The 138402-nt window shown below is 54.9% G+C and overlaps 5 protein-coding genes across 8 annotated transcripts in view; 4 read left to right on the top strand and 1 right to left on the bottom strand.

Annotated features, from left to right (window-relative positions):
* The window catches only part of RASGRF1 (Ras protein specific guanine nucleotide releasing factor 1), a 33778-nt gene extending 20631 nt beyond the window's left edge, over positions 1-13147 (top strand). Inside the window, exons 13-27 of the mRNA XM_065642049.1 lie at positions 776-858; positions 1529-1777; positions 2379-2749; positions 3649-3774; positions 4325-4495; positions 4847-4959; positions 5609-5721; positions 6125-6185; positions 8081-8184; positions 8359-8443; positions 9018-9215; positions 10030-10109; positions 10680-10797; positions 11136-11204; positions 12237-13147. Of these exons, the coding sequence (XP_065498121.1) occupies positions 776-858; positions 1529-1777; positions 2379-2749; positions 3649-3774; positions 4325-4495; positions 4847-4959; positions 5609-5721; positions 6125-6185; positions 8081-8184; positions 8359-8443; positions 9018-9215; positions 10030-10109; positions 10680-10797; positions 11136-11204; positions 12237-12329 (2034 nt within the window). The 3' untranslated portion in view covers positions 12330-13147. The remainder of the gene's footprint in view (positions 1-775; positions 859-1528; positions 1778-2378; positions 2750-3648; positions 3775-4324; positions 4496-4846; positions 4960-5608; positions 5722-6124; positions 6186-8080; positions 8185-8358; positions 8444-9017; positions 9216-10029; positions 10110-10679; positions 10798-11135; positions 11205-12236) is intronic.
* A 198-nt stretch (positions 13148-13345) lies between these two features.
* On the top strand, positions 13346-21180 carry CTSH (cathepsin H). Its single transcript, XM_065642055.1, has 12 exons — positions 13346-13525; positions 13662-13693; positions 13762-13867; positions 13947-14017; positions 14919-15023; positions 15330-15416; positions 16065-16120; positions 17211-17292; positions 17389-17457; positions 17800-17906; positions 19587-19712; positions 20455-21180. The coding sequence occupies exons 1-12, from the start codon at positions 13453-13455 to the stop codon at positions 20528-20530; spliced, it is 990 nt and encodes a 329-aa protein (XP_065498127.1). The 5' UTR covers positions 13346-13452; the 3' UTR covers positions 20531-21180.
* Positions 21181-21602: 422 nt separating this feature from the next.
* BLM (BLM RecQ like helicase) lies at positions 21603-38867 on the top strand. The gene is made up of 21 exons (XM_065642048.1): positions 21603-21700; positions 21773-22347; positions 23334-23538; positions 23979-24100; positions 25093-25225; positions 26203-26903; positions 27669-27845; positions 28232-28350; positions 29077-29190; positions 29923-30021; positions 30111-30259; positions 31076-31182; positions 31633-31793; positions 32280-32475; positions 33155-33345; positions 33805-33952; positions 34293-34492; positions 35254-35446; positions 35595-35717; positions 36874-37081; positions 38684-38867. The coding sequence occupies exons 1-21, from the start codon at positions 21603-21605 to the stop codon at positions 38865-38867; spliced, it is 4203 nt and encodes a 1400-aa protein (XP_065498120.1).
* Positions 38868-41237: 2370 nt separating this feature from the next.
* On the top strand, positions 41238-50150 carry WDR76 (WD repeat domain 76). Of its 2 annotated transcripts, XM_065642050.1 has the most exons (12): positions 41238-41711; positions 42431-42523; positions 43075-43130; positions 43966-44074; positions 44835-44933; positions 45019-45062; positions 45142-45295; positions 46739-46888; positions 47502-47719; positions 48173-48325; positions 48926-48979; positions 49766-50149. In XM_065642050.1, the coding sequence occupies exons 1-12, from the start codon at positions 41238-41240 to the stop codon at positions 50019-50021; spliced, it is 1860 nt and encodes a 619-aa protein (XP_065498122.1). In that variant the 3' UTR covers positions 50022-50149. The 2 variants fall into 2 exon arrangements, with proteins under 2 accessions (XP_065498122.1, XP_065498123.1); XM_065642051.1 differs by lacking the exon at positions 46739-46888 and having other exon boundaries at positions 49766-50150.
* Positions 50151-52549: 2399 nt separating this feature from the next.
* Positions 52550-136892, bottom strand: FRMD5 (FERM domain containing 5). 3 transcript variants are annotated; one of them, XM_065642054.1, is made up of 15 exons: positions 136791-136892; positions 70680-70784; positions 69934-69976; positions 69294-69372; positions 65409-65506; positions 64544-64667; positions 63476-63563; positions 59950-60038; positions 59052-59115; positions 58371-58462; positions 56646-56720; positions 55875-55943; positions 55663-55769; positions 52784-53130; positions 52557-52604 (listed from the first exon to the last, which is right to left on the bottom strand). In XM_065642054.1, the coding sequence occupies exons 1-15, from the start codon at positions 136890-136892 to the stop codon at positions 52557-52559; spliced, it is 1530 nt and encodes a 509-aa protein (XP_065498126.1). The 3 variants fall into 3 exon arrangements, with proteins under 3 accessions (XP_065498124.1, XP_065498125.1, XP_065498126.1); XM_065642052.1 differs by having other exon boundaries at positions 52550-53130; XM_065642053.1 differs by lacking the exon at positions 70680-70784 and having other exon boundaries at positions 52550-53130.
* Positions 136893-138402: the final 1510 nt, after the last annotated feature.

Here is a 138402-nt window from a genome sequence, read left to right as displayed (position 1 = left end):
GGGACAGCGCGGTCAGGCGGAGGGTGACGTGGAGCTGCGGAGCACCCAGAGCCATGGCCAAAAGCTTTTCGGTGTCTGGTAGCTCAACGAGGAGGAGGAAGGTGCCACGGCAGGGTCTGTCCCATCGGTGCTCTGCCTGGACATGGATGTGTGTGGTTTGGATTTCTCCTCTGGCTCAGACACGGGGCACAATTCACACCTACTCTGTGTTTGCTTTATGCAAATGACTTTGAAGATATTTTCCTTGGTGGGAGGAAGAGGAAAAATTATTAGTTAAATAGGGGTTGCCTCTCTGCCACCCCTGTTGTACTGTGTCCTTGCCTGTGTCCTCTTGCCGAGCATCAGTCCCTGGGGAGCCCCCTGGGGAGGTGGCAGCTCCCGCCTGCACAGGGACCCCAGCCCAGCCCTGCATCCGCTTCGGGGGGAAGTTAATGAGGGCGCTAATGGCTGAGTGGGGGTTCACAGCTCCCACGGTTCCTGTAGCTGCCAGCAGAGCCCGAGCCTGGGCTGGGGAGCAGCGCTGGCGGATGCCTCCCCCAGAACAGGGATGCAGGAGCCATCACAATGCTCCTGTTTTCGGCAGAAGCTCTTGCCCTTCCCAGCTGTGCACCCACAGCTGTGGTCTCCCATCAGCAGTGGCAGATGCAGCTGGCGAGGATGTGTCTGGTCTGGCTAAGCCAGAGCTCAGGCTCTCTTAAGCCACGTCCCAGCCTGGTGGGCAGTGGGGCCATCCTTACCGCCGCTGTCTCCCACCTCCCACCCGTGTCTCTTGCAGTGCGTGGACAACATCCGCTGCAACGGACTCATGATGAATGCCTTCGAGGAGAACTCCAAGGTCACGGTCCCACAGATGATCAAGTGAGTGCTGCCATGCCGGGACCCCCGTGGCGCACCCCCCGCTGAACCCTGCCTGCGTGGTGCTGAGAGCCGGCGGCTTCCCCGTGTGCGCAGGGCGTGCTGCTCCCAGCACGGCGATTAGCAGCACTCATTAGCTGGGAGAGGAGCTTTGTGTGGGACTGGGGTTGGGGAGATGGGAAGCTCAGAAAGGAGAGGTTAGAGAAAAAATAATAATAGTCAAGGAGTGGGGGTGGTACCCCCGGAGGAGAAGGGCACGGGGGCTGTTGTCCCTGGGGGTGCTGGGTGCAGGGCCCGTCCCCTGCACGTGTGGCATGAGGGGGCCAGGCAGGATGGGGTGTCCCTGCCACAGCCTTGCTGTGGCACACAGGAACAGTCTCGGCTCATGGGTGTCCCCAGGGACAGGCCTTCCATGTTTTTTGCACAAACCTCTGCCTGTTGAACACTGTGCAGTGTTCCCACCCGTTCTGGAGTACGGATTTCCAAGCCTCCCCCCGGCAGCGTTCTCACCTGTGTTTTATGGAGGGACACCCGCACAAACGAGGCTCCTGCGCTGCTGAGGACCCTGCGCCGTGTCCCCTGCGCCCCGCGTGTCTCGGGGGGAAGCTGCTCGTGCAAAGCAGCTCTTGGTTTTGTTCCAGGCTGGAACCACAGATGTCTCGTTTCTCTGCAGGTCTGATGCCAGCTTGTATTGTGATGATGTTGACATTAGGTTCAGTAAAACGATGAATTCCTGCAAGGTCCTGCAGATCCGCTATGCCAGCGTGGAGCGGCTCCTGGAGAGGCTGACGGACCTGCGGTTCCTGAGCATTGACTTTCTGAACACCTTCCTGCACTCCTACCGCGTCTTCACCACTGCCCTGGTCGTCCTTGACAAGCTCATCACCATCTACAAGAAGCCGATCAGTGCCATCCCCGCACGGTGAGGCTGCGCGCGGTGTCGTGGTGATGCCCGTGCTCGTGACCTGTCCTGCCCTGAGGGACCGCTTGGGTTGATGGGGGGGCTGTGGCATCGCTCCCCTGTCCCCTTTTCTGTCCTGAGCCAGACCTCTGCTCCCCGGGCCTGCCTGGCCCCAGTGGCACCCCAGGGCTGTTTCACCTGGTCCCCATGAGCTGTGACATCCCCAAATGGGTTGTCAGCATGGGAACAGGCTGCCCAGGGCAGTGGTGGAGTCACCATCCCTGGAGGGGTTGGACAAATGGAGATGAGGTTCTCAGGGACATGGGGCAGTGCCAGGGGTGGGTAATGGTTGGACTCGATGACCTTGAGGGGCTTTTCCAACCAAAATGATTCTGTGATTCTGTGAAATCAGGGAAGCAGATAAGCTCAAGCTCTGCTCATGCCGGTGTCCCCACTCCTGGGAGGGCCGAGTGGTGGCAGCGAGGTGATGGGGCTCTCACCGGCTGTGCCGTGCCGGGGGACACCCCGGAGACCCAGCGCCGCTGGAGCTGCCGGCGGGGATCTCCCCAGCCGCTCCGGCAGAGTCGGTGCGAGCTCAGCCTTTCCCCATCTCTCCGCCAAGGTCCCTGGAGCTCCTGTTTGCAAACAGCCAGAACAACAAGCTGCTCTATGGCGAGCCCCCCAAATCCCCCCGTGCCAACCGCAAGTTCTCCTCGCCTCCCCCGCTCTCCATCAGCAAGTCCTCGTCCCCCAGCCGGCGGAGGAAGCTGTCCCTCAACATCCCCATCATCACCGGCGGAAAGGCGCTGGATCTGGCGGCGCTGAGCTGCTCCTCCAATGGCTACGCCAGCATGTACTCCTCCATGGCGCCCTTCAGCAAGACCACCCTGGACATCAACAAACTGTACGTGTCCAGCAACTTCCCCAATAAAATCCCCGATGAAGGAGAAGCGGCCACAGAAAAGCAGGAGGAGTCAGCGCCGAGCAAGCAGAGTGAGTGCGGGGGGGTGCGCGGTGGGTGGGCGTCCGGCCCGGGCCGTGGCAGGGGCGGCTTTGGTGGGCACTTTGCAGGGGGCACAGGGACACGTGCAGGGGGTCAGGGACACTGCACCTGGGGATTTGCAGCAGCTGTGTGCTGGGAGGGGTGGCACAGGGAGCCCCTGCCCCATGAGCAGGCACACAGCTGTCCCTTGTGTGCTGGAGAGAGTGGTGGCAGCGGCAGCAGTGGTGGCAGTGGTGGTGGCAGCGGTGGTGGCGGTGGCAGTGGTAGTGGCAGTGGTGGAAATGGTGGCAGTGGCAGCAGTGATGGCAGTGGCAGCAGTGGTGGTGGCAGCCATGGAGTATTGGGGGAAAAGAGCTGGAGCCAGGTGAGTAAAGCACCACAAAGGCCACAGGTCATTGTCCCTCTGTGCCCTGCACTGAGGTCCCCGGCTGCGAGCGCAAAAGCAGCAGGGGATGAGGCACCCGCTGCCGCAGCTGAATTCGGCAGTGGAGACCCCAGGACCCCCCGTTTGCACCCCGGCATCGTCCTGCCCCCGCTGTGGGCTGTGCCACCCCCTCTGGTGCCCCCCGCCCTGCGCACAGCCCCGTGCTGGCGGTGCATGGCATGGGAGCCTCCTGCAGGCTGTGTGCTGCCCAAAAGCTGCAGAACTTGTAAGAACAAAACAACAACAACAACAACACCCCAAAAGCCCCCAACCACAAAAAAAATACAAAAATTCCTGTGGTAATTGCAGGACTCTGTACCTTTCCTGTACTTGATTGCTGTGCATCCAGCTGGAATGATTCACACCTTAGGAAAATCCAGAAGAGTTAAAATGTGGCTGCAACGTACAGGTGTCCAGTGGTGACGGTAACTGGGTGATGGAAACTGGGTTCCCTGTTCCTCCCAGGCTCCGACGTGTCTGTCAGGGAAGAGTCGGACACGGATCCCAACCAGAGCGATGAAGCAGAAGCTGAAACCTCCCCAACAAAATCCCCGACGACTCCAAAGTCCGTCAAGTGCAAAAATTCATCAGGTAACAAGTGAGCCATGACTGTCCTGCTCAGGGCGCCCGTGACCCTGGCAACGCAGAGCTGCTGGTGGTGCAGGCGTAAAACTGAAGCAGAAGTGAGAAGGAGCTGGACTTTACCCTTTATTTTCCTGCAAGGGGACAGGAAAATGCCAAACCGTCTGGCTCATGTCACTGACCTGGTCTGCGTGTCCCACCGGGTCTCCTCACCGCTTCCCCGTTCCGGGGCTGACCTGGTGCATTAGGAGCGAGTTACGTGAGCCTGGGCTGGCACCAAGCAGCGGTTGATCTGCTGCAGTCTCCCCTGCAGCTCCTGGTGGTTTGATCCTGCTGGAGCTGTGCTGATCAGCTCTCACGGTGCGGTGCCGTCACACTGCCCGTCTCCTTGGCCCAGCCTCAGGGGTGGATCAGCCCTGCGTTGTCCCTCTGCACCTGAGCCCCGTTCCCGGTGTCCCCAACCCGGGGGCTGCCCCTGTGTGGGGGCTGCGAGGGGCTGGGGGGACCCGGCCGGGCCGCAGCAGCCGCCCCAGGGCCATTGCCTTTCTTCTCCCCTCAGACTTCTCGCTGTTTTCTTACAACAACGGTGTGGTCATGACGTCGTGCCGGGAGCTCGACAGCACCCGCAGCGCCCTGTCTGCTGCCTCCGCCTTCGCCATCGCCACGGCGGGGGCCAACGAGGGGACCCCCACCAAGGAGAAGTACCGCAGGATGTCCCTGGCCAGCGCAGGTACCTGTCCTGGCTGCCGGGGGAGCGGGGTTGCATTTTGGGGTGCCCATTCCCACCGTCTGTGGGTGGGTTCCCCTCCAGGAGGCCCCTGGCTGGGAGAGGGGCAGGGCGCCCCCCGCCCCGCGCCTGCTCGGGGCCGTGTCCCGGGGTCCCGGGGCTGCCCGAGCACCGCGCGGGCTGCAGCCGAACCTTCGCCCCCGTGGGCGAGCACCTCGGTGACACAGAGCTCCCGGCGCTGGCGATAGAGGCAGCGTGGGGACTCTGGGGATACGGGGCTGCTCCTGCCAGGCGCCCCGAAACCCCCGGGAGCGGCTCCCGCCAGGGCCGTGCTGCGCTAAGGGCTCCCCACAGTTTCAGGCTTCCCGACGGACCAGCGGAACGGAGACAAGGAGTTTGTGATCCGCAGAGCGGCCACCAACCGCGTCCTCAACGTGCTGCGGCACTGGGTCTCCAAACACTCGCAGGTGGGTGGCGGGGGGTTCCTCCCTCCCCGCCGGTGTGAATTCCGCTGCGCGCTGGGTGGCTCAACGAGGCTCCACCTGGAAAGACAATTTGGCACTTCTTTTTTAATTAAGTGACTGAGTAGACATAAGGAGGAGATGAAACCACGAAGCAGGGGAGCGGGAAGCCCATGGGGCGGGGGGGCAGGCGTTGGGCTGCTGTGTTCGCACGTTCGGTGTGTGAAGGGGAGAGGTGGGACCCACAGTCACCCCCGCGGGGTTGGGGGAAGGGGAGCAGCTGGGTTTGGTGCCTGTGAGGGGGTTTGGGGCTGGGGTCGGGGTTAGGAAACCGTGTGGCTGTCCTTGCTGTCCCTGTCCCTCTCGGTTGCTGGGGGCACTGGGAGCGGTGCTGTACTGGTTGTCACTGGGAAGCCCCCACGCCAAGCGCTGCCAGTGCAGCTGTGCAGAAGGAGCCTGGAGCCTTCCTGGCCGGTCCCCGTGTGCCGGGATTTGGGGGGCAGAGGCAGCCCCTGCCCCCACCAAGCAGCTGCCTGCTCTGGCACTGCGGGGCTGTCGGTCTCGGCCGGGTTGGACGGCAGGGAGCAGAGCTGCTGGGAGTCAGCGTTAATTTAAATTATAGAGCATTAACACTGTGACCGTGCTGCTTGGGCAGGACTTTGAAAGCAATGAGGAGCTGAAGTTTCGGGTGATTGGCTTTCTGGAGGAGGTGATCCACGACCCCGAGCTGCTGACGCAGGAGAGGAAGGCGGCCGCCAACATCATCAGGTGCGGGGCCGGGGGAGCTGCTGTTCCCAGCGCTGGGCCGGGCTCTCAGCGGCCACGTCTCGCTCTCACTGGGGACGAGAGCCGGCACGAGGTGTCAAGGACGGGCTGTGGCCGGGGCCAGGGCAGCCGAGGAGGAGGACGGGCACTGTGGGGTGCATCCGTCCCCCTGGCACATCGGGACCCGATTGGGGCCACGGGCGAGGTGTGACCCCCACCCTTGTCCCCACGTGTGGGGCTGGCTGTGACCTCTGTTAAGGGGTTTTTCCTCTTTAAAACAGGAAATGTGACTTAGAAACATTCTTACACCCACTGAGAGTTAATTCAGTGCAAACCCACTGAGCTGTGTGGCAGCCGGCGGGTCTGGGGCTTTCCCAGCTTCAGTAACGCTCTTTTCCTGCTGCAGGACATTGACGCAGGAGGATCCAGGAGACAATCAGATAACCCTGGAGGAGGTTGTACAGATGGTAAATACCCTTCCCCGTCAGCACGGTGCCTGGTAGCTCAGCACGGTGGTATGGGATCGAAGATCCGCGCCGGGTTCCCCCCGGTGCGGTGGGGAGCGGTTCTCCGAGCCCAGTGTCCGGTGTGCGGCTGCACAGCAGGGGAAGGTTCCAGAGGACTGTAGAATCAGAGATGGTTTGGGTTGAAGCTCAGCTCCCCCAGCGCCCCCCCTGCCATGAGCAGGGACATCTGCACCAGCTCAGGTTGCTCAGAGCCCCGTCCAGCCTGGCCTGGGATGTCTCCAGGGATGGTTCAGCCACCACCTCTCTGGGCACCCTGGGCCAGGCTCTCACCACCCCCAGTGTAAAATGGGGCCAGGGCCAGCAGTGAGCACAGCCACATCTGTTACGGGCAGGGGCAACACTAACCAGCCCACCGTCTGCTTAGTCCTCCTGCACTGTCAGCAGGACGGCTGGAGCGGGAACAGAGACGTGCCTGCTGCTGCCTGAGGGGCCAGGAAAACCCTGCGGTCCCCACTGTGTCTTTTGTGTCCCCAGCCCTGCGCCAGAGCTGTCACACGCTGGTTCCAAGTGATGGCGCTGGCCCAGCTGGTGTTGGTGCTGCTTCCCTGGAGCACAGCCCTGGGAACGTGCGATGGATTTAAAACCATTGGCGTGGCTGCGGTGTGTTTGCCACCTCCCTGCATTAAAAAAACTCAAAGTCTGCTCCCAGGAAAACCCAAGAGCCACTTCAGATTGGGCTGGTGCACCTGGAACAACAGCAGCTCTGTCCCCTGGCACACACTGGAGTGGCTGGGGCCCCATGTGGGTTTTAAGTTGTTGTGTAACTGCGGGAGCTGGAAACTTCCCCTGGAGAAGAGACAACAAACAAACCCGAGGGTTTCAGTCTGTCCCGCGGTGGAGCAGCCGAGCAGCAGCGACCTGTGGGCAGAGGCGCAGAGGGGACACAAGGGAGCCCTGGGGTTTGGGGTGTACATTGGGGTGGTGGGGAGTGGGGGTCTCCCAGCCCCCTCCTCATGCACTGGGGGTGTGTGTTGTGCTGCACTCCCGGCCGGGTGTCCCCAGGGTGCTTGGAGCCCTCCTGCATGACCCAGGTGCTGCTGAGTGCCACTGCTGCCGCTGCCATCCAGTGTGCACCCACCCTGCCTGCACCCCCTGGTGTGCACCCACCCTGCCTGCACCCCCTGGTGTGCACCCACCCTGCCTGCACCCCCTGGTGTGCACCCACCCTGCCTGCATCCCCTGGTGTGCACCCACCCTCCTGCTGCCTGCACCCCCTCCCTGTGCACCCCCTCCGCAGCCTCTCCTGCAAGCCCAGCTGGTGTTTGCTCCCGGGAGCCCTTTCGCAACCCCTTCCTGCGGCCAGGAGGGGATTTTGCAGCTGCGGGTAACTGGTGCTGGTGGGGGGGTTCCCAGGGCTGGCTCACCCATGGGTGCCTGGGCCTGTCTGCTTCCCCAAACCCGCTTTGCAGAGGGTGCCGGTGGCGCTGGCTGAGCTGCGGGCAGGGGTGGCCGGGCCGAGGCGGCAGCTCGGCGGAACTGCTCCAGCTGGGTTCCCCGGTGCTTTGTTATAATAATTAAACAGGCATAGAACAAAAAGGCAGCAGCTGCAGAAGCAAGTGTGCCGGCATGCGTTCCATAGCTCAGATGATAACACATCACGATAACACAACTCAAGCCCTCGTGTTGGCAGGGCTGTGGAAGCCGGCACGTGTCGGCTCTGGTGCGACGTGGTTCCTCTGGACTGTCAGAGCAGCACAGCATTGCATGTGCCAGCTGCAATGGGGAAAAACTTTGGCTTGGGAGCCCGACTTGGGCTTTGATTTTATGTGAGAGAAACGCAGATGTTCTCACTGCGCTCTTAACCCACGAGCCTCGTCGTTGCCTTTGTTGCTCAGGCTGAGGGTGTCAAAGCAGAACCTTTTGAAAACCACTCGGCGCTGGAAATAGCAGAACAGCTGACGCTGCTGGATCACCTGGTCTTCAAGAAGATCCCGTATGAGTGAGTGATCCCCACGAGTGAGGAAGGGCTGTTCTGGTCACCCTGGACTCTGGTCGCCCGTTTTCCCCCCCCAGCCCGGCTCAGGCTAAACCCAGGGCTGCAAACCCTTCCCACCTGCTGGGGCATCCCAGGAAAACAGGAAGCAAATGTTGACCTGCACGTTGTCATTTGCAGAGAGTTCTTTGGGCAAGGCTGGATGAAGCTTGAGAAGAACGAGAGGACTCCTTACATCATGAAGAACACGAAACACTTTAATGACGTAAGTGTGGCCACGGGGGGACAGGCAGAGGCAGTGCCGCCGCCTGCGACTGGGAGGGACGAGCATTATCTGCCCCCAGCCGTGCTCCATGGACGTGCCCTGGGGACCTGGTGCAGGTGGAGCATCTGGTGCAGTTACAGGATCACAGCACCCCAGGCTGGTGGGGTTGCAGGGCCTCTGTAGATCCCCCAGCCCTACCCCTGCTAACGCAGGGTCGCCAGAGCAGATCACACAGGTCGGTCCAGGCGGGTTTGAATGTCTCCGTAGGAGGACACTCCACACCCGCTCTGGGCAGCCTGGTCCAGGCTCTGGCACCTCCCAGCAAAGAAGTTTCTCCTCGTGTTCAGATGGACCCTCCTGTGTTTCAGTCTGTGCCCGTTGCCCTTCACCCTGGTGTTGGGCACCACTGAACAGTCTGGTCCATCTTCTGACACCCAGCCTTGAGCAATGGCAGTTGCTCTTTCTGGGGCTCCTGCAGCGAATGGAAATAATTTGAAAACACGCAGTAATGTGGAGGGTGAGGAGCTGTGTCCACATCCCCCTGACGCGCGGGGCGCCCGGTGTCTCCCCAAAGGTCAGTAACCTGATCGCGTCGGAGATCCTGCGGAACGAGGAGATCAACGCGCGGGTGAGCGCCATCGAGAAGTGGGTGGCGGTGGCCGACATCTGCCGGTGCCTGCACAACTACAACGCGGTGCTGGAGGTCACCTCCTCCCTCAACCGCAGTGCCATCTTCCGCCTCAAGAAAACCTGGCTCAAGGTCTCCAAGCAGGTGGGGGCGTGGGGCTGAGCCGCCCTGGGGGGTTTGCTGGGGTCAGTGTGACGGTGTTGGGATGGCAGGAGACACGTGCCATGTGTTGGGATGGCAGGAGACACGTGCATGGTGTTGGGATGGCAGGAGACACGTGCATTGACCAACGCAGTTAGGAGATGGAGGAAGGTTCTTGTAGGGCTTTCCCAGGGGAGAGGTGATGTGCCCAGCAGCTCAGCCCCTGTGATGCTGTCGGATTTGTTCATCCTGCAGCTCAGACATGCGGTTAAAGAAACCTCTGAAGGGTCATTGTATCTGGGTACACACACAGACACATCTGTGAACTGGCTTTCTGGGCTTCTCAGACCAGTTATGGATGAGCAAAATGAATCCTTGTGCTGGTGCCTGCACGATGCAGAGCCTGGCACAGCCCAGAGCCGCTGTGTGGGCTCCTCGGAACTGGCAACACCATCTCTTTTCCTGCAAAGTGACAGATCTGCAGATTGAAGCAGGCACTGGTGAAGGTGGGAGGCAGGGAACAGAAACAAGCGCATAGCCTTTGTTATGCGCTGGAGGAATTCTGCTCCCAAACGCCTGCTCAGCTCCCCTGGCCGGCACCAGGCGCCGCTGTAACGGCCGGGGCAGGATTTGCACCCGCAGAGGTGTCGAGCAGCCGCAGGGGTGACGGCTGCGGTGGTCAGTGCAGCAGAGCGGGACGGGGTCACCCCGTGGCACTGCAGGTGTCACCCCGTGGCACTGCAGGTGTCACTCCCTGGCCGCAGGGCTGGGGGTTCCCCCGGGGCTTTATCCAGGCAACACGTTGCGTTTCTTGCAGACAAAGGCGCTGATCGATAAGCTGCAGAAGCTGGTGTCGTCGGAGGGCAGGTTCAAGAACTTGAGGGAGGCACTGAAAAAGTGAGTGAACGGGTTCTGCTCCCGCGGCTGCTGCGGGGGTGACAGCCAGCCGGGGCCCGCGGTGACAGGGACACCAGTCCCACCTCACTGCCCTGCTCGGGTTGGGGATTTGCTCAGCAGCTCATTGCAGAGCCCGCACCAAGGGGTGTGTTGGGCAGCAACACAGGGCAGCAGTTTGCAAAGCGACCCCGAGTAATGAGCTGCTCCTTTGAGCAGCAGAGTGAAGTGAATAAAAGGGGTTGCAAAGGGGGAAACCATTGCCAGGCACCAAGAAGCCTTGTTGTTTTTTCATTCTCCTTACAGACTCATAGTTTAAACCCCCAAGTGTATAATATTTAGCTAGGGTTTCCTGCCAGCCGGTGCATGTCACTCCAGCCAGCTGGACCTTTGTGGCAGCACTGGTGCTGTGGGTGCGGCAGGAGGTGGCTGCAGGGAGTGGGGCGCTGAGCTGCCCTGGAGCTGGTGCATCCCCACGGGCTGGTGCATCGCTGTGCAGTCCCACCCTCCTCCCAGCTCCAAAGCCACTGAGTAAGGCAGTTTTCTTTTTTTGTTTCTGGTTTGCTCCCAAAGTTGTGACCCTCCGTGCGTCCCCTACCTGGGAATGTACCTGACGGACCTGGCCTTCATCGAGGAGGGGACCCCGAATTACACCGAGGACGGGCTGGTGAACTTCTCCAAGATGCGGATGGTGAGTGTCCCAGCCCCGCTGCGGGTGTGCGGGGGCCGACTCAGGGCGATGCGGCTCAGTGCTGCTGTGCTGGCCGGGTCTGTGCCCCCCGTGCAGCCCCTGCAGCCCACCACCTGCCCGGCCCCAGCCACACACGCCCCTGCACGCGGGTACCAGCCGGGGCTGCCTCTGGCGAGGGATGTGTCTGGAAGGAACAAAAAAACCCTTGGCGCGGTGCTGTGGTGGGAGGTGGGGATGGAGTGAGCTCCACCGCTGCCCGTCGCCCTCCTGGGTACCGGGCCGTGGTGCTGGTGACGATGGCTGCGCTGCGAACAGCTTCTGTGGTTTCTCTCGGACAGATTTCCCACATCATAAGGGAGATCCGCCAGTTCCAGCAAACCGCCTACAAGATTGAGCACCAGCCCAAGGTACGGCTTTGTACCCAGCGCCACGCACTCCGTCTCCTCCGCTCCCACTCCAGTTGCAGGATCTAAGCAGCCTTGGATTCCTGGCAGCTCCCTTGGGGAAGATCTGATGCTTCTGTCAGAAATTTAGGACAGAAAATGCTAGCAGAGCCAGTGCAGGTGGGAGATCTCGTGACAGAGGGGAACAGGCACAGGAGTCAGGTAGTGACCTCCCTGCTCTGGTGCTTCTCGTGCCACACAAACTGTAAAGAGCCCCTCGCCTGCCCAGCATTGCTGGCAGAGCAAAAGGACGCGGCTTCTCGCTGTCCCAGCCTTGGCCAGAACACGTCAGCGCTGTGCCTGCCTGTCCCCAGCTCTGCTGCCGGTTCTCCCCAGCGCACAGGACCCTCCTTTCACTCTGGGTCTTTCCACATCCCCCGCGATCGTGGGCACGGGCCAGCACGGTCCTGCCGAGCTGGGGCTGGCGTGTGGCCGCGGTGGGGCAGCTCGGGGAAGGGAGCAGCACGGGGGAGCGGGTGGGCACCGGGGACGGAGCCGTCCCTGCCTGAGCCGCTTCTGGACAGACGTGGGCCGAGGCAGAGACCTGTGTGCAGCGAGAGCCGGCGTCCTGCCGCGGAGCTCCCTGCAGCTCCAGGGCTCGAACCCAGTTTTACCTGCGCGTGAAAGGAGAAGCTGCACCTTTCCCCACTCCCGGGGCCCTTCCATGGGAAGGAGTGACAAGTGTCGGTGGCTCCTGGGACCGCTGCCCTCGTGCCCTGCGCTCCCTTGCCCTTTGCTGCCCATCCCCAGGAGCGTGGCCGGTGCCAGGGAGGAAAACTGAGCAAGAAAAGCAGAGGAGCAGCTGAGGACTAGGCAGGACTTTGCAGCCCGGGGTTGAGATGCAGGTGCAGGGCCTGGTGGGTTGGCAGGCGCTGCGGGTGCTGCTCTGCCGCTTGTTCACTGCTCCGGCCTCTGTCAGCTCCCAGTTCCAGCATTTATGGGCGGCTGTGGCAGAGGTGAGTTGTCTCTGCTAACAGCTCGGCTCTCCTTCCCCAGGTGACGCAGTACCTGCTGGACCAGTCCTTTGTGATGGACGAAGAAACCCTTTACGAAGCTTCTCTGCGAATAGAGCCCAAACTGCCTTCCTGAGGCCGCGCGGTGCCCGGCGGCTGCGGTCGCACCCGCTATACCATACTGTATATAGATATCTCCTTGTTTCTGTTGGGCGCCCTGGAGTGACCTCCACGTCTGTGCTTCTCCAAGCCAACCGTCCCCCTCGTTCTTCGGCCGCAGTAGCCCTTGCGTAGGATTTCCTGCATCGTTTAAGGTTTCACGCATTGACACTTTGCTGGAGTCCCGGTTTCTTTTCGATGACGTTTTTCTTGTCACTTGTTCTCCTGGAGGAGGTGGCGGCCGGGCGGGTGACCCCGTTCCGGGGGGTCGGGCAGCGCGGGGCGGCTCTTGCCCAGCGACGTCCCTGGGCACGCTCTGGAGGGCGGGGGACAGAACACGCTGGAGTCTCCCCCCGCGCGAAGCCGCCCTCTCTCCGTGCCCCCGCGCCGGGGGCCCCTCGGCCGCTGTCCCCCTCCCTCCCGCGTCGGGAAGATGGAACCGTCCCCGTGACTCCTGCTGCGTACGGCTCATGCCCAGCTTCTGTTGATATGCTATAGATCCGTATACCTTGTGACCACTCTGAGTAACATGATGTAGAATTAGACCAAGATGACCGAGTGTTTTTATTACATATACTGTAATCCTGTCTAACCACCTGCTAGCAGGAGTATAGTAATGTAGTGCTTATTCTGTGAATATTACCATGTATTTTTTACATTGTACAGTATATAAACACAGTTTAACTTGACAGTGGCAGGCATGCTCCACTCTGACAACCGGAACACTTTTGCTGTAAGCAATACCTCGTGGTATGAGAATTCTCTTTCAAGCCCTAAAACTATTTCAAATTACAGCTTGTTTGGAAAAAAAAAATTTCCATTTTTTTGTAAAAGTATATGTTTCCTGATTACCTCTTGCTAATAAATCTATTCTATCTCAGGGTGAACCGGGGCTTGTGAGGTTTTTATGGGCGGGGCAAGGCCGGACGCGCGGGCACCACCGCCCCGCCCCGCAGGGAGGGGACGCCCCGCCCCCGGCCCCGCCCCCGGCCCCGCCGGCGGCGTTCGGGTCAACTCGGCTGCGCTCGGCCCGGCGGGTTCGGTTCGGCTGCGTTCGGTTCGACTCGGCGGAGTTCGGCTGCGTTCGGCTCGGTTCGGCCATGGCCTGGTCGCTGCTGCTGGCGGTGTCCGCGCTCCTGGCGCCCGCTGCCGCCGGGGCGCCCTCGGCCGAAGGTAACGGGGCGGCGGGAGGGGCGGGCGCGGCCCGGCCCGGCTCTGCTCGGCGCCCCGGGCGCTCTCCGGGCTGCGGCCCGCGGCCGGGCCGAGCAGCGCCGGGGGAGCCGCTGACGCCTCCCGCTCTCTCCCGCAGAGGAGCTGCAGTTCAAGGCCTGGATGCTACAGGTAAAGCGCCGCGCTGGGCAGGGCCGGGCCGGGCTCGGAGCCGTCGGCTGACGCGCTGTGCCCCGCAGAACAACCGGCGCTACGGCCCGGACGAGTATCCCCGGCGGCTGCGCATCTTCCTCGGCAACAAGAGGCAGATCGAGGAGCACAACGCGGGCAACCACAGCTTCCAGAGTACGAGCCGCTTCCCCGGCCCCGGGAGCCCCGAGCTCCGGGCCGCGGTGAGCGACATGTGCCTGTTGCCCCCTTCTAGTGGGTCTGAACCAGTTCTCAGATCTGACCTTCGCAGAATTTAAAAAACTGTACCTGTGGAGAGAGCCCCAGGTAAGGCAAGGGAGCGTGTGGTGGTGGGATGGGGCCTGACAGGACGGGGCACCCGAGTCCTGGAGGGCTCTGTGTCCACATGTGGGGACACCCCCTCGCTGTGCTGCGCCCCATCTCTGTGCTGCACCCCCTCGCTGTGCTGCACCCCATCTCTGTGCTGCACCCCATCTCTGTGCTGCGCCCCCTCGCTGTGCTGCACCCCTCGCTGTGCTGCACCCCATCTCTGTGCTGCGCCCCATCTCTGTGCTGCGCCCCCTCGCTGTGCTGCGCCCCCTCGCTGTGCTGCGCCCCCTCGCTGTGCTGCGCCCCATCTCTGTGCTGCGCCCCATCTCTGTGCTGCGCCCCCTCGCTGTGCTGCACCCCTCGCTGTGCTGCGCCCCATCTCTGTGCTGCGCCCCCTCGCTGTGCTGCGCCCCCTCGCTGTGCTGCGCCCCTCGCTGTGCTGCGCCCCCTCGCTGTGCTGCACCCCCTCACTGTGCCACCTGAAATCCCTTCTGACAGTGCAGTGCTCTGTCCTGCCAGAGCCTGGGTAAGAGCGAATGAACCCCCTGCCCCCCAGCTTCCAGCCGCCTCTCTGTCTTGACTCTAGTTCTGGCCAGATGGTCATTTCTGCTTTCAGCTTTCGGGGTTGATCTGTGTTTTTACGGGTAGACCTCAGGCCCAGCCCCGGCTCTCTGGGGAGTCAGGAGCTCCCTGCGCAGCTCGGGCTCCGCTGCCGGGGTGCGGGCTGGCCAGGCGCTGTCTGGGCTGGCCGAGCTCTCCCCGGCTGCAGGGGCTGCCGGGCCAGGGCTGCCCAGGCAGCGTGACTGTCAGCGCTCCCTCCACCCCGGGGAGGGCAGCCAGCCAGAGGCACTGTCCTCCAGCACGGTGACCTGCCACAGCCCTCCTGCCTCGCCTGCAGAACTGCTCGGCCACCAAAGGGAACTTCCTGCGCAGCTCCGGGCCGTATCCCGACTCCATCGACTGGAGGAAGAAGGGAAATTACGTGACGCCTGTGAAAAACCAAGTGAGGAGTGTCTGTGATTGGTGACGCAGCACGAGCAGGCCGGGCCGGGGCTGACCGCTGTGGGCAGGGCAGCGGGCCTGGAGGGGCAAGGCTGGGGGTCTGCAGGGAGTGGGTTCCCCCAGGACCCTCCATGGCTGGGGCAAGGGTAGCGGGAGCAGGGGATGAGCAGAAGGCAGAGCCCGGCTGCTGGGGGGAGTCACAGCACTGTGCTCTTGGCATGTCCTTCTGGCCCGGCCCCGGTGTTTTGGGGAGGCTGGTGACACCACGGCACATTATGGAGCAGATCCTCTCTGGTTGCTAATGCAGGGCCCTTGTGGGAGCTGCTGGACCTTTTCCACCACGGGGTGTTTGGAGTCTGCTATTGCTATTGCAACAGGAAAGCTCCTCTCCCTGGTAAGAGATTTTCCTTTCCTGTGCACTGACAGCAGGTCCTGTCTCCTGGCATGGCTGGGAGCTCACTGTGCCTGAGGATGTGCCTGTCACCGTCCCCTCTTGGGGTCCGAGTGCCCTCCTCAAGCAGGATGAGGCGCAGGGGCCACACGCTGGCGGGTCCCCGCTGCCGGGTGCTGCCGTGGTTTGTAGAGCCGCCTCTGGTGCTGCCAGCTGGCAGCAGCTCCTCGCTGCAGAACAGCTCGCTGCAAGCAGCACGTTGTGACGCTGTTTATTTTTAAACTCCCCGAGGATTTATAGTCTCAGAGAACCAGAAAGACAGTAGCCACTTCCCTGACTGAGAATAGCTGAGTGTTAAAAACGAACTTGACCTTTGGCAGAGATGTCAGCCAGTGCTCCCGTGGGTGGGATGGTGTCCCAGCTGTCGTGAGCAGGGACGGCTCTGGCAGCCGGAGCGTCCTTGCTGCTCCATCCACATTTCTTGTCCCCTCTGGGGACGTGGTGCCGCTCAGCTGGGTGGTTCCTGTTTGCAGTGGGTGAACAGTGGCTGCGGGGGGAGACCAGAGCTCCTGCGCTGCCTGCCAGGCACGCTGCGTTTGTGCCACTTATTCTGGTGTTCAATGTACACTGACTCAAAAATCTTTTCCATAGGCAGAACAACAGTTAGTTGATTGTGCCCAGGCTTTTAACAACCATGGCTGCAGTGGGTAAGTAATACAAAGTAATAAAGAATAGAAATAAGTGCATGTTATGTTCCATGACTGACAGCCTTCCTCAAGATCTACTACCAGGGTCCTTCCAGATCTTGGAATGGTTTTTGGTTTTTCCTTGGCTGAGACGTGTCAGGGAAACCAGTTTTGGGTTGGATTTGGTTTGCTTATTTTAATTTCACCCTCTCTAGCGGTTAGAATGTTTCGCTAAATCTCCAGCATTTCTGAACATCTGTTGTTCCTCTTGTTTATTAGTTTTTTGTCTGATATCTGTTTTGTCAAAATGTCTTCTGACATCATAGTCATGGGTGCGATGTAGCCCAGCTGTAACATGCTCGGGGAAGGTATGGGGAGATCTGTCTGTTGCTCTGCTCGTGGGTCACGCGCATCTCATGGCACTTGAAGGAACCCACAGAAACTTCTGCTTCCCCTTTGGTAAATTCCTGCCGGCATTGCTAGAGAGGCTGAAAGGAAAGCTTTCTGCTGTCTTCTGCTTTCTATAAGAGCAGCAGTCCCTGAGGAATGCTCAAATGGCTCAGCAAAACCAATCTCGGTGCTTTTTATTTTTCTCATGACTCCTCCTTAGTCCTTTCTTTGCGAGCACGCCCTGATCACACTCCCCTCCCTGAGCTGTGCTCTCCGAGGGTGGCCGGGGAAGGAAGCAGCTCCTTGCTGGAGATGTGGGTCCTTTGTCCCCCTGTGCTGTGTAGCAAGGAGCGCCGGCCGGGCAGAGGTCACAGAAAACCACTCTGCGTGGGAGGCTGCGGAGCTGCGCTGGCACGGCCGGTGCTGAGCGGGCTCAGCGGCCTCGAGCCTTCGGGGTCCTGTGCTGGTGTCTCCTGGGGACCAGGCACCCCTGAGAACGTCTGGCTGTGCCAAACAGCGACGGCACAGCCAGGAGTGCCAGGCAGGGAGATACTGCGGGAACAGGCTGGAGTTTCTGCTGTTAGAGGGTCTGGGACACACACTGTCCTCTTCTTTCTCCCCAGTTTGCAGAATGGTCTGCAGGACTGTGGGGGGAGGTTGACGGCTCTGCCGGAACATTACCATCCTATTTAGTCTGCATTTGGGCCATGTTGTCTTGCAGGGGCCTGCCCAGCCAAGCCTTCGAGTACATACTGTATAACAGAGGGCTCATGGGGGAGGACACGTACCCGTACCGGGCCGAGGTATTTCCATATTTCCAGCGCGGCTCCAGCGCGTTGCTGCAGCAGCAGAGTGGGGCCCAGCACAGGCTCCAACACGGGCTCTTTCTGTCCCCGCAGAACGGCACCTGCAAGTTCCAGCCGGAGAAGGCGATTGCGTTTGTCAGAGATGTTATCAACATCACACAGGTATGGCCCTGAGGTTCACGTTTCCCAACGTCCAGGGCTGCAGCTCGCTCGCTCTTTGCTGGCATGCACACTCTCCTGTGCCCAGCTCCCTTTTCTGGAGGTGGCACCGATGAAGCGCTGCAGCCAAAATCCAGGCACTGGGGCTCTGCTTTCCGCAGTGGGCGCAGCTCCAGGCCGTGAGGAGCTCTTGGCTCCTGTCCTTCAATGCAAGCAGCGCTTGGCTCCTTGTGTACGAGCAGAAAGCTGGGTCAGCTGTCCCCAGTGTGCTCTGAGTGCTGGGGGGATCCTGACTGGCCCCAGCATAACGGGGAGATAACTGATCCCGGGATCCTTTTCCTGCAGTATGACGAGGACGGGATGGTGGAAGCTGTGGGAAAGCACAACCCAGTGAGCTTTGCCTTTGAGGTGACAAGTAACTTCATGCACTACAGAAAAGGCGTCTACTCCAAGTGAGTATTTGTGTAGCTGCGAGGTGAGGAGAAGGCGAGGGCTAGAACTGGACACAGGGACAGTAGGCTGCATTCTTGCATTTACTTTTAAACAGAAAACAGCAAATACAAGTCACCTGAGCAATATACAAGTCACTACAGCAATTTCCCAGAGGTGGGAGCACGGCGCAGGGAGCAGGGAGCCTGCAGACGGGAACCAGCCCAACCTGCAGCCCAGGCTGTGTGGGGAAGGAGCTCAGCCAGTCTGTGCACTGGGGAGAGCTGGCCCGGGGCTGGCGTCTGTCTGTCTGTCTGCACTGGGGGTGATGGCAGGGCCGGCCCAGGTCTTGCAGCTGAACGTGTCTGGTTTGCTTAGGCTAAGCCCAAACCACAGTTAAGTTTTCCGTGGGACTCGGGCGGCTGGAGCTCAGGAAGGGGGTGAGCGGTGTGGCCGCACCCGCGCTGGTACGATTGCAGGTGGGTTATTCAGCCACCGCCGCTCTGCAGTGCGGGCAGGTCCCCAGCGCCTCCTGCCAATCCCTCACTGCAGCTGCACGTGCAAGAAAAGTAGCAGAGACGAAAAATTAGTTTGAGACATAAGTGACCTAGCAAGAGAAGGTCTCAAGTGTTGTGTCAGCTCTACAGCCAAGGCAAAAAGCTACTTAAAAGGATGATGATTATATTTTGGAAAGAGTGTGGAAGCTAAGTGGAGCAGGACAGATTTCTGTTGGGTAAGAAAGGGGGACGGTGCCTGCCTAGAGAGAACTAGAAACACACTTGAGTAATGAATCCTCAGTCACATAGAACTGCAGGGAAAATGAAGCTCAGAGTCTAAGCAGGAGTGATCTGCCCCAGGGAGCGGCCAGGGGAGGCGCAGGCAGCGTCGCCAGTGCCGGTGGCTTTGCCATTCAAACAGAGATCCCACAGTGTCTGGCAGCCCCAGGCGGTGCCGGGTGCAACAGCGGGGACAGGAGGGACGCTCTGTGACGGGATCCCAGCTGGAGGAACACGCCAAGGGAGGTTCTGTACGTTTACAGTCTAAGGCAGATGTAAAGCTGGAGTGAACGGAATAATTGCTGCTCCGGTGGTGTCAGCCTGTGCTCGCCAGAGCAACTGGTAACAGAAGAGTAAACCTGTTGTGCGGATTACTGATCTTTTACTCGTCTGCAGTTTGAAAATGTTTAAAACCTGGTGCTTGTACTGTGTGTTGTTTTGTATCACAGGCAGCAATCATCAAGTGCAATTTAAAAGCTAGAAATTCAGAGGCAATACAGGGAAATGTATATTTAACTGAGGAACTTGCTGTTCCCTGTGCTCAATGCGGAACAGTGCCCCGAGCTTTGGGGCAGAACCAGCCGTTACTGGGATGCACTAAGAGCTTCTGGTTTTCATTGGAAAAATTCCTTTGCTCAGTTTTTTCACCGTAGCTCATTCTTGTGTGACAATGTTGACATTAGTTCTGAACAAAAAGCTGGAGCAGGTGCTCAGATCGATGGCCCGTGTCCCCTGTGATTCCTGAGCGAGAGCAGAGCAGCATCTCCTTGTCTTGGCTCCCTCCCCGCTCTCCACAGCTGAAGTTCAGAGCATCCCATGGTTCTTTTTGCAGCTGCAGCGCAATCAGGAATACTGGCTAATCCACGATTAACTACAGGCTGTTTTTTCACATAGCAAATCCGTGTTATTTTTCCCTTTTCCGTGCAGCCCGCGGTGCGAGCACACCCCAGACAAGGTGAACCACGCTGTCCTGGCTGTGGGGTACGGCGAGGAGGACGGGACGCCGTTCTGGATCGTGAAGAACTCCTGGGGCCCGCTGTGGGGCATGGATGGGTGAGGAGGTCCCGGTGCCACCGCACCCACCACAGGCTCCCTGTACCTGTGGTTCCACCCTCCTCCTCCTCCTCGGCCTCCAGCTCTCCCTCATGCTCTCATGCTGTAATTTGGGGGCCGTTTGATACTCTGGGGAGGGGAAATGGTCCCATCTCAGCAATGAAGGAGACTCGGCTCTACACACCAGTGCTGGGGTGCCTGGTTAGAGCCGACCCTTGGAGCCAGAGACCTGTCATTGTCACTCCCAGCGCATGGAGCCCCCGTTCTGCTGGTTCTGGTGCCGGGCAAGGCCCGTGTCCCTTCCGTGGTCACATGGCCAGAGAACGGGTTGTGCCAGGAGCCACTTTTCTGGCTCTGCAAGTATTTCCAGCTGCAAGTGAAACTGGTGGGAGTCAGGTGCTCCCTCTGCCAGTTTGTGCAGTAAGGGGACAGGGAAGAGCGTTGCTGGGCTGGCTGCTGGTGACAGTTCTGTGACGGGGACGTGATCCTCAGGCTGGCGTGAGAAAGGAGCTTGTACGGAGGGACAGCAGCCACTGTCCCTGGAGGGGTTCAGCAGACACGCAGATGAGGTTCTCACAGACGTGGTTTAGAGGTGGACTTGGCAGAGCTGGGTTAACGGTTGGATCAAAGATCTCCAAAACAGTTCAGTGATTTCTGTGAGAGCAGGTATAGCAGGTACCCGTCCTGCTGGCTCTGCCGGGGAAGGGAACACTCGCTCATACGCATTTCTTTCTCCTTTTAGGTACTTCCTTATTGAACGCGGCAAAAATATGTGTGGTCTTGCTGCTTGTGCATCTTACCCGGTTCCTCAGGTGTGAGAGGAGGGCGCAGGCTGGGGAAGCAGGTGTAGGAAAAGGAGCGACTGATGGCATATGGATTTTGGAACGCTAAAATCCAGACAGCGCGAACTGTGTGATTCTCCGAAGCACCAGTCTGACCAGTGCTGGACGTCGGCACCCGCAGGCAGATCCCTCGGCTTGCACAGCTCAGCACCCGCGCCTGCTCTCCCCACACAGCACCTGCATCTGCCCACCTGGGACCCCACTCTGCGGGGCGGCCGCAGCGGGGGCTGCTCCGATGGAAACGCCGCAGTTACCCTGGTTTAAGATGCTGCCCCAACAAAGCTCAGCCCGTCCTCAGGTGCCCGTTTCCCAGCCAACACATGCCACTTCTAGGGATTTATTTTTTAATTTTCTTCAAAGATGATTTTTTCTTTCTCTAGAGAAAGAAAAGTGCTGTGATTTGCACATTTTATCTATTTTCACTAAATGTTTTTAGTATTTTTTTGTATTAAAAATCAGGGTATTTTAATGCAAAGAGAGAAGGGATGCTTTTCTTTTATGAATTACTGAAGAAAGCAAGGAGCATATTGCTAATAGCCGATAAACGCCTGATGGTGGGAGGAGGCTGGGTGTCGGGCAGGGCACTTGTGTTATTTCACGCTAAAATCCGCCACTGACTGAATAAAGAAGCGTGGTGCCGGTGCGGTGTGTGGCGTGTGCTCTGCAGGGCCCGGCCCGGGGGCGTCACACGGGGACAGCGGCCCCTCACGCAGCTCCTGCGAGCGGCGGGGCCGCGCAAAGCGTTAAACCTGCCGGGGGTCCCGCCGTTTGCGTTTAGAAGCAGCTTTAAACCCCGCGGTCGCTGCCCGCGTCCTGGCGGCGCCGCCATCTTGCGGCGAGGGGCGGGGCGGACGCCCGCCTTTGCCATGGAAACGGAAGGACTACAGCCGTCACTTCCGCTCCCGGCGCGTCCACCCAATGGGGGCGCGCAGGCGACGTTTTGGCGCCGAATGCGAAGGGGGCGCGGGCCCGGGCGCGCGGCAGCTGAGCGCGGCCCCGCGGCGCGGAGGGCGCCCCCCGGCGGCGGGGCGGCCCGCCCGGTCCCGCCATGGCGGCCGTGCCGCAGAACAACCTGCGGGAGCAGCTGCGGCTCCACTCGGCCCGCGGCGGCCTCGGGAAAGCGGCGCCGCCGCGGCCGCGGCCCGCGTGAGTGCCGGGGGCAGGCGGGGGCAGGCGGGGCGGGAGGCCGCGGCGCTGACGGGGCTCGTCTCTCCGCAGGGGCTTCACGTTCAAGAAGCTCTCCCCGGCCGCGCGCGGCCCCGCGCTGCGGGACAAGGACGTGAACGCCGCCCTGGGCCCGCGCCCCGCCGCCGCCGCCGCCGCCGCCGCCGCCCGGAGGACGCAGAGCCAGCGCTCGTTCGCGGCGGCGGGCGGCCCGCGGGGCCTCGGGCCGGGCTGCGGGAGCGAGGGGCTGCGCGGGGCCCCTGCCCGGGGAGCCGGGCCCGGGCCTGCGGCTGCTCCCGCCGCCCCCGCGGGGGACGAATGGGACGACATCGGTGACTTCGACCTGTCGGGAGCACGGAGGTTCGGGCGGCTGCCGGTTGCGTCCCCCGCCGGGCTCCCCCGCGGGGCCAACCCCCGCCCGGACCGGCCGCCCGGCGCTTCCCCCGGCACCGGCCCGGGGCGCGGGGAGGCCTCTCCGGAGCCCGGGCCCCGGCCCCCGTCCCAGCAGTCCCTGGTCTGCCTGGATGACCCGGCGCCCTGCAGCGCTGACCGGGCTGCGGGCGGGGGCGACTGGGAGAACTCGCCCGCTGACCTGGTCCTGGACGATGACGGCGAAGAGCTGCACCCAGGTAACGGTGCTGTTAGAGCACCCGTGAGCTGGGAGAAAACATGCTTGTGTTTGCACAGCAAGGGCTTCCATTTGTTTAGAAATCGGAGGCAGCTGCATGCTCGTGTCTGACAGGCAGTGGGTGCCACGGGTGCCAACAGCGTCCTGGTGCGTGTCAGGAACAGTGTGGGCAGCAGGCCAGGGCAGTGACCGGCCGGTGCTGGGCACCAGGGAGGCCAAACCGCGAACCCTGGGGCAGTTCTGGGCCCTCGCTACAGGAAAGGCCTTGAGGTGCTGGAGCGAGTTGAGAGCAGGGAACGGAGCTGGTGAGGGGCTGGAGCACAAGTGTGATGGGAGCGGCTGAGGGAGCTGGGGGTTCAGCTGGAGAACAGGAGCTGAGGGGAGACCTTCTGATCTCTGACCTGCCTGAAAGGAGCTTGGAGCCAGGGGGGTCGGGCTCTGCTCCCCAGGAACAAGCGCCAGGACCAGAGGAAACGGCCTCAAGTTGCGCCAGGGGAGGTTGAGGTTGGATATTGGAACAACTTCTTCCCCAGAGGGCTGTGGGGCATTGGAACAGGCTGCCCAGGGTTAGGGGTGGGGGTTAGGGTTACACTATACATGTAAATTGAGCCTCTTATTCCAGTATAGGGGCTGTCCTAGTTGATGAGTCTTTGCTCTTTCAAAGGCAGTATTTAATATAGCAGCAGTTTTCTATAAAATACCTTGTAGGAAAATGTGCCTCTAAGTTTTTCTCTTCTGACAGGGCAAGGTAACTATAGGCCAGCTGTTTAACTTTTCCACTTTAAAGAGGGTTTGTGGGGGTTTTGTCCATTTGTTAATAGAGGCGGAAAAGGGAGCAGTATTGGGGTTTTTTGTCCTTTAGAAGTGAAAACTGTATTAAACAAGTGTTTTGCCATCTGGCCAGTCATTCTTCCCTCTGTTCAGTTGCATTTTTGTTTATAGTGGTTTACAGCGTTACCCTACAATACGAATACGCTTCTGTTTCAGGTGCTGAGGATCAGAGTGGCCAGAGGCAGCAGCCGAGCGGCGGTGGGAGCAGCGGCGGTGGGAGCAGCTGCCCCCTGGGAAGGGACAGCGACGGTGTTGACGTCGAGCTGGACGAGGTCGAGCTGGTCGAGGATGACGAGCTGTACGTGGTGCCGCCCTCCCCTGAGGAGCCGCCTTCCTGCTCACCCTCTGTGAAAAGCATCAGGTAGAGCAGAGGTCTTTCATAAAAATGTCTGTCTTTTAGGATGATTTTTAAAAGTACTGAAAAAAGACATGAAAGGTGTTAAAAAGTTACAGATTGAGTGTTTGTGTGTGTTGCTTGGCAGGTCAGTAGCTGGCAGCTGTTGTTAATGTTTTATGAAATATGTTTTGGTTTATGGCCAGTGTTTAAGGTGCCTTTTGCTTCAGAAAAACAGAGTTATTTTTCCTTTCGTAGCGGGAGAAAAAAAGAATTACTGAAGCAAGTGTCTACATGTTGGCACATGAGACGAGTGACAAACTGCTCAGCTACTTGTATTTTAACTGCGTTCTCAGAAATTTATCTTTTACATTCATTTTAAATGCTGTTATTTTAGAAAATAAACTTACTGAATTGCATTGATTTACAGAGATCTGTATTTTAATGACTTCTTCTTTTAATATTAGTAATATTTTCAAAGAGTCTCCTCCTGGGGGAAGATCCACACCCAGCAGCACAGAGTCCCAGCCTGGGAAGGTTGTCACAACGCAGCCTGTTGCTGACAGTGATGCTGGTGCGGAGGATGCAGGTACAGGAAACAACTCAAAGTCGACATTTTTGGGGGTGGTTGGCAACTTCTTGTTCTCCTGTATATCCCGTGTAAGCTGGGAGCGTTAACTGGCGGTGACTGATGGGGACGAGGAGGCGGGGGCTGAGTCTCGTTCAGGATTTCCAGACGTGTGCACACTGTGCAGACTCGGGGCATTGTGTGATCCTGACTCCAGGTTTGTCCGGGATATGGGACAGATCTCTTCAGAAGTTAAAACCACAGGTTGACCAAATCATTGCCCACATCAGCTACGGCACAAGGACACATCTCTCTAGGCTGGAGCTGCACAGTGGTTTTGGGTTGCTTCCCATGGATTATGGCTGTGGGCACTGCTGAGCTGAACTGTTTCCGAGTTTCACTTGCAGAATGAAAGGTCTGGATAGTTTACTTTCAAATATATTTTTTAAAGTCCGCTGGCATAAAGGAACTGTTTCTGTGTGCACGAACTCAGCTCATCTATGTATTTTTGCTCTTGCCTTTTAATTATCCACCTGTATAGATTTTCCAAACTGCGACGATTTGTGGTGGGATGGAATTTGGAAGGGGGGGTGACGAGGTGACAAATGTTGACTTTCACCTCTGGGGGGTTTTCTACAGAATTTCCTAGACTAGGATCGCAATGTAATTTTTTGATAAAATGTGTTTTAGTGTGTTTGGGAAGCAGTAATTTGAGATAAACAGAACATGCAAACTAGAACGTTTTTTGGAAATAAGTTTGAAAGAACCATGCTAAAGTTTGGAAGATATATATTGGTGGATAACTAAGAGGCAAGAGCACAAGTACATAGATGAGCTGAGTTTGTGCACACAGAAACAGTTCCTTTATGCCAGTGGGCTTTAAAAAATATGTTGAAAGTAGATTATTCGGACATTATTGCAATTTACTGTCTTTTGGGAGAATTATATCATCTTGTTGCATGTTCTAATAACAATCCACGTTGCCGTGTGCTAAAACACCCCGTGTCTGTCAGGCGAGGGGCCGCGTTTGGAGCAGCAGCTGCGCGACGTGATGGAGGAGATGTGCCGGCTGCTGGACGCTGTCCCGCTGCGGGAGCTGCAGGCGCTGTCCTGCGCCAGGGACCTGCTGCGGCTCAGGGACCTCAGGTGGGTTCCGCTGTCGGTCCGCTCGCTGTCGGTCCGCTCTGTTCCGCAGCTCTCTGCCTGTGCTCCTGCCTGCAGGTGTCCCTATCCCACCAGAAAAAGCTTCAAATAACTGGCAGAACGAAGGTAAAAACCAGCCCATCCTGCTGGCAGTGTGGGCACCCCGGGTCTGCCGGCAGAAGGGATGGGGTTCGCTGCAGCCGCGGGCACAGCCCGTCCTGCGCTCCTGGGAACAGGCACAGCCGCGGCCAGGGAAGCCGGGGGACGGCACCACCTGCCAGGTGTCACCCTGACTTCTTGTCACCGCAGGTGTTAATTTAATGTTCCCTCTGGGAGACTCATTAGCACTCAGGGGTGATTATGGCTCCTCATCACACCCAGGAACGTGTCACCTGTAGGTCTGGTTGTCGCTGCTGCAGCTGCTGCTTCAGTTTCTGCATCACCCGATGACACAACGTGTGGACAAAGTGTTGAGATTTGGGATTTTGTTTGGTTTTTTACTGGACTGTGACTATGTGCTTTTTCTGAACATTCTTGGTAAAACTAATTTATTCTATTTCCTCTTATTGCTGTAGTCAGACAGTCTCTTTAGAAAGTACATAAAAACATAATTTGTTCCAAGCATATTTTTACTTTTTTAACTTCAGGTTTGTGCCTCTAAGGTGGGATTTTTTTTATGCTCCACCTTGTCTGGCTCAGTTCTTTGCTATTAGGAATTATTTTATTTTAACGTCTACAGTGTAGATGTGGTCATTTTGTAATTATTCTGTTCAACTGCATTCTAGTTTTAATCTCTCTTCCCTAGATTTGTTTGGAATGTTTTTAAAATGTAGTGACACAGAGTACAACGGAACCACCATACGTTAATGTTTGGAATAGGAGAGAGACAAAACTGTTTCATGTGTGTTGCAGAACTTGATAAATCATTGCTTGCGACTAAATATTTTTTTCCTCCTTCCTTCCCTTGCCGTCTATCCCAGGAGAAAATTGCTGGCCGGTTCCGTCACTTGGAGCAAAAGCAGCACAAGCGACACTTTTCCTACGAGCGGGAGGGCACATGTGGAGCGGGCCCCCCCTGCCCGGCCCGGCGCTGCCCCGTGTGCTGGGACCAGCTTGAGCTTTGAGTCCGACAGAAACTCAGCCGGGCCCACACACCTCCCACCCGCTCGGCCCGGGACGCTTCATCCAAGCAACTTTTCCACCAAAACAAATCAAACCTTGGATACGTCTCACGCCTCAAAGCCGAGCGTGGAGGAACTCGGCTGCCCCGGCACGACCGCACTGCCCGTTCCCAAGGCCGGTGGCACAGGTGGATTTGCCCTCGGCCCTCGGGCCCAGACGTCCTGGGGCAGCAGCCGGTGCGAGGAGCCCGGGGAGGGAAGCGCTGGTCCTGCGAGCAGAGCTGCCGCTGCCGCCCCCGCCGCAGGCAGCTCGGCTGCAAACGACACCGACTTTGACCTCGATTACTTTGATATCGATGATTTTGATGAGGACTGGGAGAACTCGGTGAATGTTTCGGCACCTCAAACGCTGTCGGTGCCGTCGTACCAGCCCATCGGGGAAGGGCCACCCACCAAATCGCTGTCGTCAAAGATCCTGTCCAGAGTCAAAGAAGCTGCTGCTGTATCCAGCGCTGCTGCCCCGAAGTCCAGCTTCGTGATGGCAACAAAGAACAGTTCAGGTAACTTACACTCAGTAGGATTACTGTCTGCCCCTTTTAAAATTTTTATTTACTTTTGAACCTAAGGCCAAGTAACTGACTATAGATTAACATCCACATCTTTTGTTTCTGTGGAAGTTTCTTTTGGTTTCTCTTTGCAAGTCATCTTCCCTTTTTTTTCCTCCAAGTGATGCCAAACTTCTTGAATATTTATTTGCCATACAGGCTGCTGGGAAGATGGTGCTGCTGGAATTGGAAGCTAGAATGTTTCTGTGTTTTAATTAAATAATGACTCTGCAGTTGTTGCTTCAAAGCTGTGCAACAGTTTTAGCTGTTTATGCAAAAAGTTCAACAATGGGCAGTTGCTGAAGCAAAGCGAATCCCCTGGGGCATGGGGTGGGTCACCTGTGGTTGCGGTAGGAGGGCTGGTAAAGGGTGAAGATGTTAACCCATTTCATCAGCGTCTCTGTCGCTGATTAATGAGCCTGTTAATAGCTGTTCGTGGCAGAGATGAAGTCTGTCGGTGTCTTACTGTGCATTTTATACAGACATGGGCAAGAAGCTTCTTCCCAGAGATTTTCATATAATCAAAATTCACACTTTAGCCAGTCTTAAATTCTAGATGAATGCAATTTATTTTTAGTAAGTCACGATTTGAGTTTAAAAGGTTGAAAGGGTTGAGGTGGTGCTGAGCCGCCTGTTGTGCTGGAGCAGTTCTGTGTGGCCAGAGGGACAGCGCAGCGTGATGCTGTAACCGACTGTCCGCGCGTTCGCTTTGTCTGCCAGATCGGCCAGTGAACAACCCCGCGCTGGAACGGTTCAGGGGGATGAAGTTTCCCCATTCTGAAGAAATGATGAATACGTTTCACAAAAAGTTTGGTTTGCACTGTTTCCGGACAAATCAGCTGGAGGCCATCAACGCGGCGCTGCTGGGCGAGGACTGTTTCATCTTGATGCCCACGGGTACGTGTCCAACCGCGGCAGCTGCCGCTCCGAGCCCGGCACACGCTCCACGGACCCAAAGCTCCATTTGCAGGGCCCGTGCCAAGCTTTGCTCTGTGCCTTTGGGGGGTGGCGATAACTAGTGCTGCTTGAGTTCCAGGGCTGCAGGATTTCTGGAATTTGGTGTGCACTGTGGTATTTTGACTGCAGTAACTGAATTTCTGCCATCCATAATATTTCATATAATATTTCACTCATCCTACAGATATCAGGTGAAAGGCAGGTAACAGTTCAGTGTTTCTGAAAGTGCTGTAAAAGGGGAAGTAAGAAATAGGTCTCCTCCCTTGCGCTCCATCTCCGCACAGTCTCCGTTTCTGACATTCGTTGTGTTCTGTTTCCTCTGGCAGGCGGGGGGAAGAGCTTGTGCTACCAGTTACCGGCGTGTGTCTCTGCCGGAGTCACCATCGTCATCTCTCCGCTGAGGTCGCTGATCATAGATCAGGTTCAGAAGCTGAAGACTTTGGATGTAAGTTCACACAGCTCGCTTTATTTAGTTTAACTGCAGAGAAGTGAATTAGAAATCTGAAATTTTAAAGTAAGTCTTACGTCTCTCAAATATAAACTGGAAAAACTGGTGAGACAGAAACTGTCTAGGGCACCCAAAGTTGTCTGGGAAGAACTGAATTAGATAAACTAGAACATCTTGGCAGTCCTTAGGATCCAGTTCCATTGTTACTGTGCAGCACGAATAGTAAGTTATACTTTCAAATTTAATAATAAATTGCTGGTCCAAGTTGTGTTCAGTCTCTCTGACGCGATGCTGTTCTGTGTTACCATGTTTTCCTGTTCCTATAAACTTTGTTTCCTAAGATTTCTGAATTCAGTCTCAAACTTACAGCACATTGAGCTATAAGCAAACATCACATCTCTTGTCTTCATGGGAAAGAGTTCAGAGAAAGTAGATAAATCCCTGCAGTCAGCTCTTGGTCTGCTGCTAGAATTGGGAGCAGAAGAATAGAATTTGCCTCATAGTCTTTTGGTTTTATCATTAGAAAAATTCCGTGGTGTTTACAGTATGATGTGCGTTTGAATGCTGCCTCTAACTACACAGAGCACCACTAAAAATGTTCCGTTTGCTGAGGATGGTAAATGCACAAACTTTTTTATTGTGTTTATGACTAGATGTAAGTCTGTATTCGGACATTCTTCTGTTTTGCACGTATTAAAACGTAATATGTTTTTTTTAATATAGATTGCTGCAACATATCTGACTGGTGACAGAACAGATGCTGATGCTTCAAAAATATATATGCAATTGTCAAAAAAAGATCCTGTAATAAAGCTTCTGTATGTTACCCCTGAGAAGGTTTGTATTTATTTTGAATTGTAAAATCATGGAGGCAACAAGAGGAGGATCACTATGAACCACTGAATGTAGAGTAGGCTTCTGGGGGAAAAAAACTGTTCAACATTTTTTAGGTAACTCAGTAAGACTCTACAGATGTAAATAATTTCAATCAGTAATTAACCGAGAATGAGAACTGAGTGTGTCTATACAATCTAAATTCTTAAAACCCCCATGCCTGTTCATTTCAATATATCTTAGTACATGTTAGTGGCTAATTGCTGACAAGTAGCTGTTAGAATCCAGACTACTATGGAAGGGATAATACAGGGAAAAAATGCGTAACCGTCAAGGTAATACATAGTTGTCAAAGATTTTCTTGTACTTAACAATATCCTTCTGTTAACAAAGAGGTTATTCCATGAGAGCTTTGTACGAGGGGGTGGTTTAGTGTGGGATTACATTTCTTTCTCCAACATCGTCTCTCCCTGTCCTTTGTGACAGAAATCATTTAAATTTGCTCAGACCGTAGGACCAATGGAGAGAAGATCCTCGAACCCCGCAGTAACCCCACACCAGCTGCCGTGCTGTCAATTAAAGCAAAATTCATTGCCGTTTCTTTGGCCTTCCATCTCTGCCTGTGCAGCCGAGGCTAACGTTCCCGCACAGCGCCGTTGTTTGTGCTCCGGGTCGGGCAGAGTGACCCTTTGCCGTGTTTGGTTTCTAACCGCGGGGGTGTGTGTGTGTACCCAGGTCTGCGCCAGCAGCCGGCTCATGTCAGCCCTGGAAAACCTCTACGACAGGCGGCTCCTGGCGCGCTTTGTGATCGACGAGGCCCACTGCGTCAGCCAGGTGAGAGCCTCCCTCCGTTTGTTCAGGGCGCCAAAAGCCTTCGTCGGGGCACCTTACTCACTTATCCCTGAATTTTGCTTCTGAACTAGTGGGGTCACGATTTTCGGCAAGACTACAAACGGCTGAATATGCTGCGCAGGAAGTTCCGCTCTGTTCCCATGATGGCTCTGACCGCCACCGCCAACCCCCGCGTGCAGAGGGACATTCAGAATCAGCTCGAGATGCTGAAACCACAAGTGTAAGTTGCTCAGCAGTTCCCTGAACAATTGGTTTGTCCCACAAAAATTTCGAGTGGAAGACTTAGTAATGCAAGCAGAGCATTGCAGATCTGTCTGAAATACTGATGTAGTTGTATCTGATTAAATTCCGTGCAGACATTCTCATTTCACGTGAGTTATACACAAAAGATTAAAGCAAGAAGGAAAAAAAACTTGCCAAACTCTTCCGTGCATGATTAAGGAAGGCATTTAATTGAAAATTGAAAAATATGATTGACAAAATGTGCAAGTTGTATTTGAGGGTGATTTTTATGAGAATGCTGGAAAACTGCAAAAGCTGGAAGTGTTTTTTAATTAGCATTGGCAGTAACACAGATAATGAGGTTATCATTTGGCCTGGATTGTATTGTAGTGTTTTCTTTGTACATGACGAAGAAACAAAGCATTCTGTTTTGTTGAATTTCTTCTTTTAGAGATGTATTTTAGGGTAGAGGGAGGGAGGTGACGCTCTGTTTTGCAAATGTGATCAGTCGAATGTGGCTGCAGGTATTCAAAAGGAAAATGAAGACAAGGCAGTGGCCGTGTGCACGTTTGGGTTGTGGGCATTTCTTCCTTCTACGTAGTGCATGGAGCATCGTTTTTTTCACAGCCACAGGAAAAAGGCAGGAATTTTAGACCCAAAGTATGGGCGATGTGGGCACAGTGAGACAAGAATTCCTTTGCAGATGATGCAGAACAAGTAGGAGTCGGTTGAGTCTGGGCCGTTCCAGTCAGTATGTGTTGAGAGGATTCCTGCACCACAAAGCTGACGAGCCCCATGAACTGTCGTGTTTCAGGTTTACAATGAGCTTCAACAGGCAGAACTTGAAATATGATGTATTACCCAAGAAGCCAAAGAAGGTGGCAACAGATTGCTTGGAATGGATTAAAAAATACCATCCCCGTGAGTACTGAGCAGCACCGCGTGCTTGCCGGTGTTTTTGTGAGCTACTTTTTAAGGCAGGAAAAGCTCTTACAACGCTGTAAAAACCCTAGACTTGTGCCTTTCTGTAAGCAACTAATATATTTGCAAGAACAACAAGTTGGAGGCAAAATTATATTATTGATCCAGCTCTTGTGTTGTGTACTACTTGACTCATGTATTTGAAATCCTAAGATTGCACAGTACTGAGCAGGAAAACTTTTCTTAATTCCACCTCACCAAAAACCCAGGAAATTGGGTGAGGCAAAACTAGCAAAAACACTGATAGTAATAAAATTACTTTATTGTGAAGCAGTTATTGCATTACACTTACCAGCCAATAAATATATTTACTTGACAGGTGTGACTGTTAAGCAAGTGAAAGGGAATAAAGCTGTATTGTAACACAAATCTTCTTTTATATATTTGCAGATGACTCTGGAATAATTTATTGCCTTTCCCGCCATGAATGTGACACGACAGCGGCCATTCTGCAGAAGGAGGGCCTGGCCGCTCTCGCCTACCACGCTGGCCTGCCCGACTCCAACAGAGACCTGGTGCAGAAGAAGTGGATTAATCAGGAAGGGTGCCAGGTGAAGGAAAGCAACCGGGGCAAAAAGCGCATAGGACTTGAAGCACTTTTATCCCTCTTGGCCTAGGAAATGGAAGCAAAGTTGTGTAATGTCATTGCCAAATTGGACACAGTATTAAATAATTGATCCGAACAGATCTGCCAAAACACGTTAGCAGCCTGTTTGTTGGGAGTTTTACACCTTGGCAGCGCTGCACTGAGGGACGACGCTCCAGGAGAGAGCTGAGCAGTACCAGGCTCTGACACAGCTCTGGGCACGTGGCTGAATTGTGTGTTGAGACTCAAATTTGGAGTTTTCCCTTTGTCTGGAGTAGCTCTTCTGAAAGGAGAGGTGGCTTCGCTGTGGTGTACTCGTCTTGCGGAGTTACAGCTGGAATTCTTGGTTCTGCACAGTCTCGTAATCCTGATTGCCCGTCTGTTTTCAGTGCATGGTGCTGCATGAATAACTTCCGTAACTCTGTGTAACAAATTGGTTTTTCCTTCCTAGGTTATATGTGCAACCATCGCCTTTGGAATGGGAATCGATAAACCTGACGTCCGCTACGTGATCCACGCGTCTCTTCCCAAATCCCTGGAAGGTTACTACCAGGAGTCGGGCAGGGCCGGGCGGGACGGGGAGATGTCCCACTGCCTGCTCTTCTACAGCTACAGCGACGTCACCCGCCTCAGGAGGCTCATCCTCAGTGAGTGCCCGTCCCGCTTCTTTTTGGTTTTCCTCATGGTAATAGCTGAAAATTTCAAAACTCCTTCAGAGGCAGTAAAGCCAAAGTATTGCCCTAACCTGATAATTCTGTGTTTGGAACTTGACTTAGGCTCCCCTGCTTTTCTTATCTAAACCAGGCAGATTTGATGCTTTCAGGAACGAGCTTGCACTCATTGTAATCAATCCACAAAGTGTGACGTGGAAGCTACAGGAGACACGGATTGACGGAGTCACTTGGTCACTGGTCTCCTTTTCATCTGGACTCTGTTGTTTTCTCATTCGGTACAGGGCGTTGCAAAAAGTTGGACCCAATTTTGAAGTCCATCTCTTTGAAACACCCCATCGTGTGGGACTGCAAAGGGAAACTGCATCTTTACCTGGAGGGGTTGCTGTAATGAGAGATTTTTGTCACTTGGACTTAATTTTAGTCAAAAACGTTTTCCTTCATATGTATCCCTCTCCTGACTCATGTCACTCTAGTCTTCTTTCCTTCTTCAGTCTTTAAAACTTTAGAGGTAAAATCTGTCCTAGGCTAGGTCTGTACTAACCTGCTCGTCCTTTTTTAAGCAAAAAGGAATATTGTGTTTTGCCTATCTGATCATATATAAAAATGCAGAAGTGCAGATGTAACAAATACAATTGAATTTCTTGCATTTCAGTGGAGAAAGATGGAAACAGTCACACGCGACAGACCCACTTTAACAACCTGTACAGTATGGTTCATTACTGCGAGAACGTAGTCGACTGCCGGAGAATTCAGCTTTTGGCCTACTTTGGGGAAACTAATTTTAATCCCAACTTCTGTAAAGATCACCCAGAAGTAATTTGCGATAACTGCAGTAGAAAGAAGGTAAAAATCACACCCCTTATTTATAGTGTTTTTAAGCTGATTTTAGCTGCATTAAAAAGTGGTTACGTGACATTTGGGAAGGCAAATGGAAGCGTAAGTTCTGGTGCGTGGCAGCAGAGAAATGAGGGGAACGCTTTCCCCAGGACTGACCTCGTTGCCCGTGTTCACGCAGCAATCTTGCCGCTCGCTCTCTGGAATTCACACACTAGAGATTGTGTGCGATCAGCTGGTATGGATTGTCGCATTTTTCAGAGTATTGTCAAATCCTGAATTCCTGTGACTATATCGTAGCACTGTAGGTGTACGAACTAGAAAATCGCTATTTCTGCATTTGGAACAAAATTAATTCATGACTGGAAAAAGCTCAATAATGAAAACCAAGGTGGTTTTCATGCAGTAACAACTTGCATTAGCACAGAACCGCATAACGTTGTTTCCTAATCAAGTCTATTTTAATAGGATTACAAATCAAGAAATGTAACAGATGAAGTGAAGAGCATTATAAGATTTGTGCAAGAGCATTGTGGACAGATGGGACGAATAAACGCAAAGAGAAATACAGGTTCTGGGAGATACACCCTGAATATGATGGTGGACATTTTCTTAGGTAAGTGCTGTTCTTCAGAGACCACACTTGGTGCACCAGCTCCTGACCGAGTTTCAGGAGGTCTGCGCAACACCAGCGGTGGTTTAAAAGCAGATATATTTTGTGAATTTGTTCTTCCCAGGAATCTCTGGGTAGTAAATGATCCAAAATAAATGAGACTAAAGCTTTAATGTGCTTCAGGTTGCTATAGTGATGCTATTAGTTTTCTGGTGGTGTTTGGAGTTTCTGCTGCTAAAATGCATTTTTTAATGTGCATAGACCATGGAATACCCTTGGGAATCCCTCCCCGGTCTGTAAATACATACCTATGTCAGCTAATCCTGTGATTTCTGTTGCACAGGTACAAAGAGCGCCAAGATTCAGTCTGGGATATTTGGGAAGGGAGCTGCCTACTCGAGGCACAATGTTGAAAGGCTGTTTAGAAAACTGGTCTTGGACAAGATTCTGGATGAAGATTTGTATATCACAGCTAATGACCAAGCTGTGGCGTACGTGGTTCTAGGGGAGAAAGCTCCGGCTGTGCTCAACGGCTCACTACAGGTGTGTCACAATTTATTTTTTTTTTCTCCAACATACTGTTTTCAGGAATGTGTTATAGTTTTTATGTAACATATCCCCCAGGAGAATTTAAATGTAGGTTTCCTACCAGCTGAAGTACAGGAACTAATCTTTAGGAGGTGCAGGGAACAGGATCCAAGCAGCAGGATTTCTAGTCCAGTATTGGAAAAATAATGTTGTGAGGCAAAAGGTGAGTTTGAGAGGATTGGAGAGGATTAAATCTCTCTCTTCCCCCATCCATCTGATTCCAGCTTGTCAAAAGGGAAAGTTATAACCAAGACAGGAGAAGCTGGTTAAGAACAGAAGGACCAGCGCCACCTTCTCCCGCATTTTCTGCTCATTTTATTCTAGTCATCAGTGAGCTCTGATGGAAAATGCACTTCGAGGAGGTCATGGAACCTGTCCCAGAGCTGCTGGAGGCAACGTCTCCTGCGTTAGTGCTGCGTGGAGAAGAGCGGAGCCCTCAGCATTAGACCTACTGACCTCCCTCCAAAGCCAGCTGTGAACTGGGCTCCTGGGGTTTTTTCCGTGTTGTGTATACTCTGCTAGTTCTTTAGAGAAGAAACTTATGGGCAGTTGAGTAGCCTGTGGAAAAAAAAAAAATATTTAAAAGGTGTATGCAGGGCAAATAGCTTTTTTGGTCCATCAAAGAATACTTTGTTTTCCTGTGTTACCCATCGGTTTTTGCTGCTGGCTCTGCAGTGACTCCCTGGGCAGGAATTATTGGTTGCTCATCTTAACAGGTGGAGTTCCACGAAACAGAAAGTGCCAGCACCATCAGAAAACAAAGAGCTTCTGTGGCGAAGATGTCACAGCGGGAAGAGATGGTTAAAAAGTGCCTCGGGGAACTTACAGACACGTGCAAAACGCTTGGGAAAGTCTTCGATGTGCATTACTTCAATATTTTCAGTACTTCAACTCTGAAGAAAATAGCAGGTAGTGTCAGGTTTTTGTTACCTCAAGGGCTTAAACACGTAGTGTCGCACTAAAAGGAATTAATTTCCTCCAGAAGATTCTGCCCTGATCTCTCTTAGAAAAAGTTTGTTTGTTTGAGGTGTCTGATCGGTACTTTGTTACATTACAGAAACCTTGTCATCTGATGCGGAGGTTTTACTGCAGATTGATGGTGTCACGGAAGACAAACTGGAAAAATATGGCGCAGAAATAATTAAAGTGATGGAGAAGTACTCTGAATGGACCCTCCCAGGTTCAGTATACTTTGTACCTAAATATGTTCTTTAATACTCTTTTCTCCTCCTCTATCAGAAGTTTCATCCAAAAGTTACCTTGTTTTAAGTAAAAATAACTAATTTTTGCAGTTCAGTAATTACAAAAGGGAGCAATTGCACATTTTCAGAACATACAAAGGTCTTTGCTATCTTATCGTTAATTAAATTCAGCATCTCTCTGAGAGACTGAAAAATGAGAACTAAGCAGACTGCTCTATCCTAACCTGTTAGTTATTGGGATTTATGTAATATGCTCAGTTATAATTAGAATTCTGACCTTAAGGTTAAAGGTGTGGCACCTCCTGCATATTTCTACACTTGCATGTACTGTGTACGAGGTAATGTGGCCTGGCAGATGATCAATAATGACCACCTGCTATTTTTCATGGTAATTGAGGTCAGCAAGGCCAGGTCTTCGCTGAAGAGCCCTCGCTCGAATGTGAAGAACTTTCCAGGCTGGGTGTACAGGCTCTCGGTGTTTCACAGAGCCTTTGTGCAGCTCTAGCCCTAAACACAGAGTTCGGCTGGGTGGAGAACGGAGCCCTCAGACCAGCAAATCTGGTAACGCCACCTGAGTGCAGTGTGTGGCCTGTGTTGTAACTGGACTATTTGATACAGCTTGGCTATCAAATTAGACATTGGGGCCTGTGATTTTAAAGCGATTCGTGTTTACATTTAAGGAGGCTGTGCTTTCATACACTGCAATGTGAATAATGCATGTCTACAAACCTGATTTTTAAGTATTTTATTCTCCTGCCTGTGCAAAGAATCACGTCCCTCTTGATCGCAACTGTTGGAGAAGGAGCTCTCAGCTGCCCGAGCCCTTCAGCATCTCCTGACGCTGGTTTTAAGAACAAGTGCCATATTTGACTGGAGTGTTGCTGCTATATTCCCTAATTCTTGCGAGCTGATGTGGGGAAGAGAGTATAAAGGCAGAAAGCCCAGTGTTACCGAAAGAGTTTAGACAAGAAGCCAAGCTAGGGAAAATACGACAGGCTGGTATTCTTTTGTGTCGTGAGACAAACCAAACCTGGCTGCGGTCCTGGCTGTACAGCAGCCTACGAAACACGGCAGTGCGGGGACAGTCAAGGCAGTGTCTGTATTTAATTGTATTAACTCACTGTCTCTCTGTAGAAGACGCCGCCTGCCAAAGCGCGGACACAGCGACGGGCAGCACCGGCACACCTGAGAGCGATGAAGAAGCAGAAGATGTAGGTACAACCTCGAGCTATTTTTGCAATAATGCAAACCAAAGAAGGAAAAGGAAAAGGCCGCCCAACTTCAGAGAATCGAAGAGGAAGAAGACAAGTCACGGTGGCAGCCAGCAGTTTCACCCCAAAGGGTACGTTGTGGTCACTGGTAATTAGCGCAAAGCAGCACGGCGATGATCCCAGAACTGCGCTGTTACCCTGCTGCGTTTTCCTGAGTGAGTGCGGGCTTGGATAATTTTAGTGCCATTCTTCAAGTACCTGCTAACAACTTTGGTTTTCTAGCAATTTCTATTTAAAATGCTCCTGGTGAGGAAGGTTATTTACCACTTGTCCTTTGTTTCTCATGCTCGACTGACGCAAGCTGAGCAGTGACACTGAATTTCGGTGTCCTGCCGTAACCGTTATTAGCAGGCTGACTGGATTCTGTGCTTGGAAACATAAAGATGGCTTGAAACTTCTAAGATTTGATGGAATACTTGAACTTCAGCTCCTAGTTTGGATCCTTTTTGGATCCAGGAGTCTGGTTGGTCTTGAGCTTCCAGGGCAGATCCACCACCAAACTGTCACAGGGGGACAAAAGAGCCTTGAACTTTGAGTCGATGCCCTTATTTTAGCAGCTCCTGGAGTTGTCAGTCTGGTAACTCCAGTAGTAGCAGATTGTGCTGAAGATCTATGCTTTAAAACACGTTGGTTAACCGGCACTGAGAGAGAACCAACAAAGAGAAATGGTTGGAGAAATTCTGCCCTCCCCAAACCCTCTTTAAAAACAGAGGAGGTGACATTAGAAAACTTGAGTGATAAGTTCTGATTTGGGTTTTATAGTTGTGCCTTTAAAGGTTTGCTGTGCTTGTAGCTTGCCTTGCACAAAAAGGGAGTAAATTGAAGTTCCCTGTGGTGTGGTTGGGTTATTTAACCCCTCAGCCTAGAGACTGACCTCGTTGGAATATGAGATGGAGAAGAGGACGTACAAAAGGACAGCTATGCAGACAGCCTGTGTGTTGCATTTCTGAGATAATTATTTGAATGAGGTTTTATTCAGTCTCTAAGTGTCACGGAAATTGCATTATCTTTCAGCCGGGAGGAGCTCAGGCCATTTGGAAGAGTAGCTCTGATCAGCACTAATGTGCTCTCCAAAACATGCTGTGAAATCCCCGCCTGAAGAGTCAGGCCTGAATTTTAAAGACTCTTAGGTTTTATCAGTGTATTAGCCACTCACATTTCACTGCTGTAATGCTGCGTTAATCAGCAAAGAGAAAATATCACCTGCCTTATTCAAACTCACTGCTTCTGCCATTGACTGCCCTTCTCTGCCCTGTTTTTCCTCAGTTTTTGTAGCAAATAGCAGTTCCCAGCTCAGCAGGGTTTACTCCCACCCTTTTTACCTTCCCATCTACTAAAATATTAGTCATTAAATGCTGTTGACCCTGAAGTGTCACTTAATGTTGATTCTCTAATTGGATTAATAGGATTCAGGTGTGTTCAGCATTCTCTGTCCCTGTTTCAGCTGCTTCTTGCCCTTAGGCAAATGCCAGAGCAACAGCTACACTCGATTTACATCGATTTCAAAGGTATTTTTGCAGCCGTGTGCATTAAAAAACCCCAACTTTTTAAAAATGAAAGCATAGCCTTGTAGAAAATCTAACGGAGGTGTATATGTCAGCAGACCATGGGTGTAGGGAATGTGGCAGTAAAGCAGATGCCTGACCTGGGCACGTTCTCTCTGAATTTTGCAGGGGTTACAGCAAGTACAGAAGGACCAGGAGGCCGTTCGGCTTGAAGGCTCCAGCCGGGTCTGGCTCGGGCTCAGCACCGCTCAGCGTCGCGGCCGCACCGGGCGCTGCGGGCAGGCTGGGGATCCTGGCACCGCCGAAACCTAAAGCCAGACAGTTCCTTCAGCCTTCCTATTCAATACTGTAACTAGCAACATGTGAATACTGTATAGAGCAAGCCCTGAAGATGTAATTGTTTATTATTTTTTTTATTTCTTTTGCTAAACCTTCTGACACTTGTACATTTGTCAAGTACAAAAACTTGAATTAAATAAACTTACGAGTTTAAAAACCATGTATTTGGACCTTTGTGCTATAAACACATAGAATTATGTCTGTTTCTAGCAACTCTGCTACTTCAGCGACAATAATCCCTAAGCCTGTGTTACAGCTCCCTCGGGGACAGGTGGCACCCGCGGACACGGCTCCTGGAGCTGCCCCTGCTCCTCTCCCGGCTCTCGCAGAGCTCCACGGCTGAGCTGCTTTCGGAAAGGTAAGTCTGAGAATCCTGGAACCATTTTGCTTGGAAAGAACCTTTGAGATCATCAAGTCCAGCCGTTAACCCAACACTGCTGAGTCTGTGAATATTTTGCCATGCTCGCCTGATATATAGTTAATGTTTTTAAGCTTCAAGCTTTATTCTCCAGGTACTGGGGCTGGAGAGCCTCTGGGAGCGCCAAGACCTACCCCAGGGCTTTCTTTGGTTATTAATTTTTTTAACCGTGATCTTGTCACAGATGCAGTGAAGGGCATTTGAGGTGTGCTCGGCTGCCCCTTTCCTGCCTTGCACAAGGTAACTCGGGTATGTTTGGCAGAGGGTTTAGAGACACCTGTTTGTACATGCACGTTCGTGGCAGCACCCGGCCAGGACAAACCATTCTCTTGCTTGACTGGAGCAGGGGATTTCAGCAGCAGCTCCCGAGCAACAAGGCCAGGATGGCTGGTCTGGTGTATTTTATGACCTGTCTTAGAATCACAGAATGGTTTGGGTTGGAAGGGACCTTCAAAGCTCATCTAGTCCAACCCCTGCCATGAGAGCACAAGTGTTATGAGGAGTGGTTGAGGGAGCTGGGGGTTCAGCCTGGAGAACAGGAGCTGAGGGACCTTCTGATCTCTGAACTGCCCGAAAGGAGCTTGGAGCTGGGGGGGGTTGGTCTCCCAAGAAGCAACTGATAGGACGAGAGGAAATGGCCTCAAGTTGAGCCAGGAGAGGTTTACACTGGCTATTAGGAAAAAATTCTTCCTGCAATGGGCTGTGGGGCGTTGGAACAGGCTGCCCAGGGCAGTGCTGGAGTCACCATCCCTGGAGGGGTTGGACAGACGGACATGAGGTTCTCAGGACATGGGGCAGTGCCGGGGCTGGGGGAACGGGTGGACTCCATGATCCTGAGGGTCTCTTCTAACCACAATGATACTGTGAGCAGGGACATCTGCACCAGCTCAGGCTGCTCAGAGCCCCGTCCAGCCTGGCCTGGGATGTCTCCAGGGATGGGGCATTGTCCTGGCTCTGTTAAAAACAAGTTTCTCTTTTAGTCAGCTAAAGTCTCCTTACTAACGGCATTTTTCTGAAAGCTAAATAGATGTTTTGGTAGACATAGCAACGGAATGCGAGGTCATTGATAAGGATGGACGCACGTCCCGTGAGAGCAGTGAACTGAAACAGGTGACCAAAAAACGACCAACTAAGTATTCCATCCCATTCACGTCATACTTCACATAAAAGTGGGGGATCCCGAGGATCTCGCTCCTTTTCCCCGTGGCCGACATTGGAGGGGACCTTGCGAGCCGTCCCTGCGGACTGGGGCCCAGTGACAGACTGGATCCAGCTCCGGTTGGCCGCGGAGTCCAGCCCGGGACGGCGGGCGCCGGCCCCACACCTGCCGGAGCAGCTGCCGGGACTTTCGACGTTGGTTTTGCATATTTTGTGTTATTTTCTCTATTTTTATTAGTAGCATCAGTAAAACATTTTTAATTTTTCCAACTCTCTTCTCTCCGTCCTTCCCTCCCTCCCAACCGCCTGTCCTTAGTGGGCAGGGGGGAGAGGGAGGGTGAAAGGAGGAGAGGGGGTTACCAAAACATCTGCCACGGTTTATTGCCACCCCGCAATCAAACCTCGACAGCATCCACCACCCCTCTGGGCAACCCGGGCCAGGCTCTCGGCACCCTCATGTCCGGCCTGAATCTCCCTCCTTTAGTTTAAAAGCATCAGGCCTACCAGGCCCTGCTCACAAGTCTGTCCCCATCTTTGTTACTGGCCCCTTTTGAGGTCTCCCCGGAGCTTCTCTTCTCCAGTAGACCCCCGAGCTGCCCCTGTCCCCATAGCGGTGCCGCTCCACGCTCGGGGCATGTTTGATCGCGGCTTTGATGGCTCGCGGGGCAGCGCCGGGGCTGCCCCGAGCCCTCGGGGGTGCTGCCGGAGCCGCGGCAGCCGCGCAGCGCTGGCGGGAACGCGCCGGGGGCGGGGGCCGCCGCGCCGCCCTGCGCGGGAGCGGGAAGCGCCGCTCCGCCCCCGCCCGCCATGGCGCTGCCGCCGCCGCCGCCCGCCACGCTGGAGCCGGAGCCCGAGCCCGAGCCGGCCGAGCCGCTCCGCCAGCAGCGGCTGCAGGTGCGGGGAGGGCTGGCGGGCGGAGGGGCCGAGCGGGCGGGGGCCCGGAGCGGGGAGCGGCGGGCGGGAAGGCGGGTGTCCGGCGAGCCGCGCGGCTGCCGGGACCCCACGGACGCCGTTCCGCAGGAGCCCACCCCGGCCGGCCCCGCCGCGCCGCCCCGCAGCCCCCCCCGCGCCGCGCGCCGCGCGGGCCCGGAGCTGCGCGTGCTGCTGACGCCGCTGCGCGCGGGCCGGCGGCTCCCGCAGAGGCGGCTGCTGGGCCGGAAGCGGCGCCGCGCCGGCCGCCCCCCGGAGCCGCCCCCCGAGGCCGGCCCGGGATCCCCCGCGGACAGCGGCCCGGGCGGGGACCGCGACAGCGACGGGAGCGACGCGGGGGACGCTGCGCGGGTGAGTGGCCGCGGGAGCCGGCTGCCCCCGGCTGCGGGACGGGGGGGCGGGGGGCTGCAGTTCTCAGGACGCACGTTTGTTGTAAGCTTTGAAAACATTTCTTTTCATGTTTTTTTGTCTTTTTGGTCTCTGACTAGCAGCATAAAACTTGATTCTGCCCTTTCAGAGTGTCTAAGGGATGAAAGAAACGCTCTGTCAGAGAGCATAAAACCCCACAGCGAACACACCAGTGTTCTCGTGCGGTCAGTAACCACCTCCCAGGCGTTTTCACAGATGGACACCGTCATAAGATACGAAAGTTTCGTCGATGTCCATTTATATTTAAATCATCATTCCAACTTGTCAAGTCCACCTTCTCTGTAAAAGACAAAAATGCTCGAAAACCGTATTCCATTTATGTGCAATATTTACCGTATTGCTGAAGTTTTAAGTTGTTTATTGATTCACCTCGGTTTTGCTTTTGATCCAGCAAGATTTTGATGCATTATGTAGAATTAATGCTAGGAGTAAGCTTTGTCGTGCAGGCTGGTGCCTGTATGGACAAGTTTTGGTGCTGATGGGGATCACCCCAGTTTGTACGGGGCCTGTTTCTTTACGAATATATTGAACCACTTTTAAATAACTTAGACAGTCAATTGAGAGACTTCCCAGAAGCCGGGGACATCTCTCGCCTGCCATGTGGCTGTGCGGTGAAGAGTAATTGGCTTTTCTTTCTGTAGGATGGATACTCACAGTTATCGGCTTATGAGAGGAAGAGACTAAAGAACATTACAGAAAACGCAAAATTCTTTGCAGCTTTAAAGCTGCACGAGGTTTGTATAGATTCTGAGTAGCCCCAAATGCGCCTTCTCCAAGTGTTGCGATAATTGTTCTGTCATCCCTGGCTGTGAAGCCCTTCCTGCCGGTGACAGGTGTTTGAGGAACACCTTTGTTTGTGTTGGAGACGTTGTGTGGAGAGTCGAGAGAGCGGGAATTCAAATGCTATTGCACGAGGAGATCCGGATCTTTGCCTTCTTTCTGCACTCCTTCGCTCTCGTCTGTCGTGGTTTTTAAACCCACGCCGTGTTCCGGCAGCAGCTCGGGGCTCGCTGAGCAGGCTGCAGGACCTGCGCAGCTCACCGCAGCCTGCAACCGAGGGAAAACAACTCCTGCCCGTTCCCTCGGGGTGGTAACTGGGGAATTCCTGCCGGCACAGGGACGCAAAGCGGATGCAACACAGCTCGATGCTTAAAAATCCCGTTTTATTATCATTATAAATAATTGCAGTATAGTTCCTTGCAGCCTTTAGGTAGTTGTATTTTACACACGTTAATCTTTCTGCTTGTTATGTATTTTTAATCTTTATTTTTTTTTTCTCTTTAAGTCAGCTGCAAGACTTCACCAGATTGCATCTAGAAGACAATCTCATGTCACCAAAAGGTAAAATAACTGCTATGAGACTTGCATCTTTGTTCTTCCGTGGGGCATTACATGTGTCAGCACTCCCATCTGCACACACCCGGCACTGCGAACAGGGACAGGGAGTGAGGAGTCTCCCTGTAAAGCTAAATGTGAATAACTGAGTTTTTCCAGCTGTACGAATTCAGGGACAGGCAGCTCCTCCAGCTGGTGCCTCTGCTCTGCCAATGACGGTATGAATATCCTTCGTGTCAAAGGACAGAATTTGCTCTTTTTGTGATATTTTAATTAAGGTATTGCAAGTGCATTTCTTTTTTCTGGTCGTATTTTTGTGCGATGGCTAAAGAAGGAAATGTTAAATGATGAAAACAAATTATGGGAAAAGGCACGGGAAAGGAAGAGGGGGAACTGGGTGTAAGGGATGGGGTAACCGGTTAGCGTGGGAGAAAAGACATTCGGCAGAGCCAAAGCCATGCCAGGCACAGCAGGAAAATGAGTTTGAGTGCAAGTAAAGAATAAGATACATGAGGGAAGAAAGTGGAAGAAGGCGGCTCGATCAGTGAGCGGAGATGGATCACGGGTAAGGAGGGCTGGGCAGAGAAGCCACAGTGGTGGGATGGATTACAAGCAAAACAAAAATGCAGTACGTATAGATGCATTGCAAAGCGTGCTTTTGTCATGTGTTGATAAGGAAAAAGCAATCGCAGCCCTCCTGACGTGAATGGGAAGTGGTCAGGCTGGGAGTTGGGCCGGGGGGTCGGAGCTGCACGTCTGACCCTGCTCTGTGGTCTGCGCTCGTCACAGGGGCTGTGTCATCGGGCTGTCCCTGCAGATTTGGAATGTTCTGTTGTTCCAGAGCAAAGCCTAAGAAGGCAGAAGACGAGCCGGTGCGGCGGAGATCCATGCGGCTGCAGAGAGTGGAGCCGTCGGGAACCCCAGTGCCGGAGCCCGAGGCAGAGGAATTGGTAAGAGGGACAGGGCTGGGGGAGATGAGACGGGGTGCGCACAGCAGCTGCGGAAAAACGGCGCTGGTGACGTTCGCTGGTGATGGCTGTGAGTGCTGAGCTGCTCGGAAAAACCTGGAGAGGCTGGGGAAGGTGCCTTGTCCGGTGGCAAAGGTCAAAGGGAGATTCCTTCACCCCGAGCGTCTTCCCACGTCCTCCCTGGAGGTTTGTCAATATTCTGCGACTTGGGTTGATGAAATAATGCCGATTCGGGTGGTCAGAAGGGTCCTGAGGTAAAACGGTATGCATTTTTCAACAACCCAGAGAGCTGAGCAGCTTTACAATTGAAGTTTTATTACTCTGCTTTAATGTTATTTCAGTGCAACTTTTGATCTAGTTTATTTTCCTTTGAAATATTTACTGCCTTTTTGAAGTCGTTATGTAGTAACAAGTGAAAATTCTGTTGCTCTGAGAGATGAGAATTTAAATCTTCACTGGTTCTGTAGAATAAAGCTAAACCTCTGTAGTACAGTTCTGGAGGATCAACCTTGCAGCAGTGTCAGGAAGGAGAGGAAGAACGGGGTAGCTGTTTGTCTTTGCGGTTGTGCTTAGTAAAGTTCTGTTTATCTTTTTGATAAGATTTGGTACAAACTCTCTTGTTATGTTTATTTCTTATTTTATCATAGGTATGTTCTCAGAATATATTGTGTATGGGAAGCAACGATTCACCGTTTGTAGTTTTGGTTGATTTGAGTTACAAAAATTGCTCGTCTCGTTGCAGCCGCGGGTTCCAGCCGGCCCTGTGCCGATGGTGCCAGAGGATCAGGAGAGCAGCAAGCTGACGCAGGAGCTACTGGCCACGTGGACGAGGATAAGCGAGGTACTGCTAGCCACAGCTAATGATTTTTGGATAATGTGAGTTATAAGTAATCTCATTCTGATAAATATTCCCTTTCTATCCTTAGATGAAAGCCAATGGTACGGAAAAGCTCACGTGTGACATGAAAAGGTAATCTGAAGGCAGCGGCTGAAACCCGGGTGTTGTCTGGTTCTCCTGGAACGGCTGACGTGTTCACGGCGTTGTGCAGGTACCAGGACAGCCTGAGCAGCATGGTCCTGAGCGAGGAGAACATCAGGAAGGTGGTGAAGTACCGGGTGTGCTCCATGGCCATCCACCCTTCCCAGAGCATCGTCCTCGTGGCAGCCGGAGACAAGTCGGGGCAGGTCGGCCTCTGGAACGTGGTGAGTCGTCAGGCGCAGTCGCCCGGCGGAGCTGTCGGGCAGGACGGGCACAGCGTCCCTTTTTTAGGTTCATGGTGGTATTTTGTACTTTCCCAGTTCTTAGGAATAGCACGAGGGTGTCTGTGAACGGAGGCTCACCAGAGTTGCTCACAAGGTCTGGCTGGTTCTTGGCAAGCCCAGGATTAATGGGAGGAAAGGTTGCACTGGTGATTTTTGGGGCAGAGCAGAAGAAAATGGATCAGTAGCTGAAATACGGCTCTCAGCGAGGGTTAAAATTGCAATTAACTGTTGAGAGGTTCAGGATCTAATTCCAGTGCCCTTGCAGCAACACCACAACCCGGCTTTGGAGACTGAGGGGAAATGGATGCTCAAGGATTTGGCTTTTTGTTTGTATAAATGTGGGGTAGCTGCAGTGAGTCACTGGTTTTCCAGACAGCAGAGATAAAATTGTGATGCCAGTATCTGCTGGCACTTATTTACCTACATTATCTCTGAAAAATAGCTCAGCATGTGGTGCTTTGAAAACCTTGGAGGGCTCTGCAGACAGTCTCAACATCATTTCTGAAACGCCTTAATTGCTCCTACAGCAAGAATCCTTTACGCCCTTGACTTCCACCTTTGTCACTGTCCTCTGCTTCACCCGCGTCACCCAAACCAGCTGCTTGAAGTTCACACGCGTGCAGGTTTTCTTCTAATTTTTTGCAGGGCCATTAACCTCTTGAGCTTCTCTCGACTCATTTCTGCTTTGACAGCTTCAGCAAAGTGATCAACTAAATTCAGCTGTGAGACTCTTATTCAGTTATAAAGAAGTTTAAACGGCTCTGCCTGCAAAGAGTGTGACCTGGTGACGGGGAGCCGCGGTCTCGGTGCCGCGGGCTCTGTGCGACCTGCCAAAGACGTTTCAGCTGCAGCTCAGAACCGTTAAAGCTGCTCTTTTCTCTTTTGCTCTCCCTTTTTTTTGATTTTCCTGAAGCACGTTGGGCTTGACCAAGTTTGGGAGCAGAGTAGCCTTTGTGGAATGAACTGGTGCTTGTTCCAAAATGATCTGTTCAGTTTCTTTTAAAATATCAGGGCTCGAATGATGCCAGAATTAGAGGAATAGGAGATTGTGCTTTACATTTAGCTCAAGTTCTATGTAAAGCAGTATGTACATGTTTTGATGCAAAAGGCATACGTGTGCATTCGGTCTTCAGCAAAGTGTTTGGCTGTGGCAGCTGAGAGACCAGGAACAAGGAGCCAGAGAGAGATGTCCGGACACGGTATTGGTGACTGTAATGGCTGCGCTGAAATCGCAGCGGGAGCTTGCAGCTAATTAGGAAACAGAATTCTGAAACAGAGAGTAAACCCATAGTGCTCTTCTGAGACCAGACTTTGAAAGCTGCAGTAATTAATAGCAATAACGGCAGTGATTAGCACCGGCGCGCACCGACTCTTGTGTTTCAGGATGGCGAGTCCACGGGCGCGTGCGCGTTCGTCCCGCACAGCTCCCCGGTGAGCTGCATGCACTTCTCGCCCTGGCACCCCGCGCACCTGCTGTCCCTCAGCAACGACGTCCTGCGCTGCGGGGACGTCACCAGGGCCATCTTTGACGAGGTGAGCGCCCCGGCAGCCCTCGCGCTCCTTGTTTACTGGCTGGGCTGTTAACAAGGAAGTTCAAGATTCCATTTCCATAGGGACATATGCGTGAACCTTTAATTAACGTCATAAAAATATGGAGATCCTTCCTATTCAGTAAAACAGAACAGCTTGGATACTCCCAATTTCCTTCCTCCAGAGGCAGTTGGAGTTATTGAATTTAACTTCATATCTCCGTACCTAAGCAATATGTGCCTCTTCTCAGAGGCATTACCTATTAGCCGTGACAAACGAGAGCTATTTAAAAACTAAATTTTACCAAAAAGCCCACCTAAATAAACATGGCAAACAACCATAAAGCATGAGCTGGCTTTGCTTTTCTCAGACTTCAAGTGAGCAGAGCGCTGGGGTGTCTCCCGGTGAGCTCCATGACGCTTGCTGTGTTTGCGTGGCTTTGACAGATACGTTCTCATTGAATTAGGTAGTTTTTATTAGGTAGTCCTGAAGATTTTTAGCATGTTAAAAAGGGAAAGCATGAAATCTACAGCCCATAGAGTGCTCGGGGTATTACGAATAAGTCTGTGTATTTTGTCGAATGTTTTTGGTTACATTTGACCCTTTCTGTGCTCAGATCTGCAGAAGCGAGGACGATGACTTCTCCTCCTTCGACTTCTTGGACGATAACGCGTCCACAGCAGTCGTGGGACACTGGGCTGGCGACGTGGCTGTTGTGGACAGACGGACCCCGGGAACGTCTCCAGAGCTTTCTGCAGACATCGGCTTCAAAAGAACGAGGACGGTCCATGTGCACCCAGTGAACAAACAGTATTTCATGGCTGCTGGCTCGGTGTACGTACCGGTTAATCTGCGGTTTTTCAGTTGGCTCTAAGGGCCGGTTTGGGGGGCAGGAGCGGCTGGGAGGAGGCAGAGGTTCATCCACCTCAGTGTGCAGCCAAAGCTTTCTTCATCTTTATAGAAAACAAGTTGTTAGTTCTTTGCAGGATTTAAATGCAATACACTTTGCACTTTCCTTCACCTTTTGGTAACGGTACAAATGGTGTTATGAGGCCCTGGCTTTTGGCAGATGACAGTGTAGAGGGATTTTACTGAGCTGTCCATTTGGGGCGGGTTTGGTGCTCAAAATCCTTTAAGCCACTGGCTGTTTGAACATGCGCTGCAGACGGAAAGTTCCAAACGCAGCTCACGTAGAACCTGCCGTGTCTCGAGCGTTTTGTGGTACATGGAGAATAACAATAATTATTGAACTGTGGCACAGTAGAGTGTTCTGTGGGTGTGTTGCAGGGATGTTTGTATTTATGATGTCCGGTACCTGAAGTCCAAGGGGAACAAGCCGCTGAGCTCTCTCAAAGGACACACCAAAAGTGTCGCTTCCGCCTACTTCTCACCTGTGACTGGGAACAGAGTCGTGACTGTGTGCGCGGATGACAAGCTCAGGTAAGACATGTGGGAAGGAATACTCTGTACAGAAAATGTCAACCAGTATTTTAAAATTATTATTTTTTCCTATCTGCATTACCCATTATTGAGAGCTTTCTGATAGTTTTACGTCTTGAATGTGCATTTTTAATATTGCAAGATTTTTTTTTTTTCTCTAATTCTCATTTTCCTGAAGAATGTTTAACAGTGGCCAGTAAAATGTGTAGGTGCTGTTAGTCTTTAAAAATAAAGAAACAAAACCCCACCAAATCAACCAAAAGCCCAGCTCATGGATACAGATATGAAATGCTTAGAAACCGAATTTCTTTGTAGCTGCTGGTACTTAACAGTACGATATTCAGCCACTCCCGTGCTCTTCCTAGAGCAGCTTTTGGAAAGGACGACCTTCGGTCCTACCTGGAAGCAAATCCAGTTAAAGCAGCAAATGTGCTCACTGCGGGTGGAGGGTCAGAGCGTGTATTTGAGCCGGCTGTCGCTGTGCTGTTCGTTCCCGTCCCAGAGCCGCGTCTGCTCTGGGTGTGCTGGGCTGCGCTTCGTGAGGACGGCGCTGCCGTGTTCTCTGCGTGCGGTTTATTGACGCCCTGCTCTGTGTTGCAGGGTCTATGACACCAGCTCTCTGTCCTCGACACTCGCAGCTCTCAGCACCGTCAGGTGAGTGGGCACGGGGTGGGGACGCGTGCTCTGGTCCTTCTGCGGGGTCAGAGCTGCCGAGTGTCCCCTGAGCCCGGGACGGGCCCCCGCGGTGGCCTCGGTTCATACAGCGCGGCTGGGCATGGCCGGCTTTGTTGTAGTCACAGAGTTGTCGTGGTTGGAAAAGACCTTTAAGATCATTGAGTCCAACCGTAACCCACCCCGCGTCCCTGAGAACCTCATGTCCGTCTGTCCAGCCCTCCAGGGGCGGTGACTCCAGCACTGCCCTGGGCAGCCTGTTCCAACACCCGACAGCCCTTCCCGGGGAGAAGCTGTAGTGTCTTCCCTGTCTTGTGGCTTTTGAAGTGTGTTTTGTTTCAGAATGTTTTTTCCTTTGTGCAATTTTAAAATATCAAAGGTTACTTCTTAACAGTAAAGCACATTTTTTGGGGGCAGAGTCTTGTAAAACACATTTCTGCTCCAGAAGGGCAAGTCCTGGCCAGGGGTGGTTTGTGAAGGAGCTGGAACAACATGAGTGACTGGCTTCAAAATCTGTAGTTTGCAATTTATCAAAAGGCTCGATGCATGTTTGTCCTATTTTTACTAAAACATGCAACTACGAAGCATTACTGCTCTGACAAGTAATCACGTCAAAGTACACTCTGTGCCATGTCTGCACGTGCTGATGGTTTAGAAGGTGAGGAAAAGGGTTTAGGCAAATATGCCATAAATGACAATACTTAAAACATACTGTATTCGGTAAAAGGGATGTTCCTCTCTGTGTCTCTCCCCGTTTGTTGCCTGCAGCCACAACTGCAACACGGGCCGCTGGCTGACGCGGTTCCGCGCGGTGTGGGACCCCAAGCAGGAGCGCTGCTTCGCGGTGGGCAGCATGGCGCGGCCGCGGCAGGTCCAGCTCTTCCGCGACACCGGGGCACTGCTGCACGCCTTCCACAACCCCGACTGCCTGGGCTCCGTCTGCTCCATCAACGTCCTGCATCCCTCCAGGAACATCCTCGTGGGCGGCAACTCCAGCGGCCGCCTCCATGTCTTCAAAGACTGAAAAAAAGGGGCTTGGATTTTTTTGTTTTAAAGTATTTTTATTTTTGCATTAAATTTGTTTAATCCTTATTGAGCTGTTCCTAAGCTGAGTGTGTTTTCTCAGGACAAAAATGTATTTTGAAAGCTTTAAAATAAATGTTCTACACTACCTTCGGCATTCTCTTCTTCAATTAAAATGAACTATTAATCCTGATATGACGTCAGTTTGTACCAAAATAAAGCTTTTTCCCAATACCGAAGTAATTTTTCAAAAAAAGAAGGCTGGATCAGCAGGATACTTGCCTCATGTCTGAGGTGCTGCTTGGTGATTGTCACAAGGGAATGTGGAGCTCTCCCTCTGCCCAGCGTGGGGATCCCATCCCCTCTCCCCAGGCCCAGTGGGTGCTCAGCACCCACGTCCCCAGCAAAACGTCCCCAAAACCCAGCGTCTAATGCACCATAGACACTCAACAAATCTCACACCAACTCTGGCTTTCATGATATTTAAATATTTATTTAAATTTAAAAATACTTTTCATGGCACCAATGATTTTATGCTAACTAAGATATTGAATATGTAGAAAAAGGTACATTTTGAAGGAAAAAAATGTAACTTACAGTATTTGGCACATGAAAGGTTAATTTCTAGATTTTTTTTTTTTTTTTTAAATGAAAACTAAGAAATTCACATTTTCAGGTACTTTACCATCTACTGCTTAAAGATGCAGTATGCTATTACGAGGGTTTTTTTTTTTTTTTTTTTTCTGATATAAGAACCTAAGGAAACAACATTTTAATATAAAGACAGGTCAAACTAACATGTAGTGAAACACAAGACATAATATGGAACATACAGGAAAAACATACAATGAAAAAAAATCACCAGTTCTCGTGGTTTTGCAGTAAAACGCTGGGTGACAAACTGCAGTGGTAAACTAGGGCTGGCGTTAGCGCTAGTCTGGACTAAGGGGCTGCACTGGGCAGGGCGCTGGCGCGGGGGCACAACAGGACACAGCGGTGGGACTGGAGCGGCCGGCTGAGGTAGGAACACTACGCTAAGAGAGAATTTTGCCATGTTGCATAAAACAGGATAGCGGGCACAAGTCCCTTCCTCGCTCCTGGCAGCCGTGGCTCCTGCCGAGCCCCTGGCGCCAGCGCCGCGGCGGCTTCGGGCCGCGTCCCCCACCCGCGGCGGTGACACGGGGCCTCGTTATTGCAGTGACAACCCAGCCGAGTCTGGGCTGCTTGTCGTGTGCGGGACGGACCGACGGCACCGGGCGCGGCACGATGGACAGGGGATGCTCAGAGACAAGAACATGGAAATCCGGCTTTTTAAAACTGCAGTTATGGCCCCAGCTTACGGAAAATCTCTCCCTGAGATGAAATAAAATTTGCTCACCTTTTTTTACCCTTTTTGATATGTCCAGCTTCTAATCAAAATTTAACAGAACTGGCTTTTATTGCTCCCTGTGTGAATAAACTGCTGCTTCCCAGGTAACTGAAGGTCCCGTGGTCATGTCACAAGTACAATGAGTTGGTTTTATTCATTTCTGCTTCAGAACAGATGGGTCTAATGGTTGTCCATTGGCTTGTCCAGTGTCACCTCCACTCCTGTAGTTCTGTCCTTTTTTATCTTCAGAAAAGTCACAAAATTATAGCTTCTTTATTCCAAAACTAGCGATGCGTTAATCTGGTGTTAGGCTTCCAGGCTACAAAAGCATTTACATTTAAACCATTTGCTCAAGGTGAACTGCTCGGTACAGCGCACCACGGTCACCCAATCCATAAGGTAAAAAAAGACTTGATTAGATTCAATAACAAAATAGCATTTTGTTGTTAAAATAGACGTTGAAATAGTCTCTCTCTCTCTTTTTTTTTTTTTTTTTTTTTTTTACAAAACAGGTACAACTTTTGGAGGCTAAAGGTCTGGCTGATAAACCCAACACGGTCACTGCCGGCTGCGCGCCCGGGCTTCAAGGCTTAGAAAAAGTGGCGAGAGGCCGGGTGCTCAGCGCGGTGCCCGGGGAGCCGGCTGGTCCTCCCGGGGACGGCGTGACCTGGGGTCCCGTTAGCTCGCACCGCGCGGAGGAGACTCCGGCCGGCTGGGAGGGGACTCTGCAAAGCGGTACTGGAAGGTGGTGGTGTGCACAGTGGTGGAGTTGGTAACAGAAGAGTACACGAGTGTTTAAATCAATACTCAGTAGCACCATTGCTAAAGCTCCTGCATAAAACAGCATCGCGAGCCTCCCAGCCGATGCTCGTACAATGATGGGTGGGAACAGTAAAATAAATCCCTCTCTTTGCTCGGTGCTTCCGAAGCCGTACGCGCGGCTGTGGGATGGAAACGGTCGGGTGTTGTGCTCCGGGGCTGGGAGCAGCGGGGAGGAGGCGGCCCCGGGGGCTGCGCACACCCTCCTCTTCCTCCCAGACAGCCGCCTCCTGGGTCGGGAAGGGAGGATTAACGCGGGTTCCCCGGCGGGTCCCGCGCCCTGGGGATGGTGGCAGGTCTCTCCCCGGGCCGCCAGCTTAGTTACGTGGCGGCTCCCGCCTTCAGGTGTCAATGAGCAGGCTTACCACGGCGCGGACTTTGCAGGCAAACCATCGCCTGAGGGGACAAAAGTATTGGTAATGGAACTGCTCGAACTCGGGGGTCTGGCGGATATCACGGAAAAAGGCAGTGTCAAGGTCGGACTCGGTAAGGACGATCAGGAGGAGGAGCAAAACAAAGAGGAGTCCAACTGTCACAAGGAGCAAACGGAGGACACTTAAAACAAACTTATTCACCTGTTCGGCCTGCGCCGCCCCCAGGCCGCCGGCGCCGGGGCACAGGGCCCGCAGCTCGCCCACCTCCTCCGCCTCGGCCGCCGGCGTGCCGGCCTCCGACTCCTTCTCCTCCTCGATGCTGCACGGGGCCCCGTTCGCCTGCCGCGAGAGCAGCATCAGCTCCAGGCTGTGCTCGGCCACCGGCGTGGGCAGCACGCTGTCCGCCGGGCTGTAGTTCTCGTCGGCGATGACGGCCACCCGCTCGCTGCTCTCGGCGCGGCCGCTCCGGCCGGGGCCCGCGAAGGCGTCGCCGTGGGAGGCCGAGCGCACCGGGGTGGAGTGGGCGCTGTCACGCAGGGACTCCAGGCCTGGGGACAGCAGGGGAGAGAGGGGTTCAGTGGTGCACAGTGCGGGGCTCCCTGTCACCCTCACCCAGCACTGTCCCCAGCCTGTTATCCCGCAGGGGACAGGGCACGGCAGCCACCAGCTGCCTTTGGTTGTTGTTGGCCCAGCCGGAGCCCTCAGCAGCTGCTTTGCTGCAGCTCCTGACTGCAGCGGTGACACTCCAACACCCGCCTGTCACTGTCACCCACAGCCGCTGGCTGTCACTCTGCACCGCAGGCAGGGGCCTGGGCTGGCTGTCACTCAGTCACAAACAGCCCCTGCCAAAGCCCCGCACCCCGCAGAGGGGCAGCAACCCCGGAGGGGTCCCGGCCACGCCAGAGCCCGTGCGCAGCTCGGCCGACCCACCGCAGCAGCCCCGGGACAGGCGCTGCCCCGGGTGTGAGGGGAGGGATTCAAAGCTGAGCTGAGGACACAGGGACACGTCCCGCAGCCCCGTTTCCCTGCAGAGCGGGCTGCTCAGGGACTGCAACTCAGACCAGAGGCACGAGCAGCTCTGATTTCTACTTATTCACTACCAAAACAAAGCTTTACACCTGCTCAGGCACACAGAGGAGGAACAAGAGCCACAGGAGAGCCGTGTGCCAGCCCGCCTGGCTGGCACAGCCCAGCTGCCCTTCGTGCCAAGGCCGAGCACGGCGGGCAGGACCAGGGGAACTCCTCTCCCCACCAACAGCACCCCCAAAAACCCAAATTCCAAGAAACTCCGCAAACGTGGGACTTGTTCCTTGGAGTTTTCACAGCAAGAGGGGCAGATGACGGGGGGGAGGCAGTTCCAGCATCCCGTGTGTCGGGGGGCATCTGGAGGTGGCGGGGCCGGGACCAGCGGGTCCCCAGTGCCACGGGCTGTGAGGGGACAGCGTTCCAAAATGCAAGGGCACGGTGGCACCGGCTGCCCTGGCCCCACGCGCTGCCGCAGGGCGAAGTAAAGAGCCCGTCCTGCATTCCCGGGGCTTTGCAGCCTCTTGCTGGCAAATGCCCCCCAGCTGTCCCCAGCTCAGCTCGGCTTCACACCCATGTCACTGCAGCACCGAGCGCCAGCAGCAGCTCAGGCGATAAGCACAGGGGAGGCATAAACATGTTCTCACCCCGACAGCAATGTCTGCCACTGTGTCACAACGCTCCCGGGAATGTCCCCTCACACACCCATGTCCCCGATGGGGTGGGCACCCCCAGGGCAGGCAGCAGCTTGGCTCCCAGGGGAGGGGGGTTCCCCCGTTCCTCACTGCAATGGCAGTGGTGCTGGGCCCCCCAAAACCCAAACCTTCCTGCCACTGGCCCATTCCATGGGACTGGCACAAAAAGCCACAGAGTCTGCGGAAAGCTGAGTCCAGCCCCAAAAGCAGAGTGGCTTTGTGGTACCAGCGACGCAGGGTCCAGCCGGCACCGCAGACCCCAGCCTGCATTTCCCGCACCGTCCTCATCCAACATTCATGCATCCCGCGTCCCCCCGGGGCTGCGGTCGGGGGGATCCCCAGGGACCCCCAGGAAAACCGCTGCCCAAGAGCCCCGACCCGCCCGGACGGCGCAGCGTTACCTAGCATGCGGGCACGCGGAGCGTCGCGGCCGAGCCTGGGCAGCGCCGGCACCAGCGGCAGAGCCCCCAGCGCCCGCGCCAGCAGCCGCGGCCCCAGCGCCAGCACCCGGACCCGCACCTCCCGGCAGCAGTGGTTGATGAGCCGCAGGTGGACGCTGACTTTGGTTTTAATCTTTATCAGGCACTTCACCATGGCGCACAGCAGCGGCTGGCCTGGCCTGCGGCACCGGGCGCCCGCAGGGACTGTGGCAGCGCCGGGACAGCCGCTCACCCGCTGGTATGGCTGACGCAGCGGCACTGGTGCCACTGGCCTGGGGTCAGGGCTATTTTGGGCTCCCGCATTTCCACAGGAATGAGCTGAAGTGAGAGCGAAGAAAAGCAGCTGCCGGAGCAGGGGGAGTGCCAGCTGAGGGTGATTTATGGTGGGAGGCTGTTTAATGCTCTGGCCGCTTCGCAATGGCACATGCGGGAGGTGGGGAGGGGGGGCTCGCGTTTATGGGGGTGGCAGAGGTGACCCCGTCTGCAGGGCGGCCACAGCTCCAGGCACGCTGTCACCCCAAAAGTCAGCCCAGACGTCAGCCTTGGGCTCCCTCAGAGCTATCAGGACAACCTGGAGCTTTTTGTTGTATTTTCAGTTTAATCTAAATTAACATTGCAGAAAAATTCTCCTCTGCTTTGCTTCTGCACTGGAAACTTCTGTCCTACAACCAGCTCTCCACTTTGCCTGGGCTCAGCTATTGACCCCAAACCGGTGCCGAGCCACAAGAGCAACACCTGGTGCTGCCAAACCTTGCTGTGAGCCCTGGACACACGCTGGGGACCGTCCCTGCCCTGGCATCCCAACAGCAGCATCAGGGGGTACAAAAATCAGCTCTGTGTGTGTGTGTGCACGTCTTTACACGTGTGTGTGTGTGCACAAGCGTGTGTGTCCCGGCAGCGCGGGGCCGGCCCCCTGCCCTACCTTCCATGATGGAGATGTGCACGGCTCTCCTGCGGGTGCGCGGCACGCTGCTCAGGCGGGGGCCGTGCGTGATGGAGGGGCAGCTCCGGCTCGGCACCAGCCCTGCCCTGGGGACGACAACGGGGACGGTGTCAGAGCCCCGGACGGTTCCCGAGCCCCTCGGCTCACCCCGCCGCCCCGGGGAGGGCCTGGCCCCACCGCCGGGCTCTTACCGGTGGATCTCAGGCGGCTCCCGCTTGATCTTGGCACTGGACTCCATCACCTCCTTCGCAACGCGGCCGCTGCGGGGGGTCGAGAAGAGCAGCTGTGAGCACCGCACCGGCGAGCTCCCCCCGCGGCACCTGCACCCCAGCACAGCCCAGGACCCCCCCACGCACACGGGCTGGGGGCTCTACCCACAGCTCCAGGGCAAGCAGGAAGATTTGCTGGAAATACGAGTGATGGGGAGAGGAGGGAGAGCTCGGCTGACACCTCGGCCACCATGTTTTGCTGCTTCTCCTGGCACGAGGTGCTGGACACCATGGGGTCACCTCCCTTTGAGGGGCGACACACCCTGGGCACCTGGGCCCTCCCGCACACCCCACAGCTGGGGATGCGCTGGGGCCTCTCGTCCTGCAGAGATACCAGGTCCCAGGTCCAGGGCCACGGAGGAGCAACACCCCCAGGAATTTAGGAACTGCAGTGGTTTGTTTCATTCCTTACTGTTCTCAAAAGACAAACCCCAAAGCCCCCCCGTCCTCTCCACACCCATCCCTCCAGAACTCTGCTGTTGTGGGGCTGGGTGTGGGGGCGTCAGCTGTGGAGCAGAGGAAGAAGCGGTGATGGCCTCAGCAAGGGGGTGGCGCTGCCGTGGCAGGACCCCTGGGGACGGCAGGACCCTCTGCACGTCCTCGGGCCACTGCAGCCCTGCCCTGCTCCCCAGAGCGCATCCAAGGGAGCATCCAAAAATACACCCGTAACTGCTACTTACTGTCATCATTTACCTGTATCGGAACCGGCTTCCCTTGAAGAACAAGTTGCTGCTGGACACAGTCCGGACCTGGCTCGACTTCTCCAGCCTGCAATGGCACCAAGAGCGGCCTGAGCATCCTGTGCGCTGAGCACTCGGTTCTGTTCCCTGCACAGCCCACGGGGGACGAGGACCGATTGCTCTGCTGATGCTGGCACCACATCATCCCCGCCAGACCCCAGTGCCAGCGGGAGGGAGCTGCCAGCGCACGGTAGCACGGCCAGGTTACAGGAGCAAAGCCCTGGAGATGTGAAACGCCACCAGGAACCAAACAAGCTGCTGGCAGCAGCGCGGTGGCACCTGCACCGTCACAGCATCACCCCATGCCTGCGTGCCCCACTGAGCACCCACACACCAGAGCGGCCCCAGGCCAGACCTCTCCAGGAGCCGAACCCCTCGCCAGGAGCTCCGCAGGGCAGGAATCGGCCCGTCCCGTGCAGGCAGCACCCGCTGGGGTCTGTCCGGCCAGCGGTGGGTAAAACCCCCGGTAAGGACAGTCCTGTCCCCTCCTCGTCCCTGGGAGCCAGTCCCTCGCCCCAGACTGAGCCCAGCAGTACCTCGGCCGAGCCCACAGCCCGCTCCAGCGGGTGCACATTGCAGCGGTAATTTACTGACATGAGTAATCATAAAAAGATTTGTAAAGCAATATTGCAATTTCATTCCGTGTTAATATAATGAGAAACGAAACCTACTGATTGCAGTATTCCCAGAGAGAACACATCACAGGCTTTATCTCGCATCTTGCTGATTAAAATAAAACTCATTACAAAGCACAAAGCAGGCTATTTTTAAGTACAACATGAGCAGGATGGTAAAACCAAACCGCTCCACCTGGCACCTCCCTGGGTTTTGGGCCCAGACCAGCCCGTGACCCCCCCGTCTGACAGCCTAGTTCACCAAACCGGAGGCAGAAGAGCTGCTTTGGTGGCCACGGACCAGGGAGCCCCGAGCTCCTGGGGAAGGGAAAACCTCCCCCAGCCTCCCCAGCAGGAGCCCCCCCTGCCGCAGTCCCTGGAGGGGGCAGCCGGGGGGATGACCCCTCGAGCCACCGGCCCCAACCGCCAGGCAAGCGGCTGCAGCCCAGGCTGCAACCACCGCCCCGCTCCCTTGAGTATCTTCCATGAACAATTAACTTGTCCCCAAAGAGCTTAGAAGCACATTTTTCTAAAAGTTTTTCGGCCTTCCCCATGAAAAAGTAGGCTTTGCTAGAGCACCTGGGGCATTGGCTCAACTTCAGTGGGTATTTTAGTGCTGGATTCAGCACAAACGGACCCTGTGAAACCATTTTGAAAATCCACCCTGGAATATTGGGTCAGGAAGCATCTCCTGAGTTTTGGCGGTGCCCGTCCCTGCCGCCTCCCACGCCGGCTGCGCACCGTGCCGGCAGCACCGGAGCAGCCGCAGTGGCTGCAAACCAGTCATCATCGGCAGGGAAAGCGTTCCAACACGTCTGCTGGTTGCTCAGCATTAAAGGCTTAATCTCCAAACGATCAGTCTCTTGAATAAAGGCTCGCTTTGCAGGGGTGAGCACAGCGGGGGGGTGGGAAGGACCCCCCAGGGTTGGTGACCATGCTGGGGCCACCAGGACAGAGCTGTCACGGTGCTGGTGCCGCGCAGAGCCCTCGGACGGGAGCTGCGCTGGGCAGCGCTGACCCCAGGGGATGCAGAACCCCCCGAACAGCCGGGGTCCAACACTCACTTGTAAAACGCCTGGTTCTCTATCCCGCACTTCCAGAGGTGTTTGCAGGCTTCTGGCGTTGGGGCAAAATAGGTCAGAACAATTTTCTTTTCCTAAAGGAGAAAGAGAAGGAGTGGGTGGGGGAACAGTGAGCAGTGCCCAGGGGCAGCACATCAGGGATGCAGACGGAGCTGGAGCAGCCGGAGAGCAGCTGAGACGGGGCAGATCCTGCTCCTGCACCACGCAGGGAGATGCTGGAGCATCGTCCGACACCCCGGCACGGCCCCTCGCCTGAGGGATGGGCATACATGGTGCCAGTGACCTGCCACCACCCCTCCTGCTCACCCGCCTTTTTGAACGGCCAGAAATGCATTTTTAAGAAAATCGCGCTGATGGCTTGTGCAGGAGTCGTTTTCAGCCAGAGGTTTTCAGGCTGATGTCACTAAGCAGGGCTGACCGAGTGGTGATAACAAATAACCACAAGAATCCCAAAGGCCGGAGGCAGAGCCCGCACCGTGGCACAGCCGGGGCTGACCCGGCGTCCGCGGCTCCAGCGCCCAGAGGTGGCACCAGCGGGCACAGGGGTGACCCCAGCGCTGCCACTGTGTCCCAGCGCCCCTAGCACAGGGTGACACCTGCCAAGTGCCCGGAGAACCTGCCACGGCTGCGCTCGGGACGTCCCACGGACGGGGAAGCACTCACCTCCTTCTGACTTACGTACAAATAGAAAGTCTTCCCTTCAAATTTCATCTTGGTCACCTCGTTCCTGCAAGGACAAGGACGGGCAGGTGAGAGGCTGCGTGGGGCCCGCGGCAGCCGGTGGCCCTGGGCACTCACTGGGAACTGCAGGTCACACGCTGGGGTTTGGGGACAGCAGCGGGGCAGCCTCAGGACCCTGTTTTCAGTGCCTGGGAGGCGACACGGGGCAGTAAGAAGAGCCCTGGCTCAGAAACCAGCAGCTGGAAAGGGGGACACACTGGAGTGAAGCTGATGGTCAGCGGGGCGTCCCAGAGTCCCCGGGACCTCGTCATACCAGCGCCGGCCAGGTGACAATATCAGCCGTGAGGGACACACCAGCCAAAATCTGAGATGCAGCAAAGACTGAGGAACAAGGCAACTGAGTTCAGAGGGGCTGCAGGGCTTTTGAAGTAGTCTGGGGCAATAAAGCAACAAAAAAGAGCATTTTTAGCTCACCGGGGAGCCCTGTGGCTGAGGGGCTGCGGCAGAATTGGGGCTGGCAAATGGTGGCAGCACAGAGCCAGCCGGGCTCCCGGGCCCCTCCACGGGAGGGACGGAGCACAAAGTGACGCCCCGAGGGCCATCGCCCCGTCTCGGGAGCGCTGAGCCCGGCAGCGCAGCCAGTGCACAAAGTGACACCGCACCAAGTGACGCCGCACCAAGTGACGCCCCGTCTCGGGGGCGCTGAGCCCGGCAGCGCAGCCAGTGCACAAAGTGACGCCCCACCAAGTGACGCCCCACCAAGTGACGCCCCACCAAGTGACGCCCCGAGGGCCATCACCCCGTCTCGGGGGCGCTGAGCCCGGCAGCGCAGCCACCGCAGGGCTCCCGGCAGAGCTGGGGAACTCACTCACTCACTCACCACTTGATGAAATGAACCCTCTTGTTTCCCTGCAGAACGACAAAGCCGAAGGGGGTGAAGGCCAAAAACGCTGCGTTCCCCGACACGTCCTGGAAGAAAACAGCAGTTTCTCAGCGAGTGGAAATCTGAGATAATTTATTGGTGTGATTTGTAAGCTAGAAGGGATCTCTTAACTTGAGGAATGTCAATCATCATCATGCCTCCTATTGATTAGGTTTTGTTATTTTAGGGCAACTGGCCACCTTTTCAAACCATAAATGGGACTGTTGAAACTTAGCCACTGATAAAATGGGACTAACTCTTTTTTTAATACATGACATAGAACTTTTGGGGGTAAAAATGTAGCCTGAAGGGTATAATTTTCAACACGAAAGAGAGAGGTTTATAATCATTGTAAATAAGAGCTACAGGTGAATTGTTGGTTGAAGTGGTGGCCTTTCACTTCCAAGGCAACAGTTTAAATTAATCGCTAGATCCCAAGTTAATTGAGATAAATGGTATTAGCTTTGTCCCTGCTGTAAAGTAGTCCACATTACAAAACCGCTACCCATCTGCTTTTGCACACTTGGCATAACTGGGATCCTCTCAGGTCTGGGCTGGCATTAAAGTGAAGTATCTCTCACTCCTCAGGAAAGAGCGACCCCTCGGTCAGGGTAAATGTCACTGCAAAGGAAATCTGCTCCTGCCTCTGTTAACAACCCAGAGCTGAAACATCTGTCAAAAAGGTTTAAGTGCTATAGCTGTTCTTTTTCATCAAAAAACCAACTTCAGAGTAAAGAAAGTAAGTCAGTATGAGACAGGGACCTTATTTTCTTACATCTGGTGGAATTCAAATGCTCAGAGACATTAAAACTGCCTAACTTACCATTTGCTCCTGACAGGCAGCTTGACCCTCCCATGATGGGCTTTTGAACTTTATGAAAGACAAACATGTGGAAAGCAACACAAATTGATGTAGAATACACGATTATATACTAAGGGCCAGATTGAACTTGAGTGAAGGAAAGCAGATGGCTTTCCTTCCCTGCTTTCCCTGGAGGATCTCTAGGAATTGCAATTCCTTTGCTTTTGCTGTGAGGGTGGCGAGAGCCTGGCCCAGGCTGCCCAGAGAGCTGGTGGCTGAACCATCCCTGGAGACACCCCAGGCCAGGCTGGACGGGGCTCTGAGCAACCTGAGCTGGTGCAGATGTCCCTGCTCGTGGCAGGGGGCACTGGGGGGCTGGGGAGGGCCCTGCAACCCAAACCATTTGTGATTCTGTTACACATAGATGTGGCACTTAGGGACATGGCTTAGTGGTGGACTTGGGTTTATGGTTGGACTTGATGATCTTCCAACCATAATGATTATATGACTCTCTGAAAACATCGCTGAGTCGGCAAAGCTCACACACCATTTTGACCCTCAGCCCCGAGGCGGTGGCGATGCCGAATCCCCCGCACCGACCCTGCCAGCTCCTGCTCCCCGCAGGGTCACCCGGCCCAACACCTCACACGCCTCCTGAAACCTGCCGATGAATACCGGGGTAGCACAAACGAGGAGAAACTGCAAGACGGGTCCCAGACCCAGCAATCCCATCACTTACTGGGGAGCAATAAACCACCAAGGCCCCACCAAGCCCTTCACTAGTAATTAAACCAGAAAATGGTAAAAGCCATTAGACCTGACTCCCCTGCAGCCCCGCGCAGCCAGTGCGGCTGGGCGGCATCCAGACAGCGCCAAACCAGCAATTAGTGTCACGCACAGAGCAAAGCAGCACTTTAACTTAATCACAACGTCTAGACTCCAGGGAAGCGATCATTAACTGCGCTGGTGGGCACGGAAAAAACAGTTACACACTCAGTTTTAAGAATATTATGAAACAGTTGTGGCCGCTCAGTAATTGTTAGATTTGCCCTGACTATTTGGCCGGCAGAGGTTTGGGTGGCTTTGGAGGTACGTCGAGCTGCAGGGAAGGTGTGCGCCAGGCTTGGGATTTCTGCTGCGTTGGGCAGGAAAAGCAGGCAAGGAATTCTCCAGGGGTGGTTTGCAGAAGAGGGATGCATGCTCAGTGCTTGCGGTCCTTCTCCTGCGATGTTTTATTGGGGGAAAACTTGGCACGGGGCGTCTCAGCAACAAGCAGAGCTGCCCTGTGCCCAGTATCTCCCCAGTTCAGGGGTACAACTCCCCCCTCTGCTCCCAGTTATGCCCTTCCCTGGCTTAATCAAGAGGTCAGGCATTTTCTCTGCTGTTTGCCTTCCAGCCTGGGATGCTGGATCGCAGCTACCGCACGGTGCAGGGACAGCAGGGAGCCAGTATTGCGATGAGATATTCTGAATTTGAGCAGAGAACAAATTGGTTTAAAATCCAGATTAGACAAAAAATCCATCTTAATCTGTCAAGGGTGAATGGCCAAAAGCAGAGAGCCCTGAACCTCAACCCAACACCCTGCGCAAGGCGAGATGTAAATCCCAGACTCCTCGTGTCTGAGACACAGCAGCCCTGTCCGGTGGCGGCAGGAATATCTCCGTGCATCTGTGCAGAAACCAGCCTGTGGATAACGCACCAGCCCGGCAGCTGTTCCTGCAGCTCATGGGCTGCCCAAAGTGCTGTGGCTCCTTCCCCAGCCTGGGAAAACCTTTGGGAAAGGGAGAAGCAGCACCTGGGCAGAGGGACGTGCTGCTGGAGCATGGGACGGAGAGGGGAGCGGAGGAGCAGGGTGGCGAGGGAATAGGGGATGCTGGGGACGGGGAGCAGGGCGTGCTAAATGGGGCACAGGACCCTGCAGGGAAACAGGAGCAAAGCGCAGACCCCCTGCACCGGCACTGAGCCCGGGTGCCGAGCATCACCGCCGGCAGCACCACCAACCCAGCCGAACCGGCGCGGATGCAGCTCCCCCTGCCTGGCAGCGCCTCCGGCAGTCACAGCACACCCTGCCAGGCCAGGTGGATTCATTGCAGTGGCATATTTATGTGGCATAATCCAGGTAAAATTCCCAGGGACCACAGAGCAGGCACTGCCCTTAGAGTAAAATTCTCAGTCTGCTTTGCATCCCGCATCCATCTGCACGCGATGGGATTATAAGGGACCAGAGAGAGGCACATGCAATGACATCTACAGTCAATAAAAAGCATTTCAAACAGAAAACTGGATTACCGGCCAGGGAAGAGCAGAGCGATAGCCTGTCTCTGGGAGATTAATGCTTGTTGGTCTCTCAGACACATTACTGACCTTGTTACTGCCTCCAAATTACAGGTTTTTGCAGAAGATGATGGGCCACTGACTTTTACAGCTGTCTGCATGAGAAATGCTTCCTTACAGCTTCCCTGTGCACTCTCTGGAAGGGTTTTGGAGCGCCCCCCCTCCCCTGTGCTCACTGGGGCTGGTTTTTGGGGCTGGAGATTGCAGTTGGCTCCAGCACAGCCCATGCCCCCCGGCTCCGCCAGTGCTGCAGCCCCACGGCAGGTGACAAACCAGCCACCTCTGCAGCTTGTTACTGGCTGGAGCAAGAATCCAACACAAGGAACAGTGCTCAGAAAAGTGTTTTACCTTGCAAGGGTGTGGGTCAACCCCGTAGGTCTCCAGAGTCTGGGCTTTCCTGAGGAAATTCAGCTCTGAAGTAGCTGGTGTCTGCCCACTGCAGGGGGCAGAAACAGGGAGAAAAAAGACTATTGCACGGAAGACATGAACAGGAACATCAGCCCTTGGTGACAGTGACAAGAGGCATCAGTCACAGCACATTCCCGCTACCCTTGTCAGCACAGCCCGTCTGCAGCAGGAGTGCAGCGTAGAGCCCTCCTGCTCCCGCCAGCGCATCCCGCAGCACCACAACCCACCAAAACCGAGGAGCTGCTGCCAAATGAGGGGCTCAGTTTCCCAGAGGCAGCACAGGCACTTCTTCGGGGGGAGGATGGGGAGTTTGCTGGGCAGAGGGCAGCAGCCCCCGTGATGTACGGGGTCCACTGGGGTCCTGGGAGGTGACAGCCCCGATGTCCCACCCCGGGACCAGCTGTCCCATGGGACACGGCCCTGGAGGTACCGCCAGCACCGCGGGAGAACACTGGGCTTTGCTGACGGTCTGTGCACACAGTGTGACACAGCACGTCCCCAGAGCGGGGTGAGGGCAGAAGGGGTCTGGGAGGGCTTGGTCACTGTCCCCATCCTGCCAGGGAAGACCAGGGACCCCTAAGCTGAGCCAAGAGCTGCAGAAACCCCTCCAGCCCTCCCTGGGCAGGAGGGACGGGGCTGGTTTTGCCCCAGGACCAGATCTGCTCCATTGCCCGCGTGTTTTTGTTACTTCTCCGCACTTTCTGCAGCTTGTCCTCTCTGCTGGATCACACTTGCAGCGAGCAGAGGTTTGGGGGACGCAGCAGCTCCTCTCGCAGGGTGATTCGCTATGATGCTTCTGTGCCACCAAACATCCCGCTTTCCCAAAGCTCTCTGCTCCGCATTTTGCTGTTACCAGCACTGCCAAGAGCCCCGCTGGCTCCCAGCTGGATCTGACACACGAGAGCAGCAAGTGCTCATCCCACAGCATGACCAAAAATCCCAAACAGGGACAAAAACCAGCCGAGCATCTGGAGTCCCTGCTGCTGCCCAGCGAATCCCCAGCCGTACCTGAGCTCCGACTTGTGGATCTCCGCGATTTTCCTCTCCAGCTTCTCCGAGTGTTTGGGGAAGAACTGGAACTTGGAGCTGTAACCTTCCGGGTGCTTCCCCGGGTCGTAGTCCCCGATCTCGGCTGGAGGCAGATGGAACCGGTCACAGAACCACAGAATGGTTGGCGTTGGAAGGCACCTCTGGAGATCACAGCCCGGGGTCCCTCCCCATCCCGGCAGCACCCGGGCGCAGGGCTTGGCGCATCCCAGGAACGCCGCTCCCACCCACCCGCGCTTCCCGCCAGAATGATCGTTTGTAAGCCATTAATTGCCGACAATTAATTTCACCGTTGTCCTGGGAATCACCCACCAGCAAACGGTCACTCTCCCAAATCTATTAATTCCTCAAGTTATATGCCCAGAGCCTCCTGGGAGGTGTGTGGGTCCGCATTACAGCAGCCTTGGGGTGTCCCTACCCCCATTCCAGCTGGCTGGGAACAGCGAGAGAATCCTGCTCACCCCGTGGGTGCAACTGCGCCTCAAAAAAATAAAATTAATTGGAAATCTGTCAAGTGACATGGAGAGCAGCTCTGGTCGGAGTTACCGCGGGCTGCGCGCAGCCCCGGACGCCGAACTGCCTGTCCCAGGGCTGCTCCTGCGCCCGGACAAGCGCAGAGCCAGGGCTGGCTCAGCCCCGGGGCCGCTGATCCTCAGCTCTTCACCCCCTCCAGCCCAGCCCTGCGCGGCACAACCGCAGCCTGGCAGCGCGAGCCCCGCGCCGGCGGCATGGCATTTGTATTCCAGGTGCAGTGATCTGTTGTAAGTGAAATAATGTAATCAGTACTTAGCACGAAAAGTAAATTTATCTTGTCAAAAGGCATTACCTTGAAGGATATAGGCGGCCAACAGCGCAGCATCTGAAGTCTTGCAGAGGAGACGGCCATGGTAGAGATCCCTTTTGATCTGCAGGAAGACTAAGTACCTGAGGACAGAAGAGATAGTCGTTTATTAAGCAAAGTTTAAATTACCTAAACAGGCAATTTAGATGTGGAATATCTACCACGAGACGCACTAACATTTCTTTCCGAGCAGCCCATTTACGAGACATTATGCTTGCTGGAAGCCAACACGTGCTAATTACAGAGGAGTTCCCCGTCAGGGCTGGTGCTGCGGCTCAGACTGACACGTCCCAGCCCCGCGGGGACACAGGGACACAGCGTCTCCCCCAGCCCAGCTTCACACGGCACAGCAGAGACACGGAGCTCCCTGGGCACGGAGACACTGGGATGAGCATCCCAGCAGGAAAACGCACACAAGAGGAAAGTCGGACAAGGCGGTGCGGGTCCCTGCAGCCCTGGTGACACTTCGCGACCGCCCCAGCCCAGCACGAGGTGCCCGGGGATGATGCTCTGAAGGGTCTCGTGGTCCTGAGCCCCCTGGCGATGCTGCGCTCCCCTGTCCTGCATCCCCACCCGGCTGCTCAGCTCCCCCATGACCTGATTTCCTCCTTGCCCAACTTTCTGTATCCTCTCAGGTCTCACTCAGTTCCCCGCTCTGTGCTCCCCAATGACCAACACCACATTATCCAGAGTGAGCTGCCTCTTGCCCATCTCCATGCACCAAAGCTCAGCGATAAGGTAAACTATGGTGGGAAACTACTTATTCAAATAAATTCAAACCTCAGTAACAGCTTAGGTTGAGTCATACAGCAATGCATTTGGAAAAACCTTTCGATGGTAAAACGTAAGTCAGAGAGTGAAGGAGCAAAATGGAAATTGGAGTGCTCAGAAATGTGTTTAAATGATCAGACTTTCACTCTGCAATATCTCAGTCATGCCTCATTTCTCAAATCTGTATTTATGATGAGATAAGCCACTAATTTTCACAGATAAAATATATCAAAAAGAAAACCAGATATTAAAGTGTACTCGTTCCAGGGGAAAGTGGATTTTAAGCCCAGGTTTGAGCTGCAGGCACAGCTCCAGCGGAGCGAGCAGGGCAGCCCACCGCATGGATTTAACCTGCCCGGGTCCCCGTCCCACACCCACCATGGAACCCCGGTCAGGAGGGGAAAGTCTGTAAAGCTGAGCTGCAGTGCCAAATCTGAGCAGGTGCCAAACAGGTTTTCCAAAGCCTCGTTTGTTCCTTGGAAGCAGCCCCTGGGAAGGGGGATTCTCCGGGGCAGCACTGGGGTGCAGCTGCCTCGGAAAAGGAGATTAAAGATGGGAAATATTAAATATTTCTGAACTGGAAGCCATGAGCTGCCAACCAGCTCCCCCCACTGCCCTGGGGGTGCAGCTCCCACCCCCCAAGGGCCAACCCTGACCCCATTTCAGTTCTCCATGCCTGACAACTGCAGACATTTGCTAATCTCTGATTAAAGAAAAGAAATACAACTAACATATTGTGTGCGCAGCTGAATGCCCACATAATAGCTGTCATTAGAGACGATGCTTTTGGCCGTTTCACATTTAAATGAAGGCTTGATGGCTGCAGTTTCCGGGAGTAAATGTAAAATCTGCAGACTAAATAAACGCCTCCTAAGCAAAACAAGGAGATGTATCCGTGTGAAACTACTGGCCGCTTGCGTGGGTCCCCTGAAAAGCTCCAGCCCAAGCCCCCGCCCGGCGGTCGGGCCGCCGCGGCTCTGCCGCTCCGCGCAGGCCGCCTTCCGACCGGCCCGGCACGCGCGCTGGGGGCTCTTCTCAAAGGCTTCGCCCCCTCCACAGCTCCCCAAGGACTGAAACTCCTCCTGGCTTCCAAACAACATCTTAAGGGCTTTTTTAGTTTCGTGGCTTGTTTTTGGTTTTTTTGCCCTTCTGTGAAACGCAAGCAAAGCTTTCATTACTTTCGTACTTCATCATTAAGAAATCAAACCCCAGAAGAGTTTTTGAAACACGTCACCATCCTCTACTTGTTCTAACTGCTCTGTTCACCACAAATACAGAGAGTTGATGGAACGCAAAACTGAAGCAAAAAGCTGAGCCCAGGTATATTTCAAACACCCTGCAAAACCGGCTGCAAAAGCCCTGACATCCTCTCTCATTTGCTGCCTGCAGAAATAGGCTGAAAATCCCAAGAATTAAATCCTGGAATATATTTAGCTCTATCAGTAAGCCTACTTAATTCTCAGCACACTCAGCACAGACTCCAGCTATTCAGCAGGAATATCTAATGGCAGCCGGAGCAAACGGAGCAACGGCAGCCCAGCGTGGGACGGGACGGGCAGAGGGACGTGGGGACGGGCAGAGGGACACAGGGACGGGCTGCAGGATGCACAGAGGGATGCACAGAGGGATGCACAGAGGGATGCACAGAGGGATGCAGGGACGTTCAGCTCCAGGCTGCTGAAATGGAGCTGCTCCAAGTGCATGACAGGGACTATTTGCCACCATCTGAGGGCATTTGGGGCCAAGACATCAGGGGTCCTGCAGTTTGCAGCAGCTGGCTGCCCCCAGAGCAGGACAGCATTTCCAGCCTGCTTGGCAGCCATCAAGAGACATTCGTGCTACTTTTGTCCCTGTTTTTGCAGGTAAGAAGGAGGTTTTCTTATCCAGGAGTGACGATGTCCTGCCTTGGTCGGGTATATCCCAGGCAAAAGCCAAGGCAGAGGGGGGCAGCGCGGCTGCAGACACAAACGGTGATGGTTTTCCCCACACCCTCAGTTCCCAGACGCAGCTCACTGGCTTTGGCTGGAGCCTCCACCTGCATTTTGGCAGCTGGGACCTTGCAGGTTTTGCACCTCTTACACCCCAAACCCGGATCCAGGGTATTGTCAGAAAAAGTACCATTTTTATGACTTTCTCCCTAACAAACCCCAGGCTTGTAAAGACAACTAGGATTATTAGCAGCAATAACGGCAAAAGGCTCCAGGAGACAAATGCAGGAACCTGCAGCTTCGGGCAGCGCCGGACCCTCCACAGGGGGGTCTGGGCTGCCGGCCCCACAGATCCGCAGTCACGATTTGTTTGCCAAAGCTGCTGCGGTTTCTCCACAAGTGCTCGTCACGTCTGTCCTTCTGACAGGAAGAGCGGCGTGAAGAGCCCCTAAAGATAGAAACTGGAGAGCAGCGCTGTCAGGTTTCTGCATCGCAGTTTATCACTCATTTCTCCCAGAACATCCATGCCCCTTATGTAAAAGGGATGTGGCTTAATTACTTCCAGGGGACAGCAGGGGAACTGGGGACACTCCAGCCCTTCCCGACAGACCAAGCACACGCAAGGACACCCTGAGCTGGGGACGTGCTCTGGCGCTGGCTCTAACAGCTGATTCGGAAGCGGTGAGAGTATTTGCAGAAGCAGAAATCAGACTCTGCGGGTGAACTGCTGCTCCTGCTTGAGCCCACCATCCTGCACGGCTGGGACAGGGGGTTCCAGCTGGAAGGAGAGATTTTGGAGAGCTGCAGGGAAGGGCACACACCTGGTGCTGCCCAGGAGCTGTTCTGCACTGGCAGGATGGCACCGAAGCCACGATGGATGTTACAGTGAGCAGGGCTGCGCCCAGAGCACTTTGCCCTGGAATTGTGGTTTTTGCAACTGGTTGCAGCCAAAGATGAAGTCGGTGGGTTTAAACCCACAGGCAGCACTGGGCACAGCAGCCCCACATGCTGACAAACCCAGCTGGCGATTTCCACAGTTTCCCCACAGCTGGGACAAAGCGGAAACGTTCAGGAAATTTCAATGGCTGCTGCTCTCCCTTGACTATAGAAGGAAGCTGGGCAGAGCGTTCCTGCCCCAGCCGAGCCCTCGCTGGCCGGTCCCCGTCCTCACCTGGTGATCTCCTCCTTCAGAGCCGCCGGGTCCGTGGGGTAGAACTTCACGCGGAAGCACATGGTGAAGGGAGGCTGGGCTGCGGAGAACAGCGATGCCACCGTCACCACACGCAGGGTTTGTCCCCGTCGTCCTCCCAAACAACCCCGCTCCCAGAGGTGGTCAGATACTGCTGGGGGGCTCACCCGCCCTCCCCGTTACCCCAAACACACCGGCTGCCCCGGGTCAGGAGGGAGGAGATGGGGCCGGGGCCGGTCCCTGCTGCGGTGCCGTGGGGGGAGCAGATGTCCCCGGCAAAGCTGTGGGGAAGCCCCTGTGGCACCGGCCCACACCCCGCTCCCCGGCGTTGGGGAATGTCTCTTTGCTCATCCCCGTCACCCCTGTCCTGGTCCCCGCGGGGCTGGTGCCCCGTGCCCGTGCGCTGGGGGCACGGCCGGCTGCAACTGCAGTGGGACCGGTGGAGAATGACCCCACTTTTGGCCCAGCAGAGCAGCTTTGTGGATAACTAAAAAGGCCCTTTTTCTGGCAGATGCACTGGGAATTGACCCCAGAGGGGAAGGACTGGAGAAAATGGCAATACATCTAGAATGTAGGGAGCACACACCGCCTGTCGGGGACACCTGCTTGCGGTGATACTCACCCCTCATCTGCTTCACAACCGACTTGGTAAATTCCAGCCAATGCTGAAAGGAAAAAGAAGGTAATTAAAGCAACTCAGTAACAAATACTCTCAATTAATAACACTCATTTGCCAGAAGAGAAGATGGTCTGAGTAAAAACCCCAACATTCCTCCTCACACAGTGACTGTGCCAAGGGCTCCCCAGAGCACCGTGCGGAGCGGCTGGTGAGCGCAGAGCTCGGCCACGCTCTCTCCAGCCGTGCCCACAGAGACGATGCACAACCATGCTTTATGCACAGGGTTTTATTTCACTAAAAGCAGGGAAACAAAGAGCCGACACAAGTGGAGTGGCAGTTAACGATCCCCCGCATCCTGCAAGGAAAACGCCGCTCGCCCGTGCTGAAGAGCTGCCACTCCACAGCCTGCTGCAAATCCGGCCATCGGGTCCTGCACAGCATGGCAACAACGGCCAGGAGGCAAATATGGGGAGATGGGAGAAGGCTGGAGAGCTGGGAGGGAGGGAGACCAGAAAACACAAGTCGGGGGCTGGTGCTGGGCAAACAAAAGTCCGGCTCAGAACGGAGTCGGCAGAAGGGGGTTTGTCCTTCCCGCAGCAGGGGCTGGGAGAATCGCTGGGGAAGAGCCCCCATCGCTGCCCAACCCAGTTCTGTTTGCCCTGGTACTCAGCCGCAGCAGCGAGGACACGTCTGATCGCACCGAGCTGCACAAAACCCCCTCGCCCAGCCCGGGCATGAAGGGCTCTCACCCTTTGCTTGTCGGGGTCCACGAAGCGGATGCCGAAGTAGTCCTTCTCCAGCAGGTTCAGGTGGTGGCAGAGAAGGTCGAACAGGTACTGGCCCTTGGCATCTCTCTGCAAGGCAAAGAAGCTCATTGGCAAAATGCAGGACGATGGCAGCGGAGCGGGGAGCTGGGGCATGCCGGGCAGATGAAGGGTCCGACACTTGTACGGTGACACCAGGGATGCTGCAAATCCCACCAACTGCCCTGGCGCTTCACCAGCAATATTTTCAGCTCAGAAACCGTCTCCCATGCCACTCGAGGGGCAGCCGGGAGCAGGACCCCAGAACACACCAGCCCCATCCCTGTCCAGAGACCCGCGGCTCGTGCGCGGGCAGGATGCTGGGGCTGCCGGGGGCTCGGCAGGAGGCGGCGGCATTGGCCAAAAGCCACGTTTGCTTGGACAACAAACCCGCGTCCGGGCGGCTCTGGCAGCGCCGTGGAGGTGAAGCTGCCTGGACGGAGCGTGTGGTGAGAGTGAGAGTGGGGCAGCAGGACCGCAGCCGCTGCAGACACGGCCTGAACAGCACTAAACAAAACATGCGGGGTGTTTTAAGAGCATAAATAAAACTGTGAGCAAGGTCAGAGTCTGCCTGGGAATCGGCCGGCAGCTCGAGCCGTTGGAGGGAAGCTGTGAATTCCGGGCTCTGGCCCCTGTTTCCAGGCGGATCAGCGAGGTGGCAGCGCCGCTGCTGCTCTGACCCCGCTGGAGCCCCTCGTCACAGACGTGGCACGGCTCACCGTCGCCGCATTGCTTCTGCTCTCCTCTGCCTCTCTTCAACAGCCTTTCCCTGCTCTGGCACTATGGCGTGAATCCAGTGCCGTCTTGCCTATTTTTAGCGTATTTCTTCTGTGCCCTTTTCTGCTCTGGAGCTTTTAGGAAGAAAACCTTCCCCTCGGTGGTCCCTGGGGCTCTGCGCCGCAGGGCGGGGGGACTCCACGGCTTTCTGGTTCTCCAGGGCCAGCCTGTGCTGCCAGATCCCCACTCTGGAGAGAGACGGAGCATTTGGGCCACAAGAATTACAGATTTATAAGGTCCGGTGTGCCAGTACAACTTACAGCCAGTGCTAGACTGAACACTAATGGGGAATCTTAAAGTATTATAGCTATAAAATCTGATACATCTCAAAATTATTAAAAATTTCATTTCCAGCGCTGCAGGGGCTGAAGCACACACGGAATTTGAGCGCTGTGAGCTGCTCCACAGCAGCGCTGGCCCAGGACGCCATGGCCTGTCCTGTGTTTGCTATGGAAACGCCGCACCCGAAGGAGCCGGGGGCCCCACAGTGACACCCACTCACAGCTCGTCCAGCCGGGGTCACAGCTGGAGATGGGCTGTGCATCCTCTCTGTCAAAAACATGATCACTGTTTCTCCCAGGAATGGTTTTCCTATATGCTAAAGGTTTGAAGTCCGTAAGCCAAGGGCTGGAGACCCCCCACACCAGAGCTGATTTATCAGCAAAGGGACTGACCCAGACCAAGAGTGCAGCTGTGCAACGCTCCGTATAAACCCTTTATGCAACAGCATTTAACTACTCCAAAATTTTCCATCCAGTTTCTAATAAACCACTGTAACGTTTTGCTCACGGACGAGAACCCAGATGCACGCGGGTAATTCCTGACCCCCAGCTCAGCAGAGCTGCCGCAGGGTCCGTCCCGGGGCAGCGGCTCCGAGCCGAGCAGCGTCACCCCCAGAGGGGCGTCCTCTCAGTCTGTGTCAGGTTTGGGATCAAAAGCAGTATTTTATTTATTTCTGAAAAGCTGCCTGCTGCCTGCCCTTGGCCGTGCACCGGGCTTTGTAGGACCCTGCAGGTGATGGGGATCCTGCTTTACCTCCCAGTCCGTGGGGAACCTGCTTTACAGCACCAGGTCTCTGCAGATCAAAGGCTGCTCCTGACAGCTGACGCTGCCTCTTTCAGATAACACAGGTTTCCGTTTCCTGACAAACACATTTAACGCGTGCATTATCTGATCAAATAATCCCTCAGCAGACACAGGCCGTGCAATCAGGAAGCCCTGTGGGTCTGGCATTAACTTGTTCCTGGGGCTCGGTGCGGTATGGCAAATCTCCCTGCATTTTAAATAAGCAGTGCTTCCTTCAGAGAGCCATGGGCAGCCCGGTCCCAGGGTGCAAACCTGCCTGCGCAGGCAGCCTGCGGGCTCCGCTCGGGCTCCGCGGTGGGGCGGCGCTGGGCTCCTGGACCTGCTGTTAAAAGGCAGCGGCGCAGCCCGAACCCGGCTGGCAGAGCCGGCAGCCGCTGGGCACCGCGCGCATCCCGCCCGGCTCCGCCGACTCACGCTCCTCCCCAATTTGGTACCGAGTTTTTCAGCAGCTCTCCTGGTTGTGGAGATGGAGACTTGGGACAGCTGTTCTGGGCAGAAGCGTGAAGCGGCAGGAGAGCGCTGGGAGTGGTGCCCTGAGAGCTTGCACCCAGGCTGCTGAAGCGTTCTGCAGGCACAGCACGGCCGGAGGCGGGCTGGGGCTGAGCAGGGCCTGCCAAAGCCCAGCCCAGTCCCTGCGAGATGCTGAGACCCGAACACACACAGCTCCCCGCAGGCAGCCAGTCCTGCCAGCCGTGGGAACAGTTCTGACAGCACAGAGCGAAAATGGCAGAGATCGGCTCTCCCTGCTCTCCTGCCCTGCACCCCTCCTCCTCCCCAGCCCACAAGCCCCCACCTGCCCTTGTGACAACATCCAAATGCACCAGTGCTGGGAAAAATGAAAGATTCCCATTTCAGACCTGCACCCCTTGCCCCGCTGCCCCTGGGGAGCTGCTGCTGCTCGGGAAACGAGGCCACTCATTTAGGAGCCTGAATACGGATTTAGGTGCCGAACCTGGAAATCCGTGGCCTAGATTGTGTCTTATTAATAGGCTAATTGAGTCTGTGCCTGTATCATCCATCACTGTCAGACACGAGCAGCCCCGGCACAGGCTGTGCGCCCGGCTCAGGTACAAGGGCACAGAGCGGAAAGGAACAACGAAACCTGCCAGAATCCAAATCCCTTGTCCTGGCTTAGAGCAAGTTATTGTTATTTCCTTAAATAATATTCCTTTTTGCAATGAGGACTGAAGCAGCAACATGGAGCTTGAGGAGAAACTGCAGCAGCATCTCATGAGCAGAGAACAACCACTCGAGCCCTGCTCGCCCGTCAGGCACGAAATAACCTGCCCGGATCAGCCGCTGTGTGTGTTAGGAAGACCGAACCTCCTCCCGCATTATATACAAAATAGTAATAAACACTGATTTTATCTTCTTCCCCTAGAGAAGATTACTTCTCAGGCTGACCTAAAGGCACATTTGACACAGCCAGAGGTTAAAACAACTAGCTATATAACACCAATTGTAGTTGCACGAATAAAGACATGCTTGTAAATCACTCCCGATCAGACCTGAAGGGCTGTTGGACGTGAAGCGGCTGCCGCAGCACGTGCGATCTGCAGCCAGCGGTGCGCGGCACATCTGGCAGCGGTGCCGGGAAACCTCGCACAGACAACAGGCGCGGAAAACGCCAGAGGAGGCTGCAAAAGCGCGAACCTCTCTAGCAGAGGGGGGATTTCACCCCCCACAGCACCGCACCCCCCCACACCCCAGGGCCCGTTTTGAGGGGTTCGCTCCAGGCTCTCCCCTGGTCCCTCCCCATGCCCCAAATGAGCACGAATGTCTGCATGCTGCCTCCGCGACCTTAACACAGAGAAACCGCAATGAAGGACAAATCAGATGTGCCCCCCCATCCAGTCCAATGCAATATGGTGAAAGTGTGAAAACGCAAACAGCAGTACAGGGGAAAATTCCTTCTCTTTGATCTCTCTAACTTGAATTAAACATATTCTGAATTAATTATTATGAGTATGTCTTTCAGGAAATTATCTGAACTGTCTTTACAAATCACAACTTAAAAGAGCTGTCTATTGCATAATATCAGCTTAAATATTCTATGTTTTGATCTTTATATGTTCTTATAAAATAAGACTTATATCTGTCTCAAGGTCTGCCAGTTTTTGAGGTCAGCCTTGCAGTACAGCAGGCTGATGGAGAGACGATCGCACCGCTAGCGATCACTGCTCGCACGTACCAGGAACGCCGTGTGCCGAGCTGACCCCGCCATGCACGGCTATTTCCTGCTGAATATTAACGCCTGCTAGTGACTGTTTTCTGTCTTAAACTTCTGTTCCATACAAAAACTTGTGGAACAGCCGGTAAGCGCAGCACTGTGTCCCGGACCCAGCGGCCGCTGCAGGGTGGCGCGTTACCGGGACTGACTGCGGTTGTGCGACTGAGCAGGACGACAGGGAGCGACGCCGGGGCCAGTTTGCAGCGGCTGTGCTGATGCCGCGCTGCCGCTCCCAGTGCCACGCTGCACAGGGGACACGGGCTGCCCGCCGCTCCTCACGCACCACGCCACGCTGCTCCCATCCAAAACAGCCCTAATTTTGCCCAGTCTCGCGCTGAACAAGCTGAAGATGTGCCCCTGCTCGCAGACAGCTGCGTCATGGCACAGGCCCGCAGGACATCTGCAGACCCCGATTTCCGTGTGCCGTCTCCACAGCCGCGCATCCCACGAGTGGCACCCGGGCGGTTTCAGCACTGCGGGGCAGTGCTGCTGCGGGGAGATGCTGCTGGGGACCCGACATCCCCCCAGCTCAGCCCCACATCCTCTCTTGTGCCTGATCTTGGCCGTGGGTGCTGGGAACAGAGTCAACCGGGTGGCTCGTTCCCACGGGGACAGGAGCTGGCAGAGGGACAGACCCTGCGAGGAGACACTGTCACGGGACAGAGGAGCAGCGCTGGCTCCGGGAACCCACTGCTGCCCGTGCCGCTCCTCCACACAGCCCTTGGGAGCCAGCCAGCCCCGCAGCATCTTTACGAGGGACCTGAGGAGCATCGACACGTCAGCAACATCTTTGCGCAGAGATTTACTGCTCCCTGCTCGGGGAGAAGACGGGTTCTGCAGTGACCTCAGGAACCAGCTCTTCCAGGGAGTTCTATGATCCATTTTAAAGGGGGACAGAAAGACGGTGCCGTGCCAATGGCGGGGAGATCCCGACGGGATCTTCCGGTGGCAAATGGACCCACAGCTCGGTGATGGGAACCTCCACTGTGGGTTCTGCTGCTCAACAGAGCTCAACAAACTTTGGTCGGGGCCCGTCTGGCCCCAGACCCGCAGTCCCGCACCCGGGTCCCAGGAGCCCCCGAGCACCTCGCCCTGCCGAGCACCAGCACCGCTTCAGTTCCTGCAGGCAAGAAGTGCAGAATGCTGAAACTGGCAGCCTTTACTGCAAAAGAGTTTTGCACCGTATACTGCAAAACAGAAACAAGGCTTCTACGGGGAGATAAACCCTTCCAGCACTATCAAACAAAGGATCCCAGATGATTTTTAAACCTTAAGAAGATTAAACTAACTTTGCATTCTTAGCTTTTCTAAGCTCCTCAGCCAAAATTAGGGTCACCCAGAGCTAAAAAAAATAATAAAAAAAAAGATTTAGAAATAGCAGCTCATCTGAAAAAGAAGCGGTGTGCCTCGGCTCAGGCGGGACCAGCCCCGGCAGCTCTCGGGCAGCACGGCCGCCGCTCCAGCGCTGAGGGACGGCTTTGCCTTGCGGGGTGACACCCAGCTCTGTCCTAAACTCTTGCTTAGAGACACTGGTAGCACAGCCATTTTTTAAACCATTTATGCGCCATGATGGGCTTGTTTCACTCCAGCTTCTTAATCAGGTATCATGTGGCACCAAGCCCAACGCCATATAAAAGTGGGAGCTTCCTCCATCACTCCGAACACGCCTGCCACCCAACTTGCTACCCAACCTGCCGCCTGCAGGACAAGGCCAGTTTGCACGCTGGGGCTGAGCACAACCAGCTCCTTCACCAGTGCAGAACCAGCCCCCTCCCGCAGCCTGCGACACCCGCCAGGTCCTGCCGACGGCCTCGGGGATGGCACAGCGATATCAGCCAACCCTAAATGTGGTTCTGGTGACGGGAAGGCGCGGGTTGGGCACCACATCCTCACTCGAGCACCGCTACACCCTGCAGTGTTGTAGCACGGGACGTGTCAGAAACCCGCTGCAAGCAGGTTCCCCCGGCTCCTGCAGCGAGCTCCCGCTGCAAAACTCCGCTCTAAGAAACAGGTTCTGACCCCGAGCCAAACCAGACCGGCTCATGCTTTGAGGGCTCCTCACGAAGGTTCTGCCCCATCGGGAGCCCCGAGGGGCAGAGGGGACAATGCGGGGAGCCCAGCAAACACGGGGGCTGCAGGGAGCAGCTGACCCCCCGACGGCGCTCGCCGCACAGCCAGGGCTCGGCGAGAAACACCAGCAGGAGGGGACACGGGGCTGAGCCCCACAGCAGCGCGCGTCCTGCCGTCCGCAGTGTGACCCACATCCCGGCTCTGCCGCCAGGCACGGCCGGCCCCGGCCCCACCGCCGCATCTGCACTGCTGGAGCCAAAACGGTGATTCACCCACAGCCGCTCTGCGGATTAAGTGCAGGATTTACAGAAGAAATAGCAGCAGTTGAAAGTGGCTCTTTTCTGCGCTATTTGGTCTGGAAATCTCATTGTGGGACTGGCCATTCCTCTCTGCTTCCTGAGCTTAGAAGATTATTTTTTAAAGAAAACTGTCAAAAAAAGTCTATTTTATAAAGTGATGTTTAAGCTTAAGTCTCTTTGGCAGCAACATCTGAGCTGGGAGAGATCAAAGACCCACCAGCTCCATTGCCAACATGAAGAGATTTTCACTAGCAATTTGATTGTGATATCGTGGTTTAAATGCATCATTTTCAAAATTCGGCATTGTACTGTGTGAGCCTGGGATTTATTATCCCTCGGACAAAGTTAACGTTCACTTTGCAGGCAGGGCACAGTCCGGACCAGTGGCTCTCGGCCCTCAAAGGAAGCCGGCGGCTCATCTGAGCTGTGGAATGAGGCAGAGACGGGTAAAAATATGCCTGAGAACATTCATTTCTGGACGGGGAACAAGCGGCTCAGAGATGTGTGACTGTGCCCGGAGCAGAGCCCGCAGGGCTGTAACGGGCTGCGTTACCTGCAGGGACCCCTCGCTCCCTACGCCCCCCGGGCTGGGGCTGCAGGGGGACAGCAGCAGCCTCAGCCCCGAGGGTCCCCCAGCAACGTCACAGGTGTCCCCAAGGGGGATGGCACCATCCCCAGCGGGACAGCAGGGCAGTGAACTGCGCGGCTCTCACGCTCTCTGCTGCTCCCGCGTTGGTGCTGAGACCTTCCCTCTGCAACTCCTGCAGTCCTGCCCTGTCCCCGCAGTCCCCTCCCTGTCCCCTGCTCCACTGCTGCAGAAAGAAGCATTATACTTCTTCTTCACTACTTTGATTTATTCTTATTGGCTATTTCACTGCTGCCGCGCCGGGCGATGCTCTCGCTCCAGGTGAGCGGGGCGCTGGGCGCCCGCTGCAGTGCGGAGGGGAGCGGGTCACCCCCTGCCCACGGCACCCCGACCCACACGCACTGAGAACCTGCGGCAGCGAGGGCTCGGCTAAGGGCTGCCGTGCTCCAGAAAGGGCTGAGCAGCACCAGGGAGCCTCAGGGTCACAAAAATCCCTTGGGAAGATGCTCCCGGAGCCATTGGTGAAGCCAGGACTTGAGGAGAGCGTCAAGGGACTGTTCCCAGGAATGTTCTCGTGGTTTCTGAGAAGACCCAGTGGAGGATGAACGCCAAGCACGAGCACACAGGATTTTTCTTGGGGGACATTGCAGATGCCTTCCAAAGGCAGCTCCAGTGTAGGCGAAAGGTGATAAAAAGCCACGGAGAACCGGGTGGGGTGGAGAGGACTCGGAGCGGGGACACGCGAACCCGGAGGAGCACCAGTCCCCAAGGACACGGCGCTGGGGATGCCTTGCTGCCCTGACCCCGCAGCCCACCCTGCCCTGGGCCACTGGGCCTTTTGGCGTGTGCCAAATAAACAGGTCTCCATGACATGCACAAAATTCCCCTTTAGCAAAGGCGGTGACAGATGCACAGTCACCTGATGAACAAACGGCAGCTGTCGGCAAGAAGCGAAGTGGGAAATGCAGAATAGTTCTGCGATAGCCCCGGCTCCGCCAGCTCCAGCCCACCGGAGGAGACTTGGAGTAGGAAAAACGGGTTTTACATAACACTCAAATGTAATCCTGTTATATTTATAGCATATGCATTTCAGTATTAATTCCCTGTTATCTGTAATCCTTCTTCCTCGCTGACACAGTAATTTCTGTCTTCAAGACTTATCCGGGGAGTTTGCTCCAGAAGTTTATAAAGCTTTTGAGAAGGAAAGTTCCTAATGAAGTGACTCTCAGAGCCTTAAACTTCAGATTATCAACTCCTTGTTTTAATCCACAAGCAGGTTTTTAAAACCCTTTGACATGCTGGCGTATGCAAAACATCCTTCCCAGCTCTCCATCTCTGAATTTGAGCAGCTGATGCTTCTGCTTATGTCCCCATTTAGGAAAAAATCCACCTTGGGACAGCAGTTTAGCACATTTTTAAATCCCAAAACATAGTCAGGGATTTATCACCTACTTAGAACACGCCAGCCCCCTGCAAACTGATGCGGCTGTAGCTGTGTCCACACCTCACTGCTGCAGCTGGGGAGGGTTTATTTCCTCGTTTGAAGAGGAAGTTTTCCTGACAGCTCTGCACTCCCCAGGGCTTTGGAAAAGATGCTCCGTATTTTCCCCAGCACCGACACCTGCACCACAGCTCTCCAGGCACCATCCCACAGCCGTGGTGTTGCCTCCGCAAGGAGCAGGATCTTGCTGGAAACAGAACAGCAAAGCAACGGCAACACCCCGTCCCGCGCCCCCAGCCAGGGCGGCTCATCCCCACACCCTCTGCCCCATGGAAGCGGTGGTAGACCCGACGGGACCGATGCTGCACAGCTGGGTATGCGCTGCACAGCTGGGTATGATCTGCACAGCTGGGTGGTCGCTGCACAGCTGGGTATGATCTGCACAGCTGGGTATGATCTGCACAGCTGGAGCCAGCACACACAAGACGCCAAGCTGTGGGGACGGGGCTGCTAGTGACCAGTAGCCACTGCGTTTTACACAAAACCAAGCAGAACCCAGCAGCTCCAGCAGCCTGTTCAGGTTCCAATCCTGCTGCCTCGGTGCTGGTGACAGGGCCATCTGTTTGCTCTTCCCGCAGCAAAATATTCTTCAGTGAGTCACAGTTAAGAACAAGCATGACAAGAGTTTCTGCCAGAATGGCAAATTTAACACCATTCAAATATTTATCATGGATTAGGTACAGGGGATTTTTAAAAATTAAAATGGCGGGGGGGGCTGGTGGAATTTGGGCTGCAGGGAGAGGACTGGCAGTGGAGCAGCAGAGGGACTCCCCATCACTTCTCCCAGTGATCCCACAACAAGGGCTGGTGCTGCTGGACGTCCCCGTGTGCTAATTGTGACCTGAACGGGTCCTGCCGCGGAGCCTTCGGGAGATGCTGGGATCGTCCCTCGGCCCCAACACAGCTCCCCAGCAACTAAGTCTCAGTGATACCACACCTTACATTTTGCTACTTAGTGCTACTGTGTAACTTTTATAAATTAAATTTAGAATTTATAAGTCTATAATTTAGAGGCACTGAAAACCTCTTGCCATAAAATCAAACTGTTTTTTTCCAATAAGTCAAACTCACTTTTTTCAGTCATGCGAGCTTGGAGCGGCTCCATGCGTGCTCTTGTTTAAACTGGCGCTCTTCTTCCATTAGCACGCAAAAGATTCTTGGTGCAACTAGTTCTGCTATATAGGATTTAGAGGCTGATAAACATGTTCATAGCAATCAGCTGATGAGAAATATTTCCTTGTCAGAAGGTAAGCCCTACTTGCTGCATACAAGAAAGAGATCTTTTTAATGCAAGTCATGCTGCTTGCAGCACACGGGGACTAAAAACGCTTTAGCAACAGCTTCACTTGCAGGGGCTGCACGACCGAGCGTGGAGCTGCGCGCGGAGCCGGGGACCTGCTGGGCACAGGGACGGGGTTTGGGGTCCCACGAGGAGCCCCCCTTTCTGAGCAGCGTCCACTTCAGACCCTGCGGGCACGAGCTCTGCACGTCATGGTCAATTCTAGCGCACACACAGCTGATGAAAAATGAAATAAACAACAAAAATCAAAATCTGTGTGTGCCGCTTACAAAGCCAGGCACCTTTGGTTTTTTTGGCAACATTCCTGCTGAAAAGCTCGCTTTGCTTCCAGCAGCTGAATGCAGCAAAACGCTCATGGGAGAAAAGAAAGAAAAGTATAAATGGTTCATAAAAAATTTACTTTTCACAAAAGCGAAGTGAGGCACTGGCAGAAACACAGGGGTGAGAGCTGCAATAATGCCGGGCGAAGCCACAGTCCAGCTTTCCCTTCGCCCCCCGGCACCGTGGCTGGGACGGGGCCGCGGGCCAGCCCGAGCATCCCAGCAGGAACTGGAACAAGGTGTTTCATTTGCTTGTGCTCACAAGTGTCAAGTGCCCCCAAACCCTCGCTCTCATGTGTGTAAACCGCTGGAGTAATTCAGTGTGAGAAGTCTGATCAATGCCCTGGGTCAGCAGCATCTGCCAGACGCCTGAGGAAGCAGAGAACAGCAGGACCAGCCGCGAGCCCGCCCGTAGCCCGTCCTGCTCTGAGACCAGAGCCAAGCTTCACAGCTTCCCCCAAAATCACCTCCTAGGAAAGACGTTCATCTGCGCGTTCTCCTGGATGGATGATGGGCTACAGCTCATGCTCCTACAGACTGAAAACCAAAACCAAACCAGCAAAATATATGGGCAAATCCTACATCCAAACACAAGGTAGAGGTTCAAAACTCCTATTCAGAATCAAAACTAAGAGCAGGTTCAAAAACAACTAATATTTAATTCTCCCTGCATGCACCCCAAGAATAAAGACCATCAAGAGAAGCACAAGCCTTGAGATTAAGGCAAAACAGACCTTATTTGTGCGACAGAAATGACCATATGTGGAATCCTTTTGGGAGACTGTAATCAGTCAGATTAACATGATAATGAACTCTGATTTACCCAGCAATGGAAAGAACTTTGTCCTCAGAGACATTGCATTGCTCACGGAATATTAACAAAGATGACTTTTTTTTTATAACCACGAATATCACTTGACTGCAAGATTGTTAACCCTCCCTGAAGGAGATTTCCTAGGGAGAGGGAGGAGAGCCATTTTACGCTATAAGCGAGTCACACTAATAGAGGTGCAGACAGCGGAAACCTTCCAATAAATCTGATACCGCCTTCAGCAGAAAATGAGATATAGACACAAGCACCGTGCGATGTAAATCTCCATGACGACAGCATTATTTTACCAATAACACTGTGGAATAAACCTTGGATAACACACTGGGTGCTGTGTGAAGACTGCCTGCAACGTTAGAGTCCAGCCTTGGTGACACCAGCTTCTCATGGGGCTGGAAAAGCACAAATTGGGGAAAACGCTGCTGTAAGCCCCGTTCCCATGAAGGGGCCCAGGAAGGCTGCACCAGCATCGGCTGCTCTGCACTGGCTGAGGATGCTGGGGACGCTGGGCGAGCAGCACCGGGAGCTGCTGTCCCGCATCGGAGCCGTGTTACCGCCGCTCCCCTTCCCCAAGCGAGGGACGTCCTGCTCGGCGAGCCAAATTCAGGGGATAACAATGGGCAGAAGCTCAGTCTGCACCCACTGCTCGTGTCTCCATCACCACCAAGAGCCTCCTCACTCTTTGCAACTGCCTGAAAGGAGCTTGGAGCCGGGGGGGTCGGGCTCTGCTCCCCAGGAACAAGCGCCAGCACCAGAGGAAACGGCCTCAAGTTGCGCCAGGAGAGTTGAGGTTGGATCGGGGGAACAATTTCTTCCCCCAAGGGCTGTGGGGCATTGGAACAGGCTGCCCAGGGCAGTGCTGGAGTCACCGTCCCTGGAGGGGTTGGACAGACGGACATGAGGTTCTCAGGGACACGGGGCAGTGCCGGGGCTGGGGGAACGCTTGGACTCGATCTTGAGGGGCTTTTCCAACCAAAATGATTCTACGGTTCTAATGACAGCTTGGCCAAGGGCAGCTGGGGAAGCTCACACTGGCACTGCTGGACAACATCAGGGTATAAAAACCACAAAGCAGAGAGACCTTCGGAGGGGAATCCATCCCCTGCATCACCCCTGAGGGACCAAGGGCCGCCTTGGTGGCATCTGGCAAGGGTGGCCAGCACCATCCAGCACCACGTACAAAACAGGACCTCTCCAAGGGAAGGGGCACCAGCCCCTTTTCCATGAGCGCCACAGCAGAGAGGAGAGGGCAGGGGCACAGGCAGGGCAGCATCACCTCTGTGGGCAGGGGCACAGGCAGGGCAGCATCACCTCTGTGGGCAGGGGCGCGGGCAGGACAGCATCACCTCTGCGGGCAGGGGTGCAGGCAGGGCAGCATCACCTCTGCGGGCAGGGCAGCATCACCTCTGCGGGCAGGGGCACAGGCAGGGCAGCATCACCTCTGCGGGCAGGGGCGCGGGCAGGGCAGCATCACCTCTGCGGGCAGGGGCGCGGGCAGGGCAGCATCACCTCTGCGGGCAGGGGCGCGGGCAGGGCAGCATCGCCTCTGCGGGCAGGGAGCTGAGCGGTGCCGCTGTCGGCCCCGAGCTGGGAGCGTACAAACGGAGCCGGCAGTGCGTTTGATCACAGCTCCGCTCCTCCACTAAACGCTTTACAAGCTTGTTGAGCAGCTGGGTGTCGACTTCAGAGCACAGCAAAGAGCCCGTGTTTTATTCATCAGACGTCTGAAATAAAAACACGATCGGTTGAGAACCTGCCACAGTGGTGGAGCCCCACAACCGTTTATTTTATGGTGCCTGTTCCTCCCAAGAGCCGCTCTGGTTTGCACAGGACCGCTGCCTCCCCTCGCCAACCCCGGCCAGCGGGTCCCACTTTGCTCCCCAGGTCACCCCAAGCTGACTTGTTTTCCCCCCCTCTCTAAGCAGACTTTTCTCTCTTTATTAAGATTTCAGGATGAAAGAGAAGCTGATCTGGAACTGCAGAACGGCTCTGAGATCATTCTCCTGTGCATCATACAGACAGACCCTGCAAATCCACCTATCCTTTTATCATTTAAAGTTTCAGTAGCTCAGGTCCACATCAAGTATTTACAGTAGACGGTGGTTTTCAGAAAAGAAAAGGAAGAAAAATTGCTTTAGCTGACGTGGTTTTATTTCTAAACGCTGTCTGGCCTAATATCAGGAACAAGCACAAGAAGCGATGTATTTGTCATCTCAGCAAGGCCTTTTATTTTGCCTGTGGGTTTAATGTCTCAAAATACATATTCATTTAAATGCAAATTTCTGGTTTCACCTGGGACTCAACAAAAGCCTTTGCCGAAATGAATGTCGACCTTTCACTTTGATTCGCCATCTCTCCCGGCTTGCTTCTGTAAATCGAAGCCTTTGAAGACGACCTGGACTTGCCGACCATGCCGGGAAGAAGGCGGCACCGCTCCTTGGTGAGCCAGAGCCATTAACTGCGGCCCCCTCTACTCCTGCCCCAGCCCGGAGCAAGGCAGCATCCCCAGATAACAGACAGAACAGAGCTAACAGGCCCCTGCCGGCTAAAGGCACCAGGGAGAGGCTGCTCGGGGCTGGTCCACGAGCCAACAGGCTCTTGCCAGGTCCAGAGCACAAACCCCGCGGAGCTGCCGAGCATCAGCACCGTGGCACCTCCCAGCAGCAATTCAGAGGACACCGGGTCCCCTCCCCGGCTGCAGGGGGACACCCAGGCAGCCTCACTGTGTCGCTTGAGTCCCCAGCAGCTACAGTAGAGCCCTGGGGTCTGTAGGGACCGCACGGCCCCGTCACCTCCCTCTGGTCCCCGTGCCCGGGACGAGCTGCGGGCACGAGGGGGCCGCGAGACACCGTCCTGCTGAAGGGGCTTGTTCCCCACAGAGCTCTGGTGGCACCGGTGGGACAATTCCAGCTGCAAGGGAACGGGGCTTCACTCGGCTGTTGCTGTTTCTAAAGAAAAGCCCCCAAAAAGCCTCTGTCCTTGCAGTCACATGCCAGTGTCTCACACGACCTTTTCAGATCAACTCGAGAGGGCAAAAAACATTCTCTTGGTAACGTGATTTGGGGGATGGTTATGTGGGTTGACATCTCCCCCTGAAAACACCCACAGGACATGGCACGTTGGTATTTTGCAGAAAACATGTCAGGGAATTCAGGCCCTTCCAAGCTCAGAGCTGGGGCTGCACGGGGAGCCGGAGCCCGCAGCTGCAGGGAGCAAAGCGCAGCCCAGCTCCGACCCAGCTGCGGAAAGTCATCCGCTCCTCCGCAGACTGCACACACAGAGAAGGAGTTTGCTTGGTATTTAAAGCTATGGACTTAGGCAGGATCTGCAGTTAACATCTGCAGGAAGGATGTGCCTTCCTTTGTGGGAAACTCTTGGGGAAGCGGAAAGAAAACTGTTGTTTCACGCATTTCCCAAGTTCTCCGGCAGGATCCAATTATCCACAGTGAGCCACAAGCAGAGTGGGGTTTTTTTGGTGTTGTTTTTTGTTTGCTTGCTTGTTTGTTTAAAAAACAACACCACCACCACCACGGAAGCAAGTGCCTTATCTCTCTGCTCTGTCCTGATCACTGCGGTATTTCATCCCCTTGGCCCCATCACTCCCCCTGGCAGGACAGAGTCTGGTAAGAAACCAGGAGCCTCTCTGCAAACCCCCCAGCCCCTCACTGCTGGGCAAACAGGGAGAAAGGGACCTGAGGTCAGGCACAAGAAAAGGACATAAAACAGCCCTGATCTCTAAAAGCAAAAGCATTTCCTATATTTTATTCTGTAAAATAAGTGATCTAATCCACTCTAACAACATCGCAGACAGTTCATTGCTTTCATCGCTCCGCAGCGCAGTCTAATTCCCCGCGTACAGCATCACGCACACAGCACCCTGAACACCGACCTTCCACGGCTTCAGAGCCTCGCTGCATACTGAACCACAAATGCCGTTAGAAAGATGCCTTCATGTTAACTTGTTTACTTTCCATATCAAAAAAAACGACAGAATAGAGAATTCTTAGCTACATTGAACAAAAAAAATGTTTGACAAAGCGTCATGTCTAGAGATCAGAAGCAGCAAGACAGGCGGGCTGAGGCTTTACCAAAGCGCTACTGCTGCATTTGCACAACAGAGAAGAAACGGGAGCATCCCCGAGGGAGGGGGGACCCACCAGGCCCCCAGCGACCGTGTGCCAAACCCACAGCCTGACAAGGGTAAAGCCACAAGCACCAGGTGCCCCGGAGCCCCGTGAAGTCCATTTCCACCCCTCCGTGCGCAGAGCGGGCAGTGGGTGAGCAGCTGCCAGGACAGCGGGACGGTCTGAGCTCTGTAATTCAGCTTCCCAATACGGGGGAAAACATCAGGTTTCTGTAAAAGCAGGAAACAAGTCACAAGGTCTCGAAACCCCGCGGCTGCTCGTGTGCCGAACTGCTCCGCAGGGCTGGGTCCCCCCCAGAGCCCCCCAGGGCTCTCAGTCCCGCAGGGGCGTTGGCTCCAGCATCTCCCATCACACCCCAAAACCTGGCAGGTGGGGGAACTGCAGCACGAAATGACTTTGCCAAGGTCGCAAACAGGCGCAGCCTCCGACACGCCGGGTTCCCGGCTCCTGCCCGCGGTGCTGAGCGGCACACGGGGAGCTGGGGCCTGCCAGCTGATGCTCTGGCATTTCTGCATCACCTTTAGTTACTAAAATTGCCTAAGCTCTTATGATTTAATTCCCTCATTTAATACTGTACCTATGAACAATCTGCAAAATCCTGTCCCAGAAGCCCCACAGGAGCCCTGTCCCACCACATGTGCACTCCAAAGCTGAGCCCCCCGGGGCGCACCCCCTTCCCACAGACGTCCCGGCAGCACAGGGCTCCCTGCCCGCGCCAGCAACAGCTGTTCTGCACAGCGCACTCGGCTGCCTATCAGTTTATATGCAAATGAAAGATGCCATCTTTGCAACACCGAGCCTGCAGGCTGGGCACATCCCACAGGTACCAGCGCTTTTGGGTACCAGTCCCCATACAAACGCATCCGAATCGACCACTGCCAGGCACAGCTCGCCCTCCAAAAACTGCCCTTCCTGCAGGTGGGGGCTGCAGGGAGAGCCGGGGAAGCGCGGGGCAGAGGGGTGAACTGAAGTGGTGTATCAGTCACTGAGATTTTCATTTTCAATTGAAATCCAAAGCGGTTCCCGCTCCCCGAATCTCTGGCGATGCTGAGAGCTCTCCGGGGAGGGGAGCTGAGCGCGGGGGGAACCTGGCAGAGCCCCACGCCTCATTACACTAAGTGGGGCGCGGTCATGCTTTTAATTACTGCAATGCCCTATTGCCTGGCTACAAACATGACAGCAGATGACAGAGACATCATTTGAACCTTTGTTGCATACGTTGGGGTGATTATCCTGACATGAACCGCTGGGCTGCACCGCGGAGCCCGTCTGCTGCCTGACAGGGACCACCCGCACTGATTCTGGGGGAAATAAGTGGGAAATCGGGTCCTGGCAGCATGAGGAGGGGCAGCGTGAACCTGGCAAAGCACCACCCATGCAGGCAGCCAGGGCTTGGGGCAGCGCCACTCCCACAGCCCCGCACTCCTGTTGGAGATAATGAAGTGGATTTTCAAAACCACCAACTCCATGTAGCACCAAGAGGAGCCCAGCGGGTCCTGCAGGGGTGCAGGCTGTGCCACAGGGACACAGCTCAGCTGGGGACGTCCCCGCTCCCCGGGCACGACCCGCCATCCTCCCGCGCAGACCCCAGCTCCGCGAGTCACCTGCCGAGGATTTCCTGCCCGGGGGGTTTGGAGACGGGCTGAACACAGTCCCACAGAGATTGTTCCCCCAGCACTGAAGCCCCTGGAGCGTGCACGGGCAGCACGGCGCTCAGGGCAGGACGCACGGTGCACAGCTGCACTGCGCAGAGCTGCTGCGGAGCAGTCGGGGGATATTTGCTCACTGAAAGAACGTGGGAATTGCAGACAAGCAGCGGGCAGCCATCCCCTTCAAGCCTGGCCAGTTCATTAAACAGACTCCAGCAAGTTCAAACAAATTATCACTTTTAAAAATCAACTCCTGGCAATACTAAGAATCATAGACATTAAAAGAAACTGTCTGAATTCTCCTGCCAGAAGACACGTTTTCCGTGTTCACATCGGTGTCCTGGGCAGCCGCTACTGCCAGGACAATGACATTAGTTTTAAATGCTGCTTAGAGAGAATTTCTTATTTAGAGATAAAAATAATCCACAGAAGCGGGGCCCGCAGCTGTCCCACGGGCTCGGAAGCAGCTGAGGTTGAACACAGCCTGAGTTTCAGGACAGATCTCCCCTGACAGCAGCAGTTTGCAGGAGGGGCTGGTCCTGCCGCAGCCCCGTGGGCACAGGGACCCCGGGGACCCCCACCCCGAGCACCGACGTGTCTCGGGGACCTCAGCACCCTCTCCACGTGGCTGCCCAGGACCAGCGCACGGGCTGTCACCACCGTCCCTTGCACCGGACCTTGGGGACGGGGCATTTGCCCTTCGCAGCAGCAGCTTTGGGACCCAAACTCCACCCCCAGCCCGGTGCATTTACAACATGTTCAGACAAATTACTGATTAAATGATGTCAGGCAGGAGGATTACTCATGTTGATGTAGAAAGTCATTGTTTTAAGCCCAGATGGCTGTGTAAGCTTTACTGCAGCCCAGATCAGCGGATGAGAATCGCACGACTTAATGGAAGGAGACTTCCGATGGAGTGCTTGATTGAAGCTGATGCGAGCTGAATATCCAGACACGAAACACGAGATTACTCTACTAGTGACAGCTCAACACTAAATACAGATTTTTTTTTTTTTTCCTCCTGTTCTTTGCCCCACAGAGCACCTCTCCCTCCGTATCCGCCAGGACACACATTGCAAGAACCGGTTCAGATGCCCATGAAGCGGAGCGTCCTTCAGAAAGCTGCGGTGTGCGATGGGCGCCCGCCGAGGGCAGCGGAGCCTCGTGGTGTGGGAGCCCACGGGGAGCCGGGACAGCACGAGAGGCCGTGCAGGGCAGCCCAGGCTTGCCAGGAGGTTTTATCTCGTCAAGTGAAACCAGAATTAGGTCACAAGGTTAAGAAGTCCTGCCTATGAGCACTGTCCATCCTCCCAACGTCACGATAGGGTCCCACCTTCTGCAGGAACATTTTCCATCCCTCAGACCAAAGCCTAAGTTTAGAATCCTTGGTATAGCCTTGTGTGGCAGATATCTGAATCCGCCTCAATAATCTGGAGCCGGGGGAAGAGCAAGCAAAGCTGGCTAAACCCAGCACTGAGGGACAACTGAGCATCCAGTCCTTTAAGTGAAATGAAATAAAGGAGATAAAGATGTAACCCAACGCATTAGCTCCCAAGTTTATTTTAAAACACAGGCCTGCAGAAGAAATAAAAATAATTACAGAAATGAAGTCATTGTGCCTGCATTATCACATCCAATTATCTCACGGCTGACAAACGCTGAGGCCCGGAGGAAGAGTGTCCCTTTGCGCAGCCGAAGCAGGAGCGCTGCCAGGACAGCGCCAGCATCGCCGCGCTCGCCACGGCTCCCTGCACCTCCCAGAGGTTTCATCTCAAACACTATTCTCCTTGCTCTGTGGCGAGCTGGGGATGAAGCGCATCCCTGCCCATCGCTGCGGCGGGGGCTGGACCACACCAGAGGCACCGACCTCCCCGAGCTCAGGGCTGCTGCCCCGCGGGCTCAGAAATGTGCTTTTTCCAGCCTCTCTGCAACTGCCGCTGGCTGACACTTTATCCCAGCTGTCAGCAGGCTCAAAGAGCCTCTGGCGTTGTCTCTGAACAGGGCTTTGTGGGCTGCACCGGGGCTCATTCAGCCCCAGGTCTCCTGCGGCAGCCCCCCTCCTCCGTCAGCTCCCCCAGCCAGGCGCGTTTCCCCTTCATCAGCTCTGCCCGTAACGGCGGGCAGCAAGAAATCACAGCAAGCCCTCAGCAAGGCTGTGCCTCCGCACTGAAGAGGAAAAATCCTTCCATCACAGCCTTCAACCACCTGAACATATTCCATCAGACAGAACGACTCGTGGGGAAGTTCAGAGTTGTCGCCGCGTTTCTCCAGAGCAAGGGGAGATGTGAAGGAGAGAAACCACTAAATGGTGACTCAGCTCTGACAAAGGAGCTCCACAGTGACTGTTTAAGAGATGGAAGAGAAGAGAACACAGGAGACCTAACAAAGAGAAAAAGACAAAAGGAAAAGTCTCTCCCTTATGCACAGGCAAGCACAAGCATCTCAGGCTTCCCAGTATGGCTGGATTCTAGATGCCTCCGCAAATGACATATCTGATCTGTCCCCGAAGGACATTTTTCTGAATTAAACCCTCTCCTGGCTGGGATGTACTGAGCAGAGGGCAACAGATGTGCCTGCTGACAGCCGATAATGGATTTCCAGCAACCGGAGCAGGATGTGGGGGCAGCCCAGCACTCCGCCAGCCCCCTGAGCACCATCCCACAGCTCCTTCCAGTGGGGACGAGGGCCTGAGCCCCCACCAGGGACACTCTAGACCCACAGCCACATGCTTGTCTCCTTCCCCCATTACACATTTATACGATGCCAGACACCGCAGCCAAGAAAAACGTCCTCGAAGTAATAGCCACAGTGCAAGAACTTAATCCTCAGCACCCCAGGCATCCTCATTTCCCAGGTGCTGCAGAAACAGGGAACTCGTGTCAAACACATCCCGGCGATGGGCAGAGAGGAGGACGCGGGCTCCGAGATGCTCTGTCACCCCAAGGGCTGCACCACCGCCAGGTCCCACACCTGCCTCTGAACACGGGGTGGGATCCCCTTGGAAAGGGCTGGAGTTTATTTCAGCCCTCTGGCAATTAAAGGCTCAGCCGCAGAAAGCCTCTGCAACGGGCAGACGGGAGAGACACCCACCCACAAGCTGCATCCTGGATGTCTGGTCAGCGCAGACCAAGGCGTTGCAGCCATCAGACAACGTGAGAGCGGCACCGAGATCACTGCCCTGGGGCTGGGGACGAGAGCCACCGATTCCCGCGGTGCTGGAGCGGTGGGAGCGGGGCCGGACCCGCAGGAGGGCCGGGCTCCCGCGGAGCCGCAGCAGCGTCCCTGCACAGGGCAGGCCCCCGGCCCCACGAGCCAGCTGCCAGAGCAGCGAGCCGCGCACCCGCGTCACGTCCTGCAGGGCTGCGCGCACGACGGCCACCCGCGCGACGTTCTAGTACGCCGTTATTGCTCGGGAACCCAGCTTTTGCGACTGGTTTATTGGGGCAAAAATCAGCCCTGTGAGAGCCTGCCCAGCCAGTGAGATTGCACTGGAACTGCGTTTGCTCTGCCTTCGCTGTGGCTCCTTGTGGATAGCCTGGGATCCTCGTTACTCCAGCAGTGAGACCAAGGCCTGGGATCTAAAGGCAGGCGCTGCAATATTTGAGAGTTCCCTATGGGCTCCACCTTCACACAGTTGTGTAAAAACATGTACTTGACATATTACTGGAATATAAATTAATCTTATTTTCTCTACAACAAACAACTGCACGAAGAATGTACACCAAAATTCCAGAAGCCATGCAATTATGAGCAAACCTGCAATTACGCACCGCTGCCTGCATGCAAAGTGTGAAGTCAAACCCCTTCATTGGAGCAGAGGCGTCTTCGTTAAATGGGCTGTGGAGAGGTGTGTAATGCAGTGTCTGGATTCAGAGACGAACTGCCATTTCAGATACAAAAAGGAAAAAGAAAGCGTGATGCAACCATTTTTCACAGCAGACATTACTGGATCCGCTCGAGGTAGAGCTGATCTTGTTTAAGCCTGGTCCTCGCGACTCCTGAACAACCTCGGTTTCCACGTCCCTTTGCAGCGCCTGCTCGTCACCTGCCGTGGTTTGCGAAGGACAGGCCCGGGCAGCGGGTGACAGAGGGGACGGCCCCAGCTGGCAGGCGGCGAGGACCAGGACGGGGGAATAACAGGGGGGCAATAGCGGGGTCCCCAAGGTGGTGAACCCCCACCCAGGACCCGCAGCGCCCCCGCCCTGAGCATCCTGTGCCACCTGCAGAGCCATTATCTGACAAATGGGAGGATTTTAGGAGATAAAGCAGGAAAAATGACCTAGCAACACACTCCACTGGGTTTAGGTCTGGTTTTCCCTTTCCTCCCAGAGCAGGTGTGGACATGGAACACAGAACTACACTAAATAAAACTCTAGAGATTATAGGAAAACTATATGGAGGAATCCACCCAAATAGTGGGTTCTGAGCAGGTTTGGAGGCGGGAGCAAAGCGCAGCTCAGGCTGCAGATCCCCCAGCCCCACGGCTCTGCCCGTCCCACAAGCTGGGTCCAGCTCCAGCAAACCCGCCAGGCTGCGGCTCCACGTCCCTGCAAAACGGCTCCTCCAGCTCCGAAAACCACCCTCAGCAGAACCTTATCGCTAATTTTCAACCATCACCAGGTCCTGCCAAGCCGCCCATCCCGGTGCGGGACGAGGCAGCAAGAGCGCCTGGGAGCTCCTTTCTCCATCCTGCTGCATCTCCTGTTACTGAGTCCTTTTCTAATTATTCGTGTGAAAAAGGCCCCTCAACCCACATCAGCAGTATTTACCTCCCTTAATTAAAGATGGCAGCAATAAACATGAAATATGGACAAAAAAAGATTTTAATAAATATCGCCTCAGGGAGCTTGGAGCCGAGCTGGAAACGCTTAATATCGGATGTTGCATTGTTATGAAATTAAAACAATATATTGCCACATAAAAGTGATATTAAAAATAATTATCATAAATTAGGCTCGGGTAGGCTGGAACGCCCTCGGGCAGGAGGGAAAGTGTGTTTTTGTGGTTTTCCCAGGAAAATCCAGGTCCCTGCCTGCAGCCCCGGAGCTGCTCCTGCAATGGGACTGTCCGGAGGTCCGTGTGTCCTTCCAGGAGCCGTGGCCACAAACCCTTTTTTACCCCATATTCCTATTCTCTGCCACAGATTTCAAGGTGACCAAACCTGAAATAATTAGTCAATGACTAATCACCTTTCCCCTGCCCTGCCAAGCCTGCAGGGCAAGGACCCAGCTCACAGTTGGCATCTGATGACAGAATTCAAATATTTGCATTCAGAAAGAGAAAACTCCTGGCAGATTCTGGACTGAGCATTTAAATTGCAATTTCTTCAGGACAGGGACCGTCAGTCACTTCAGGGCTATGCAGTTTCCCTTACAATCAGAAATTCATCTCATTTTATATTTCTACAAGAAATCTCCAAAAGTCTGAAGGAGAAGAAGGTTCTGCCAGTAAGTAGAAAGGATTGGTGTCGGCGCGGGCAAACACGGTCCTGCCAGCCCAACCCTGGTCGGGGAAAAACAACAGAACTGCTGATACTGGGGAGCAGACGCCAAGCATGGCTTGTGAGAAATGAACCGTGTCAAACCTATTTGATTTTTTGATTAGTTTAAAAAATGGTTAATAAAGGCAACGGTGTTGATTTAATATATTTAGACTTCTGTAAGACACTTAACCTGGTACTGCATGACATTTTGATTAAAAATGTGGATGACACAACATCAACATGACACGCACTAAATGGATTAAAAGCTGCCTGCAATGCAATTAGGATGCTGAAACCACTGGGTGGGTGTTTAACAGGGATCATCAAGATAACAGGTCAAATTCCCAAGCTTTTAACCAAAAACCTGCAAGACAACAAAGCATTGCTGTGAAGTTGGCACACAACACGGAGCAGCAAACAGGGAGATGTCAGGCCACTGGTACAGAGCAATTGGGATCGCCTGGTAAACTAAATGCAAGTTAAAAATCCACATTTTCTCTCTGCCAAGGGAAGCGCACACACCTGGCAAAGGGAGGCACACACATGCATCTCCTTCGCCAAGGTAACGAAGCGTCCCCGCCTCACGGCAGAGAAGGAGCCGAACAGCACGGGGTGGTGGGGCGGCGGATGGAGGGACCAGGGGAGCCGCGGTGCCACTGGGACCCGGACGCCGAGGCAGGGACGTCAGCGTGCGCCTGGCGCTCGTGGGAGCACCAGACCCCGTGACACAAGAACATAAAAACACCACCCCAAACCAGAACGACAGAAAAATATCCCCCCCGGGCCAGAGCAGAGCGTCAGCACAGCCTGCCCCAGCACCAACCGCCTGGCAGGAGAATACAAGGAAGAGCAAATAAAGTAAATTCCTGCCTCGGGGCTGCACCCTGCTCGCGGCAGCCCACGCTTTGGGGTTATCCCCCAGTCGCCCCCAGCCCCAACACTGAGCCACCCAATCTGTGGAAAACAGCTGCTTTGGAACCTGCTTCTTGAGAGCGAGAGCTCTCGGTCACCTCGCAGAAACCCAGACATCCCTCAGCATCGTACTGCCCTGCAGACACAAACCCACTTGCTACAAGGTTTTTGAGTAGCTGCTAGTAACTCTTCCATTTTATCTTCATCACAAGAAACCCAGAATGGCAGCAGCAGTGACAAGTGCTGCAGCCGGCGATGCTGGACCCACCGCCAGCCCGGCTCTCGCTCCGGACCCGCCACCACCACCTCCCCCACAGGGCCGCTGGTTGCTTTTAACTGGAGTGAAGAAAAACGCTCCTCTGGAGTACAAGATGGAAATGTAATGTGATTCGCAGCAGCCACCTTTTTCTGGCTTTTTATTTTTTGCCTGTAAGGTCCCACAAACGCACCAGCCCGGGCTCCGGTTTGCTGTCTTCTCCCCAGCCCACGGGTCCCGGTTCACACGCAGGGCTGTTCCTCCCCCTGCCCGCTCCAGGCTGCTCGGGAGAAAGTCTTGATTTTGTGCCATCTTTCAGAAACACATAACCTGGCACCTGCAGCCCCAGGGGCTTCTTAGGACTTACACATAACATTGAGGCAAAGCACGTGAACTCCCGGGTAAGCGAGACGAGGCTGGGGGCTCTGAACACCCCCTGCCTCTGCGGCAGCCAGCGCTGCTGCTTCATCCTGCCACTTCGGCCTCCGAAATCTCAGCTCTTCTGCTAAAGCTTTGACTCAGCAGCAGCCCCAGCCTCACCCTGAGCTGAGAGCATCTCCCAGAGCAGGTCCCAGCTTCCATCCCACCCCAGGGATCAAAACCCCGTGTACTCACCATAGCAGTGCCCAGGAACAGCCCACAGCCACCAGCAGCCCCCAGGGCTCCCGGCCCCACAGCTGCTCCCCATAAATAACGTCTGGTCCCACCTGGGCAGGCCGGAGCAGGGGCTGCACAGCTGGGTGCACTTGGGACCCATTAACACCAGGGAGGTGGTAATGGAGGAGCCCCCACCCAGCCCTTGCTGGGGCAGGAATGGGGTCACAGATGCCCCTTTCTCAGGACACTCAGCACTGTGCCTGAGGTCTTACAGGCTCAAATCTTCCTCCTTGATTTCAGGTGTAAAAGAGAATTCTTCAGCACTGTTAATGCTAGGAAAGAAGTGATTTCTCAGTTGTGCATCTCATCTTCTGTGTCTCCATGGTGCCATCAAAGTCCTCCTACATGTCCACTGCACCTTGAGCTTCGTGTGTCCTCTTTCCAGGTCTGACCTTCAGTGTCAACGTTGTCCCAAAGATGAATGTGACACTTTCATTGCCTGAAACTCAGCTGAATAAAGCCTCTCACCATAATAATGCCAGTGGAGATGAAGATAACTTAGGGGACACAGGGAGAGAGAAACCCCAAGCAGGTTATGGCCAGGAGGCAATGTGTGCCACTCCAAACCCCTCCAGAGCAGTTCTTCATGAGACTAAAGCTCCCTGGGTTGGGGGTGTCTGCTGCCAGCCCCCGCTTCAGAGCCCCCGTGTCCCTGTGCCTGCCAGGGCTGGGGACGATGCCAGAGCTGCCAGATCGCTGCACTCCAGCAGCTGAGGCGGCAATATCTGCTGATTATTTATACACAGAGCAACATACGGCCACGAGCAATAATTGCGTATCAAGCGGAACGTTAAAACGGTTCTAGTCCATCCTTAGCAAACCTGCACCATCCATCAGCAGCACAGATTGTTATTAATCCCCTTTGCTGCCCTACCACAGGAGTCAATCAAATGGGAATGCTGAGAAATATTGTTCTATGATGAACCTATTTGATAGTTACTGATGATATCATTATTGTAGTATTACCGATACTTAACATTTCTGCAAAATACAGCAGCTGTGTCTAGTTGTATCTTGTACATGCATAGACAAAAAAATACGCGTGGGTCTCAGCTTGCATAGCCCTGCTCAATGCACGAGCAAGGTGGGTTTGCCCTGGCAGAGGAGACATCTGAGCACCAGGAGGTCACATCACCAAAGCATGTTTGCAGGAACAGCCACGTACGGATTCTGCTCCTTACCCTCACTTGCGTGGGAATATGAAGTAATGCCAAGGCAGGACTTGCCCCCCATTCGTAGATGAAAATAAAGCACAAAACGGGGTTTTTATGTAGAAATGTTATCATTTGCAAGGGCTAAGGGATGCACTCTTAAATTTGCAGAGCCCACCTCACAGCCCTGCCGCAAACAGATCCGCAGCTGTGTTTTAATAACAATAAAAGGTCCTTCTCCCTGAAGGCGACATCATCTGTCCCTCTGCAGCTCTAGGGAAAGGAAGGAAATTGCCTCTTTTCAGCAGGTGATGAAGGGGGCGCGGTGCAGTGCAGACCCCAGCGCCGGGCGGCTGCACCGAGGCTGCTGCTGTGGGGCGCCAGCACCAGGCGCCCAAACACAGGAACGCTCTGAGCCCCGAATGCCCAAACACAGGAACGCTCTGAGCCCCGAATGCCCAAACACAGGAACGCTCTGAGCTCCGAATGCCCAAACACAGGAACGCTCTGAGCCCCGAATGCCCAAACACAGGAATGCTCTGAGCTCCGAATGCCCAAACACAGGAACGCTCTGAGCCCCGTGCAGTGCAGAGAGCAGTAAACTGACTGCGGGAAGCTGCATTAATTCCACCTTGGCTTCCTGAAAAAGATCAGACAACTCCAGTTCCACTCTGACTCACCTATTTTGAAGTCACCAGATAACTGTGACCTTCTAATTTTATCTTTTTAATAAGCCAAAAAAACCCCCACAAAATGACATGTGTGCATTAACAACAGCGTATGATAAAACTAGGCCCATGGCTTTTAGGTAACTTCAATTAGACAAAGAGCCAAAATCTCTTCATTTCCCTTGGTAAATTCTTTCCACACTTACGTGCACTTTCTGTTAAAGTAACACACAATCGGGACAATGTTGCACTAATTTCAGTCCCTGGTGACTAGATGTTGCAGTATTTTGGGGACTAACTGGGATTAAAACCACATTTAATAGTTGGTTTCTTCCCTAAACCCCTCTGTCTCCCTCTACCTAGACCGAACTTTTAAAGTTACAGTTTCTATTCTTTTTTAAAATTATTTTTTGCTATTTTGTGTAGTAATCACTGCTGGGCCTGACTGACCAGCCTGGCTCCAACAGGTGTCACAGCATCCCACCAGGTGCCTTAAAATGCACGTGTGACTTTGAAGTAGAACAAACAGGCCAGGTTTTTCCCCCCAGGAGGAGACGTTTTAGCATTTGAGTCCAACACCCTCACCTGCTGCCGTTATTGCACCTCTACAGCCTGCAGACAGGAGCCCTTCCCCAGCCGAGCAGCGCGACTCGCAGCCGTCGAACAGCAATCCCAGGGCAGCTTTGCCTACCGCTCATCACAGCAATACTTCTTGACTAATTACTGCTATAAAAAGAAAAAAGCTGTCAAAGAGAATTATTCAAATTTTGCAATACTGAAGCAGAGACACTTGTGATATGAAATAGTGCCCCTTCAGACTCCAGTTGTGCCTGCAATAATTAAATCAACCCTCGCGGCACTTACTAATGACAATTTTTACCACACCCATCTTAAAATGCTCCAAATTCCCTGAAAATTTGGTGGAAGGAAGCTCGGGGCAGCAGGAGGGGTTAGGGGAGCAGGAAACCCAGCCAGAGGGATTTGACTCCAAGGCTTCTGCTCTTGCTGCTATAACCCCAATATTACCCATTAAAACGTGAGCAGAAAAGCCTCCGGGCTCCTGCCCGGCTCCAGGGACAGTAAACCCCGGTTCCCCCAGCCTCAGGTCTGCCCAGAACACAGCTGGTGGCGATGGACATGGGGACGCGTCGCTTCCGCCCCCTTCGCCCCTCTGACTTTCAACAAAGAGATTCTGATGTGCCGACTAACAAGCAGCTTTTAAAGTTTAAAAGTCAGCATTTCATATCCGTACGGAGCGAACGAAGCCTGCCTCGTCCTCAGACACCCTGCAGCGGGGCCATTTGTGAAGGGCAAGATTTAAACTCCAAACCTCTGGCACCAGAAAAGTGCATTTTGTCAGAATGTCCGAAAGAGCTGATGTAGCAAAGTCCCTCGGTAACTCCAGGAGCAGCCCCGTGCAGGCACCGAACAGGAGGGACGACGCGGGGGCTGCAGGGCTGGCGGCTGCCCCGCCGGCGGGCTCCGCGCTGTGTTTGAAGGAGGCGCTTTGTTTTCCGAGGGTTTCTTTCTCTCGCCGTGCGAACACGGTGACTCGAGGCTGCCGTGGGGACGGCTGCTGCCATCCCCGGCCGGCCTGCCGCGTACTGAGCAGCTCTGAACGGGAGCATCTTCAAACACCTCGCTGCCGCTGTCGTGATAAAACTTAGTTTGGTTTGGCTTTGGCGAGGGGGCGTGTGCATAAGATGAATAAAATGAGAATAAAGAGAAATTAAGGCATTTGGGGATGGGACTGTCTCGGCCGAACAGAGGCGTGTTTGGGTGTCCTGCCCCATGCAGATGCTGAACCCACAACTGCTGCCTCTGCGGGGGGGACAGGGAGGGCAGAGCAATGTTCCTAAACACCACCCTCAGGTATCGCCCTGAAACCTCATTTATTACCAGTCAGTCATCCGGGAACAGCAGCAGCAGCTTCGTTCCGCACGTATTGTCCCTGTCAGTCAGAAAAGCCTATACTTTGGCAGCAATCTTATTTAAAATATTTTCCTGTAAATCTAAATATTGCCATCTGCTCTTCCTGCCAGTACCGCTCCCTGTGCACAGTTAATCCCTGTCTCTCCAGCCTTTCTGCCAAGAGCGAGCTGCAAATGGCCCCATCACGTTCCTCGGTGCCCGGCGGCGCTGAGCCTTGCTGCAGCCCCAGCCCTTCGCCCTGCGCAGCCTCCTCCTCCTCCTCGCACCAGGGCAGCCCCGGCCCTGCCCTGTGCGCCAGCAACACGTCTTGGCACAAAATGTGCCCACGCTGCCGCGCTCACAGCGACTCTCTAACAGCCTGGCGTCTGGATGAGCCTTCAAGATCGTTTCAGCGCCTTACGTTGAAGTGCTTATGTCCTTTGTCACATAAGGTGACCTTGCAAAGGATTTGTAAAGACTCTCTATATTGCCTTTTTTTAATATGTATGTGTATCTCTATGGACATGCGCCCAGCCCCAGGCAGGCACGGGCAGCAGGGTCCCAGGGGTGCGCAGCCGGAGGGGCCGGGAGGCCAGGGGGTCACGAGAAAGCTCTGGGACAAGATTTTAGAGGAAAAGCAGGATTTGGAAGAGGCATCTCTGCTATGAGAGACCTTGGCCATCCCGCAACACACGGCCACATCGCAGCTCTGCCTCCCCGCAGCAAAGAGGCACACGTGTGCGGGCCGGTGGATGCTGCAAGCAGCATTTCGTTCCCTCTCCTCCTTCTCCAGCCCTGCAGAGCACAAGGCCACCTCTCCCTGGGACACGCACACGGCTCTGCTCCGCCGTGGGCCAGCCCTGAAGGGCTTGTTTGCAAATGCAAATGATGGGGAGAGAAGAAAAGGGTCAAAAAGGGCATTTGCAGCTTGCCCACCTTGTCAGTTTTCTGCTTGTGCGTAACCATCATTGGTACCTTCGCCCCCGTGCACAACGCAAATGAGCGACAATCATTTTGCCCCCCAAACCATCGGACATTCTGCCCATCACAACCAAGCCACAGCTGCAGCTGCCCACTGCCTCCCTGCTAACAACTGGCAAAAATCGGATCTTGCCGTGTTAGAACCTCTTTTGTCTGCCTCGCACTCCTGGGGGAGACGGGCTCGGGATGAATCAAATTATTAACCGCACACGACAATATGGAAATTCACTGCCCAGGGCACCATGGCCACAGATGCCCCAGATTCGGCTGTTGTCGGCTGCGGCTGTACGAAGATCTCAGTGGACAGCCATGAGTATTTTTATATGAGTGTGACATCATGCGCAAAAGTGTCACATTGTTTCATGTCACACGGGCGTCAGGAAGGCGCCCGGGCGCCTGCTAAGGGGAGCAGCAATCTGCTGCTGCAGCCCCGGCAGGAGGGAACAGCATCGTCGGGCTGCAGAGAGCGCCCGGGCCGAGGGGACCTGCGGGCAGCTGCTTCTCCAGAAATCTCTGTGACCCTCTGCCTGGGCTCTGCGGCCACTGCCCCTCGTTAAAATCCAAACCTCAAAACCAGAATCAGAGAGAGCGACATGGGCAGAGTAACCCAGGAATCCCCTCAAGAATGCAGGAACTAATACCATCCGTTAATTGTCTTGCGGGGAAAAAAATGCAATTAGCTCATTTTTGGCTGAGCTCTATTTCTAACCACGCAATTTCTTGTGTGTCACGGGCCTTTTCTCCTTGTTCCACTGAGTTTGTTTTCCAGTTTGTTCGCTCTAAAGCCTCTCTTTGTGTTTTCATTTAAATTTTCGCCTTCACTGTTTTCCCGAGCAAAAAAACATGGCATGAGAAAGGAGCCGAGAAATCCTGCGCAGGGCCGCGGGGCTGTGACCGCCGTGCCCTGGGCTGGTGGAGCAGCCACAGCCAAAGTGCTGCTCTCGGCTCTGAAAGCAGATTCCTGATGGGAGGAGGATCCGTCCCAGCGTCCACGGCGTCTCCTTCCTGCGGGCAGGTCTGGATGCAAACACCAGAAATTATCTGGTTTCTTATGTGAAGGTTTCCGTTTGGTTTGATGGTCTACAATGTGTGCTGGGCGCGCTCCGGAGTCTGAAAAATAATGTGATCTGTGCAAACAGGCCTGGAGAGCTTTGCCGAGGAGCCGTGGTGCTTTCCACGGGATTTTCCCGGCACCAGGGCCGTGACCTGGCCAGTGCCTGGGGACGGTGACCTCTGCCTGCCAGGAGCGCCCCCGGCTCGTCCCCTCCGCCTTGAAAACTCCCACAGTAATAAAGATGCTTCTGACCTTTGCTGTTTTCACTTCTCATCTATTCGATTTATCCCGTCTGTATTTCACGGTATGAAAGTAAATTATAGGTGTACTTTGCTGAAGGGGCCAGTTACATGAGTCTGTTGTCCAGTACAGGAGAAATATTTCCACCAGGTTTTGTTTTATGCTGAGCTCTTCCGTTCAGGCGAACAGAGCGGGTGCTTACGAGGGTCGCGGCCGGCTGCCCAGACTGCAGCGGACGTTGGCACCAAACAACGGGATTCACTCAGGAATTCGTATAAACAGGGATTAATGCAAAATGGCAGCAGGTCCATAGGAAGATTCTATCCAAAGTGGTAACTGGAGAAACATACGCCCAGAAGAAACCCTATCAAACCCCTGTGCATGGGATGTACTTAAATATGTTCTTCTGACTACAATCTTCCTTTTGAGAGAGACCTTTTTTCCGAAGTGCGGTAGATTTTTATTATTTACCCATTATTGGGGTAACATTGGCTGCCTCTGGCAACGGTATGTGCAGAGACAAGAGGACAAACCCTGCCGTTTGTCAAACGTCCCTTCTCTGGGGTCCCAAGCATGCACCTGTGAGGAAGTTGTCGTTGTTAAAGGCTGTTTGTGAAACATGTATGTTGCTTTTTGTGAGCTCGCTCTTAAGGAGAAGGACTGGAAGGACCCACAAGTGCCACACGGAGATGCCACCAGTGCGGTCCCGGCAGCTGGGCCAGAGGTGCCCCAGTCCCTGCCCGGCGCGTGGCAGAGCCTGCTGGGGACGACACGGAGCAGACGGGACCTGCTGAGCCGCCCGCCTGCATCAGCAGTTTCTACAAAAGAAAGGATAATTACGTAAAGGATGCAACAAGTCGGTGACCCGGCTGCATTTGCAGAGGCAGGAACAGAGTAGGAGCCAGGGCAGCCCTGGCACGGGCACCAAGCCACAGCTGGGGGTGTGAACGGGGGCTCGGGGTCAGCTCCGGGAGAGGCTTTTGCTCGGCACAGCTCTCCTGCTGGGATACTGGGAGGGGGGATGCTGGGAGGGGGGATGCTGGGATGGGGGATGCTGGGAGGGGAGATGTCGGGAGGGGGGATACTGGGAGGGGGGATGCTGGGAGGGGGGATGCTGGGATGGGGGATGCTGGGATGGGGGATGCTGGGAGGGGAGATGTCGGGAGGGGGGATACTGGGAGGGGGGATGTTGGGAGGGGGGATGCTGGGAAGGGAGATGTTGGGAGGGGGGATGTTGGGAGGGGGGATGCTGGGAGGGGAGATGTTGGGAGGGGGGATGTTGGGAGGGGGGATGCTGGGAAGGGGGATGCTGGGAAGGGGGATGTTGGGAGGGGGGGTGTTGGGAGGGGGGATGCTGGGAGGGGAGATGTTGGGAGGGGAGATGTTGGGAGGGGGGATGCTGGGAAGGGGGATGCTGGGAAGGGGGATGTTGGGAGGGGGGGTGTTGGGAGGGGGGATGCTGGGAGGGGGGATGCTGGGAGGGGGGATGTTGGGAGGGGGGATGCTGGACTACGCTTGGCCTCAGCACCTTCATCACAAAGGGGGAGTTGAAAATACCAGGGAGGTTGTAAAAAGAGACAGGAATTGTTTGGAAGCAGGAGAAGGTGCCTTGCAGTGGGAGTGCTGAAGAGCTCAGCCTCTCTAATATATCAAAAAGAAGAGTGAGAGGTGACATGATTATCATCGGTAAGTGCCTTCACAGAGAGAAAGTACCAGCTACTAAAGGGCTCTTCAATCAAGCGAAGAAAAGCAGCACAAGAGCCAGCCTCCGGGAGCTGGAAGCAGACAAATTTGACTCAGAAACAAGATGTGGGTTTGAAAACCAAGGGCGATTAAGTAGAGGAATGAACTGCCCCAGGAGGTGGTGGATCCCACAGGTCACGGTGCCCCCAAATCTAAACTGGCACTGCCCCAATGCAGGCTCCAGCAAGCGGCCCCGGCTGCCCTGCCTCGCGCTGCCCCTTGTACCCCCAGCCGCAGCGGCGGGACGGCTCCGGGCACCCGGTCTGGCAGGGGAGGTGGTGGGGATGCACATCTCGGGGATGTTCCACCGCCCCGGTGTACGTACACGTGCTGGACACCTCCTGCAGGTCACCCGCGGTTTTAGTATTCTGATTTGCACCAAGCCTCTGCACAAGGATCCAGCGTGACCACCACGGGGCACGTGTGGCTTCTGGGTACAGGGAACACGGGATGGGTGTGGAAGGAGGAATTGGCGGGTTGGGGGCTGAGCGTGAGGCTGGGGGTGCAGGAGCCTCGCACAGGGCTGAGGGAGGGGGCTGGTGGGATGGGGACACCCACCCCAACGCTCTGACCAGTGCCAGAGCCACCCACGCCTCTGCTGAGGGGCTGGGGAAGAGGTGGCCTCCTGGTACCCAACCCTGTCTTCACCATCAGCTTCCACAGACACGGGTTTTTAGACAAAGGCAAACAATCCAATTTGCTGGAGGTTTTCCCTTTGGAGCCAGCTCTCCTCGCCCAGCGGAACGCTGGCACGCAACCCCGCTGCAGCTTTGCCTTGAGGAAGGGTATCTGCTCACACCAACCACAGCGTTGGGGAAAGGACGCAGGAATAAACGGGGATACTTTGTAAAATGAATGCAAATCCGGTGGTTCACATGAAGGCATTCCTGATGGTTTAACATGCAAACACACCAGCCCGAGAAGATACAGATCTGAGCAGGCGTTGTTAATGTGAGCAGGCTGGGAGGCAGGCGCCGGGAGCATCGCCGGGGGATGCCGTAGCCATGGCAACGGGAGGGAACACACTACCACACAAATCAGGGACACAATTTTATTGTCCAAGCACCGAGTTTTTTAGACCAGTTTCTAGGGACCGCGTGTTAATAACGGTTGCATCTTATTTATCTTGGGCCTTTATTGTCTCTGCAATGAGCTCTCCAGGAAAACCTGGAGAGTGTTTCCTCAGAGGCCAAACGCCAGAAACGCAACTCCAAGTTAAAAGGTTTGCTTCGCTGGCAATTCCCTCCCATGCCCACACGCTTCGAAATACAGAGCTGTCTGATTAACTATTAATAACAGGGCAGTCACAAACAACACATTATTCCCCATTTTGTGCCACTCTGTTCCCAACACTTTGCGGGAGCTGCCGGCAGCGCGGGGTGCTCTCCCCGCCTTCGGCTGTGCCCGGCCGTGCCCTCCTGCTTGGCCACAGCACAGCAAGAGGCTTGCGAGCTCTGCAGCCGTCGCACAGCCCAGCAAACCTCCGGCTGGTTCCCAGAGCCTCCGCCGCTGTTGGCCGATGGAGCTGTGCCGGAGCTGCCGCTGCCCGATGCCCAGGAGCTGCACGCGCCAGCAATTCGGGCAAGGATCAGCTGAGGTGGATGATGACGATGATGATGAACGACGGGGTTTGGCTGTGTACAGCACGTTGCCCTCAAGGAGAATGCCATAACACGTGAGCAAAGCCTGGAATTACTTTCTTCTGTACAAATACAGCAACAACTGTTGCTGTGCTCTGGAACGATTTCCTGTGCAGAAGGAAATCTTGGCTGGCTCTGGTAAGGTTTGTCTCCAGTGAATGCAGCCCCCTGTCCCCTCTGCGCCCCCGCAGTGACACCCCGGCCACCCTCGCTGAAATCTGCCTTGAGCCAGGGCCCTCCAGCGTGACCATGTCCTGCGAGCCCCGACACAACCCCAGGGCAAAGGCCCGTCTTCACCGGCACTGAGGAGCACTGACCACCTCTGCAAGAAAGAAATGCTCGTGCTGCTGTTGAACGTGATTTATTTGAGTGAGCACACTGTTTCCAGGAGTAATTTTGTTGGATGAACATTACAAGACCACTGGCTTTTTAATCTTCGAGCTTTTTAGTCTGGGGTTATCGGTTTTCCCCCTGGGTCCCCCATTCCTGGCGCATTCCCAGGGCGGGGGCTTGGGTGAGAGGGAGGGTAAAACGGGGTGAAAGCACCTCCAGCTCAGCAGCCCTGTTTTAAATCCTGGTGCCCTCCAGCCAGCCCGACGGAGCTCGGCAGAAACCCAGCACCGCCGGCCGGCGCTGCCAGCTGCTCTCTGGCCGAGCGGAGCTGCAGGCTTACCAAGGCACGGCTCAGAGGGCAGGCTCAGCTTAAACCTGCTCACCTCACCCTGCTCGGCCAGGAAGTGCCTGGTGTGGAGTCTGAAACCATCACCCTCAGGAAGGCTCTGGAGAAATAGCACCTAAAAATGTCTAAAGATGTATTTCATGGCACATCCACACTCATATTCTGAGCAGCATTTCACCCCGGCAATCACCACGTTTCTGCACGACTCTCGCCAGCTGCAGGAACTGGGAACCAGGTTTGGTTTTGCATTCAGCATTTGCCATGAACCGTTATCCCAAGCTGACCGTGGCAAACGACTCAGCTGTTCAAATGTATGGAAGAGTTTTCTTTTTAAACCAACACACAGAGCCACTAAACCCCCTTTTCTGCTTGGTGCGGTTTTGCATCAAAACATCTACAAGGCAATTCATTTATACCAGGCAAACTTCTAAGGCTTGAATTTTCCCTGATGGCACCGCTGGAAGGCTACAATACCCCAGCAGGTCAACAAGTTGAAAGCAGTATTTCATCTGGCAATTTATTCAAATATATATTTCAAAAAGATGAAATAAACTGTAAAGACGGAGACTGTCAAAGCGACCGCACTAGCTGAGCTCTGAGCAGAATGACCAAGCAGGGGAAGCAGCAGCATCAGCCTTTGGGCAGTGACACCGGGGCCCGGCGCCCGTGTCCCCTGGCAGGGCCGCGGATCCCCCAGCCTGGTGTGCAGAGTGCTCAGCCAGCAAGAGGTCTAAAGATGAAAAAGTGGTTTTGTTAATTATTATCATTATCATCATCATAGCCCTGATGCTGTTCCTGCTATTACCATCCGAAGCTACGGTCAGAAAAATGGGAAGTCGAGTCCTTTGCCACTTCGGGGTGATTTTCCATCAGCTCTCCCACGACGGCCCTTTGGGGTGGCCGGATCCTGCACTCCTACTTCTGCTTCACATGTACCCGCCACTGTCCTGAGACACGGTCACACAGCTTGCACCGTACCTGACCTCAAATGACACCCTTGCAGTATTGTTTGTGTGGGCGAGATTGGACAGAGCTGCGGGGTCTGGAGCAGGGAGGGTCAGGGACCTCCTGTGAGGTTTTTGGGGACAGGACGGAGCCCCAGTCCCAGTTCCAGGCACAGCACATGGAATGGGGCAAAACGAAGAGTTTATTTCTGTGTTAGCAAGGACAGAAAGGAGCAGGAGCTGATGGTACCACCAGCCCCGGGGTCTCCGGGACCAGCAATGTGCAGGGCGAGGACTCGCTCCGCCCCGGCTCACCCCGTGGGGAACGGCACGACCCGGGCATCCAAGGCACAGACTGACCGACTCGTGTGGAACGTCACCCGCTGCCACCATCTGCCCCTTGCCATGGGGTGTTTTTTAAAGAAGGGTATAAACTCCCCAGGTCTGAGCTGAGCCAAGCCCATGCTGGCCTGGGGGACGATGAGAGCGACCGAGGGGAGCTCCAGCGCAAGTGAGGATTTTCCTGCCATTGTTTGTGGGGAGAGCGGGGCTGGGGCAAGGGGCTGTGCGTGCTTTGGGGGAAGAAAAGCCCCTTTGTGCCGCGCACATCGTGGCCATTGTTCGCTGCCGCTCGCCCTCGCACCCGCTCGGCTGCCCAGGGAGCCTGAGTCACGTCAGAGCTGCCATTTGCTGCTCTTTCCCAACATTTTACAATTAGGCTCAGCTCCCTGACTAATTCCTCTTTCCCCTTCACTATGTTATATTGAGGAAGAGAGAAATGGTGAAGATTTACTAATAGCACACATCAAACCACTAGCACTTGTGTTGGATCCACCGTGTGCTCCAAAAATCTCAGCCTCTTCCACATCCAGCAGAGGGAAATGGTTTTGCTAGAACCAGCAAAGGCTGACCCAGGTTGGGCTCCTGCTTAATCAGAAATCCTGAAATTTGGAAGAAAAGAGAGCAGGGAGTTGTACATTTCTGCTTGTGATGCATCTCTACCTGAGCACAAGTAACTCTACCCAAAGGCGAGCGCTCGGGGCCCTCCCGGGCGGCCCCGGTGGAACCTCGGCGCCATGGCGGAGCCGCGACCAGCTCACCGCCAGCGGGACCAGGAGCTCCACCGTGCTGGGGAGGGAACGAATGGCCTGCTCAGGGAAAGCCAGGAAACAGAGGCTAATTCAGCAGCTGATGCACCGCCGGCTGTTGTCATGATTAAACACCTGGCAGGATCTGTGGTCTTTGCTCTTCTTTCACGGATCCACCAAAATTAAAAGCTGCTTAGAAAATCCCAGAATTATTGTGCCTTAATAAACCCTGGATCTCGCTGTGTGCGTTTGATGGCCCTGACCCATTTCTGCAGCACCTGGTTCAGCCCCACTCTCCAGTCTGAAAAGGAGCTTTAGGACCTTCATCCCCGTTCCCTCGCAGCAGGGAGACTGTGTCTCTTCTTCACCCTCCTCTCGTGGGGGGATCAGCCCCTGCTGCCCACGGCAGGTCCCTGTCATGCTGCCCCTGCTCCTGCTGCACGGCACAGCGTGGCAGGGCAGGGCACGGCACAGCACAGCATGGCACGGCACAGCCCAGCACGGCATGGCACAGCGTGGCATGGCATGGCACGGCACAGCACAGCATGGCACGGCACAGCCCAGCACGGCATGGCACAGCGTGGCATGGCATGGCACGGCACAGCGTGGCATAGCATGGCACGGCACAGCACAGCATGGCACGGCACAGCACAGCATGGCACAGCCCAGCACGGCACGGCACAGCGTGGCATGGCATGGCATGGCATGGCTTCACTGTGCTGGGCAAGTCCCTCTGTGATGTCCATTAGCTCTAATGGGAAGCTGCGCTGCCCGCACTCCCCGTTAGAGCTAAATGGGAGCTGCACAAATAATGCGGTTACCTCTGCAGAGACACAGCAACTTCCCCGTCAGCTAAACAGACCATCAGGGTCACGAGCCACAACTTAATTCACTTTGATACAGAAACCAAATTAGTCCGTGCTGTAGACTGGCAGAGAAGTTCATTAGAGCAGGATTGATGCGTGACGAGAGCTGGGCATTGTCCTTCATCCCCCACATGGCCCTGGGGCACCAAGAGGCGTCCGGAGCCAAAGTGGGGCCAGACCTGGAGCAGCCCAGCAAAATCCTCACCCCCCTCACACCAGCACGGTAGGACCCTGCAGGGTTTGACATCTCAAAAACCATACAAATCTCTGGGCTTGGAAGAATCCTCTGGTCAGCTAGAGGGAGGGATGCGGGGGGATCCTGCTCCAGCATCCTGCTCTGCCGGACCAGCTACTTCCCGCTGTCCAGGCAGCACATACGGGGGCTCCTTGTTCATTTATTTCACACATTATTCACATTCACTTCGAGTTAATTCAGTGTGCCTACTGGGTCATGAAAGGATTTCCACATTTATCTCCTCTTACAAATTCAGGAGAAACGACAACTTTTTGTCATGCTTGGGGACACACACGCACTTTTCATCCTCCCCAGATCCAACCCAACCTGCTCTCTGGAGCAGTTTACAAAGCTGAACTCTTGATCCTCCCCAAACATCTTGGATTTTGAACAGAAACTTGATTGTTTCTGGGTCTACTTTGATGTTACGTTTTCATTATGAAGCCATTTGCAGCATGAGAATTAGGATTGTGTAACGATTTATACTGGAGATAACGGCTTTGCAGGAGCTGCTGAGAGCATTGGCACTCAATGGAACTTGCAACGGAGGAGCCCAGCCTTGGGAATTATTATTTTTTAAGTGTTAGTATTTACTAAAAAAGATTTGGATTTCTAATTCCAGAAAAATCAAGCAGCTGAAGAGCTCTGCCAGCGTGGTGTGGGCTTGCAGCAGCGCCGTGGCCCGGGGCTGGCGGTGCTTGGCAGGCTGCTCACAGCCAGCGTCCCGGGGCGACGGGAAGCCAGCCAGAATGCCACCCAGGGACGCTCCATTCCTTCCCTCCACAAACCCGCTCCCTTCATCCCCGGGAACCGAATACGCAGGCACAGCCCCGCGCAGAAGAGACGTGTCAGGAGCGCACCGGCCGTCCCAGCAACGACATCTGTATCGCGACAGGGACGCCCCAAAGCCACTGCAGCAGCGACCCAAGGAGACTGAGGGCTGGGTAATAAACCAGGCATCTGAAAGCCCCGAGAGGGCAACCAGGAGAGGGCCCATCCTGCCAGGATCCTTTACACTGACAGACTTAATGCCTTTTATTTTTTTTCCCAAGCAGTAGCCGTCCTTCGGTCTAGCTTAAATAACTAAGAGAAAGTTGAACTTAAACCAGATTCTAAAATATATTTGACAGGTTCATGCAGAAGCAAACATATTTAAATCATCCGATAGAGATACATGTGGAGGTAATCCCCTAGCTCAGAGGAATACCAACAGATATTAGCCTGCAATTTTAGAGCTGCAAAGGAAAACAGAAAGCAAATTTGAGAAAGCCAACAAAAGAAGCAACTTGTTTGCAGGCCCTGCTAAGGCTGACGGAGACACAGAGCTGCAGGCACATCGCTAACGAAGCTGATTGCCCGTAGCTCTGCAGCCAAAGCAAACTGAAAACACTGCACCAGTGCGGCCGCGGCTCCCCCTGCTCCCCCTAACCTGGGAGCCTCAGCATGGAAACCAGTGCTGCTCTCGCACTGGGATAGTCCAGAAGCTGGGAGGAGGAGGGTCTGCTGCCGGCAGGGGTCCGGCTGATCAGCTCTGCTGGCTCCTGGGGACGTGGCGGGGTTGGCGTGCGATCTGAATGGAAGACGGAGAGCAAAGGGGCCTCACCCCCAGCACGCGCTGCACCCCCAAAACACGTCTCCCTGTCACTGCAGGTTTGCAGCTTGTTTTAACAGAAAACGTCATATTAAAAGGCTTGGGCACCTGTGCAATAGCAGCACCTCACAACCACCACGCTCACTGCAGACGCAGGAACACACTGCTCATCTGCAACTGCTTATGAACCCCAGGGCGGCTTCGGAGGCAGCTCATGCACCGGGGACGGCTCCGGTCTGCCCCGGAGCACCCACGGCACCGCTCCCAGCAGCGATATTCAGTAAAACGGTACGGTACAGACCATGGAGGGACATCACGAGGAGCTTCTGCCTGACCCCTACAGCGGTGGCATCCCCTGTGGCCCTGGAACTAAGAGGGGTCAGGAGTGACACGGCTGGGACCAGGGGTGACACGGCTGGGACAGTGTGGGGCTGTGTGTGCACGAGACGTGTGCGTGCACCAGCACTCCCGTGATCCTCCCAGGGCACGCAAGGGCCAACCAAACCTACCTCAAACCCCACACTGAGACTCTTACCGGATCAAACTAATAATTACGAAGAAAAATAGGACTGGAGTTTCTGGGTTGCATAATGAGGAACTGTGACAGAACAAGGCTGAGGGACCAGCCTGGGGGATGCTCGGGTCCCTTCAGACGGCTCTCCCAGCCCCAGCACGGTCAGTGCTTTGTTTTGCTGCGGCAGCTGTGGCCGCAGCTGGGCTGGCAGTTGAACCCAAAAAGAGGACAAAAAAGCTACCACAGTCCAGAAAGTTGCAGATGGCCTGGAGCAGAGCGATGCCGGAGCGATGAGTGGATCTCTGCTCCCATTCGGCTGCAGCGAGCGCACGGCTGCTCAGCCCCACACCGAGCTTGTCCCGCCATGGGGCCGGGGCAGGAGCCGCCGCTCGAGGCACAGCGGAAAGGGGTGCTTATGCAGGAAAGAGAATAAAAAGGGGCTTTGCAAACAAGGGCAGCACAGTGAAACAACATGGGGAAAGGAAACTGGGGATCCAGGTTTGCTTCTGAAACATGAAGCGGGGAGGAAAAAGGGCTGGGTGCGCAGCCAGCAGCACCGGCTCTGCCGGCACTGGAGAGAGCTCCAGCTCAGCTTTTATCCCGGGGGGAACGAGCCCGAATCGTGGCTGCCAGCCGGAGCAGCAGGAATCCCCATTCCTGCAGCAGGAAGGGTGATCCCAACACAACCACCCCGAGGGGCTCCAAGGCAGAGGAGGGGACCGGACCCCGGCAATGGCTCGTGTCCCTGTTCCTGCGGAGGAGCAGCCAGGCTCCCGTGGGCAGGGGGTGCCAGGAGCCCCCGCACCACCAGGACATGCCCCCCCCAGCACACACCTGCCTGCAGGCAGCCGCTGCCCGCTTTGGTGCTGGAGCAGAACAAACTCTGCATTCGTGTAACATCGCGCCAGCGGTGCGACGTCTCCATGGTACGCATGCTCACAGCATGCAACATGCAATTAAATATGTAAGCATCCCATTAAACATTCAAATTGAGGGTTGCCCAATGGCATCACCAGCATCCATCAGGGCAAGAAAACAAAGAACGTCAGCAATGAATCTTCAGCTGTAAAACCCGCGTGCAAAATTATCTTTGGTTTTAGTGACAGGTGACCGGAGGCTGCTGACGCCCACCCGGGCTGGAGGACGGAGCAGCACAGCGAGCCCAGGGCAGCCCGGCCCGGCGCCACTCTGCGCCGGCACGGCCGCCTCGTGGCAGCTGAGCGGTGCCCGATTCCCCGCGACGGGCAGGGGAGGTGTGTGGGCACCAGGGGTCACGGTGACAAACGGCACCAGTTTCATCCCCCACGCGTTTTCCCGTTGTCCTCCACGTGCCCTTACTCCTCGGCGATGGGCAGCCCTTGCCTGTGGCTCGCTGCGGTGCCGGCAATGCTGGCAGGTTGAGCAGGCACAGGTGTGGTGCTGATTCCTCGAAAGCTACTTGCCAGACACGTGCGGAGTGGGAGCAAGGCCGAGGGCAGGGCTGGGGCCAGGTCCCCCCCAGCCCCGTGCCAGCAGCCGCCAGCCCGCTCTGCCCTGCTGCCCTCAGCACCAGCGCCCCAGCGCCCCCCACTTCGTCCCGCCCCTGCAGCGGCTCCTCACTCCCCCGCACAGCTCCCAACCCCACAGGCTCCTGAGCGCCCCAGCTTTTAACCTTCCCGGGGCTTTGGCGATCCCTTTCCCTGTGTTTGCGGTATGTCACAATATTAAACCTATCCGATTGCAACAAGGAGGAGGAGCCCTGCGCCAATACCAAGTGCTGTTTGTCCACCAGAGTCCTCCTCAAACACGGGTCAATCTCTGATGCTCTCTGGGGCTTTTCTGTGTACGTTTTAAAACGTTGCTCCTGTGTTGGGAAGCAAATCATTCCCAGCCCCAGCATGACAAGAATCCCCTCGTCCATTTGAACCCCACTAAGGAGCCGCGGCATCCTCCTGAGCTGCACGCAGAGCAGCAGCTTTCACCGTGACAGCTTTCCCACCAGGCGTTCAGGAGCCGCAGCTGAGCACAAGAAATACCACCCTGACTTCCTAAATCAATGCATTTGTCACTGCGTTTCAGTAAGCACCCCGGCGCTGTGCTGAGCCCCGTGCTCCGGCGGAGCCGTGCTGCCCGGCACCGCTGAATCGCGCTGATGTGTTCTGCTTGCTTTGTACCCTGTCAATGCACACGGTGACAGGAAAAATAAGATAGAGGCTCTCAATGTAATTTCAGCTTTTAATTCCCCTCACCACTTATCAGCAGGGACGCAGAGACCTGAACAAGAGCTGACTCCCATTCAAACCACAGTGTTTGTCACCAGCACTTCAGCAAAGCGATAAATGCTCCCCAGGGCAGCACCCGGCTCTCACCCGCTGTCCCGACACACGCCAGCATTTGCAACCGTAGTCCTGGCGTTAAACTGGAAGCACTAAATGGGACGTCTATTGCGACGACCAGGCCCGGGGAGTCACCAAACGCGCAGCAAAGCTGCGTGCAGCTGCGGCACCGGGGGGGCTTTCCGGGCCCCCGGCTCTGCTCAGCCCGGGGACGGGGGCTGAGAGCTGCAACACGCCCGGCTGCACGTGTTCTCCGGCCAGTCTATTTAAATGGAACTTTTAATGTTTACTTTGTACCCCACCTTTCTGTGTAGTTATTGCACTTAATCATCTCTGTTTGATTAGTGCCTAATTCATTTTAAGAAGCCCAGGCAATCTAAAGACAAATGGACTGAAAAAGCCTGTCTGCGTGGGTGAGGGTTCCTGATCTACAGTTCATTTGCAAAGACAAATGCCTCATTTTTAACTGGATGATGCAAAATGATTAATTGAAATTTTATCTTTTCTGCACTTAGCCAAACCATCCCAGCAGAGCTGCAGGTACGCCTGCCCCACAGACACAGATCTTTGTCCATGTGAGCAGGGTGTCAATAAGCTAGAGAATTCATTTCAATAACTTAAATCAACAATTTAGAGCTTTTCCAGGGGTGTTTCTTCACTCCAAAGGAGACAAAGCTGGAAGTAGCCTCGGTAGCTTATGACCCGAAGTCACTCCCAAGCCACGCAGGGATCTCTGCTCTCCTGGGCTCCACGGTTGGTGTGATACCAGAAAAACTAGTCCAGCTCCATAAAGGCAGCAAAAAAATCTCTCGTGAATTCTGGATCCAATTAAAATTATTTCAGGCTTAATGATTTGAGGTGCTGCTTGTGACAGAGAGCTCCAAACCTTATTGCAGTATATCACTCCTATTTTTATGCTGTCCCTCAGCAGCAAACCAGGAAGGCAGCGTTCCCTGCAGCAACGGGTCTCCGGGGCCCCGCACAAGTGCGAGACCCCGGGCCAGGGGACCCCGTGTCCATCCCAGGGGACCCCGTGTCCATCCCAGGGGACCCCGTGTCCATCCCAGGGGCACAGGAGGATGCCCAGCCGGCCCCGCACCTTTCAGCGGGGTGCAGGGTACCAGATCTACATCTATAGTAAGGGTTACAAAAATGGGGAAGACGTGATACTTCCCTCAATAAAAGATAAGCAAATTCTTAGTCTTGGCACCGGATTATGGGCACTCTCTTTTCAGTACCTGGCACCAAGTGGGTAAGAAAAGCTGCCCCATAAAGCAGGAGAAGGCAGCACAGACACACAGTCCTGCCGCGTGTGATCCTACCCGCATCTCTAACATACCATGCCCTCTTTGCTGTTCTAATATTTATTCAGGCTGACAGCCTTTCACCCTCTAGGAGCTCCTGCAAACGCTCTGCCCAGAGCTCTTCAACCTTAAACATACCACTGAGCCTGCAGCAAAAAACATCCCCAAGGCTGCAGCCATCCCCTCCCCGAGCTCCAAGGGTGGCTACAGACCAAACAGCAGAGGCTGACAACCGGGCTGGGCTTGCTGTTACTGTTCGCAAGTCAAGGCTTTGTTCCCATCAAGCTGCCACTAAAGGTTTGTGGCAAAGCCGGGCCTGTGTGACCTGGCCAGCGTCCCCGGCTCTGCTCCTCAGCGCAGCAAACGGGACCGAGGGACACCCGGCTGGGAGCCCCGATGGCTGGGGCAGACACCCACTGCCCTACCCGTGAGTTCTGCAGGTGAAAAATCACCAGGCGAAATTCCAAATCAAATGTTGTTTTATTTCACCTTTATTTATCTACTGGAAGAGAGCGCGGCAAAGGGATGCATTTTTTTTTCATGATCCAGACAAAGCACCACGAGGGCAGCTCTCCCAGCAGCTCAGCCGCACCGAGCTGTGCCGCTGCAGACCTGCGGCCGCTCCCGGAGCGCGTGGGAAGCCGAGGTATCATGTCTGCAGATAACACCAACCAGCTCAGCATGTGCACAAGACTCCACGACTTGACTTTAATGTAAAAAAGGTTCTGCCTGTCTGTTCCACTTATTCACATCAGACCAGGCTTCACATATGATTAGAGAGCGTCCCTGCTAAAGGAAAGCAATGTTTTGTGAAACCTGCAGGAAGAAAAATGGAAATACACCTAAGGAATGCTCACAATCAATGCAAGTTGCACTAATTTGATCAAGAATAAACATTCTTATTACATTTTCCATCTCTGATGTATTTATTATTTGCACTACAAGAACCACTGAAGGGTCTCAGACCAGTGTGTATGTACATGCATATGATGTGGAGCAGGGAAATAAAGGTGAGAAGGTTCCTCATCCTTGACCTCAGAGAGAGGCCGGCGATGTCCCCGCACCCCACGGGCTGTTCCAGTCCCACAGCAGCACCCAGAGAAACAGCCTTTGGTCCCACCAGCTCCCAGCTCCTCCTCAGCATCCGCCCCTTTTTTTTTTATTTTGAAATGCCAATATTAGAAAATTCCTGGGAGTAGTGGATCTTCAAAATGAGATGCTACTGCTGACAACAGCAGTCAAAAAATGCAACCAAGTGCCGCTATGTGTGGTCCGACAGAGAACAGGAAGCATTGCAGCATGGATGCGCTTCCCACACACTGAAACTCTCCAGAATTTGGGCTTAAATAGCTGGGAAAGGGGGAGGCGAAGGGCCCGTCCAGTGCTGCGGGCGCAGACGGGGCAGCGTGCCCGAAGTCACCCACTGCGGACACAGGGACCTCACTCGAGGAAATTGTTGGTGGAGCAATTCCACCAAGTCAAACCGAGTTACCCCGGAGCGACAAGAGAAGAATTAGAGGCACGGAGACACGGGGGTCCCTAATTCATTAGCAGCAGAACAGACGTGGTGCGGAGAGCACCGGCACCCCCACTCCGCTGCCCGGGACGAGCTGTGCTTTCTCACAACACAACCGCGACAGTACGGCACAAATAAACACAAAACACGTGTTGGCAGTAGATGGAGAGACAGAAGTGATTTTTGTATTATCTGTGTGTTGGAGAAAGCACGGCCCTTAAAAATGTTTAAGTGTCCCTCACTCACCCTTTGCTGGGCAGGCCCAGCTCGGGTCCTGCGCACAGCTTGTGTGAGAGCCCCAAATCCGGGCAGTTTCTGCCCCACAGCGATGAATTACTGGACAGAGCCCAGCAGAGGGACACAGAGGTGCTGAGGGGTCTGGAGCATCTTTGTGATGAGGAGAGACTGAGAGCTGGGGCTGTTGAGCTGGAGCAGAGAAGCTGAGAGGGATCTGATCGATGGGATCGATATCTCCGGGTGGGCGTCAGAGGGTGGAGCGGACTCTGCTCAGCGGTGCCCAACGCCAGGGTGAGGGGCAGCGGGCACAGACTGAGACACAGGAGGCTCCATGTGAACACGAGGAGAAACTTCTTTGCTGGGAGGTGCCAGAGCCTGGCCCAGGCTGCCCAGAGCGGCTGTGGAGTCTCCTCCTCTGAGACATTCAGACCCCCTGGATGTGGATCTCTGCAGGAAGTGCTGTCCCCTCCACCACCCGGTGCCCGCTGAAATGGCCCAGAACCCCCGTGCAGTGCACGGGCTGCTCTCAGCGTTCTGTGCTCAGTCCTCTGCGGGTCTCATCACAAGTCCCCTCTGCGCAGATCCTCCTCGTAGCCTCAGGGAGCAGAGACACCGCTTCAGTCATGCCTTGAGCATCCGGATCTGTTCTCAGCCGTTGCTTTGCGTGGAGAAGCAGAACCTAAACAGACCATCTTGCGACTTCAGCAAAGGTCGGCTTAGCACACGTGACTCAGGCTGGGCTGGTTATATATCGGACATCACTGACCTTTAAAAGCCCTCAAGGACTTTCCAAATTGTGTCAGTCACTTGCCTGGTTAGACAAAGCCATCAGATTTCACCGAGCTACACAGGGGGGTTTCTGGTTGGAGATTTCACTTTTCCAGCTGCAAGAGCTGATGTTTGCAGAGTGACAACTAAACCACATGACAAGAGGAACCACTTCTCTGGGCTCAGCATTTGGCAAAAGTGGGTTTCCAATGGTTTGCTGCGGACTGGGCTTTGCTCACGTTGGGAAGCAGGTGCTGCTTTGCTCAGCATCTCCCTGGGGCTGAGAGCCCACGTGAGCTCCAGGGCACCAGCACTGAGCCGAGATCCCACCGAGGAACCGCTCTGACCCCACGAGCTCCTGCGTCCCATCTTCCCTTTCCAAGGGGAACAGGGGTGTTTGCAGCAGGGATGTGTCCTGGGCTCGGTCTGAACGTGCCCAGGATTGATGCTGCAACTCCGGGGGCCACAGCAGACTTTCTCCAGGACCCTGTCCCCCAGCACAAACCTGGGGCAGTAACCACCCCCATCGGGCACCGGAGACCCCCGGGGACCAGGTCCCTGGCAGGACGTGTGACCGAGCAGGGACCGGGGCCGCCCATCAGTGACCGCGCACCCTGTGTGGGCAAACCGCAAACAGCTCGGAATAAAAAGCTTTCCCCAAAATATAAAGTGCTGCGCAACGGCTTTTCAGAGCTGTCAGCCTGTACATTATTCGCTCAATTAGGTCCTTACTCTGCAGAAATAGACGGGTAAATAGATAGAGGAGTACAATCCTGTCATTCTGAGCTGCTAAAAAATTAAGGCGGCTGCACAGTCAGTGCTGATCGCGTGTCAGAAATACGTGGCGGGAGAGAGAGACAGAGATGGGCAAGCTTTGCCTGGCAGTTATAAGAATTGTGATGTCCCCTTGCAATCAAGGCAGCGCCTTTTGCTGCAAGCAAGTCCTCGTATCAGGCCTGATACAGAAACACATTTTCAAACCACTCGCTATCTCTGAGATCCTCTGCTCCCTATCTATCACTCGAAGTTCCTGGAGTTTAGCAAAGGAAAGAAAGGCTCTGGACTGTCAGAGATTTAATTCAGAGCCCCTGTGAAGATGCACATATCTAAACTACCTTCAGAAACACCCCAGCTTTCAGCAGGGTGCACAGACAGACTCCTTCAGCATGCCCAGGGGCATCTTTGCTCAGACAGTCACAGGTAAAACCACGACCTTCGCAGCATTCATGGGTGCACACGGAGATGGTAAATGCAAACAAAAGGTGGTGGAGGACAGGGGAGCCCACCAAGGAAAGAATCCGTCACCAGTCCCTGCCAGTGCTCCCAGCCTGGGGTGAAGGGCAGACTGGAAGCAGCCAGCCCATGCCGGCAGAAGTGCAGGGACACAGGATAGAGGGATGCAGGGATGCGGGACAGAGGGATGCAGGGATGCGGGACAGAGGGATGCAGGGATGCGGGACAGGGGGACGCAGGGATGCGGGACAGGGGGACGCAGGGATGTGGAATAGAGGGACGCAGGGATGCGGGACAGAGGGACGCAGGGATGCGGGACAGAGGGACGCAGGATAGAGGGACAGAGGGACGCAGGATAGAGGGATGCAGGGATGCGGGACAGAGGGACGCAAGGATGTGGGACAGAGGGACACAGGGATGCGGGACAGAGGGACGCAGGATAGAGAGATGCAGGGTTGCAGGCATTGCCCACACAACCTGGGGACACTCAGGGGATGGGAGCAGGCTGGAGAGAGTGGGGCTGTGGACAGAGACTGATCATGGGATGTGCAGGAAGAGCACGTGTCTTTGTAACAAATAAGCATTCTCACCACCTTCTCCCAACCCAGTCCAAGTCAAAAACTCAAACGTCAGTTACTGCCAAAGAACATCTTTCTGCCAGCATGGTATCCAGCCGGCATCGAGAGCCCTTAAATCAGCCCTCAAAGCTCGGACAACACCATGCACCTCCCGTGCACGCCAGCTCACGCCAATGGCAAGTGCTCACTCAGAGGCATAGTAGCCCATCCTGTATAACGCTGCTCTCATAAAAACAGCTTGCCACACGCTTGCCAGATGCTCAAAGACTTTCCCATCCCTAGGCAGGACGGTTTGCTCCCTTCAGGCCAAGGCTCAAGCATTTTACTACAAAATGACAGGAGAAGTGTAAAAAAATCAAGATAATAATAATAATCTTGTCCATTCTCAGCTGCTTTGTAATATTCAGCTTCGTTTTGCAACATCATATAAATCACATTTGAATCACCACCGGTATGGAACTGCCATCATCTGACCAGCTCTGCTGCTCTGCTTCCCAAACCGCACACGACCAGCAGCGTTTTGCTCTCAAACAGTTTTGCTCTCAAACAGCCCGATAACACCGCAGTGTCTGCCGCGGCAGCACGGAGCAGGCGCCCAGCACAGGAACGCGACACGGCCCGGAGCAGTGTCACCTCCTGACCCCCACCGAGGGGCTGGCACAGAGCCAGGGGCAGTGGTGATGGGGGGACAGGGAGGGACACGATCCTGGGGAGCACCTGGGGCACAGCCGGGACTGGGGTGCAGCGCCCAGAGCTCCAGGGACCTCCCTGCTCCCAGCAGCGCTCAGCACATCGAACACACGGAGCAAAATGCTGAGGGGCAGGAGGCAGCTTCCCAGCAGCTCCCCCAGCCCTGAACAGGGACACCGAGCCCTGGAGTGTCACCAGCACCCCTGGTCTGTCACCAGCACCCCTGGCCTGTCACCTTTCCACAGCACAGAAACAGGCAGGTTGTGCTTTTTGTGGTCTGCTGTAAATCAAAACGGTAATAAAGCGAGAACACTGAACAGCATGAAGAGCTTCCACTGCATCCTCCAGTAGACACGTTCATTAGCATTAATTACAGCAAACATCCTGCACCAGCCAAGGTGATGAAACATGGCATTACCAAATTAAAAGATAAAAATTTCATGCCGTGGCCTGTGACCCCACGCTCTGAAGCACGTATGCACCACTGCCATATCCTACTAACAGCGAGGACCACAATTATTGTGAACTTAATGCTTTGCTTATGTTGATATCATGCTGTAGTTATCGGCAAGCACAGATCACTCGGGTTTTATTAAAGCAGTGATAGTTATATTGCAAAGGAGTTGGTGTAATCGCACAAAGGCACTGGTGCTGCTCGCACGCCCACGGCAGCCCCTGCTCGGCACGGCACCTCCGGTCCGCAGCCGCAGCAGCGCCAGGACGGCACTGCAGACAGAGCCGGGCAAAGCGTCCGGCCACGTCCCAGCCTCCCGCCCCGAGAGCCTCATCCAGCGCCCCCGGCACCACTGCTCTGCTTGCCAGCACGGCCGTCAGGCCGCCCGACAGCATCCATCGCTCTGTCCCCGGCACCGGGAGCTGCTGCAGAGGCGGTGAGGGACGGGCTGGGAACCTTGTCCCCTCCGCGGGAATCGCATCAGCAGCCTGGTTTTGTCCTCAGAGCCGCCAAAGCATGTCAAGCAAATCGTGCTCCATCCTCTCCAACAGCTTCTGCCTGAAGAAAAACGGTTGTGCTGTGGCTATTAAGCCTGATTTCTAATAAGAGCCTTTATTTTTAAAAAGGTTCTGCAAAATAATGCATAACTGACCATCCAGGAGTTCAGAATCCTGTCGCTCGCGCCAGCCCAGGGCAGAGCCCACGAGCAGAGCACGAGGTGCCGTGCGAAGGAGCGTGTTCCCCACTCCCCTCCTGTCCAGATTCTTGATGTCCGATAGGAATCTGCAACCTGCGGGTACCCACCACGCCGGCGCCAGCAGGAGGGGGTGGGTGTGCGGGAGCACTTCACTGGCTATGGCCACGCTTGGAAAAAACAGAAATACAAAGAAATCCTGTCTCCATAAAACATGAGTCATGGCTTTATGAGCTTTTCCCCTTGTAGGAAGGTGCTCACAGACCTGGGGCAGCTGTAGAAACCTGGAGAGCTTCTATCCCAGCATGGCCGTGCGGGAACAAAACCGCAGATACGTAAATCTGGCTGTAATTGTGGAAATACTTTGGAGACCGCGATAAAGAAAAGCCACAGGATTACACAAGATGGGGAAACTCATTGTACTATAAGATCAGCACCTCTGCCTTACAAAAGGAAAATTGATTCAGGCAAAACTGTTCGAAATGGTTTATATTCTTAACCTGTTATCAAATTAGTTACAAAGAGGTAACAGCGGTAGATGTAATTTACCTATTTCATGCAAGCACTAGATACTCTACAACACAGTAAATTGATTTACAAAGCTGAGAGGCAAAGCAGGACTACAAGAGATTATTTCTTGACCCAGGGGCAGCAAAGGGAGCGCAGAGGAGGTGGGTCCATCCCCCGGCACGGCAGCTGACGGGGAGAGAGGCTCCGGAGGGCGCAGGGGCAGCGGTGGCTCCAGGGTCACCTCTTGCAGGGCAAAGCTTGACAGAGCGGCCGGCACATCGCACTTTACCAATCTATATCCTAATTCCTGTTCAGATAACCCCTAGTTATGGATAAGCACATTTAAATACTGGTTTGAATAAATCAAATACATGAAAACATTATTTTCTAGATGGGAAGCAGATTCCTGCCACGTCCCCAGGTGACATTCATCTTTCTTGTATCCTCGATGACAACCACGGCAACGACGCTCCTGCCCGTTCCAGGATCTCCCCGAAAAGTGGCGCAGAATGGGTGGTGTGTGACAGAGGTCTCGTTCCCCCAACCCCACGGAGAAATCTGGGACGGGCCGATGTGCCACCGTGTCCCTGTCGCCCCACAGATGCGTCGTCCCCGTGGTGGGACGTCTGCCCTTGAACACGAGCTCAGAACCCGCCAGGCTCCTCGCAAAGCCCCTTTGTCAGCCAAGCACACCCTCTCTTCAGCTCTTCCCCACCAAAAGGTAATTACCCTAAGAGCTCATTACGACTACAGGATGTGCAATTACTGCCTGGAAATAATGCGCTATTTTTAGCACATCAGAGTAAAAAGTGGCAGATTGACAAGAATTATCCCTCAAGCAGTAAGGCAACTGGCTTCTTAAAACAGACTCTTCTTTTGGCTGGAAAATAAGTTCCTGCCCCTCCAGAGCAGGTGGCACCACCAGCAGCCCTGGGGCAGGGTCCCAAGGAAAGGAAGATGCTCGACTCGACACTCAAAATGACAAATATCCCAAAGATGCCACTCAGGTGTCTGGAATTGCCCCCCGTGCCTGAGACCCTTTGGAATATCCTGCTGCTCTATTGCCCTTTACGGACGTCGTCCCGATGACGAGCGCCAAGGTGTCACCCTGCAGCCTGGGGACGCGCACACGAGCTCAACACGCAGCCGTGGCGGCCGGCCCACCGCAGCCCCCGATGGGGTGGATGAGGTTGCCTGGGCAGGGGCCATGGGAACGGTTTTCCCCAAAAAAGCAGAGACCCCAGTGCCCCGTTCCCACGGAGACCGTCAGGGGCACAGAAGCCCGTCACTGTGCCCCCCAGCCCCACACGCGGCAGCCCCCGCTCACCACGGACAACCGCTAGCGGGCTGAGACATTGCTGGTCAATAGAAAGCCCAGGAGGTGACACGCTGGGAGATTTCAGCCTCCAAGGGAGAAAAAGGTAAAAGAAAAGGCCAACGTACATGCAAATAGCAGCGTCCCTGGCTGGGAGCAGCCAACCCCCCAGACCCCAGTGAGAATTCCCTGTTCTCCCCAGTGCACGTGAACAGGTAACACTCTGAGCCCTTTCCCTCCCGCAGCTTCAAGCAGCGTTAGATCTTCACGCGCCCACGGCGCACACACATCCCTGCAGAGCGCCGAGGATTTCACTCCAAAATCCTCCCGCCGCGCCGAGAGCCGCCCAGCCTCCCCAGCCGCTGCCAGCCCCCGTGCCGAGCGGCGACACGGCCCCCGGCACCCTGCGCAGGGGATGGTGCTTTGGGAACACAGCGAACAACGCGGTGACTCCGAGTCATTGATGAAATGTCTGAGACATCTTCCCAAGCTGCTTCACCTCCCCTGGGCAGCCGGGCGTGCAAGGAGGGGACGAGCCCCCAGCCAGCCCCCTCCCTACCAAGCAGCACCGGCACGTTCCCACCTCCAAGCCCATCCGCTGCACCAGCAGTCACCTTTGCCAGCACTGTGCAAAGCCCCTCCTCGCGCTGTAAAGAGCTCTCTAGGAACAGACTTTATGGCTCCGCTCTAAATCTCAGCTATAAAAATATCCATGCAATGCATGGCTACCTGCAGCTACCTCCTACCAGCCGCGCAGCGATGCTCTCTGGAGTCTTTCCATAAGCAATGACAGATACAAGAGCAGCGTAGGATGATGTCAGATATGCTTAAAATGTGTGTGGATTACACCACCATAAATATTTTAAGGGCTTGAGTGAATCTGTTGCTCCGCTGGCCCTCTCAGCCTTTCCCTTGGCAGCTGATGCCATTCAGGCAAAAGCATCGTATTTTCAACCTGGTTCTACCACTGTGTCTAACCAACACTTTAAATAAAAGCCAGGATAATTGTAGCACTTACAGAAGAATCAAGTGCACTCAGAACAGTGTCTTTTGGCTTCTGTAGTGCATCAGATTATTTTGTTTCCCCAAACACACCTAAAAGATGGCAAGCCGTAAGCACCCACCCTCTTTGTGCTTGCTCTGTATGTGTTATTTCATGCCAGCTTGCTCACTTGGAAAAATACAACAGCAAAATGGCACCATATTTCCTTTGCCCGGCCACGGAGAAAACACCAGGAAAGGGAAGCGCCCAGCTCCGCCAGCAGCATCGACGGCACAGCACAGGCTGCGGCAGCGCACATTTGCCCAGGAAGCTGTCACAGATCTCAAATAAAACTACCGTTTGCAGACAAGCTCTTATGGCCACCAGGAACAATTTGAGTTGATTCTGGACCACGTTCAATAGAAATTCTTTGCAAATCCCATATTCCAACAAGCACAGAGCCTCAGTCCCTGTGGCCCCCTCACTCGGGTCCCGCAGAGGGGGCGGTTTGGTCCCATCCTGCTGCCAGGTTAAGGAATGTACGTCCGCCCACCCCTGCGCTGCAGCTTTGACTCAGGTACGACCAGAGGGACATCTGGTTTTGGCAAAACAAGCCTTGCCATGCAGTACAGCCGCCACAGCCCATCCTGCTGAGGTCCGCGTGCTTGACAGACTGCCCAAAGAGAATCGGACCCTCTCCAGGATGCTAAAAAACAAAATAAAGACTATAGCCACTGGTATGTAAACCAGGCAACAACACCAACCCCAAGAATGCCACTGGCCAGCAGAGCCAGTGCCCAGCAAAGTCTGACCAGAAATCAGGCAGCATTGAACTCATTCGCCCTTGGATGACACATGTGCAGCCACCTCCCCACAACATCTGGCAGCATCACCAGGATCTGTGCACCCAGAGAAAAGCACCTTGGTGCCTCCAAGCAAAGAGTGACCTTGGCTGGCAGCGGGGTACCTGCTTGGGCACGTGGGGAGCCAGCTGGGAGGTGGTAAGAAAGATGCAATTGTTACGTGCAACGCTGCAAAACAAAGGGACATCGCAAACAGCCCCGCTCCCCTTCGGCCCTTGGGTGCACCAGGGCAGTCATGAGCTGCCCTTCCCCCTCCCTAATTTGACAGATCCAAGAGAACCATTCAAATATGCATTTTATTATTGTAGCACACAAAATATCCAAGTGTGGACACTGTTATAAAACCATGAAGACAAGGAAGCAGCGGCACTGGCAGCTGCTTGCGCTGCCTGCAGAACTGCAGCACGGAGGATGGAGTAGACCATTTCAGCAAGGCAGGCATGAAAAACTTTGTAAAAACAGCTAATAGTAACTGACAGGTGGCCGTAATTCCAAACAGGTGCCCCGGGCCCTTCAGAACAGCCCGCGGTGCAGTACGCAGGCGACACCCGGTGTGTCCCCCCCCATCGCCCCTGTGCCCACCGCCAGCAGGGTCCAGCTTGGCGAGACGGCGGAGCAAAGCGTCACATCATGAAGCTCCCCCAGCACCGAGACAGTCATCAGCTTAGAGCTGTTAGGTAATTCCGAAAGTAAGTCCAAAGGGGCTTATCTAATAACTTCCTTCCATGTTTACTTCTGCCTGCTTCATCTGCTTTTGTAACACAAGCTGGATCCGTCCGCTCACCAGCGGCACCACGGTGCTGCCCTGGGATGCTCACAACACCAGATGTGCTCCTGCTGCTCCCTGTGACCCGTCCTGCAAGGGACAAGTCGAGCACAGCCAGACGTGCCCCCCAGGGTGACTCTCCCGTCCCGCTGCGAGTCTTTCAGCCCCCAGCCCCGGGACGGGCAGCGCAGCCTCCAGCACCGCGGAGTTCACAGACTCACAGAACTGCTGACAGCGGTTTAAAAACCCAGCCGTGCCACGACAGGGAAGTTTCAAGTGACAACTAATGTAAGGAGAGGTTTATCTGCGGCACTGGTTAATCTGACTGCGTTAATTAAAGAAATGCAATTTCAGCACAACTTATTTGCCTAAATGGTGCTTTAAACCCAGGTGACCTTTTCCAGAAGCTCATGGGACAAGGTTCACCAGAGTCTGTGTGTAACTTCAGTGCTTCCCTACCTCAGGCAGCACCCAGCTCCCAGCGCAGAGGAGCAGAGCCTCGGCCCCCGGGAGCCCCCGGCCCCCGGCCGGGACGCTGCCCAGACACAGGCAGCAGCCCCACGCTTCGGTTTCCATGAACTAAGTGTCTCACGCAGGTGAACCTGCAGGTTTTGCACATGAAATAAATAGGGAATAAGGAGGAGAGATGAGAACATATCCACCAGTGGTCCTAATCCCCTGCGCTAGATGTGGGCATCCCAGGGCATCCACCCGGGTGGGGTCCACGGAGGAGCTCAGCGCCCTCCTCCCTCCATCCCCGGTGCTGAGGATCCGGCCGATGCCGAGCACCACGTGGTCACGGACCCGGGGAGCCCCACGGAGGGGCCCCCACAGCCCAGTGGCTGGGACAGGGCTGGATCTGGACTGACACCAGGTTATGGCTCCTTGTTGTCACTTCCAGGGGCTGGATGTGAAGCTCCATCGCCATGTCCAGCAGCGGGGTGGTGGGGACAAGGGCATCTCCCAGGCGATGCCGGGGTCCCCTGCGCACCATCAGCCCTGTTCCTCTGTTCCCATGGCAATTCCCAGCCCCGCATTGACTTTTCCTCTCTCCATAGAGACCCGTGGAACAAAGGAAAGTACAACAGTTGGGCAGTGGGGGGGGGTCACCGAGCAGTCACTCCTTTCAGGCTGATTTATGGTTTCCCAAGTCCCATGCAGACGCCAACGGGGATGCCATTCCGAGCTGCTTTTTACTCTTACCCTTGTCTCGTGGGAACTGCACAAGAGTGTAAGACTGCAACCCAGCCCAACTCACCCCCTAATCCTCACATTTACCCCACAAACACCACAGCCCGCATCTCTGCCAAGCCACCGGGGCCGGCCCCAGGGCCATGCCTGCTGGAGATGGCACTTGTCCCCAGCAGGGAGGGATGAGCAGACAGACAAACAGACGGAATGGGGAATCTTGAGTTCAGAGGGCTGGTTGGAAGAACACCCATCATTCCAGCGAAGGTCCAGCACTGGTGCTGGCTCTGGGAAGGAAACACCAGCACCTGACACTTGGGAAAGCTTTTTGGCTGCTGCACCTGAGCATTGGGAAGATCTGCCCATTTTCTAGACCTGGGTACAACATGCACATCCATCCTGCCAGCTCCCAGCATCGCTGGAAACCCTAACACAGCAGATTAGTCTCAGAGAATACATCTTCCTTCCCCCTGTTCACTTCCAGGGGGCGAAGGGAGAGCCAGAGGGATTTGGAAATTTCTGTCCTGAGTGCAGGAGGTTTAATTGCTCACGCTCTCCGTCACTAATGCACTCCCCTGGCAAAACCCGCATCCTGCGACGCAGGAACCGTAATTGAGTTGCAGCTCGGCCGTGATGAGCCTTCCCACAGTGAGGTTCCCTGGGGACAAGCCCTGCTCCAGGTCACAGCCGTCCCTCCGCTCGTCCCTGCGCTGTCACCGATGCCAGCGCTGCTTTGGCACTGCCGTCCCCTTCGCAGCAGCCCCATACAGGGACCTGCTCACTGCTGCTGGGTTTTGTACCTCTTTCTACCCAAGAACGGATCGTCTCCTCCTCACAAACACAGCAGTTATGTTTCAGGCTCAGAACCGTGTTCCTGGGGGCTGCAGGTCTCGGGCTGGTTGTGGAGGAGCCGTGAGCCAGCACTGGCGCTCGCTGCTCAGCCTCAGCTGCTGGAGCCGCCCCCGGGTCCCGCAGCCTGCACAGGGCTGGGGGGCAGCGGGTGGGCGTGACGGGCGCCCAGGCCTTCAGCACCCTCACCCGGTGCGGGACACGAAGGGTCGGGATGTGCTCTGTGCTGGGACGAGCAGAAAGAGCTCTGCTCCAGGCTGCTCTGCTTCTCCTTCGCTTGCAACCCTGCGCTGCAAAGCAACATCGGCCCTGAGCAGTGAAATCATCCTCACTGTAACAACATCAGCCCTGAGCAGTGAAATTACCCTCAGTGCAAAGCAGTACCAACCCTGTAGAGTGAAATTATTCTCACTGCAAAAGCAACATCAGCCCTGAGCAGTGAAATTCTCCTCGCTGCCCACAGCACCGGCCCTGGCCAGTCCAGGACCCCGAGCGCGGTTCCAGGCAAACCTCACGTCCCTCTCGTGCTCTCCTCGTACCCATCTCTCATGAACGTGTCCTCACAGAAACTCTGGTGGCACACGGATGAGCTGTTAGCCCAGCTTTGCGGCCGAGGAAGGTTGTGGTGCAGGGAGGAGCTGTGGGGGGCCCAGAGCAGCACCCGTGGGGCACCCAGGGTGCAGGGGCTGCACAGCTGCTCCCCCAGCACATTTCTCCCCGCAGCAGCCCCAGGACACTGGCAGAACATGACACGGAGCAGCAGCAGCTCATGGATATGAAGACTAACTGTGTCCAAAAGCCACGTCTCTTCGGAAAAGCCCAGCAGAGCTGGCTGAGAATTACATACCGCCCACAGAAATTAAAAACCAAACCAGCCTAAAATGCCTCAGACATCATTCCCCATTACACTCTGTGACATTCTTGTAACAAAATGCCACATGTTAATTAAAAAGCCCTACAGAAACAAGAACGCTCTCCCCTCGGTGGTACAGGAGTTACTAAGGAAAGCCTCAACCTCATTTCTTTCCTCCAAGCCCTGTTGGCTGCATCTTCATTTAATTCTCGGGGACTTTGCCAAGGAGCCGATGTGGTAGCACTGACAGTGGGCGGCATCCCGTAAGGGCAGAGCGAAGTCACTGTCATCATGGCTCAAAGCACGCTACGTTGGGAATTATTTTCTGTTAGCACCTTATTTATGTCTAGAGCAAAATGCAGACGTTAAGCTGGGGGACACGGTACCCAGCTGGATCAGAGCCCTGCGAGGGGGCCGCGCGAGCTGCCCGCAGCCCGGGAGCCCCAGCGAGGCAGAACCGCGGCTGCTGGCACCGCTCGGCCGCCGCCCAGGACCCAGCGCCGTGTCCCGCAGCCCCGGACGGAGAAACCCCTCACGAGAGAGCGGAGCTCACAACTGGTTAAAGCCCCACCGGTGGCTTAAGGAGTTGCTGCCAAGAAGGGGTGACAGGCTGGGGAATCATTCCCTGCAGGTTTGGGATTTTTATATCCATGTGCAAATGAGAATGATGCAAAACTGTAAACGCGCAAGTAATAATGCAAGCGGAAGAAAGGATGGACAGAAGTAATGCAGAGCTGGACCAGGAGACGGAAGAGTCCATTCTGCATCAGGGGATGAACCTTAATATTGAGGAGCAGCCCAGGAACACGGAGATTCCAGCAGGACCGCGGTCCAAGAGTCCCCTCGGAGGGATGTGGGACGGTGCCAGCGCGGGGCAGGAGCCGCCGGCTCAGCTGCCAGTGCCGACGGCACAGGGGACACGGCGAGGACATCCCACCATCTGTCACAGCCCCACTGCCCCCACCCTCTCGCCACCGTCTCCGACCCAGCCCTCGCCCTCACAGCTTCTCCTGCTCCAACCGTCCCGGAGCTCCCGGGGCCCAGACCCCAAAGACATTCTGTTCTCATTTCACATTTCCTTTGGAAAACAGTTCTTGTTCGCGAGCCAGAAATATTAGTCAGCATGCTATATAGTGCAACGCTAATGAGAATTAAATCGATTCATGAAAAGTACCTGCTCAGCATGTTTCTTATCTATTTTTCAAACATAACTACATTGGATTCTGGCTGGGTTTTTTGCAGTTACAATATACTGTCTGTTCTATAAGTTCAGTATATAGATAACATATAGTTACAATGGCTATAAACTACCTCATCTATACATTCCTAAAGACTCTCTCTGGCTCCAGAATGGCTTCATCCATTTTTGTAAATTTTTTATTAAAGAAAAATTTCCTATTGGCAGCTAAATGGATTTTTCCTTTGGGATCCCAGCTTACGTGCCAAGCTAAAAGCCAATACGACCTGAAACAGCCCCGCTCTAAACCCTCTGAAAAGAAAGAAAAACCTCATCGATATGACAGATATGCCACTATAATTAAAGTCTTCGGTAACAGACATTATGCAGCCAAAATATTCTATTTCCAGCTGGAGCATTGATCAAAATTTGACATCCAGCATTAACTCACCGAGGTCTCTCTGGCCTCACAAAGCACAACGCCACAAAGCTTTTGTTAATTATCGTTTACAAAAATGCCTCGTGTGTCTGGCAGTACCTGGCGAGTCGTGACCCACCTTATTCCACTCCTCCCTGCAGCATCCCAAACCAGCCTAAGATTTTTCTCCATGCTCAGGAGTCCAGAGCTTATATTCTTTACTGTCAGATACAAAAGATTAAAATATGTGCAAACCTTGAATTTCCGATGAGATGCTCAAGGCAGAAAACTGACTCTCCCGGGGAAAGAAAACGGGTCTCAGCGTGCGCCCAGCTCCGGCGGGACCACAGCCCGGCCGGGAGCAGAGGGATGCTCCCCACTCAAAAATCTGAACAAAATATGTTAAAATTATTATGTCAAGATTATTAGGGCGCAGCCATCCCCCAGCTCTGAGCCCTGCAATACTCACACCTCTTTGGGAGGGATTCCCCAACCTTGGCATTTGCACAATGCACAATGCGAGGTACGTCCTACAAACCCGGACAGGTTCTCCGGTCTCTTCCCTTGTCTGCAGAAGAGCCCTTTCCATTTACATCAGCTTTCCTGATCAGGACCAGAGACTGAACAATTTGAGAGAACAGATCTCCCAGTTTCCATAAGGAAAACTGGGGACAGCCACTACTGGAAGGACAAAGTTGATCCTTGGAGCAGCTAAAAGATCCCATGGCTTAAAACACCGCTCTGCTCCCCAAACCGCTTATGTAAAAATGGCACCATCTTGCTCAGAATGCGGCTCATGAAGTGTATCTGGAGAGACAGCTGCTGACTCTAGTGAGGAAAATAAGATTTTCCTGTATTTTCCCCCTGCTGTCCCCTGCAGCCAGAGGAGGCACGATGGCATCTCGCATTTTGTGTGTGTGCAGAATAAACCGCTTTCCTCGCGACATTTCAGCTGCCAAGTCACTTTTGCAAATGAAGACAATGGCGACCAGTGAAGCTTATCTACATGGGCAGTAATTGCCAAAGTGTAATTAAGGGCAAAGTACAGTCTGCATCTTTAAAAATGACGATGCAGGAGGAACGAAGCGCCCAGCTGCTCTCCAGGGCCATGCCAGTTTGGTCCACCGGCAGTTACAAAATTCCTATTTTTGCTTAGAAAAAAGAGCCTCCCCACTGGCAGTCGGAAGCACAGTTCAAACAACTTCCCTCTGTGCTGGCCCTTTGCAGAAAAGGATCGGACTCTAAGGACCAGGCATTTTTTGCAGATATTCAGCTCAGTCTTGGCCATAATTACACAAGAGACATGACAACCTCTGCACCGCACGTAGGAAAACTGCCCGTCCAGCCCCAAATCCCACAGGTCCCTTAGGAACAGCCATATCCTGGTACATCTCACCCAGTAAATTCCTGGAAAACCAGATCATCACAATCTGTGCCACAGAGAGAGGGGACAGAGAGACCAGATGTGACAGTCCCGTCCCAGCAGCGGCCGCGTGCCCGGGGGACGGGGCTGCAGCAGCTTTGCACCCCCCACCCTTCCCTCGTTTCCAAATGCGACGGGCAGCAGCCACCGATCTGTCATGGGATGAAAACGCTGTCACGGATAGTTAATAGCTACTTTCAGCTGCGAGAACTCCTTGTGCGGATGTCCCAAAATATACCAAACAAAAGACAGGCTTGTTTGACTAGGAGGCGGGTGGTGGCAGCAGGGGAGACAGGCAGAATTTGAAGCTTAAAAATACGTTTGGATTTGAGATGGTCAGGTAGGCACGTGCCTGGGGATGTTTATGGGCAGCGATTTCAGGTGCACACAAACCCCCAGGTGTTTGTTACAGCCACAGCAGCTGGAACTCCATTGGGAGCACATGATGGGAACCCACAAGAGGTGGCTGATGAAGAAACAAATTAGGATATATTTTCCTGTATTCTGAAGCTTGTAAGAGGCCAGTAGGAAAACCAACCAAAAATAACTAACCACAAACCCTGCCATGGATTTAGCTCCATACGTCCAAATCACGGCCCCAGCGCTGGCAGGACAAACCCCGGCCCACGCACATGGTAACTGTGCTGGGGCTGCAGCAGAACCCGCTCCCGGCTCCCTCCTGCCGAGCGAGAGCCCCCGGCCCTGCGGACTCTCGCTGTGGACTCATCAGCTTTGCAGGCAGTTCCACATCATCAGTATGAAATCGCTCTCATACCGCTGGGATAATTTACTCTGGAAAAATTTCAAAGAAAAGAATTTGACCTGAAACCTTCTTATTTGCGAAAGCAACTCCAAAGCTTTCTGTAACCAAACAATAATTGGTGGTTTTGACCACAAACAAGTGGCTGATGACAGAAGCACCGTCCAGTTCTCTCTGCAGCAGCACCAACGTCTGACCCCTGCGCTAAGAAGGTATTGCCTATTCTTGACAAAATTGACAGCAAATAAAATACTGCCCTTGTCCCCGCATGGCAAATCCCTGCTCGTTCCCCAGCCTTCTCCAGTACCGCGCTGTCATTTCTAACAAGTGACAGCAGTGCCACGCGTCCTCTGCCGCTTGGAAAGCAGGAGCGCAGTGATTTCAGAGGGTTTGCTCTCTAAACCACCCCCACCTGAGGGACAGCGTCCCGCGCAGGACAGAGGGACGGCCCCGCGGCGGTGGGAGCGTCGGCGTGCTCTGCGTGGTGGGATTCCCACCCTGCACAACCTGTGCTCCCCACAGCGTACACGACATTCCTGCAAGGGCCCCAGAGGGCTGAAGTGTTGAGGGAACCGCATGGTTTGTTTTTTTCCCACTGGCAAACTCCCACCTCACGTAGCGCGAGATGAAGATGAGCACACACCATCCTCGAACACGTGGGACCAAGGGCTGCCACCCAAGCCAACAAGGACTCCACTTGCCATTGACACCCAAATTCCCCCAATGTTTGCAGGCAGCGGCCGTTCCCAGTGCCCCCAGCCATGCTCAGGAACCCACCTTCACACGTGGTGCGACACCCCCCGGAGAGGACATCCACCCCTCGCGAGCGGTGGAGGAGCTTGCACAGGCTGGTGGCACCTCCCTCAGGACCTTCCCCACCACCGGTGCACCTCAGCGAGGGTCTGGCTCGCCGCACGGTCTTTGCCCGTCTTCAGACAGGGCTTCCAGGAGGAGCCAACCCGCAAGGTTTCAGCTACGACACAGATCCAACAGGTGAACCATGGCAGATGCTGTCGGCGCTTCTAGTCTTGTCCAGGGCAAAGCGCAGCATCAGGCGAGCTCCCGCGGAAGGAGGCGGCTCTGCCTGAACGTGGCCACAGGCGTCCTCCCCATATACACCAGCCCTTGGAGCTCCTGAAGAGCCAGTCAGAAACTAAAACCAAGCGGGCTGCTCAAGGCACTTTCAGTATTCCCCAGACACCTTAAAAAAGCCTCCTACTGTGCATTACCTAACTTTTTACATGGCAGAGGCAGAAAACGTCTTATTTCATGCTGCTCTTATGCATATCCTTCTACGTTGGTAATACTCTGTGTCTGTATACAAGTATATCTATATTTGTCTTCAACATCTTACACAGGAAAGCGATAACCAAAGCGGTTCTTTCAGGAAACCGGCTCCTAGGAGGCGGAGAGTTGGCAGTTTCACAGCAGGTAACGTTGTAAGACAGGTATGAAAAGTTAACAGAAAATTGACATTTCAGCTGGCGAGGAACAGCAGCACTAGAAATATTTTCAGTGGGTCTCCACAACAACTTGTGTGCCTGCCTCTCATTAAAACAAGAGTATGTCACTAGTTTTTCAGTGGATGTTTAGTAGATGTTTTGTATTTAGAATTATATATTTGGAAATTAATGTAAAACAGAAAGGGAGATGAAGCTCAAGAAACTGTCAGCTTTGACTTCAAACTTGCTGTGCATTTTGGGCAGTTTTCTTCCGAGCCCACAACCCGTGTGTACGTAAATGCTGGCGCAGGGACTGGAGGATGCTGGCCTGCCAGCGAGCGGCTCTGCTGAGACACAGCTCAACAACGAGAGGTTTCTGCTGCAAATACCTTTTAAATGCTATAAATAAAAACGTTACTTTGAATGGACTCAGCAGCAAACCAGCCACAGAATCCTGCGGGTGTTGCGTTCGGCACCGCTGAGCGCGGGGCTGGGGGGGCTGCGGTCCTGCAGCCCAGAGGCTTTGCCGATGGGCTCGTCCTGGCTGCGGCAGGACGGGCTGCAGCGCCGGCCCCAGCTCCCCGGCACGGAGCCTGGCGGATCCGGCGCTCCGGCAGCGGGAGCATCCTCCGGTGAGGACACATCCCCTGCGCCCGGACTGCAGCCGAGAGCCCCGCTGCGCCAGCACCGCTCTGCTAACCTATTTCCCGGCAAGAGCAATTGGAAATTCTCAGAAGATAAAAAGATAATGAACAAATAACCTTCACAGTAGCCAGCGCTGCAAAAACCCAAGGCTCCCCTTCGTGTTGACTGCCTGTTATTAATGATCCTGTCGGGTCTCTTAATGAACTTTGTGCTTCATGTGGAAAACATGGGGTTTGTCCAAGAAGACAGTCAAGATCTCATTTTTATTTCTTTCCAGTCTTACACAAGACACTTCTTACATTCTGAACCTAAGAAAACCCATATTTATATTTATTTTCTCATGTCTCCACGTTCTCGTAGTACTACTGAGGTTTGAAACAAAACACCACTGTCTCTTCAGGAAAATGCTTGATGCATCGAGCAATGGCAAATCATTAATTATTTCAAGCCTCTTATACCACCACTGACACTACAGTGAAGAACTTAAAACATTTCCTCAGACAAGCAGCTCGGTCACAGCAAAGCCGCAGCGTGAGAGCATCGCTTGGCTTTTCAAAGCTCGCTTTATTCTGAGCGCAGCTGCCAGGCTGGCGCACGGCTCTGCGAGACATGGAGCGCAAGGTGGGAAATAGAAATTAAACCGAGAGCTACACCAGACCCTGGCCATGGAGATGAACAAAAAGCCTCCGGGACCGGCTGCTCCTCTCCACCAGCTCCTTGGGGACACATCCAGGGCAGGGACACCGCTGGGACCCGGGACCAGCGTCAGCACAACGCCAAGGGCCGGAGTGGGAACAGGCATTGCTGCGTTCTCACCTCTGCTGGTCCCCGCACTGCAAACTGCCACCTACGCTCCTTTAAAAGGTGCCTCCGTGATAAGTAAGATGATTAAAATACAAGCTTTTCTGAGTCAGAAAGCCCAACATCTTCATGTTGAGGCAGCTGCTGGGAGCCCCCGAGCCCTGAGACCGACAGCTCTGCTCTGCTCTGCTCGCCAGCAGACACAGACCCTGCCCCGGAGCCCAGCGGACACAGACGCTGGGACAACGTCCTCCCCACACCAGCAAACTACTGGAATACACAAAGAAAACCCAACAGCAAAGCCCCTGACAGCGATGCCGACCCAGCTGCCTGCCTCACTGCTCATGCTCCCCCTGCCCGCAGCAGCTCTGTCCCCAACGTCCCCGAGCGCCCGGGAACCCGCGGACCAGCTCTCCAGGCTCCTCCGCCTGCTCGGACGGGCTGTTCGCAGTGACAATTAGGGCAAAAGAGAGGAAGGATTCACCCAAGCTCAGACAATGAACTGCTCATTCAACATGGGAATATTATCAAAGTAAACTTTGAATAATCAAATAAAAAGGGCTTTATTTAGAAACAGAATATTCAGTTATTATCTAGCAGCAGCCCTACTCAAATGCCTGTTATCTGGCACAGACAGAGGTTAATTTTATTGACAGATTTAACCGGTGCTATTATCTGAAACATAAATAAGACCTCCTAAAGTCAGCTCTGCCTCCAAGTGCTTCTGTCTTTTCCCCAGCAATGGAGAGGCCAGATGACCTGTCAGATGGGCCGCGCTTCAGGGAGGGCACAAAACCCACCGTGTCCCCGCTCGCTGTGCGGGAGCAGCAAACACATGGGCACAGCAGCAAAAAGCCACGTTACAAACTTCCAGCAAGCGGCTTCGCTCCCCAGATGCGCGCCGTGATTAACAGCACCGCGTATGAAAATGATGGCTTATGCTTTGGACATTTTCTCCATATTTAAGTAAAAATAGAAGTACATAAATTAGAAACAACAGGCGTAGAAACAGCCTGGGTGAGGAAACACGATGGATCTCGGCAAGTCGTGAAATATCTGCACTCGTGAGGGAATGACCTTCAAAACTCATTCACCGCTCCCCGCCTGTGTGGTGACGGTTTTTCTCACTTGCGAGACATTATACATTCCTACTATGTACACTTTAATTCTGCACAGACTATAAATCCTTGGCTTATAGGGCAGCATGAAAGCAATAAAACCCAAATATCTAAGTGGGGTAACCTTGATTGTGAGGGTAATATGAGCTAATTCTTCATACCTTAGGTCATGCATACTAAATACCAGGGTTCACTAGTTACTATGCTGAGCATAAAATAAGCCATTGAAATACATGATCGAGTAGTATTTTGTCTTTAAAAAAAAAATGAAAAAAGACAGACATGCAAAATGATAACACCTTGTTAAATTATCTTAAGGACAGAAAATCCAGATTTTTCTAAACTGCATTGCCCATACTTTCTCTCCCAAACTACAGTTTTCCATTGAATTCGTATTAAAAACAACTTCTGAGAGACGAATTAGTTTTGCTTATGCAAAACAAACTAGGTTGCCGGTATAGTTGTTTACTGGGTCACACTTTACAATCCAGGTGGGGGAGGTGAGGGAAGAACGAGCAGCATTAGCATTCTCCAGCCGTTTTTTGCACAAAACACCATATTTATCTATTTTAAGCGATTTAAACAAAACCGATGGTGCCTCCCATAGCGCGCAGCATTCCTAGGTAACCATTCTTTAACATCACCATTTAAAGCATGTTTCTCCCTTTAAATGAGAAGATGCTCCCTCCTCCTCGGAGCTGGAGAGAACTGGTGAGACCCAGCGAAGGCTGGAGGGTGGGAGTTGTTGCTATTTACATGTTGAGTCACCTTTACTCCAAACTCTGCACTGAATTTTCCATTGCCCACGGGCTGGGCTGAAGCCAGGCGATACCCGCAGGAAGAGTCGCCGGTGCTATCGCGTACGAGTTTGTGGCGAGCTCTCTTGCAGAGATGATGATAACACGAACGAAATGTAAAAGCAGCCGGAGCCAGGGATGCTCATCTCAGCCCTCCAGTCCCGAGGTCCCGGTACCTGGCTAGTGGCAGCGGAACCAGGGAGCGCGTTTTTCTAGTTTTTAGCAATACATCCCGCGCTCCCTGCGGGCTGAGCCGCGGCCCCGCGCAGAGCCGGCAGAACCGGGCGGGGGGCGGCGGCTGCGGGTCCCGGTCCCGCCGGCAGCCGGGCTGGGGAGCGGCAGATGCGCACCCGGCCCCGCCGCTCCGGACTGTGGCAAACCCCAACAACCGCTCGTTAGGGCAGAGCTGGGCGCTAACGAGGGAGGCGGACCGGGCACCCCGGGATGCGGCGGCGGCCGGGGAGAGCCCACCGCTACCCGGCAGCATCCCCCGCGCACCCTGCCCGGCAGCATCTCCCGTACTTCACTCGGCACTCAAGTCCCCCCCCCCGCGATGCCCGGAGGCCCCGCAGCCGGCAGAGGAGGCACCGTCTGGCTCCGCGGGGCACGGCCGCAGCTCTTCCCAGCCCCGGGGCGGCCGTGCCCGGCTGCCCCTGGCTCGGCTCCGGCTGCGCTCCGGGGGCTGCGGGCTCTCGGCGCCGGAGGGGGGTTCGCAGGCGGGGGGCTCTGCCCCGGGGCTCCGCACCGCCGGCAGCCGCGGCCCGTTTCCCGCGGCGACGCTCCGGACGCCTCCCGAGAGCCGCGGAGCCACGGGCGGCGGGAGCAGGGGGGTCCGCCTTTGTTCGCGGCGGCGGTGCAGGACCGAGCCGCCCCCGCCGCTCCGCTCCTTTTGTCTGCCGGCTCCGGGCGGCAGCGCGACCCCCGCGCGGGGCTGTCCCGCCCCCGCGGGACGCTGACCTGGATGGTGCAGGAGTACTCGCTGTCGTCCAGCAGCCGCACGGTGCAGTTGTACTCGCGGTCCAGGTTCCTGCTGCTGCCACTCATCCACCTGCTCAGCATCTTCCCGAGGCGGAGAGGCGCGGGGCGGCGGGCGCTGCCGGCGGAGCCTCCGCTCACATCCCGCTGCCGGCGCGGCGCGGCGCGGTGCGGTGCGGCGGGCGCGCCCCTCGCCCGGCCCGGCCCTGTCCCCGCTGCGGGCCGAGCGGCGCGGAGCGGAGCGCAGTACCCGTGCCCGTGCCCGGGCCGCGGCGCTCGGCGGGCGGGTGGAGGCAGGGCCGGGGGGGCGCCCGGCGCCGGCTGCGGGGGCCAATCTCGGCGCCGCGGCGGTGACGGGCTCCGCCGCAAACCAATGCGGCAGGGGGGGGCGGCCCCGCCGCCTCCGCGGGCAGCCCCGCGCGGGAGGGGGCTCCGCGGGCGCGGAGCGGTTGGGGGGGCGATGCGTGCGCGGCGCTGCCCCCGCCGGTGGGGGGTCGGGGGGGTTCCCCGGGACAGCGGGCACTCTGGCCCCGCTCCCCCCCGCAGCCTGGCGCCCACCGAGGGCCTCCCGGCCCGGGGGCAGCGGGGCAGGGAGCGGGGCAGCCCGGGCTGTGCGGGCTGCGGGCGCTGCCGGGCACTTGCGGTGCGTGTGGCCGGGGGCGTCCTCGGCCCGGCCCCCCGAGCGCAGGGCGGGGAGCGGCCGTTCCCGTCCCGGGGCCGAGGAGGCTGCGCCCCTGGGGACCGCAGGTGAACAAGCCCGACCCCGGGGCCTGCAGGTCCCCAGCGCAGCGCCAGCGTCTCCCGGCTCTCGCAGATTGAGGTCAGTAGGTTGGTGTTCCACGGAGGGGTCGGCTCCCGCGGCCCCGGGGCCAGGGCGCTGTGCCAGCCCCACTGATGAGACAGTTCCCAAGCCATGAGCCTCTCTCTTAGTGTTCATTCGCTATGGAAGGAAACTTCGACATCTCTGGTTATTAGACAAAATGGACTCTAAAAGTGTTCAGTGCTGCTCAGATGCAGTCGGTGCTTCTCTGGAGAAGAGAAATACCTGGTAGCAGTGCCAGCAGCGACCAGGGCTGGGAGCCCAGCTGGCAGTGCTGCGGATCTCTGCCTCCAGCTCTGGCCATTCCCGGGCTGGGTGTCACACTCTGTCCACAGCCATCCCTGCGCCAAGGACCCCGAGGGGTTCAGCATTGCTCCCACCACTACCCTGGCTCCACATGTTCTGACAAATGCTTGAAGCAAACAGGCCCCAGTGAGGGTCCTGCTAAGCTGCCTCTGGTCTATCCCCCTGCAGCACAGGCCCTGTCCCCGCTGCACCTTCCTGATTCAGCTCATCCTTGCCGGGAGACTCATCTGCATCCCCTCCAGCTGCAGACACAGGCTGCACTGCAGCTCCCGGCCTCCCTTCATCAGCCCCAGCCTTAGACTCCAACTGCGCAGCTGTTTAACTGGTCCCTGTATTATCTGTGCTCCAACTTTGCTCATTCCCTGCCTTTCCACCCAGACAGACAGTTCACACAGCCGTGTTCCTTACCTGTCCCCAGGCAGCACAGGCTCCCTGACCCCAGCCCTTCAGCCCTCTCCCGCTGCTGGG

Source organism: Caloenas nicobarica, chromosome 10 (assembly GCF_036013445.1).
Source record: "Caloenas nicobarica isolate bCalNic1 chromosome 10, bCalNic1.hap1, whole genome shotgun sequence".
Lineage (NCBI taxonomy): Eukaryota > Metazoa > Chordata > Aves > Columbiformes > Columbidae > Caloenas > Caloenas nicobarica.
Note: the sequence above shows the minus strand (reverse complement) of the source record. Positions and strands in the feature narration are given on the sequence as shown.

Coding starts and splice junctions, on each gene's coding strand:
- BLM (XM_065642048.1), top strand. CDS start 21,603: ATGGCGGCCGTGCCGCAGAACAACCTGCGGGAGCAGCTGCGGCTCCAC. Junction 27,846..28,231: donor TTTCATCTTGATGCCCACGG/GTACGTGTCCAA, acceptor TTCCTCTGGCAG/GCGGGGGGAAGAGCTTGTGC. Junction 35,447..35,594: donor AACTCTGAAGAAAATAGCAG/GTAGTGTCAGGT, acceptor GTTACATTACAG/AAACCTTGTCATCTGATGCG.
- FRMD5 (XM_065642052.1), bottom strand. CDS start 136,892: ATGCTGAGCAGGTGGATGAGTGGCAGCAGCAGGAACCTGGACCGCGAG. Junction 65,507..69,293: donor CTGAAGGAGGAGATCACCAG/GTGAGGACGGGG, acceptor TTCTGTCCTCAG/GTACTTAGTCTTCCTGCAGA. Junction 64,668..65,408: donor GGCCGCCTATATCCTTCAAG/GTAATGCCTTTT, acceptor ATCTGCCTCCAG/CCGAGATCGGGGACTACGAC.
- CTSH (XM_065642055.1), top strand. CDS start 13,453: ATGGCCTGGTCGCTGCTGCTGGCGGTGTCCGCGCTCCTGGCGCCCGCT. Junction 13,868..13,946: donor GGGCAACCACAGCTTCCAGA/GTACGAGCCGCT, acceptor GCCCCCTTCTAG/TGGGTCTGAACCAGTTCTCA. Junction 14,018..14,918: donor ACCTGTGGAGAGAGCCCCAG/GTAAGGCAAGGG, acceptor CCTCGCCTGCAG/AACTGCTCGGCCACCAAAGG.
- WDR76 (XM_065642050.1), top strand. CDS start 41,238: ATGGCGCTGCCGCCGCCGCCGCCCGCCACGCTGGAGCCGGAGCCCGAG. Junction 41,712..42,430: donor ACGCGGGGGACGCTGCGCGG/GTGAGTGGCCGC, acceptor TTCTTTCTGTAG/GATGGATACTCACAGTTATC. Junction 45,063..45,141: donor CTCACGTGTGACATGAAAAG/GTAATCTGAAGG, acceptor GGCGTTGTGCAG/GTACCAGGACAGCCTGAGCA.